This window comes from Pelobates fuscus, chromosome 8 (assembly GCF_036172605.1).
Source record: "Pelobates fuscus isolate aPelFus1 chromosome 8, aPelFus1.pri, whole genome shotgun sequence".
In the NCBI taxonomy this organism is placed as follows: Eukaryota; Metazoa; Chordata; class Amphibia; order Anura; family Pelobatidae; genus Pelobates; species Pelobates fuscus.
Genome location: NC_086324.1, coordinates 17,972,844 through 18,117,022, shown reverse-complemented (window position 1 = coordinate 18,117,022; position 144,179 = coordinate 17,972,844). Strand labels below are relative to the sequence as shown.

The 144,179-nt window shown below is 42.8% G+C and overlaps 1 protein-coding gene across 1 annotated transcript; it reads right to left on the bottom strand.

The window, feature by feature from the left end:
• Nucleotides 1–31,406: 31,406 nt before the first annotated feature.
• On the bottom strand, nt 31,407–135,538 carry LOC134571195 (unconventional myosin-X-like). The gene is made up of 41 exons (XM_063429344.1): nt 135,490–135,538; nt 103,332–103,427; nt 83,131–83,289; nt 82,280–82,467; nt 81,656–81,784; nt 81,268–81,392; nt 74,646–74,659; nt 74,018–74,102; nt 73,297–73,400; nt 73,070–73,199; nt 72,439–72,557; nt 72,005–72,151; nt 70,407–70,507; nt 69,647–69,713; nt 69,224–69,316; nt 67,906–67,974; nt 67,548–67,630; nt 66,752–66,860; nt 62,173–62,253; nt 61,228–61,352; nt 58,784–58,895; nt 54,389–54,495; nt 51,177–51,467; nt 48,204–48,243; nt 46,837–47,631; nt 45,611–45,734; nt 44,444–44,690; nt 42,265–42,360; nt 41,835–41,928; nt 41,650–41,705; nt 40,261–40,403; nt 39,792–39,986; nt 39,264–39,421; nt 38,238–38,361; nt 37,725–38,022; nt 37,208–37,415; nt 36,713–36,849; nt 36,030–36,156; nt 34,534–34,983; nt 33,716–33,907; nt 31,407–33,088 (listed from the first exon to the last, which is right to left on the bottom strand). The coding sequence occupies exons 1-41, from the start codon at nt 135,508–135,510 to the stop codon at nt 32,975–32,977; spliced, it is 6,153 nt and encodes a 2,050-aa protein (XP_063285414.1). The 5' UTR covers nt 135,511–135,538; the 3' UTR covers nt 31,407–32,974.
• Nucleotides 135,539–144,179: the final 8,641 nt, after the last annotated feature.

The window sequence follows — 144,179 nt, the reverse complement described above, 5'->3', positions numbered from 1 at the left end:
GTAATCCCTGCCCTCTGGGTTCGCCGCCCTCCAGCAATCCACTAGGCCACTCCTTGCTAGTGCCCTCCCCATAGCGCGTATGCAATGGCCTGGCATTGCGCACTCCCCCCTGGATGTATCTAGCCTAGTGTCCAGTGGTGTGTTTAGGTCTCCTGCTACAATCAGGAGGCCTTCTCGGAATTTGTTTGGCAATGTTAGTGTTTTATTTAGGAAGACATGTTGATTGTGGTTTGGGGAATACAATGCAATGGTCCCCTTAATGAATAAGTATCTACCCCCTGGGTCCTTCCGTTGGTCAGCGCATACGAACGGGACATTGTGTGAGAATAGGATTGCAACACCCGCTTTTTTGTTGTCTGGGTGGTTTGCGTAATACCCTAAGGGGTATCGCCCGTTTTTTAAGGTGGGGGCATCTGCGCCTTTTAGGTGCGTTTCCTGCAAGAACGCCACCGAGACGCGTCCCGTCCACAGGGTACGGAGTACTTGGGAGCGCTTCTTGGGGCCTCTTACATTATTGGACCACAGGGTGAGCGGTGCGGGCTCATAGTTGGAGCCCAACTGTGTGTGTGCTCGGTGTAGGATGCAGGTGTGGGGGTATTTCACGGGGTTGGAGTTTTAGGAGGATACGAGGTGTGGTCCAGTCAATGTTTGGGGTAAAGGTATCGGTCCGAGTATAAGGTAACGATGACTCGATTCGGAGTTAGTCGCCCACCGGTGTACAGTCCCCTCAGGGTGTGTCTCTGGAATGGCCTCCGAATATATGTACAGTGTGAGCCTGTCACTTGGGTAAGTTGGCTGGTCGGTCTGGAGTGTTCGGTCGTGATTATCGCGCCGCTCATACGGTTCCCAGCCCACTAATCACGTCCATCGGGGATATATCTCCCCAGGTATGGGGGTGGTTTGCGGTAGTGCTTCCCCATGTCGGTCTGTCGCCCTGGGCTCGTGGGTCACAGGGTTCTCTTTAGCGAAGACTGGTAAATTGTCGGTTCTCATGGTATTATCGAGGGTCCGGTCTCCCCTAGGGCCCCCCACCCCGGGCCAAGCCACCCCCGCCCGGAGCCCGCTGAAGTGTTTCCTCCCTCGTGTGCATGCGTGTGAGCATATTTGCGAACTAGGAAACTGGTAAACATTGCAAACATTATAAACATGACAGATAATACAAACCACACTGCAGTGTTAAACTTTCCTCCTCCCCCTCCTCTATCGGTCGAGCCTTTTCCCCCACCTGCTACCGCCTGGTGAAGTGTCGGCCTATACAGCCAATGTGCTTGCTAACCCCTCCGGATTAGGCAAGGACCAGTCCGTGTGCCACCTAGGGTGTGCATGTGATATCCCAGCCCCTGGCAGGGGGTTAGACCCGGGTAGTTAGCATCTGCTGAAGCCCCCCTGTGTCCTAACCTCCCAAAAGGTGGGTCATGCCTGTTGGGGTGGCCCAAGAGCTAGAGTTCGTCTCCGCATGGGGTATGTCCCTCTTTAAGCGTACTCGTACTCGATTGTCTCCTCTCCCACTCAAACCCCCTGCCCCACAGGTCTGGTACTCCAAAAGCCCAGTCTCAGGCAACTCTGGCATGGTTCTATGTGCTACGGGTCATGGGCTGGGGTCAAGTACATACCCATCTATGTAATGGCACCTCCGAAGGCGAGTGGTGTGTTCTGTACGGGGTGGTTGTCTCTCGGGGGAGTATCCAGGGTGTCTTGGTGTGGTCTGTCCAGTATTCTGCACTATATTATCCGGGTGGGCCCGCGGGTCCATAACGGGGGTGTCGGCCGCCGGCAGGCCCCCCAGGGGTAAAGGCCCAATCTACTGGAGCCTGTTATTCCTCATGACTATCTGGGCCGCCTCGTCAAAACCCCGGTCCCATGAGGCCTGTGCCTGGCCTCTCGTTTGGTGCATGTGGGCGCTGTGGCTTCCTCTCCAAGATCCAATTGGAAACCACTACAGCCGGGAGGCTCGCGGCTCGGAGAAAGCACGGAACATCTGCTGGCCAGCGTATAATGTGCCACGTGTTGCCCACTGTTACACTGTTACTGTTAATAAAACTGCTACAACTAACGTTATGCTGGATACTTTACAAAGAGATTGTTGCCACATTGGAAATATACCCAACTCCCAAATGGAACGCCGAATGGATTTATAAAAAGGTACGGCAAACGAACGACGGACCCCCCAGTTCTTGGAGTGTGCCGCCACTTAACCCCGGTCACCTCTAGAACTTCCGAACGGCCGACCACCCGGCTGGTGAAGCGTGCCGCCAATTGATCACCCAGGGAGTTGCGGTTTGCGGTTAACCGCAGGCTAATTGACGGCTCTCAAGTATCCCCGTTCGTGACAGATCTGCCGATGTTGAAACTACCGAACCGGACACGAACGGGGACCACCTACGAACAGGCGTGTGGCCTCAATCAGTAGGTGGAATGTTGCGGTTAACCACAGGTAAAGTGCCCCTTCATGGCAGTCCACATTCGTATACCGAACAGTGGTAACAACCAGACAGAGAGCGGGGATTCGTGTGCTACCCTAGCCGGGAAGAGTTCCATAAGATCACGCCGAGGTACCGCTGCCTATTGTCACCGCTAAAAACATGGCCGCCATCTCGTGTTCGGGACAAGGAACGCACGAAAGACTTTGTATCCAAGAGACTGGCTATGTTATTCGTGAGGTCTGAGCGCTATTCGCATGGATCATGCGCTCAGACCTGAGCTATGTAATGATGGGTAGGATGTGAAGGATTCCTGGTAAAATGTTGTATGTATATATTTTATACTGTTTTCACTTATGGATATTCCACGTGGGATTTTTGGCCCTTGGGGATAATCGAGACACACTAGCTGTTGGATTCATTATCTCCAAGAAGAGAGGGGACTTATTTCAAAGGATACAGTGTATTGTAATTGGTTGATTGTATGTTTTGTCCTGACATGCCACCCGGTCCAGAGGGGGCTGTCCCTGGACCGGGAACGTTTGCATAAATAACGCTGTCCTGTGTCAGTAAAGCCAGTTCTGATTTTGACCCTCAAATCGCAGCCTCGACTTGTTTTGTGGGGAAAGGGTATCCTAGCTGTGCTATAGCTGGAGGGGAGATTCTACACTTACAGGTCTCTACCGATTGCAACCTCGTTCGACTCTCTGATTCGGGAACCAGGACATCCAAACGATTCAACCTCCTGCTAGACCGGAGGCAATCGTAACACCCACCTTAGCCTGCAAGCTGAAGGGGAATCTCCACTTGTACTGTATCCGTCGGTCCCTGAGCAGGGTGGTTAGCGGGCGAAGCGCCCTTCTTGCTTCCAGGGTGAACACGGAAAGGTCCTGGAACAGGGAAATCTGAGCGTCCATGTAAGTGGGGTTCTGCTGATTCCTTGCTTCTCTCATGATTTCGTCTTTTAAAGCGTAGGAGAGCAGGCAGCAAATGATGTCCCTTGGAGGGCCCTCTGCAGACGCAGGACGCAGGGCCCTATGTGCTCTTTCTATTCCGAAATCCGCTGGTGCTCTGTCTCCTAATATGTGGGTGAATAGACCCGGCTGAAGCTCTGGCAGTGCCTCCCCAGTGGACTCTGGTAGGCCCCGTATGCGGATATTATTTCTCCGCCCACGGTTGTCTAGGTCCTCCAGGTGCCTCCTGAGCTCGAGTATAACTTCACCTTGTCTGGTGGTGGCAGTACCTGTAGCTTGGCGGTGCTGTAGGTGTTGGGCCCGGTCCGCTTCCAGGTCCTCCACTCTGCGTTCCAGAGCCGACAGGTCCCTTCGTACCTCCATGATTTCTTCCCTGATCGCTGTCCTGATGTCTGCCAGCATCTCAGACTTGTCTGCACGGGATAGCATGTTTGCTGAGATTGTGGCCAGGTCAGCTGCCATTTTGGTAAGGGATTCCCCCCTGCCCTGTCGTTGCTGCTTGCGTCTGGGGATGCCGGCGCCATTTTGGCCGCGGCCTGGGCCGACCGCATGTCTTGCGGCGTGCCGAAGTACCCGTCCATGGGACCCGGGATGCGAACCGTCTACCCCGTCTGAGAGGGGCCAGGGGTGTTGGGTCATTTAGATTTCGCCATCCTGGTCGTGTTGCGCAGGTGTATTGGTGCTTCAGTGAGCTGGGGCCTAGGAGCTGCAGGGAGATGCTGTGGCGAAACCAGCTTCGCCACTGTGAACTGGAGAGGCCTGGTTGCTAGCCTCCTGCCCAGTGATTATGGTCCCTGGGAGGTATTGCCCTTTAAGGGACTGAATTTGGGGCTTATGGACTGCTACCATAATGTACTGACCCTTTTGAACTATATTTGGGCATGTTTTAGTTTATATTGCTGCTGCTGGCCCTTTTAGAATCATCCGTGGACATATTGGGACGTTTGGGAATAATGTCCCTTTAAGACTTTGTAACATATCACAGTAATACTGTCTTAAATAGTATGTAGGTATTTATGTGTTCAGTTAAACTGGGGATATGTAGAAATGTGTGTTTTATGTGTTAAATGTATCAGTATGTAATTTTATGTCTTTTACTGTCTTTTTGCAACCATGTGGTTAATGGAGTCTGCCTCTAGTCCTGGATAATTGGATTACTTCTCCAATTATCTCCAGGGCAGAAGGGAGGAAACCGGGATGCATTGTGGGGATGTTTTTCTTCTGTTTGAGCCAGATTTTGCCATGCTGCAAGCCAGGGCCCAAAAGATACTTTTACTAACTTTTGAACCCCTGGTCTGATTCATGCAATTTTTGAGTATGTTGTTCCCCCGAATGGATTGATTTGAAATATGTATTTTTATGTGAATGTGATGTATGGTTTTAAAGTTATGGAAGTTGTGTAAAAGTATATTTTACACTGTGTGTATAATGGGATTATGTGTCACACTAAGGGGAGGGGATGTGTGGGAGGTAACATCTATGTGATTGGTTATTTTATGCCTCCCCCTGGGTGTGGCCTGTATGTGTGAGTTGGAAATAAAAGCCAGGCTGGATGAGCCAGTCCAGAGTTCCTGTTTTACCCTCAAAGTGATGTGTCGTCTCATTATTGGGGGGAAGGATTTATTGCATGCTGTTCCAGTTGACTGCTAGGAGTACAAGCCTATTCGTATGGTTCCTATTCAACGGTCTACAGCATTCATATGCTTGGGAGAATTTAAAAGGTTTCTCGGATTCAGTGTTCGTGTGTCTCCAGTCGGGAGAGTGGTGTTTGCAGTAGCTGCCTGTGCATCTGGAAAGGGGATTATCGCCTAAACGGATTTTTCCCCTTTTATGCTGAAACGGTCCGTTACAATTGGTGGCAAGCGACGGGATCGTTCCTACAACCAGAGGGACAGCTACAGACAACACCATTTCTGGATTACAAATTGAGGGCAACGCTAGTATCCGTACAGCGACCCTATCTACAAAGGAACTCAGAAAATGGAGGAGAAGCTTCAGGATACAGTGTACAGTTACGTACGCCTGGGGTCTGGAGTAGTCCCAGAGGAGAACATGATGAGGTACAGACAGAGGGCCAGAGCCGAATTGTGGGACGAAGCCCTAGAAGAAGTACAGTATTCACGAGGGGATCAGCGCCGCAGCAGAAGGCAGCGAATCCTGGCAAGAATGGCAGAGCGGATGTTCCTCCTGAGAAAACAGACCACAGAAAAGTGGGTGACTAGACTCGAGATTCTAGTATACGCAGAACTGACGCTCGACGACGCGTACCAGGCGCTACAGTGGTACGCGGCTCAGTGTGTCCCCAGGATGGCAGAGTATGAGTTCCCAGAAGGCGGAGATTACACTGGCCCCGGTCTATTTTGGGATAATAGTGGTGACGAGGACTTTGGGGAAGATACCGGCTCTCGTTTTTGGGACCTGTACGGCATCCGAGAGAACATGCTGGGTCTCTTTGGCGCTATGGACCTCGAGGCAGACCTACGATATTTGGTCACCGAGGAATGGAACCTGGAGGGGGATTACCTGCGACTCATCAATGAGGCCTGGGAAGAGACAACCGGTCCTCCTTCCCAACAGCAACCAGCAGTACCCGAGGTAGCAGATCTCCTAGACTGGTCCTGTGAGCAACCCCAGGGAGCTGATGGTGTCGTCCATCCTCCCCAGCGGCAGTGTGTACCCCAGGGAGATGAAGGTGTCGTCCTTCCTCCCCAGCGGCAGGCTGAGTTACAGGGGGCAGAGGTTGTTGTTCCTGCCCCCCCAGCAGCAAAGTGATGTGCCAGGAAGGCAGTGTGAAGTGAAGGGAGAGGAGAGCAGCGTCCTCCCTCCCCAGCGGCAGTGTGTGTCTCCAGGAGCTGATGGTGTTGTCCATCCTCCCCAGCGGCAGTGTGTACCCCAGGGAGATGAAGGTGTCGTCCTTCCTCCCCAGCGGCAGTGTGTACCTCAGGGAGCAGAAGGTGCAGTCCTTCCTCCCCAGCGGCAGTGTGTACCCCAGGGAGATGAAGGTGTCGTCCTTCCTCCCCAGCGGCAGGCTGAGTTACAGGGGGCAGAGGTTGTTGTTCCTGCCCCCCAGCAGCAAAGTGATATGCCAGGAAGGCAGTGTGAAGTGAAGGGAGAGGAGAGCAGTGTCCTCCCTCCCCAGCGGCAGTGTGTGTCTCAGGGAGCAGAAGGTGCAGTCCTTCCTCCCCAGCGGCAGTGTGTACCCCAGGGAGCTGATGGTGTCGTCCTTCCTCCCCAGCGGCAGTGTGTACCCCAGGGAGCAGAAGGTGCCATCCTTTCTCCCCAGCGGCAGTTTGCCATCCAGAGAGAGGAGCTTGTTACACCCTCTCTCCCACGGCAACCTAGCCCACCAAGGGGAGATGTTAAGCCCCACAACTGTGCAGATGGGACCGTAGTCTCTGCACTTACAGCACAAGGGATAGGGACGGTCGGTCCTGTTCCCCAGCCTCAGTGTGATGGATCCAAAGGGGAGACAGTCGGTCTCCCCCTCCGGCAGTCGAGCTGTGCACCTAAAGGGGAGACAGCCAGTCTCCAGCAACCAGGCGCCCACCAGACTACTCCCGTGGTAGTGCTGGCAACAGGACAGAGTACCGCTGGTCTCTGCCCCCTCAGCAACCCACCAAGGCAGCCTACCCGTCTCCCACCCAGCAGTGGTGAAACACCAGAACTTGGACAAAATTCTTCCTCACCCAGATGTAGTAACCGGTTAGTGGGGGTGGGCTGCTCTGTTATTTCTGTTTTGTGGGTGGGTTGCTGGACTAACCAGGGCACTTACCGGCAGAAAGTCAGGTACCCTGTTAGTCTAATTGGCAAAGGGGAGAAATGTGGCGAAACCAGCTTCGCCACTGTGAACTGGAGAGGCCTGGTTGCTAGCCTCCTGCCCAGTGATTATGGTCCCTGGGAGGTATTGCCCTTTAAGGGACTGAATTTGGGGCTTATGGACTGCTACCATAATGTACTGACCCTTTTGAACTATATTTGGGCATGTTTTAGTTTATATTGCTGCTGCTGGCCCTTTTAGAATCATCCGTGGACATATTGGGACGTTTGGGAATAATGTCCCTTTAAGACTTTGTAACATATCACAGTAATACTGTCTTAAATAGTATGTAGGTATTTATGTGTTCAGTTAAACTGGGGATATGTAGAAATGTGTGTTTTATGTGTTAAATGTATCAGTATGTAATTTTATGTCTTTTACTGTCTTTTTGCAACCATGTGGTTAATGGAGTCTGCCTCTAGTCCTGGATAATTGGATTACTTCTCCAATTATCTCCAGGGCAGAAGGGAGGAAACCGGGATGCATTGTGGGGATGTTTTTCTTCTGTTTGAGCCAGATTTTGCCATGCTGCAAGCCAGGGCCCAAAAGATACTTTTACTAACTTTTGAACCCCTGGTCTGATTCATGCAATTTTTGAGTATGTTGTTCCCCCGAATGGATTGATTGTGAATATGTATTTTTATGTGAATGTGATGTCACCTCCTCAGTCCCTGTCACCTTAGTCATCCCCTATCCACCCTCCTCAGCCCTGTCACTATTCCTCAGCCCTGTCCCCTTTGTCAGCCCCTGTCCCACCTCCTCAGCCCTGTCCCCTTAGTCAGCCCCTGTCCCCCCTCCTCAGCCCTGTCCCCTTTGCCAGCCCCTGTCCCCCCTCCTCAGCCCTGTCCCCTTAGTCAGCCCCTCTCCCCCCTCCTCAGCCCCTGTGTCACGTCTAAACATTTGTTATGAAGGAACACAACTGCAGATTTCGTATAGTTGAATATTTATTATAAAAAGTAAAAGGTATTGAATTTAATTCCAATTTACAGGTACTGTAGCTTTAAGTAGTAAACGATAACTGAAGTCCACAATTATATGCACTGTAGCTTTAAGTAGTAAACGATAACTGAAGTCCACAATTATATGCACTGTAGCTTTAAGTAGTAAACGATAACTGAAGTCCACAATTATATGCACTGTAGCTTTAAGTAGTAAACGATAACTGAAGTCCACAATTATATGCACTGTAGCTTTAAGTAGTAAACGGTGACTGAATCAGAAAGAGTCCTTTAGTAGTAGTAATTAATTAGGTGATAAGAAGTTACAATAGCTGTTCCATAGACTTTAACTGAAGTAAGACAGATGCAGCTAACTGAGACAAAGTATGAGTTGAAGTTAGCTGTAACGGGTTTGTTTTAACGAAGGACTTTGGAGACAGGAAATAACAGCTTTGAGATGCAACGCTTATCACAGAGGTTTTACTTAGCTTCCGGCACTTAGAACACTGGTTCCCGAAATCTCCTCAGAGGCGGTTTATCCTGAATGGTGAGAGTTCAGCTTTAGTCGTGGATGAGGAAAGGTGAAGGGAACTTGAAGTCTTCCAGTCCGGTCCGGTAACAGAGGGCTTTCACAACGATGTTGCAGCCGGTTCGTGAGTACGGAACGTAGTTCAATAATCCAGCGTCGATCAGCTGGTGCGGTCAGATTAAATAGGCAGATCGTGTCATGAAGAGGTGTGGCTAAGCTCCGTGGAACCAAGAAGTAAGAGGATATCATAATTAAGGCATGACAGTATCCCCTCCTTAATGAGCAACCTCTGGGTGCTATTGACTTGGCTTAGAAGGGTAACGTTTGTGAAATTTGGAAATTAATTTGTCGGCATGAACGTCAGAGGAGTTTTCCCATGTATCTTCATCAATTCCATATCCTTTCCATCTGATGAGGTATTGTAAGGAGCCACGATGGATCCTTGAATCCAGTATACTTTGAATTTCGTATTCTTCTTCACCCTGGACCAATATGGGATCAGGAGAAGTAGTGACATTTCTTTGGAAAGGGTCAGGATGATGAGGCTTCAACAAGGACACATGAAAAACAGGATGTAGCTTTAAAGTTGGTGGAAGTTTCAATTTAACAACATTACGGTGATAACCGATATGATTGGAAAAGGACCAAGGAAAAGAGAACTTAACTTCTTTGATGGACGATTTGTAGAGATGTTCTTTGAGGAAAGCCAGACAAGATCACCGATTTTATAAGAGGGTGAAGGTTGTCTTTTTGTATCAAAAAACTTCTTTTGATTGTAGGAGGCCAATTTTAGATTCTCATGTAATTTCTTGAATGAAGAGGACATATGATTGGATCTTTGGCATTCAGAACAACATGAGGTTTTAGCTGGTTCTTTAGTAGACTGAAGAATTGGAATACGTTGCAAGCATGTTTCTTTACAACAACGTGAGTTAAAGGTGAGAGAGAAAGGAGACCACGAAATTTGAGGGTTGTGGTTCCTTAACCAGTTGATCCCTAATATAATAGGAAAAAATGGTGATGAGACAACATCAAATATAAGACTTTCAGTATGAGTATGATTGATGGTTACTTTTAGAGGGATGGATTCATGAAGTATTGGTCCCGATGAAATGAGGGACCCGTCAATCACTTTAACAGGTACAGAAGTTCTTTTACGAACACAAGGAATTTTATTCTTGGTTACAAAGGCTGAGTCGATGAATACTCCATTTGCACCAGAATCGATGATAGCTTCAGTCATAATTCTTTTATTGTCCCACTGTAATACAAGAACGATAGGGGACATTTGAGTATTTGCTGTAGAGGGAAGTACACTTAGGATGGAAGAGGCATGAGACTGCCTACTGCCTTTTATCCGTTTCAATGAAGGACAATCAGAGACTAAATGAACTTGAGAGGCACAATACATGCAGAGGTTTAATGTACGTCTTCGATTTTTCTCTTCAGGAGTGAGGGGACTTCTTATTATCCCTATTTCCATAGGTTCGATTGGTTCGGATGGGTTGTCAGGAGGCTTTGGAGGATGAAATGATTTTTTCCCAGTTGAAGTTGAGAGAGCCTTTTCGGACTTTCTTTCTCTAAGCCTTCTGTCAATGCTGATCGATAAATGAATCAGAGCATTCAAAGTAGTAGGGAGTTCTATTCTGGATAGTTCATCTTTAACAGCTTCAGATAAGCCGATTCGAAACTGGTTGCGTAATGCGATGTCATTCCATTGCGTTTCTGCTGCCCATCTTTTAAATTCAGCAATATAATCTTCAACGGGTCTATGGTTTTGTAGCAAGGTTCTAATTGTTAATTCAGCAGTATTTTGTTTGTATGGATCTTCATAGAGAAGAGACATGGCTTCAAAAAATTCATCCAGTGAGTCTAAGATGGGGTCGTCGTTTTCCAGAAAGGAATGGGCCCATGACATAGGTTCACCTCTTAGAAAGGAAATAACCGAACAAACTTTAGTTCTTTCTGTAGGATAAGATCGAGGTTTCAAAGCAATTAATAGTTTGCAGGTGTTGAGGAACTCCCTGTATTTTGAACGATCTCCAGAGAACTTTTCTGGGTTACATACAGCAGGATCACTAGCCGAGTGCAGAATAGTATGAGGAGTATGAGTTTGTAGATCTCTGACATAAGTGAAAATTCTTTCGTTAGTAACTTGCAGGTCTTGCACACCTTGGGCTAGTGTATCAACTCTTTGATTCAGCGTAGTTATAGTAGAATCGAAATCTGCTGGATCCATTACAATGGCTGGATTATTCTGTCACGTCTAAACATTTGTTATGAAGGAACACAACTGCAGATTTCGTATAGTTGAATATTTATTATAAAAAGTAAAAGGTATTGACTTTAATTCCAATTTACAGGTACTGTAGCTTTAAGTAGTAAACGATAACTGAAGTCCACAATTATATGCACTGTAGCTTTAAGTAGTAAACGATAACTGAAGTCCACAATTATATGCACTGTAGCTTTAAGTAGTAAACGATAACTGAAGTCCACAATTATATGCACTGTAGCTTTAAGTAGTAAACGATAACTGAAGTCCACAATTATATGCACTGTAGCTTTAAGTAGTAAACGGTGACTGAATCAGAAAGAGTCCTTTAGTAGTAGTAATTAATTAGGTGATAAGAAGTTACAATAGCTGTTCCATAGACTTTAACTGAAGTAAGACAGATGCAGCTAACTGAGACAAAGTATGAGTTGAAGTTAGCTGTAACGGGTTTGTTTTAACGAAGGACTTTGGAGACAGGAAATAACAGCTTTGAGATGCAACGCTTATCACAGAGGTTTTACTTAGCTTCCGGCACTTAGAACACTGGTTCCCGAAATCTCCTCAGAGGCGGTTTATCCTGAATGGTGAGAGTTCAGCTTTAGTCGTGGATGAGGAAAGGTGAAGGGAACTTGAAGTCTTCCAGTCCGGTCCGGTAACAGAGGGCTTTCACAACGATGTTGCAGCCGGTTCGTGAGTACAGAACGTAGTTCAATAATCCAGCGTCGATCAGCTGGTGCGGTCAGATTAAATAGGCAGACCGTGTCATGAAGAGGTGTGGCTAAGCTCCGTGGAACCAGGAAGTAAGAGGATATCATAATTAAGGCATGACACCCTGTCCCCTTAGTCAGCCCCTGTCCCCCCCTCTCGGCCTATTCCTAGCAGTTTAATCCCTGTTATGTGCCTTTTTTTTGGTTTGTTTTTTGAAGCCACAGTACAGCACCAGAGGGCCGAAAAATTAGGCATGTACAAATGCCTGAAAAATTAGGTATTGTTGCAGCCGCTGATGTAGCAGCAGCCAGAAGTTCTATTGTAAATTGGGATAGCTCAGGCCACAGGTCAAGCCTGCACACCCAGTAGTGAAGGGGTTCATCGCTCCTCAGAGTGTCGATATCTGCAGTTAAGGCGAGGTAGTCTGCTACCTGTCGGTCGAGTCGTTCTCTGAGGGTGGATCCCGAAGGGCTGTGGCGATGTGTAGGACTTAAAAAGCTCTGCATGTCCTCCATCAACAACACGTCTGTAAAGCGTCCTGTCCTTGCCGGCGTGGTCGTGGGAGGAGGAGGATGACTTTCACCTCTTCCCCTGTTAGATTCCCATTGTGCTGTGACATCACCCTTATACGCTGTGTAAAGCATACTTTTTAATTTATTTTGCAAATGCTGCATCCTTTCCGACTTGTTGTAATTTGGTAACATTTCCGCCACTTTCTGCTTATACCGGGGGTCTAGTAGCGTGGACACCCAGTACAGGTCGTTCTCCTTCAGCCTTTTCATACGAGGGTCCCTCAACAGGCACGACAGCATGAAAGACCCCATTTGCACAAGGTTGGATGCCGAGCTACTCATTTCCCGTTCCTCCTCCTCAGTGATCTCAATTAAGGGATGTTCTTCCCCCCAGCCATGTACAACACCACGGGTACCAGATAGGTGACAACGAGCACCCTGGGATGCCTGTCTTCCTCCTCCTCCTCAAAGCCACATTCCTCCTCTGACTCCTCTTCCTCACAATCCTCTTCCAGCGTTGCCGCAGGTCCAGCAAGCAATGCTGATAAGGCTGTTTCTGGTGGTGATGGTGACCACAACTCTTCCTCTTCGCGCTCATCTACGGCCTGATCCAGCACTCTTCGCAGGGCACGCTCCAGGAAGAAAACAAATGGTATGATGTCGCGATGGTGCCTTCGGTGCGATTCCCAGCTCCCCAGAGGCTATCCTAGCATACCGGTCATACAAATATTTATTAACGGCTTTTTCTTGTTGGAGCAGGCGGTCGGACATTAGGAGTGTTGAATTCCAACGTGTCGGGCTGTCGCAAATCAAGCGCCTCACTGGCATGTTGTTTCACCGCTGGATATCTGCAAAGTGCGCCATGGTCATGTAGGAACGCCTGAAATGGCCACACACCTTCCTGGCCTGCTTCAGGACGTCCTGTAAGCCTGTGTACTTATGCACAAAGCGTTGTACGATCAGATTACACACATGTGCCATGCACGGCACATGTGTCAACTTGCCCAACTTCAATGCCGCCAACAAATTTGTTCCGTTGTCACAAACCACTTTGCCAATCTCCAGTTGCTGCGGAGTCAGCCACTTTTCCACCTGTGCGTTCAGGGCGGACAGGAGTGCTGGTCCGGTGTGACTCTCTGCTTTCAAGCAAGTCAAACCCAAGACGGCGTGACACTGCCGTATCCAGGATGTGGAATAGTACCTGGGGAGCTGGGGGGGTGCCGTTGATGCGGAGCAAGACGCAGCAGCAGAAGAGGACTCAGCCGAGGAGGTTATGGAAGAGGATGGAGTAGAAGGAGTATAGGAGGTGGCAGCAGGCCTGGCTGCAAGTCGTGGCGGTGTCACCAACTCCTCTGCAGAGCCACGCATTCCATGCTTGTCAGCCAATGCGCAGTGTAGGTGATATACCTGCCTTGACCATGCTTTGCAGACCAGGTATCAGTGGTCAGATGGACCCTTGCCCCAACACTGTGTGCCAGACATGCCATTACTTCCTTTTGCACAATCGAGTACAGGTTGGGGATTGCCTTTTGTGAAAAGAAATTTTGTCCGGGTACCTTCCACTGCGGTGTCCCAATAGCTACAAATTTTTTGAACGCCTCAGACTCCACCAGCTTGTATGGTAAAAGCTGGCGGGCTAATAGTTCAGACAAGCCAGCTGTCAGACGCCGGGCAAGGGGGTGACTTTCTGACATTGGCTCTATACGCTCAAACATGTCCTTGACAGACACCTGACTGTGGGCAGATGAGCGGGAACTGCTCAAGGCGAGAGACGGAGTGGCGGATGGTTGAGAGGGGCAGGGAGGACAGCAGTGGTTTACGTGGCTGAAGATGCTGGACCAGGATGAGGATGGCGGCTTTGATTTTTTTGTGCTGCTTGTACTCATGTGTTGATCCCATAGGCGTTTGTGATGTGCGATCATGTGCCTACGCAAAGCAGTTGTACCTAGGTGGGTGTTGGACTTCCCACCACTCAGTTTCTTTTGACACAGGTTGGAAATGGCATCGCTGTTGTCAGAGGCAGACACCCCAAAAAAAATTCCACACTGCTGAGCTCTGCAATGACGGCATTCTGGTGGTGGCAACAGCATGCGTTGATTGGCGTGCTGTTGGGCTGACCCCGGGTGCCGATGCATGCTGTCTGACTATGCCACTAGCTCCTTGCGACGACCTCCCCCTGCTTCCAACTCGTCTCCTCCTCTTCTCTGTCTCCCCATCTGAACTTTCGCCCTGTTCTTCTTCTTGCCGAGCGGGCACCCACGTGACATCCATGGACGCATCATCATCATCAACCGCTTCACTTGTATCTGACAACTCAGCAAAGGAAGCAGCAGCGGGTACAACATCATCATCATCACACCATACGTCCATGTGTGTAATGCTGCCTGATTGAGACATATCCCTGTTATCTACATCCTCTGGCAATAATGGTTGCGCATCACTCATTTCTTCAAACGGATGTGTAAATAACTCCTCTGACAGATAAAGTGAAGCGGCTGTGGGTGGTGGTGGCGGCAGGCGGGTGAGTGGTAACTTGAGAGGTGCCCGAAGCTAAGCTGGAGGCGGATGGTGCATCAAGGTTCCGAGCGGAAGCTGTAGAAGATTGGGTGTCCTGTGTTAGCCAGTCAACTATGTCCTCAGAACTTTTCAAGTTCAGGTTACGTGGCCTCTGAAAACTGGGCATTATTCTAGGGCAAAAGGGAATCACAGCACCACGACCACGACGGCCCCTGCAATATGCAATGTCAATCTGCCGTTGCAAAGGCCAGTAAGGTTTTGTCATGTATAAATAGGGGCATAAATTCTCGAGATGAAAATATAATTTTGCCTCTTTATAAATCGCTGGTAAGACCACACCTTGAATATGCTGTGCAATTTTGGGCACCTGTTCTAAAGAAGGATATCATGGCACTAGAAAAAGTGCAGAGACGAGCTGTCTTTTTCTATATACACGCAATGTGCGGTGTTAGTTTGTTGGTATTGTTCTGGTTGGGTTTTTCCTTTCTCATTGTCACCGCTGCAGCGGTGTTCATGGCCAGCGCATTTAAAATGGAAGGATGATGAATCAACTTGGGGAATCGCAGCCTGCCGAGGGCTGATGGCAGTAGGCAGGCTGAAATGAACTCATGGATACAGAAGTGGAAGCCGTCTGTTGGGGAAACCCCTCAACAGCTGACAGTTGGTGGAAAGCTGGTCTGTATAAGTAAGTAAAGCTGTGGCCGTTGCCCTTACCCATAATTACAGTGTGTTGTGTTTATTTGTGGAGGGCAACGGGATGTGGGTATTGGGCAGCAGTCATGAGCCCCATGCATAGTGCAGCATCCCTCCCAGTGTATTCAGTCACAGCCATATACAATACAGCATCTTTATATAATCTACATTCAGGGTTTGGAGACAGACCAGCTGCAGCAGATTCTAGATAAACCATTCCAAGTTAAGGAAATTGGAAGAGAGTGAAATTGGTAGTTTAGTAAATAAACCCATTTCCTCTAGGGATTGAAATAAGCTCTATAGAAATATATATACACACCTGGTGTTTAATTAGGGTAAATCAATGCTCAGACTGGGTGTAGGAGTGTCAGCACTGGGAGTAAATTCTTCAATATAATCTCAGGGTCTATTCACTGAAGTGGGAATTAGGAATTCAGGTTAAGGAGAGTTTCAGGTTCCAGAAGGGTTTATAGCCCACTGACCCACAGAAGGGAGATCTGTAAAAATATATAGTGTGATGGAAGAGCGCTGCCCTGTAGTATGTACAAAATAAACCTCACTTGCTTAAAAGAGCCAATACACGCCATTCCATTGAGATGCTGTGATCTGGGTTACAGTAATCTCCCTTTATTTAAAAAACATGCAGGTATTTATTCCACAGACATCAAGTTAAACCCCAATGGTGACATTTTATTGTCAAGCTGTTACCATCGCTCAGTTAGCAGTTTTCCCAAGTCTGTCTTTTTGCCTCATTTATAGTTAATAATAAAGTGAACACTCCAAGGAAATCCACAACTTGGAAATAACCACACTGTGTATAAATCACATTATTAGCAAATAAACCTAGAATAACTCACATAGTAAGGCACCTTCTCAGAGCCAGTACAGAAACTGTGTGTAACGTACCGTTTCAGCAGACAAGGGGTTAAAATCCATTTAGGCGATATGCCCCTTTCTGAGAGACAGGCACAGCTACTGCAGAACACCAAACTCCCGAACTGGATACAAAATAGCACTCCAAACTGGAACCTCACGAATAGCTGCTAGCAGACGAACAGGAAAAGCAGACATCAGCTTACACTCCTAGCAATCAATCTCCAACAGCATACAGTGAATCCCCCCAAGAACGAGACAAGGCTCCGTGTTGAGGGTCAAGCAGTGGTCTGAGGTGCTGGCACACCCAGCCTGGTTTTTATTACGGTTGTGCACATACAGGACACACCCAGGGGGAGGCATAAAATAACCAATCAAGTAACAGTACAACCCACACATCCCCTCCCCTCAGATAAACAGTTAACATAATTATTACATACAGTAAAAATACAGTTTCCACACATACTCTGTAACAATTCCTTGGGAAAACCAGGTGGAAACCGAGGAAGGGCCTCAATTTTGCCCTGACTAATTGCCAAAACAAGGCTTTGGATATATTGGGCCCCGCGGCAAAAATATTTGAGGCAGTCAAAGACGACCGGGACCTGGACAAGGATGTCATCCATGGATGGATCCAGAGCATCATTTGCCTAGTGGGGAATGGAAATTCGGTGTTGGCTACAGAAAGCCGCAAAGCTATTCTGCTCAAAATCAAACCAATGCTAGTCAATCTAGCGATTAATGAGCCGGGTGCCTAGGCTAGGCAATTTTGGGGTCCACGATGGCCGTTTTGGCCACGTCATCTGGGAGCGTGGAACGGGGGCATTCTGCCCTCAATTTGTTTCTGGTAGCCTTGTCTAGGGGCTTACACACTCTTGAGGCGATGTATTTCGCCCCATGTTCCGAGGGACACTATTCCGCTGAGCGAGGGTGTCTGAGTTCATCAGGGTCGAAAAGAGGTAGCCCCCGAGGATCTAAAATCCTGGGGTCGTCACCAGACCCCAACAGACTTACCTGGGCCCCTGACAACGTCACAGGGAAGGTCCTGAAGGAGGAGGCAGAATCCTCTCCCAATGCACCGTCGGAGTCTGATTCGGACTGACCCTCTAAAGCATCCTTATCGGACTCATCCATTTCCTCTTCAATGTCGCTGAGTTCCGACTCAGACGAGTCTATCTGGGCTCTTGCCCTGCTTCCACAATCTAGACGATTTTTGCCCGGCTAGTGGCTCTTTTGCGCAGTGGTGGTTGCGCGCCATCTGAGACAGAAGCCAAAATTTGGTCCTTGTCAGACTGCATAGTGGGTGGAATTATTGTATCCTGCAATATAGTAGAGTATACCTAGCTATAGGATTTAGTAACCCAGAATAGGGAAAAAAATATTCTGTAATCCCTTACAGTTATATAGAAGCACAGAGAGAGATAGAGAGCCGTCCGTTTGCCAAAACACTAAACCCCAACAAGGGGAAACTGGACTGGTCGAACGGCAAAATTCCGCAAACAGCCCGTTCGCATGAAAAGCAATATGACTGCTGAGAAAATTCACGAACGGCAAAAAGATGAATTATGCAAATGAATGCACAGTTCGTCTAAACCACGCGAACTGTAAATTATATGCGAACGCGCGCCATAGACAGAGTGAAACTGGTGAATGATAGCAAACTGCTGAATGGCAGACTTGACGAACGGCACTACTGCTCGAATCTAGGAGCAGGAGACCGTTACACATCAGTTGAAAAAGGGCGCGAAAGTCCCGCGAGGCAAGTCAAAAGCAAATAAAAATGAGAGAAGGATTGAGAATAATAAGTTCTCCTCCCGGTGCCCCACAAAGAAATATAGGGAACCGGGAGGGAGTCCAACCAAAGCAAAATACAGGATATAAGAGCAGTTTATATGGAGTAGCTACTACAGCAATTAAGAGTTAAAACGATGTGAGTGAAAGAAACAACAATATTAAATAAACATAATCAGTGTAATAATACTGAAATAATAAAATAATAATAATAATTGTAAAGTAATAATAGCAAAAATAATCATAGTAATAACAATCCCACAGTTAAGAACTATGGGATCAGTGTACTTAACATAAGGAGCAGCAAAGAAAGAGGAAATTGTCAAGAGAATACCACCTATTATGCTGGAGAGTGGAACCTGATTGGCTGATTGGTTGCCAGGGAAGATATGTGTTAATGGCTGTTTCCTGTGTTCATAACATTGTTAAAGTTTTTTCTTTGCTGCTGAGGGAAATAAAGAAAAAATGCAGCCTAATAGGAGCCTCTGTGTCTTAATAAAATCTTGATTTATTTACACAAGTCTAAAACTGGCCCGAATAGTCCTTTTGGATGAGTCATCCATCTGTCATATAAGAAGCGATAGTGCCTCTCTTTGAAGGCACAGACATGGACATACCCAGAGCCAGGTTTCCCCGGCTCTGGTAAAGGTGAGCAGATATCTGTATCTAGTTGTATATCCATATCAGTGTTTAATATACTACACAATAAGTTGCTGCTTTCTCCTTTTGTTTTCTTTCATTTGAGTTTTCCATATTGGACAGAAGAGGTTGTTTTGTTACCTAATACCCTCCTGCAGTTAAAGATTTGAGCCTGTCCAGCAAGGCTATTGTCCATGTGAGTTTATCCATCTTCCTTATATACACACCTATGTGATCAAACTGATTTACACTATATAATTTTTTATGGTTTTCCTGTTTGCCCCCATTCAATAGGATTATTGATTCTTTTTGAATAGAGATAAGTTAGAGTTCAATATATTTTTAGCGCTCCACTTTACGGGGTGGTGATAGGTCTGTGTTCACTCCTGATCCTTTTTTGGTATTGCACAAATGTCATCAATATCTCATCGAACCCCTAATCTGGTTAAGGCAGTGATCTCCTCCATCGATCCCCAGCCTGGGCTTCATAAATTAGAGGTATTCAGATTATCTTTATAACTACATGTTGTAAGTATACCCAGAGAGTTATTCGGTAGGAACACTCGGAAATCAGGAAAAGAGGGGATATGAGCATGAATGCAGTAGTTGTATGGAAGCATTTTAGACGGGGAGAGACTGCAACGCCTAGTTCCAAATTTTTGTGGGAACATATTATTGCAATTGTTTTTTTAAAGTAACTTTTAGTAATGGAAAGACAAACATCCCCTCTACCCCCACAATGCATTAATTTTGTTAAAAACACAGTTTCCTTTGTGTGTGTGTGCACTGTTCCTTTACCCCTTAAGGACACATGACATGTCACGATTCCCTTTTATTCCAGAGGTTTGGTCCTTAAGGGGTTAAAGGTATTTACTATATTTAGGGGAGTAAAGCGGGAACCAGGGGGGCTAGATGGTGTTTTTAACACTATAGGGTCAAGAATGCATGTTTGCGTTCCTGACCCTATAGTGCTCCTTTAATCTGTGTTTTGTATACATTTTGCTTTTATAGCTATCGACTGCTGATAAATATATGTTTTAAGTGTGTCCCAATTCCATTGTTTTTGCTAATAAATTATTTATCCCATAATCCTTTGGGATAACATAATTCCCTATAGGCCAGAATGATATTCTCCCCATGTCGGAGGGGTCTGCATAGGGCTGCGGGCAGGTCCACTAAGCAGGTCAATGAGGGTCATTATGTGAGACTTTATTTCATTGTTTCCAATTTAATTGTTGCTAACATTTATTTTCATTTATTTTATCTATTTACCTAATGCTGTAAAAATATAGGGTAACATTTTTACTAGACTATTGCTCTAAAATGTTTTCATTTTACCAATAATAAAGTTGATTTTACCCATCATCACTAAACGAATATTAAAAATAAACAAAATACAAAAATGATCCATACTATTTATTTTCCTGTTTTCTTTTTCAATGGTCCTGAGGCTTTTTAAGTGCCTTTTGCTTATCAGTAAGACAAGAATTCACACGATTTTTATAGTCACATTATGGCATGGTTGTTGGTTCCTATTAAATGTGTTGCAATTGGAAGAAAGCTGTTTGATGTTCGTTGGTAGTTTAAATAAAAATGTAATATTCCAAATCAGTAGGAACTTTGTAGATGCTTATCCTTGTTATATCACAAAACTCTGTAGCTTTGGGATATAAGATAAAAATCTAAATTATATATATGTATATTTATTATGGATAATCTTTATTCCAGATTGGCCATAAATAAAACAAGACTATTAGTTCTTTGCATGACTTCCTGTCGTATTTTCTATTAGAATGTCAGTAGCAGTACACTAATCTAGTGTGTACAAGGTATCTAGCTATACAAATACTCACAAAATCTTGCCTAGGTAGAAACTCGATGAAGATTGCACGTGGTTGGAATAGGGTTGTTGCACGGGAAATACTGCTAAATACATTTTTTCTCCAAAACCAAAGTGTTAGAGAAACACTGATGGGGTCTATGGAGTGTGAACTGTTTGACATATTTAAATGGCTACTTAAAGGGACACTATAGTCACCTGAACAACTTCAGCTTAATGAGGTTGTTCAGGTTAGAACTATAGCTCCCTGCAGCCTTTCTTCTGAGAAAATACAGTGTTTACATTGAAAGCTAGGAACACCTCCAGTTGCAGTCACTCAGAGTGAGCCAGAGGGACTTCGGAGTTGATGGAGGCATAATATGCCTCCATCCACTCAGATCTGCTGTCAGCAGAGCACAGGGCAGCACTGTGCAATGCATCCTGAGATTCAGTATCTCCTCCCTCTGCATGCAGACACTGAACTTTCCTCATAGAGATTCATTGATTCAATTCATCTCTATGAGGAGATGCCGATTGGCCAGGGCTGTGTCTGAATCATGCTGGCTCTGCCCCTGATCTGCCTCTTTGTCATTCTCAGCCAATCCTATGGGGAAGCATTATGATTGGATCAGGCTATCACATGTCAGCAGACTGCTGGTTTTTGTGAGTCTAACAGCATGCAGATTTACAGCTTCTGGTTTGAATATAGATGTTGCTATATTTATGGAGGCATGAGGGGCCCAGGGGGGCTAGATGGTGGTGTTAACACTATAGGGTCAGGAATACATGTTTGTGTTCCTGACCCTATAGTGATCCTTTAAAACACCTAGACCACTTCATCTCAATTAAGTTTTCTGGGTGCAGTGATCCATTCATTTTAACCCTGCAATGTAAAGTATTGCCGTTTAGTAGATACATCGATGCTTACATTGCAGGGTTTCAGTACACCTGTGACAGAGCTCCCGTACTCCAAGTCCTCTCCCTAGCCTCCTTCAGGGACTCTGGATCGCTTCCGCCCCAATTGCTAAAGCTTGGATGGGGGCTCTCCGGAATGTTTCCACCCGATCGGGCTGCAGCTCTCTCCTCCCAGGCAGGTATCATTCCTTCTGCTTATTCCTATGCAGCTCTCCTTCCAGGCAAGTATCCAGATCTTTGCTTGATGGTGACTAGCTCCTGCCTTTATAACACACTTGTGGCTCTCAGTTCTAGCTGTTTTTACTTGTCCCATGCTACAGGGACCACGCAGCCAGCCAACAGGTCTAAAGACTGTTACTGGGATCACTAAACAGATCCACCAGAACCCACAGTTCCAAAGGAAACTAGCACACACACCTTATTTTTTAACTCAGGACTGGCCCATATGCACACTATATTTAACTTATGGTGACAACTTCAATAAAATACAAATAATCAAATAGCTTTGCTATTCAGATAGTGCACATAGCTGTTTCAAGATCCTTGCAACCAATAGATGGTGCTGTATAGCTGCCACAGCCTTATCCTCCTCGTTGATTGCAACCATCAGAAGGACAAGAGAGCACACAAACATTTAATAATAAACAATACATTATAAACACCCTGCACCTATAATGGGAACAGGGTGGGGACAGGGTTACTAAGACATAAGAATAAGACATAGGAATAACTTGGGGACCTACATAAGGTGTTTAAGTTTAACAGTGGGTTTGGTATTATGTAGTAAATAACACATTGATATAGTGCCCTTCCTATTTGGGCCGTGCAAAAACAATATTTCCAATGGTGATAATTCTAACTCTTTGTAATTTTTATCGGTGTCTGAGATATTACATAGTTCTTTCAGTTTCTCAATAACCAACAAGCACTCTTCCTTGCAGTCATTCATCAATCTATGTTTAAATTGTAATTTTTCAGATGATAAAATAGTATTGCAGTGGAAAAAACTATCTATATTGTTCAAGTGGTATTTCTTCAACAGATCTGAGTCCAAAGAGGGCATATAGTGTTTCAGTAGTTCGATCGGCATAGCCCTATACAGTTTCACTGAGTGGCGATTGTTTTTTTGTTTTTTGTTTTTTGAATTCTTTATTTTTGTAGTGCATTTAGATAAAACATAGTCGCGTGAGGTACCCCAGCGGCAATCCTCAGGTTCATTGTCAGCTTTTGTTACATGAAAGGCTTCAAGGATACTTAAACAATGAGGGAAGGGGTTATGAACACATGCACATTTTTATGTGTTAAAACAGGCTAATTACAGGTATGATCTTGTATCTATAGCTTAGTGGAAGCAGTGAGTGAATAGTAAGTCGATTAATATGCAAAGGTAGATTAAAATTTCCAGCTTAAAGTGAGATAAGTAGATGCTGTATGGTGCTTATAATAAGCTGGGTGGTTGCTTGAAGTGGGGGAGATAGGATTCACCCCTTAGGCCCCTATAGCCACACATAGGTAGGTTTAGTAATAGTAAGGTCGGCTCATCATGACAGACTAACTTACGGTTACGCCATATACTAATTATGCAGGTTAGTCAGTGGGGCACTTTAGCAGAGTGTCCTTATGAGTCCCTGTGTAGCTGATGCCCCCTGTGGGCTGTGTGTGTTCTCGCTGCATCCCGGCTCTCTGTACGTGTCGTGGTTCCTTCAGCTTTGGTCACGAGATCCAGGAGTGGTTTATGGCATCTAGCATGGGAGGTTGGTTTGTGTGGAGAGTAGGGTGTCGCAGGCTGTGTTTCGATGGTGTGTGCCGCTTGGCTGTGTCTCCGTCTCTTCTGCCCGGCTCCAGTGTCCTGGTGAGTTCCATAGGATGATTGTCATGCTGGGGCACTAAGACACGTGGCTGCTACACCACCGGGAGCTGGGTCGGTTGGTGTCTGTGAGCTGGGCTGGTTACGAGTGGTGCAGGGAGATAGTTTCCAGTCTCTCCTCCGCAGCACTGGTGCACGTGTCCTCCGCCATCTTTGATGCAGGTCGAGGTGATAATGTAGTTTGATCCTGGGTGCTTGGTAGCAGTCGGGGCTCCAGGGTGAGGACCGGGATCACCCCCACCGGTCCAGAGGGGGGGGGGGGGACACAGAGCCAGTTCCTCGCTGGCCTGGGTCCCTGGTTGGGCACTGTTAGGCAGGATAGCGGAGCAGCGGCCGTCTGCTCCGCTCACCGCCAGAGTAGGCCTCCACCGGGATCACGGAGGTCTCTCCTCCAAGGGACTGAAGCTCAGGGAGCCAGCCTCTCCTCGGATCCAGTGCCCCCTGTGCACTGAGGGCCGCCGTTGCTGGTCGGTATAGCCGTCAAAAATCTCAGTTTCAGGGCTTAGATGTAGAAAAATTGCCGGAGCTGAACTTTCCTGCGGCCATCCAGCTCGGCGGTCCAGCCCCGCCCCCCCAGTGGCGATTGTTTTTAAACACTATATCCCAGGCTTTAAGGGTAGTTTTTGTCGATAGAAATAATTTAGCGACTCCAGGCCTTCTTTTAGGACTCAACCAGGGTAATTCTTTAAAGGGACACTATAGTCACCTGAACAACTTCAGCTTAATGAGGTTGTTCAGGTGAGTGCTACAGCTCCCTGCAGCCTTTTTCTTGTAAGCACTGTATTTTCTGAGAAAATGCAGTGTTGACATTGGAAGCTTGGAACACCTCTTGTTGCAGTCAATCAGACGGCCACCAGAGGGACTTCCGAGTTCAGAGGCCCTAAAAAGGCCTCACGTCTGACGTATTCACGCATGGGTGAATACTTCAGACGGGCTATCAGCACACAAAGCACTGTGAACGTGCTTTGTGTGCTGATAGCCTGTCAGCACTGCTGTGGGAGTGGTTCAGCTGACAGCTGAAGCCCGAACCCACAGGGACGCTTTCTGGTGGCGGGTGGGGGCCCTAAAACTAAAAATAAGGGGGGGGACCTACTGTCCCCCCGGCCCCCACTGCTGTGCGGCGGATGGGGGCCTTACATTTAAAAATAAGGGGGGGACCTACTGCCCCCCCCCCGGCCCCCACCCCTGTGCGGCGGGTGGGGGCCCTAAAATTATCAATAAGGGGGGGGGACCTACTGTCCCCCCCCGGCCCCCACCCCTGTGCGGCGGGTGGTGGCCCTAAAATTATCAATAAGGGGGGGACCTACTGTCCCCCCCATGGCCCCCACCCCTGAGCGGCGGGTGGGGGCCCTAAAATTATCAATAAGGGGGGGACCTAAAAAAAGGGGGCGCGGCATGGCTGGGAGCTCGGCGCTGGAACGGAGGTAAGTTTTTAATATAAAAACGCTTCGAAAATAATTTTTAATAAATGAAAGTTCATATAAAAGCAAGAAGGAAGGCTGGGGGACCTGTCTTTCTTGCTTTTATATGTTGACTATAGAGTCCCTTTAAGTTGGAATATGAGAATTTTAGCTTCCTCTATATCCATCCATCGTGGCCTATTTACTTGACTATTGAAGATAACAACCACTGCAGCATTCGTGGTAAAATAGTATTTCCGGATACTTGGCACTCCAATACCTCCATGGGATTTATGGTGCTGCAGGGATGTGAGCTTGATTCTGCTGGACTTGTTATTCCAGATGAACTTTAACATAACTGAATGCATTTTATAAAAAAGGTTAATGGGATGGATAGAGGTATAGTCCTAACGTAATATAAAATTTTAGGAAGAATGGACATTTTAATAGAAGCAATTCTCCCTAGCCCTGAGAGTTCCATCCCGCATCATCTCTCCATCTCTCTTTGTAAGTCCGGCCATGCTTTCTTTAGGTTTTGGACATCCATATTAGACAAGTTTTTACATAGGTTAATGCCTAGATACTCTAAATATTTACTTCTCCAATCAAATGGATAGATTGACTTTAGGGTGACTATATTGGATTTATTCATATGAAGTGGGAGGGCCTGGGTTTTGGATTCATTCAATTTATAGTAGGATACCTCCCCAAATTGGAGTAAGATTTCTTTAAGAAATGTCAGGGATTTTTTTGGATTTTTAAGCGCTAGCATAACATCATCGGCGAATAGACCAATTTTATGGGTGGATCCTTTAATACTAATGCCTTCAATTTCTGGGGTCCTTCTGATTAGTTTGGCCAAGGGTTCCGTTGCCAAAACAAAGAGAACCGGGGATAAAGGGCAACCTTAGTAAGGGAAAAGGTTCTTGATTGAAAACCCGAGGCCGAAACATGGGCTGTAGGGGCAACATAAATTGCCTTTATTGCATCAATAAAAGACAATGGTATATTATAACTACTCAGTGTACCCCACAAGTACCCCCAGTGTACCCTATCAAACGCATTCTCTGCATCCAATGATAGGAGCATAGAAGGAGTTTTTGTCAAATTGATGTGTTGGATTAAATTTATGAACCTCCTCGTTCCATCTGGAGCTTGCCTACCTTGAACAAAACCCACTTGATCGCTATTAATTAGCAAAGGCGAAAAAGGCTTTTTTTAACATGAAGCGTTGCAGAGTATGTTGGCACAATAAAAACAACTAATTGTGAGTGAATTTGTTGAATAAACTGTCCCTTAAAGTTGGAAATATAGCTGGCTTTTTATTTCCTAACTTGGCCGTATGTCCGAAATTATGGGCCTTATGGGCATACTCACTGTCAGGCCCTGGGGCCCAAACCTTGAGCTGTGTAAGGGGCCCCAAAAAATTGAGCTGCTTCCCATTCTCCCAGAACATTGAATTTTGTGACCACAGTTACAAACAGCCTCCAGAGATCCTGTTCTACAGCAGACCAGTGGAGCCAAACTGCAGCCAGAGTCCATCATCATCCTCATCTGGTTGTAAGTAGGCAATCTAGTATATTATTAGTGACACTAATCTCTAATTTACATCACATTAAAGGGACACTATATATACAGGAACCACTGCAGCTTAATGAAGTGGTTCTGGTGTCTATAGCCTGTCCCTGCAGGATTTTTAATGTAAACACACACTGTGTGCAGCACTGGCGTTAGTTCATATGGCAGATCATATGGGTGCGGCATTGTGATGTCACATGGTGGGGGAGGCAGCAAATGTTTATTTTGCCTAGGGCAGCAAAAAACCTTGCACCGGCCCTGTTAATAGGCTTGGGTTAATTGACTGGCAAACCCCCAAAACCATCATCAGCCAATTTTACAATAAAGATTGATGTGTCAAGTAATTGCTCCAACTTATCTTGTTATCTGACAAGACGTTGCAGAGACAAGCGGTGCGTAGGATGTTACTGTAAGCAAGAAATATTTTTGATAGCATGTTTTGTCAAATCAGATCATAATCTGGCTGAGGGTGACCTAGGTTTACATGCCAGGGTGCTTTTCTTTATGCCAATACAATTGTCTCTGTGCTATGCCATAGAAACGTGTATATTTTATGAGTTTTAAAACAAACATTCCCTCATTTGGCTAAACGAGCTGGCATTAAAGGGACACTATGATCACCAGAATGACTACAGCTTAATGTATTTGTTCTTTTTTAGTAACACTGTCTTTTTCTCTGCAGGGAGACACTGAACTTTCCTCATAGAGATGCATTGATCCAATGCATCTCTATGAGGAGATGCTGATTGGCCAAAGCAGTGTTTGGCTCCTCCCAGCCCTGCATCCTTGGCTTAGATCATCAGATTTGCCAATCTCAGCCAATCTAATCTCAGCCAATCCAATGCTACCTTATGGAAAATCAATTTGATTGGCTGACATCATCATTTCTGCTGATGTCAGCCATGGAGGCAGATCAACGGCATAGCCAGCCCCATCAGACTGGCATAAAGGTAAGGTTTTACTATATTTAGGGGGGCAAGGGGAGGTTAGAGTTAGGTAGTGTTTTTAACACTATAGGGTCAGGAATACACGTTTGTGTTCATGACCCTATAGTGTTCCTTTAACCCCGTTAAGGGCGCAGGATTACTAAAATTAATCACAGACTGCCGTGATCACGTCAATCATGGGGTTACTGTAGCTGAAGTCTGCTTCGGTGTCTGAGGCAGACAGGCAGCATGCTGTCTCACTGTCCCAGCCCATGTGATCGCTCAGACAGGCAGTCAGAGCGATCACACGTGCTGCAGTGAAATGCTGACTTGCCTCCCTGCATCTCCGTGTAAGCTGTGAAGTGCAGGGAGACAGATCCGTGCTGATCTGCTTTCTCCCTGTGAACAGAAAGTGTTGGATTATAACCTAACAACCCACCTCACACCTTTCCAGCATAAAGTAACACCTTCCCTGCACTTTGATCACCGTCTGCAGTGATCACAATATAGATCGCGGTATTTCACTGATATGATTTTTTTTTTCCTTTTTAACCTTTAGTGGTTACATTTATTGAGTTATTTACATATTTATAAAATATGTATTTATTTAGTTAGGGTGGGTAGAAGTTAGTGGGTAAATTGGGGTATTTACTGTTAGGGGATAACCGTAAAAAAAAGTTTTAAAAAAGGAAAAAATTTCTCCTGCCTAAAAAAATTGTTTAAAGAAGTACAAGAGTGAATACATTTCCAGAAGAAATATTAAGAGCTTCAATCTCTCCCATCTTAAAACCTGGGAAAGATTCTAATTTTGTTTTTAATTATCTCTTTGATAAACTTAGATGTTAATTTTTTTTCAAAAATCTTGGCAGAGAGATTAAAGGTAGTGATCCCAGACCTCATAGGTCAAGATCAAGAGGGATTTACAATCAACAATAGGTATGGAAGCGATAATATTAGGATTCTGATAAACATGATTTCTAACCTTAACAATAAACATATTTCATCCGCTTCTATCACTTTAGACGCTGAGAAAGCATTTGACCGGGTGAATTGGAATTTTTTATCACAAGTTCTGGAAATATTTGGGGTGACTGGTCCATTTAGAGACTTAGCTGATGGGTAGGTGTATAGGCTCATAACTAAGATTCCAGGATATGGAGCAACGTCAGATTGGTTCAAAACAAAAAAATGGAACCAGTCAGGGTTGTCCGTTATCCCCACTACTGTATATTCTTTCTATCTAACCGTTAGAGATTCAAACAAAATTTTAGGAATCCTCATGATGGAGAGGGAAAGTAAACTTTTACTATGCACAGATGACATAATACTCATTTTTGGGGATTTAAAAAGTTCCATTCCATCTACATTGAATATACCCCAAATTCCTTAATGATATGCAAACTAAATTAAATCTGAATAAAACGCAAGTTATTTCTACTAATATAACAGTTGAATTGATAGAAAACTTACACACAACTTATAATTTTACCTGGAACAAGGAAACAATTGACTACTTCGGTATTAAGTTATTCTTTTATGTGGGTAAGATAGTACTCCTAAACTATATTTACCTCCTGAATGAACTTAAAATCACTTTGGATATGTGGAGTAAAGCCTGGGTTTCATGGTTAGGGAAAAATAATGTGGTAAAAGCTTACATAATGCCTAAATTAGAATAGGTGATGGGAAATATTCCTATAAGAATTCCAGTCAAAATATTAGAAGAGTTCCCTAAGTTGATGTGGAACTATGTGAAGTCTAGAATCTGTAAGAAAAAAAACATGACAAGAAAATTAGACGAAGGTGGAATGTCTTTCCCAGATATTTTTCTTATTTATAATTCCATTATGTTTTCACACAAGTGGGCATGGAATACAGTCAATAATAATAAACACAATATTTAACAAACAGCCCTCTTTTTTTTTCTGTGTGTGGTTTCCCCAATGTATAATTCTAAGTAGAGAATGAGTTATGATTGATGCTTACGGTTAATACATTATAATATTTATTCCTTCTATATCAAAGTAGAAAATATTTGGTACATAAGTGAAACTATCTACTCAGTTAAAGGTTAACAGATAAAATATAAATATGGAACACTTGTTTTGTTATCGTACTGTATGTCGTGTGATTTTTATTGTATGTTTAAAAATAATAAAAAGAATATATAAAAAAAAAAAAAACTGAAATTCTACATATATTATTTACTCTATAAATCAAGACACAAATTAATTTTGAATTACTTTTCCTAAACTGGACATATTATGCACATGTTATTGCCAAAATTGTTAAAAAAAAAAAAAAGTATTTTTCCAATTTTTTTTTTTTTTTTTTTAAAATAATAAATGAGAGTTTATGCATAGATAGATCTCATCAAATGAAAGCCCTTTTTAACCCCTTAAGGACCAAACTTCTGGAATAAAAGGGAATCATGGCATGTTTCCTTAACCCCTTAAGGACACATGACATGTGTGACACGTCATGATTCCCTTTTATTCCTGAAGTTTGGTCCTTAAGGGGTTAAGGGGTTAAATATGTTTTGGTGCAATAAATGAGGGAGATGCAAATTGCGGTTGAACACACAGCAAATTATGCAAAAATTGCTTGTGTCCTTAAGTGTATGTCCAGCTTCTGAAGCGGTGTCCTCAAGGGGTTACGATCAGTCTAATCGAACTCAAATGCTCCATAGTTTAAAAAGAAAGCACTGGCCATATCTGTAAATTGTAGGGCAAGATTAGTTTATTGATTCATGAAACTTAAAACGGTCTTTAAAAAAAAATAAAAAAATTAGCTTGTCATATTAAAGTAATTTGTTTTCATGAATAAAACTACTTACAGTCACATGTAGGTGCAACAGCAGCATGAGTTGTATCTGCTACTACCAAGTGAAACAAATACACAGAATAAAACTGTATCAGCTACAGGTCTCGAGTACAAAAAGCTTGGTGTCATAGTGAAGCAGCGACAGCAATATGTAGACACACAACAACACAAAACAGTTTTAATTTGAATAATTTATTATCAATATAATGTAAATGCAGTAACAGTCAATACTGACAACAAGCATAAGAGTGAAATACATTCATTCCTGAGTCTCCGCCGCCTGCAGCAGTCCAGGAGAACAGCATAATGACAGTGCTTACAGAGGTAGGCAAGAACAAATGCAATGCAGGCTACACCAGCAGGGGGCGACTTGTGTCTGTCCAGTAGGTTGTGGAATATATATTTACCAATTTGCCACCATTATATATCGCACATCTATTTTCATTTGTGGTCAAACTGCTTCACTACGGATTTACCGATCCTACACATCTTGGCCGTAATGAGACCCATTTATTATACAAAATAAAGGTGATCCTTAGACTTTAGAAGTTCTATATATTTGAGGATGCTGGATGAGCCAGGACATTAAGAGTAATAGGTGGCCAACATCTAGATAGTGTTAAAATACCCCAGAGCCACGTTTATGACCATTGTACAGTCATAACCCAGATTACATAAAAAAAAAAAAAGCATCTGTAGGGTGAGTGATTCATTTTCTTAGAAGTTTAAAGATCCATGATCTCATGTGAAAAGATCCAATAGACAAACAACGCCACATGTATCAGGCCTCGCAGTGACGAATGGCTGCCCAGTTTGCAGATGCTGTATAATCTTTATAAGCTTTTCTAGAAACCGGGCTTATCCTGAATGTCTTTAGCAAAATTATCTCAGTGACTTGTTTAAAATACCCAACAATTACAATAATAAGAAAGAATATAAAAACCAAAAACAAAAAAAAAAAAAACATAATTTTCATGCTCTCCTGGGGCAGTACATTTCAATGAGTCCGGTTTTAAAACATTGTTGTGTAATGTAGAGATTATTTAAAACCAGAATGTTAACTGGATGCACAGGTTGCATGGCCCAATGTGTAACCGATACCCAAATAGCACAGGGGATTACGGACAATGACGGAATTGCACATTTTAGGCCCAAATAGTTAAACTGGGAATATGACCGAGAATTTGCAATCGCTCCTGACAAGTCGCCACAGTTCATGAATTAGTAAATAAACCCTATTGTGAGATAAAGTACTGAGAGGGAATTAACATTCTAGGTGATGCTTCAGACACAAAGCAGGTCTTATACTTACACTGGAATTATAAAATAAGTACAAAAGTAAAATAAACAATACTTCGGCAAAGTTGGAAAAAAAAAAAAGAAAAGAAAAAAAAAAGAAAGAAAAATCCACTTTTAAGAATATTTGAGCGCCATAATATTTCCTATGTGAAATAAAACATTTCATTTCAGAGATTGTATTACGTTGTCATTCATCTAGGCTAATGTTCTGGATTTTAATCGATTGGTGGCAAATGGATTCCACATTTTTACTGACCTAAGGTGATAGGAAACCGGCCTCCCTCCCCTCCCCTCAACAGTCCCAATTTTGTCAGGCAGTCCCAAGTTTACAGTCCTGTCCCGATTTTTTTCACTGATGTCCCACATCCATGGATACTCATAGAGAAACACAGCATGAGTACACCATTGGCCTTGCTCACACTATGCATTAGGAGCCTGGAGACACGATCTTTGTAACACTGTAGTGAGGTTGCTGGTGACAGGGTCCAATTTTAACACTTTCAGGTGGAACACTTTTTGCAAACAGAGTATGTAACAGACAGTCCTGATTGTCTGACGAACAAGAAGTGCTTTCGCTCAACCTTCAATTAATATATCTCAAGTAATAATGAATGCGATCAAGATCGGCTGAAAGTTGAGAAGAAAATACAATGTACAAGGAAAAAATATATATTAGCACACATTGCAAGAAAAGCAAGCAGAGACAATAAATTATATTACCAAGAGGCAGAAATGTCCCTAAAATGAGTGTAAAAAGCAAAATATAACAAAATACTGGTTAACAAAACAGAGATAAATAGATACGTACGAAAGGCAGAATAAAATTATAGTGCATGTGCTTTTTACATTAAATCACAAACAAAAAGCAACATCTTCTGGACTGATTTCTCAGGGGAAGACCAGGATTTTTAATCCGGTACAAAAGTCTGTTCGAAACATAGACTCTAGTGAAGTGATGCAATAAGCTAATCCGTTTAATACTGTTCATTCAATTTGTGGCAAAGGTGAGTTACTGAGCAAACCCTCAAATAACTCCAGAATCCAAACCAATACTCTTCATGCAGCCAGTGTCATATCACTAAAGTTTTTTGTTTTTTTAAAAAAGCCCTGAGACAGAATAGGACACGTTTTTCAAGCCTACGTTGCATAATGTAACAGTTTCAGTAGGAAGACAACAGAATAAAATCCAAAAGTGTGTAGAGGTGTCCTGGTTGTCCCTTAGTGGCACAGAGTACCTTGTATTAAGCAAACAAATGGCTTGAGATTGAAGACCACAGCATAGCTGAACCTCTACATCTACTCTAGGTTATTTACAGAGTAAGTAACAAATGTTTTTGTTTGTTTGATTTTTTTTTCCCCAATGTGAGTTATTGATGTTCAAATTAGGAAGAACCTCATCTGGGAAATAAAATGTAAATGAGGTGAAGCATTGTTGGGGGAGATCAGCTTCTTGGGCTGTGGTACTGACCACATGAAGACCGAAATGTTTCAATCTTGGAACCTTATGAATTTGTTCTTCTGCTACTGTATATGGGAGTCATGGAGGCCATAAGGCCATAAGAAGATGGGGAATCTTCTCACACTTTAAATATAATGCACAGCAATGCAGTTTACTCCTCAATTAGTAATCCTCGAGTTCTTTCCTGATTGATGGAGCTTGGTCACCTTGCCCATGAGCTAAACTGACTGTCCCGACTGGCCACAGACTTGACACTGCAACGTTTCTTCACAATCATGTTGATGTAAGCTCTCATAATTTTGGTGATCTCACCCACCTAAGGCACAGAGATGTGAAAGATGAATCTGGTTTAGTCAGAATGTTGATATAAATTATTCAGATTTTAAATTAAATCTTAGATGTTTAGATTTTTAAGGACTGCTAAAATAGCATTAGTATGTCACCATGCAAGATGTGAGCACCTGCAGATTTTAACACTGGATACTTGCACCATTTTCGAGGTGTGGGTTTCATGGCTTAGTATTTGCAAGCCAACATGTTGGTATTTACATTTAGAGATAATTTCGATTCGAGGCAATATCAATTAAAATAAATTAATGAATTTAAAAAATGGATGCCAAATCAAGCATCCCCCACACCCGCAAATATTCATAAATTTAGATTTAATCAGGGCTCAACAGCAAGAACAAAATAGATGGCCCCAATGGTTATCAATATTTACTAATCATAAAATGAATAGTACAAAAATAAAAATTTTAAAATTATATTTGTAAATACCAAACATGTCAACCTTTATTAGTAGGTGTAACACAATATCTCATTTCTCTTATTATCCGCACACAAACCACTAGACTAAGACACAGACCTACTAAACACAAACATGACTATGAGATGGTCACCTAACAATGTTCTATTAGAATACACAGTCTGGAAGGAGGCCTACCTGGGTTGTTTCAAAGAACATCTCACGGTCGTCCACCGTAATCTTGAAGTTGTTGGGCTGTGGTGCTCCAAAGAAAATGATGTGCTCATACTGGAAAGTCTCCAGGGGCTTTGGATCTCCTCTCTTGTAAACGGACACATTCTCGGCACTGACTCCAAGCCACAAGTCATTGGGGAACCCACCTTCCTTATACTGCATGGAACAGATTAAGGTCAGTTTAGGGTGAAATTAAGATTTAAAAAAAAAAAAACCAAGCATATATTGGGACAATACAATAAGAGTACAAAACTCAAAGAGATAAAGTCAGTTGTGGAATATAGTGGAAGAATATACTGGCTGTGATGGGGGGGGGATAAGTCAAATAAGATTTTTGCAGCAGCTATTTGCAAGGAAAATGCAAACTATTCTTTAAAATAAATGAATTAAAATAAATTACTACATAACAAAGTTTAACATAACAAGTGCAGTTGGGCCACCCCAACCTACTAATGTTGGATGCCTGTTCTTCGTTTGAGTGTTAGAAGCACTGTGATGATTATTAGGAACACCCCTAGGTGAGAAAAAAAAAAAAAAAAAAAAGACTAAAAAATATTTTTTTTCTACTTTTGTTGCTTGCTAATTAGTTAATATAGCAGAATGTGGGTGATCAGCATGAGTATTCACACATTCCTCTAAAGAAATCTTCGCTTTTAGAAGAATACTTTAGTCTTTATTTTGGCCACAACAATTGCTATGCTAACAATGCAACTTCTTATATTCAATGTAATGTAAAACCAGAATATAGGAACGTGGACTAGGCCGATTTCTTAGGTGCATACCTCGACATCGAAGAGGGTAGATCCATATCCAGGCCATTCACTTACAATTGCCATGTAATTCACCATGGCTTGATGTTGGGACATTCCTTGAAGTCTCTTCCACTTCTCATCTATGCTGGTACGCGCTGCCGACAGTTCCTCTTTCAACCACATCTCCAACATCTGTTCCTCTTCCATCTTCTGCTTCTTCATTGAACCTACTTTAAAGCCCCGTTTCAGAGTCCCTTCCAGGAAACTTGTTCTTCTCCTCTCCAATGTGTGTCCAGATGTGCTACTGCTCTTTGTGGCCTGCAGGATTTTGGTTTTAAGACGTTGAACGGGATACACAGTTTCCAGCGACCAGGTTACCTTCGAGCAGTCCCCATGGTGGTATTGAAGTCTAAGAGCGGCCAAGTGCTGTAAAGTCTCTTCTGGAGCTGGGAAATGTCCACTCGTCAAAGTTTCATGAGCCTGGAAACCAATAAATAAGGTTTTCCTTATATTTACATAGTTAAAATACTATAGAAACATTGAATGTGACAGCAGATTAGGACTATTCGGCCCTTCTAGTCTGCTTAATTTTCTAAATACTTTCATTAGTCCCTGGCCTTTTCTTATAGTTAGGATAGCCTTATGCCTATCCCACGCATTCTTAAACCCCTTCACTGTGTTAACCTCTACCACTTCAGCTGGAAGGCTATTCCATCCATCCACTACCCTCTCAGTAAAGTAATACTTCCCGATATTATTTTTAAACCTTTGCCCCTCTAATTTAAGGCTATGTCCTCTTGTTGTGGTAGTTTTTCTTCTTTTAAATATAGCCTCCTCCTTTACTGTGTTGATTCCCTTTATGTATTTAAATGTTTCTATCAGATCCCCCCCGGTCTCGTCTTTCATTTCTACCATTTCCTAAAATAAAGTTGTATAAACCTTTATTAGAGAGAGCTTTGCCTTATTCCACCGGCCTTGTGATATTATTCCTATGGGCACACACTTTGCCAGCACTCTATAATAGATACAAAGGGATTATGCTTAATTTTAGGTCATTGACTCGCTTGAGCAGGTTGTGTGCAGAGTTTTTGTAAGATCAACCGTGTTTCAAAAACTACTTAATGTGAATCTTTGCAGAAAAGCCTAAATATTCCTTTAGGATCATTTTTTTTTTTTTTTTTACTAATTTTGGTTTATTTTACTTTATTTCTTGTACAGTTTTACGGTTATCCTTTTGATAATGCGTTTAATTTATGCATATATTTAAATTCTCTGTTAGAACCTTAATTTCTGGCAGCATAAATACAAATTAATTTAATGTTACATATTGTTTTTATAAACGTTTTCTCTTTTCTTTGGGAGATCGAGCTTATCAGATAGGTTTACTTCAAATCATCTCTTAATGTCCTGAAGGTGCAAATTATTGAAAGGAACAAAAAATATGCTGGTCCACCTCTGATTGTGATTTTAGCTCGCTATTATATAACACATTTTCACCATGAGTCTGATAATTGTTTTTGACAAACCTGCTCAAACATGAAGGCAAATTCAACACCCTCTTTAGGAACACACTGCACATCCAAAAAGCAGTAAAGTTTGAAATATAGATTCCAATGGCCTTCCTCCGAATCTTCCTCTCCTGTACTGGCAAGCCTAAAACAGATGGCAAGATCGCATTACATCACATTTAAACTCATATTCTGGGTTGGCCGTTTTAGTGCAATATTTTTTTTTTACATTTTACTAAATACATTAGCCAAAGCTTGTTCTTCGATATTGGGAATCTATTCTAAAGCAGGAGTTCAAAACAAGGTCTAGATATTTTAGTGACTGACTAGAGAGAAGAGGTGGTGAAATTAAATCCATTTTTTTGGGTCGCATTACCCAAACAAATTTTTAAAATAAACAAATAATGTGGACTATGAAAAATTAAGATTTGTAGAATTTGAAATAATAAACAGAGATTTCAGTTTACATTTCACTGTATGAATAGTTAACTACAAGTTCCATACAATCTAAATATCCTGTATTTCTACAAATGTATATAGACACACACACACACACACACACACACACACACACCAATATTTAGTTGCATGTATTACAAACAATATATAGACATTGCCAAATTTATACACTTTTGTGATAATATAAGGAAAGTGGATTATGAAAGAGAATATATTTTGTTGAGTTCAGCGAATTGTCATACTTCTCAAACTTTGCAAGGACATCGGCCACAATAACACGGCTCTCAACCGCCCGGTCAGTTGTTTTATTGCGTTCAAAGAGTGCAAACATATTGCGACTGTTATCCATCGAGAGACCTCGGATTAACTTCTCCACAACCTGCAATGGCAGAGATCAATAAATATGTGATGGGCACTTCATGGTCCCCCCAAAAAAGTATATTTTATATATCTCTTTGTTAGATAATATACCTCCAATGACAAACCTGCATGTATTTAATTATGCATTTTTAATTGGGGTTATACCATATTGCATAAACTGCACATAAAACACTTCAGCAAGCTGAAATGCTTTAGGGGTCTTCAGTGTCTCTTTAAGAAAACTAGAACGAAACGGAAACAGCTTTTACGAATAGCTCTAGTGCCAATCAAAAGTAACCACCAATTATCACCACTGACAAAACAAGACATTGACTTTTTTTTACAGTACACTTTGACTTTGTGTGAGGTACACTCACCTCTCCAGCAGTTGTATGAGAATTAATACTGATCTGACATGACCCTCCTCCATGGCAATAAACAGTGGTGGTCATGTTACTGCGGGTGAGCAGTGCGGAAATCTCCTCTTGAGATGGGACCAGCTCTCTGCATTTTGTTTTCTTTAGAGCATCTGCCACAAATTGAGCAAACTGCTCAACCTCTGAGCCTGGGAAGGAGTCTCTTACCCTGAAAGAGCAAGAATTATAATAATAGGAACAAATGTAATCAAGTGATTGACCACCAACAGAAGGTTCCAGGCAAGTATCTCTTAGAATCTCCTCTTCTGTTTGTCTACATTGACACAGTATAATAGACATACCCGGACAAGAATGGTGTTCTACATTATTTAATGAGACACCAACAATGTCAATCTGTTTAAGGGCCACATATTAAATTTCATCTTAGCGAAGATCTTAAAATATTGACATCTACTAAATGCCTTTTAACAGAATTCTAAGAAAACCACATTCATTCAACTAAATCCTTAACACTCACCGTTTTAGATGGAACTTGAGATAGCGCAGAATATCTCGGCCAGGCAAGAACGTGCAACTCATACAGGACAAGAGCTGCCAATGGCGCAAGTTCCCTGCACTATTTGGCTGAGGTACGTGATTGGTCTGTTTTATAAGTTGACAATACACCTCATCTCGCAATGGCTTCAGGTCCTGGCAGGTCTGCAGTATGCCTTGAATTATTGGCACAGGGTCAGGAACGCTCTCAATTTCCTGAAGAGAGTTAAAGATCCGTACAGCCTCATCCTGTAGAGTGGTGTACCCTTTCTCTTTTTGTACTGTGAGGAAAGAGAAGATATTTGGGGAAGTCAGTCTAGAGCTGGCAACAGCATTTAGTTGTGAAATTTGGTTACAGATCTGGTTGGCAAAACCCCATGAGATAAAAGTAGGATTATCAGTCTACCAAGAAACTAAATTGGATGCAAAAAATTAAGCACTTTACTATGGTACATATATCTATCAGAGCTTAGTAAAACTAGTGGAAGCCACGTACGGTTGAGGTTGACATCCCCATATGGCAGTGGTAATAGTGGTGAATGCAGAGGATGCTGTGTGTATCTCAATATAGGGTTTCTTCGATATGTTTGCTCTACAGCTTCACCATTCATACTGTTCTCCTGTAAAAAGAAACAAAGTTAAAGCAAGTGAAGAAATGACAAATTGCTGGTAAAGATTTCTTTCAACCACAAAGTTGGCAAAGCCATTTGAGCCACTTAGATTGTCAAGGAAACCCCTTTGCCCATTTTCTCCAATAAAAAAAAAATATATATATATATATATATATATATATATAAATAAAAATAAAACCTCTCACTGACTAATTCAAGTTCCACACTGTGGGTGATACTTCATCACTTTCGGTACATAACCCCACCAACAAGACGTTTAGTACAAACTAATTTTATCACAAACAAAAATGTCTAACAGAGTTATTCCCTATAGTGGGAATTCAAGGAGAATTTAAAAAGGTCTGAGCTGGAAAATTCTCTAAGTCAGCTAGACTTCCCATACCACTACTTTGGCCTTAAATTTGAAATTCACTTTGAACTCACCTTGAACTCTTACTTTAGTAAATAACCCTATAAGTGTTCTGATAAATATTTTATAAGCATTTCAGTGGCTATGACGATTTACATACCTACCTTGCTGACCTCATCTTTTAGATGCTCATACCCCCCTTTTTATTATCTTACAATTTCTAATCAGTTGTTTGTTGTAGAGAAAAACAAAAACAGAAAAAAACAACTGGTTATCATAATAAAATGTAAAAAAAAAAAAATGTTTTGAAAGTTTATCCAAAAATATTTAATCATTTGGAAAGCTCATCCAACAATATGAAACTGAATACCATATCAGATGTAGAATATTCTTCACCATAGTCATTTTATACGCAAGGGAACTACAGAGATCCTCACTTATTCTCTGCTTGTGCCACTAGATGGCGAAAGAGCATAGAGAGATAAGTGCCTTAGCTCTAAGTTTCGCTTCCAATTCAGAGGCGATCAAGTCTTGTATGTACCTTGATGTCCCTGATGAGTTGTTGCGTGGGCGTCTCAATGGGTGCTTTGCTGTCAATCACTCCCTGGATGGCATTTGCCCATCTCATGGCTTCATTGAGCAACTTCGTGTACAGTCTGTATGAGTGTTTCCGACCATAGACTATAATATTCCAATATCCTGAAATAAAGGGAGATGAGAAGAGGTTTTTGAAACAAGCTCTTGAAAGAACAGACCTATTCACTGACTCCATTACAGAGAACATTTCAAGGAGACTATTCCCAACTTAAAACTGACCCAGAACCAAGATGTCAACCATGTACTTTATGCAGGACATTCATAGCAACAGAAGTGTCAATGACATGGGCCTCATCAGTGAGGTATAACAGATACCCTCCAGGCACAGTAAATAAGAGGTTAGTTTCTGACACACTGAGTGCACTGGTGTACTTCAAAGAAGTTGTAAGGTCAGATTGTTGGAGCAACATTTCAGCTCCCTCAACATCCTCTTATGTTAGATAAGGCAGGAGCCACAGTATTTGAGAATTACCAGTTTCTGTGTGGGTCTTCTCATCTGCCTGAACAACAGAACACAAGCTATTGAGAACGAGAGTGCCGAGTTTAGAAGCTGCACGCTCAGAGGATTTGTAATAATCCAACGCGTTTCGGGTCAACACAAACCAGCGTCTCTTTAGTTTCAAAGATGCCATTTTATTGCTGTTTTGAACCTCTTTATGGAGCCATCCTGGGGAAGGAAGACAAACAAGTAATTAAAGAAAATTCTTAATATGTGTGTAGAGAAAAAAAATAAAGAAAAACCAGTTTAAACTCCAGTTTAAGATAAATTTATTTTCAGCATCTGCTCAAACTCCAATAATGAAATTGAGAAAACTTGGATTGGTTTAATGACTGAAGACTAGTTCTGGTGCGGATTGAAAAAAATGACAGTGTGTATAAAAGAGCATCATTATTCATTCAGTACAATCTTTATTACTTTGTCAGCTGTGGCAGTGATGTACCTCTCACTAAGAACTCCTGCCCGTCCACCTTGGCCTCTCCTCGAGGTTTCTGCAGCAGAGATATCCAGTGATGCATTTCCTCCGCAATGTCCGTGTTACAGTGAATGACGCGGTTCGCCGTAATAATCACAAAGGAGTTTGGCCTGGACAATACAATACCCGTTACTAAAACCCAGGACAAATAACCGATCAAATAAAAATAAATTGACCTACTAGGTGTATGTTGAAGCCAATTTAAAAGAGATGTGTAGAATATATATATATTTAAATAAAATAGTGATACTTCATCTGCTGCAAGATGAACTGAAACAATTGAGCCCGTTTTCATAAATATATTTTAAAAATGTAATTTTATGGGAGATTTTACATTATGCCCTCTGTTCCTGAAGGTAAATATTTAGAAATATTGTCCAAATTTACAAATCTCCTCCAGAATTAAACACTGTTGATCAAGGAAGCCCACCAGAGATTTTGTATATCATGATTTTCTCTTGTGCATTAACCAGCAGCTTAATTCTGGCAATAAAAAGGAAACGGTCTTCCCATTACATTGAATTAAAAGCAGTCTTCACTGAACCCCACATAGTTCATATGTAAATGCATGCGCTGTTGGTAAAACCGCCTACATGCACATGAATGCACGATAAGAATCTTGGAGCATTCTGTTGGAGCTGGCTGGAGGTGTGTTCCTGCTGTTTAGAGCACATGACCTGGACGTTCTCTGAGGAGAAGTGGGAACATTTATTTTTTCTCCTATTTTTTCCCCTCCATATCTCATCTGTTTTCCCCCCTTCATTTTCCTCCCTCCTTCTCTCTTAATAAAGTGTGTTCCATAGATGGGAATACCCCATCATCTCTAGTTTGCCAAAAACACTCAATAACAAACTTTGTGGGTTGTGACTGGTAAGCAATTCACCCAGAGAATCCGATATGATGAAACACTGTTGTACAGTATCGCCATGTTATGAGACATACTGTTGTTCACTGTTCTATCCATGATATTTCTGAACCCAAAAAGCATTATACTGTACAATGGCTTTATCTTATACATTGTAAATTCCATACTAAAACTCTGGTATTATGTGTATATAAACAAAACCAAATAAAGATTGTCAAAAAAAAAAAAAGTCTTTATAGCGAGCCATGAGCCTTCATTCCTAGATAACCTTGAATTTGCATCCTTCAACATGTAAGATCATCCACAACTTAAACATGTGGGGCAAAAATAATTCCCAACAAAATAAGTAATAGATAAAAGCAAGCAAAGAATACATACACACACTATATAAAATTCAGACGGTCTAAAGAAAAACAAAACAAAAAACAAAACCAAACAAATAAAACAAACAAAAAAAAAACCTTAAGAAGGTTAATGAAAGTTCACTTTACCTGTCCGGACAGTCTGACGCACAGACCGAGTCAATGAGACCCACATCCAGTGTTCCCTTCAGGAGACAAAGGAAGCACAGATAAGCGACTCTTCAGAATACAAATCACATCTCCCCCTTCTTCCAATCTGTAATGATTCACCCTCTCCGTAATACAAGGTTACAGTGGGGTTACTGTTAACTTACCACAGCATTCTTGGGGTTAGCTTGCTCGTCTCTCATGTCCCTCAGCTGCTGGGCTGTTGCAGAATGAACGCGACTGAGAACGTTAAACCAGCCACTGGAAGATTTTAAGAGGACAAGAGATTAGGTTGTCTGTAGTAAACTTGGCTGTGTGCCCTGTAATATGCTGTGTGACACAATGTAGTCATGTGATGATATTTAGGTTTCTAGATACAGCAAAGTGTGCATTAACAGCAGACCACCACATCTGGCTGTGTCGGGCAAAGGGAAAATGCATTGTAAACACTACTGGTTCACTACGGGCTCATTATTAAAATATTTTACATGGTTTAAGTTTATAGACACCACAAAACACCACACGCCACTTTGGCCTACTATGAAATGTTATTGTGTGACATGTTGGATTGATGTATTGAAGGTAGTTGCTACCTACCTGGCATCCTCTGGTGTTTCGGCCACAATATGATATGTTCTTTCTTCTGTTACAATATCTAGAGCATTTTCCTTCTCGTGTATATCTATAATTGCTCTTAAACAAAAATAGAACAAATACACAACATATGACAAACGGTATAGGTGAAAGAAATTCATTTGGCAATCAGCAAACCAATAAAACGTACCAACTTGATAAAATACTGCTTAACATGTCACCAAGTAATAAACCTTCAATTCCCAAAACAAGAAGAAACTGCATATACATTTTATCGCACTGTTTGCTCACCCCAAGAATCTGAAAAGTTGTCCATTTGACCAGATACTATAAGAATCTGCCCATTCAACCCAAAACCAAGATAATTTGCTCATTCACCCAATGACAACGAGAACCTGACTGTGACAGAACCATCCGTCTGTCTAGTGCTTTGGTGGATTCGGCTATTTTGTGCCATCCGTCTAAATGACTGATTCGTTATGTTATGAAGCATGTTTTACCGTTCCAGCTTGTTTTCCCAGCCGTTCACCTCATTTCGCACGAACTCCATGTCTAACATATGGGTGGCCACCATTTCGGGACTTTTGCACGTGTTCGCAGCCATCTTGCGTGCGAACAGCGGTGTTTGCCTGTGAACGCGTGGAACTAAAAACGGATACCCAAACAGGCGAACACCGCTGAGACCTCCATACACCCAGAAATTCGTGTTGGAACTACCGAACGACGAGCCATTCGGTAGTTACCTGTTCTCGGCTATGGGGAATCCAGCGAACTCGGAGATAGTTGTGGATGATGAGGATTTCGTATGATTCTAACCGGCGAACGGAGACCGACTGCAGGGCCAAAACTTGTGGAACTCTTTTCTGCTAGAAGATCCGTGCAGTCGGTCAAAACTTCAATCATCCATAACTCCCGAACCCCTTAACCGAATGGGCTGGGATTTGGACAGAATGTTCCCCTAACCAAGACCTTTCAAGCGGTGCTGGATTTAAAGGTGTACCCCCTGGTTTTGGGGTACATCCAGAACTGGGGTAAAATATTGTACAGTATAATTGTGTTATGTGGTTATCTGAGGGGAGGAGAGGTGGGGGTGTTACCCTGTGTATAATTGGTTAGTTTCATCCTCCCCCTGGGAGTGCCCTGTGTGTGCCTTTTCCTAATAAAAAGCAGGCTGGATGTTCCAGTCCTCAGATCTTGTTTTGACCCTCAACATGGAGCTTCAGTCTCGTTATTGGGGGGATTCTTATTTACGCTTAAGGACTATTATTGGGAAACTTATGCAGTTTGGTGGATATCGTTATTCGAGGAATTACTGCTGCCCCTGGTTATGGTTCGTGGATTATACAGTATACGAACAAGGACTTGATACGGTGAGAGGGGAAGGTGGACTAAACGGTGATTTACTTATTAAGACAAAAGGTGTCTTAACACTGACCATCCACATTGAGACTCAAGTCCAATCGGAGCATCAAATCCTATCCTAAGAAATTTCAAAGTAAAAAGTTGTGTTGTCCAAATACTCAAGGTCACTTAAAAGCAGTTTTATTAGAGCAATCCAGAAATGCCAGCATTTCAAAGAGGGTTTTTGTGAAGCTTGTGGGTCGATACACTGCCATTTCAGTATAGTTCTAATAAAACATTTTTTTGTTTTTTTAAGTGACCTTGATTGCCATGACCCCACTCCTTTTTACTACATGTATAGAGATTGCCAGCCCCAGGTCTAGTTACAACAAGGTCCAGTATTTTTTAAGTGTGCGGATTCCTCATCTTCATGTGAATCCTAAGAAATTTCAAAGTCAAAATATCACAGTCACAATTGTATAGGTATAGGGAAATCTCGGTCTATTCATGAGTTTGCCCTAACATCTAAAACATGGGACATGACCAGGACAAATGTTTTTTATTTTATTTTTTAAACGTTTAAAAAAAAAAAAAAAAAAAAAAAAAGGCTTCATATCGAGAGAAAAACTACTGACGTGCACATTATTGTGAGGTCCTTGTTATCTCTGTTTTAGAGTTACTAAACTCTATACTATTTCTGTATCTGGACAAGAACTTTGGGAATTTTAGGTCTGAATAGCGGAACTGGGAAAACATCTAGACTCTGGCCAAAATAAGCAATTCCAATTTTAATTAGTTGACAACAGTGTATAAAATGTAAATGGCTACTTTTCACACTCACTTGGCCGTTCGAACATCAATGGTCCCTCTCAGTCGTTCCTCACTATCGTTTTCAAAATACATGAGCTTGGACTCACGCAGGACAAACCAGCGCCGTTTCCAGTTGCGCCGGGATAAAGTGGACATTCCTCCTCCTTTCTTATATAACCAACCAGATTTCAGAGCTTCCTGCTTCGTGCGGAACCACATGAAGGTCTCGTCCTTCAGTACGCACCATCGCCGCCTCCACAGATTCATTAGACCACCAGCTGGAGACAATCACAGCACGCATTAAAACAGCCATTCCCAGGGCACTTACCGTCAACACACAACACCGGCTGGCATGCATGATGCATGTTGGTAAACCTGATTTAGTAAAACTAAAATATCGTTCCACAAATATTGTTCTCTTTCTAGATATAAGGAATCATAATGCTTATAGGTTAGCACGTTTCTTACAAAAATTACTTTAGCTTTGGATAGACCATCCTGGGAACACAAGCTATGGGCCAGTTCTGAGCCAATAATACCAGTGTTTCACTATTGTCCTTTCCAAAGGGTACAATTTGCAACTATGCGAGTCCTGTTAGGAGAATCTCCCTCTGATACTATGTGGCAGCTCTCAGCAGATTCTACATATTCTGTTACTATACCTTCTGATTCCGTAAGAAGCAATCAAAAGATACAAACAAGGACGCCTGTGTGTATACTCATTAATTATGCAAAATGATCAGGGCCTCCCAACCCAGTCTTCAAGTACCCCCTACCAGCTCAGGATTTAGGGATTACACTGTTGTGTCTAAAGTGTTTGTTTTCTTTTAAAAACACCTTAGACACAACTGGGTAATCCCTAAATCCTGGATTTATAGGGGGTACTTGAGGACTGGATTGGGAACCACTGGTTTAGAGCAAGGGTAGGCAACCTTCAGCACTCTAGAAGAAATAGACTACATCTCCCATGATGCCCTTACAGCAACAATGCTTTGAAAGCATATGGGTAGATGCAGTCCACAACATCTGGCGTGCTGAAGGTCGAATACCCTTGATATGGACCCTCAGTGCCACATTTTTTATGATGTAGAGGTATGTGTGCAGGATGTTCCTGTAGATTAATTAATGACTGGGTCATTAAGCATAGCTAGTGGTTCATAATTTAAAGCACAGCAACACTCCCAATCAGAGAACCTACCTTTCATGTAGAGATAGCTGTGAAAATAAGGAGGGCCTCCACCGTTAAACAGTGTGACGCGTCCAGTCATTAATTCTTCATCCGTGTCAATATGACTATCAGCTTCGTCATCACTGTCCAAGAACTGCAATTAAAATAGTGCGTTCTTTAATGGTTTGCAAAAATAATCAACGTAGGTCAGTAAACAGGCATCAGCAAATGGGATATATGTGTTGAGCCCACCGGCATCGACAGTATGGAGGCCAACTTAGAACCACGGCTATCAGCTAAAAGGGTTATTAAAGAAGAACACCATGGAATAGGACACTGACAATCACCAATAATTTGTGTTGGCCTTTTCCTTGTTAGAGGCTCCATTTTCCTCTAACTTTATATTAAAGAATTACATACTAATTCATATTACACAATGAAAGGCCAGGGCAAAGAAGATAAATATTGTAGAAAAATTGTTTTATTCCTCCTCTTTCTGTACATTCTCTCAATGCTGACTGCCAGGTACAAAGGGCAGAGCTCTAACAGGGAGGTACACTGTTGCAGGATATAGAGATGTGGATTTCTATAATTACATAATATTAAAATAATATAAAAACATAATATTAAAATCCTGGGAAGCAACAGTTCCCCTTTAAGGGAAGATCTATTGCTATAAAATACATTTTACTGGGACTCATTTTAAAAATCAGATTGTTACAAGTATCTGTCTCTAGTAAAATTTGACTGGAACACGTATTCAATATCACTGTAAAAGAAAAGTGTTTGAAAGACTAAATGCCCATTCCACCATAATGTAGAAGGGTTTATTCACTAAAAATCAAATTGCAGGATTAAGGCTAAAATAATTCGATTTTAGAGTCCCCATCTGCCGCTTACTGGTGGGAGGTTTTATACCATAAGGTTTTTTCATGTTTGTTTGCTTCTTGGTTTTTGTTTTTTTAAACACATTTTAATGTGACCAGTAAGCCGCCACATGCTAAGCCCTCACACCGCCAAGGAATTTTAGTCCACCATGAGGACAAAGTTTGTTTTGGCTCATCAACCAAAAAAAAATATATATATATATATATATTGCCACATGAATCAGTTTGGACAGAAAAAAATAAATATTTTTATATGTGCATTAGTCTCCAAAATACTTTTCTTTTTTAAATGAAAACATTACTTTTATTTTATATGATAAAAACTCAAGATAAGAGTAATATTAGATTTTGTAATTGAGTAAGACTTACCGAATCCAGACTGCCACAATGAGATCCATAACTGTTAGGCTTGGAGATCCTGAGAACTTCCTCATCAGTCAGATGTCCATCACTTAAGTTCATATTGTCGGCAGAACCTGGTGGACCTTCATCAAATTCTTCATGATCATAGTCTGATTCCACATCTGGTGGGTAGCTATATATAGGCTCTTGTGCTTCCTCGCTGTTGCTCATTGTATCCGATACACATTGATAAATACTTTCAGACTTATCAGAGAGAGCACTGTAAGCATCTTGAGTAGATACATGCTCTACTGGGGAAATGGATACACTTATCTGGCTTTGGTCTTCAGTTTGATCTGATGGAATTTTCATGTAGGTCTCCTCCTCTGAACTCTCACTAGTCCTCATGTCAGTATCTTCCAGCAACATAGGAGGTGGAGGTGGTAAGAATTCATCATCTGCATGAAATCCTTCATCCACCTCCTCTTCAGCTAAAGGTGCTACTACATTGCTGTCAATATTGAGTGGTCCCTCAATGCCATTCTCCAAACTCTGTGTGCTTTCATCTAAATTACCAAAGTCCAGCAGTTCCAGGAATTCTTGAGCCACCCGTGATGCTTCTTTCTCCAGCTTATGGATTTGCTCTTCCCTTTGCCGAGTCACCTCGTTGCGAGTATCGGCACAAGATATGGAAATGCCGTCCAATTTTTGCTGATGATGCAACTTTTCAATCTCTTTTTCCAGTCGCAATATCTCCTCCATCTGACGTCGTTCTTCTTCTTGAAGAAGGTTTTCCAAGTTCCGTGCCTTTTCCTGCTCTTCCTACAGTGAAAAGGTTTCATTAGTAAAGATGAAGTCATAGTAATTAACACCCATCTGCACACATTGGAACTAGAGATCAAGTAAAATATATGAGAATATGTAAATACAATAACAATACAAGATCAATGAATTCTATATTGGATTTTACATTTAAGTCAAAAAGACATAGGAAAGTTACAAAATAAAGTACTCTACTTAATTGGCTATACTTTCCAACATTCTGGGTGCCATTGTTCCGAAAAGTGGACCAGTAAGCTTGTGGGATCATCTTAATCAAATACAAACACTTGCCAGTTCTTTTAATAGTACATTTGGCACCATTCTCAAAATAAATGAATTAGATTTAAAAGGTAACAATATGTACAGCAAGTGAAACTAAGATTTTGTTTCCTGGTTGTTGCTGAATCAAAAATGTTCTGATCCTTTGCCAAATATTGTAATGGGTGCTCAATAATAAAGGTGAACCAGAAGTCCTCTAGCCAAGGTATGGGAATGGCAATTTAACATCAAGATCTTGGTCATCCCTTACGTTACAAGCACTCTCTCTGACAGTATTTGGTTTTAATACTAACCTGTGCTGCTCGAAGTTCAGCCTCCAATCTTTCTCGTTCTCTAGAATAAAAGAGAAAAGACAATTTAAAAAAAAAAATAATAAAATCACAATGGACAGGCAAATCAAACAGTAGCACCTACAAAGTCACCCTCTATCTACTGCCTGCTGGCAGGGAACATATTCACAGTACATAAAGCACTAAATGTAGACAAAGAACAGCAAATACAATAATGTAACCATGGAAGAATTCAGTTTGCCAAAATTAAAGCAGGAAACATTTGGAGTTTGGATACAATTTTTCATGAAAAGCCATGCGGAAGAGGAAGAGCAACATGCAATATTTATGGGGGCGGGGCCTGACAGCCAAGATGGCCGGACGTGTCCGATGAGGGCTCCTGCACCAGAGAGCACACAAATAACCTAATCTGCCTGATTTCATGAAACCCACAACAAAAGGTACCCAGATATCAAACCGGGACCACACGTGGAGCAGAATGGTACCATTCCGGAGCCAAACCGCCACGGGAAGACCCGAACCGGCCACACGGCCTAACCCTGAGCGGGGCCCAGAGCATGGAGGAGGCGGCCGATCCCCCGACTCGAAGCCCGCTCACGAGCATGAGAGGAACAAAGCCCTGCTACCCCCCCCCTTTGGACCGGCGGGGGTTATCCCGGCCCACCGTACAGATGGCAACCCCTACAAAACGACGACACCAAGCGACGAACAAACGGGACCCACGAGGCCCACACAAAATGGCGACGGCAAAGCAGCATGGGACGAAGCGCACATTACACGAGCCCCCAGGGAATGTAGCAGAGTTCTGCGGCAGACTCCTTGCTCACCTCTGCACAAAGCTCCACACCCAGAGGCAGGCATTCAGGCAGGCGAGGAGTGAAGCAGCGGCTTGGATCCGCCCGGCGACCAGGCGAACTCTGAACTGGAACCCTCCTCGGGCTTCCAGGGGGGATCCCAGCGGGCAACGCCGACACTTACCGAAGCGGAAGTCGCCATCAAGCCCCTTAGACACGAACACTCGCTCCCGTGCACGCAAGGGTGAGAACCGTGAACGGAACCAGCCTGGCGGCCTCCTGAGAGCACCGAAACTTCCGAGCCAGCTGCAGACTTCCCCTCGTACACGGACACACACCGTCTGCACCGAGGTACAACACCGCCGGGCAAGTACAGCAAGCGCCCGCACATCACGGACCCGCGCATATGCTACAGGCAAGGGAGCCCACCAAGCAGACCGACTTCGGGCGCGGAACAGCCAGAGGATGAACGGTGACACCACGCTGAGACACCTCACAGACTATCTCCTGAAGCATATCCATGGCGTCGGATGAAAATACCGCGGAACTGGGCCTGACTGGAGTGCACCCCTGGTAAACCACGGTACAGCACACCACGGGACTTTGACAGCTATAGACTACAGAACTTATAACTGTGCAATGTATGCTTAACTTGACTTGATGTTTTTCGCCGCTTAGACCGTATTTAATTAATTACACTTTTATGTTTGCTTAAATATTGTATACGGCAGCCGCTGTGTAATAGGGCCTAGACAGTCTTGAGGTTCAGGCACCCCACTCTTCTTATGCTCCGCTATGTATAGCCAGTATTTAGTATAAAGCTACAAGTACAGTACATCACGCCCTGAATTTCTCGGACCACAACTTAGCCCACAACTTTCTGGCTGACAAGCACTCTCGTGGTCGCTGGTTAAATTGTTTTCAAAGATGATATAACTCTAGCATGTCACACTACCAAGCACCTTCGTCAAGCAAGTCACTATATGCCTATTTCATAGGGGTCAGTCTAATAGCACACATAGAGCATACCACATACATCTAAAACTAGCCAACGACAGTACATATGTTGCTTTCTTGCATAGATTGATTTCCTATTTCTGATCCATCTACCTGATTTAATAGCCTGTTTTACTAAATCGATTTAAAAGCCTGATCTCATCGCCTGTATTCAATTCCTGGCTTCAATGCCTGATTTATGAACCTGTTTTCTCAACCTGACTTATCTAAAATTGTGCATAGCCAGCTAATGTCATGACAAGTAATGCAAATGTATACCAGTATACCCTGAAGACACTATCGTGGCGCACTTAGGCTACTTGTCCACTCTGATTTTGATTTTGATTTCTTTCGTTTTTTTTTTTATTCAAGCTTGTACCACTCTGTTTATCTGAATGTTTCACAAAAAAAAAAAAAACCATGGCAATCTTTCTTTGAGGTGCATTGCACACCATCTTGATACTATTGTCTTATGTTACCCCACAATGCCTCCTCTTTCTCTTATGTACCCCATGACATATATGCCATAATAAAAGAAAGATTTACAAAAAAAAAAAAAAAAAAAAACATGCAATATTTATGAATATGCAACAAGCTCCACACATCTACAGAGCTGCCAGTATTTACAATTACAATGCATCTAGCAAGGGAAACAATCATCCCTTGTGCTTTTCACTTCCTGCCAATTCGTACAGCAGCTTCCGGACTGGAAGTCAACCTGTTGAAAGGCCATTTAAGCTCTGTTAAACCATGGCGAATTTCCAGGTTTTGAAATCAAACTCCTAGAATGCTTGAGCATTCATTGAGGACGATACAGTCCTGCCTTAGCATCAAATGTTTGGAGATGGAGAATATCTTGCTGGATGGAGAGAAGCTCCGAAATACTCACACAGGGGTTTTTGGTGTTTTACACATTTATGGAAAACGAAGATGCACAGAAATCAATTATTTATTAAGAGAAACTGATTTTAGTTTTCTTTTTTATCTTATTTTAAATGCCCTATCTATCCGAGTCATTGCAATTTTGAAGTGTGTTTCTAATTTGGGAAAATATATATTTTGGTGGTCAATCCAATTTGAAAAGGCAGCTTATGGTTTTGAAATAAAATAGATGGTAAAACAAAGCCAACTCATATGGAGTTTGTAGGGTCTCAAAATGTGGGCATGAGTAGGTGAATTTCTTTACTTCCTATCTTCTTCTTCTCTTCGCTTTCGTTCCTCCTCAATCCTCCTCTGTTCCTCCAGCTCCTGTCTTCTCCTTTCTTCCTCTTCCTTCCGTTTCCGTTCCTCTTCTTCCCGACGCTTTCGTTCTGCCTCCAGCATTTGCTGAAATAATCGCCGTGCAGTCGTGCCGCGCCAGTGTTTCTGAAACTGCACTGCTGATCTGCGGAGTCGCAAAAACGATGATTGCCAGAAGTGGGCTCGATAATTCTTCTGAATTAGGACTATGCAGTGGCGAACCTTCATATAATGCTTTCTGCAACGGAATGAAGGAAATTAATATTATTATTAAAATATATACAATAAATATAGTAATTAAACATGTAAGCGCAAAAACCTCAAAGCAAGTAATCCACCGATGTCCTTAATTGGGCAGATTCCTATCGGACCTCTTCGTTAGATCACAGTCATGGAACAAACAGTAGCTCATTAGGTGAATTCCAAATGTGAAGATCACTCTCTGGTTTTGCAACAGATGTCCCCAGTGAAGAGACATTCACATCAAGGACACACCAAGTACATGATCTCGTTGCTTATTCAGGAATATATTTCTGTAAACTGCATTTCACTCAATTTATAATATGCAAAATAAAGTATAAAGAGTATGCCTACTCACTGCCCCACACTAGCCTTAAATTCTCCCAATACTACTACCACCTGCACACACACTGCTATAAAAGGACACTATAGTCACTAAAACAACTTAAGTTTAATTTAAGTTTCGCTGCTCAATCCTCTGCCATTTAGGAGTTAAATCACTTTTGTTTCTGTTTATGCAGCCCGGGCCACACCTCCCCTGGCTGTGACTCATACAACCTGCATGAAAAAAAGTTGTAATTTTCAATCAGATGTAACATACTTTAAAAGACTTTATCTCCTGCTCTGTAACTTGAACTTTGATTACATATAGGGTGTTCCTGTAGGGTCTAGCAAGCCATTAGCAGAGTAGGAGATAAGAAACTCCAAAATAAACAGAATTTGCAATAAAGGAAATGTAAACATTAGAGGATTCTTTACAGGAAGTGTTTAGGGAGTCTGTGTAAGTCACTTGCAGGAAGGTGTGCCTAGGGATGCATACACAAAGTGATTTAACTCCTAAATGGAAGAGAATTACACAGTGAAACTGCAGGGGCATGATCTATACACCAAAACCGCTTCATTAAGCTAAAGTTGTTTTGGTGACTATAGTGTCCCTTTAAATTTTCCCTCTACCAACCCTGCGTGCCCCACACTAGCCTTGCATTCTTCTACGAAAACCACTGCCTGTTCCACACTAGCCTTACATTTTCCCTCTACTAACCTTACATTATCTCACTACTACTACCGCCTGCCCCACACTAGCCTTACATTCCTTCCTCTACAATCACAGCCTGCCTTACATTCTTCCTAGTCTATCACTGTTTGCCACTAACGTTACATTCTCCCACTCCTATAGTTTAGGTATCTACATGTTGTCCCGAACAGCCTGCCCCATAACGTTCCATGTTTTTGCCTTTACCAGCGTTGTAGCATGAATAAGCCCTACGGAATCTGTTGGCGCTATATAAGTGGCGATAATAATCCTTTTCAACCACTAGATACTTGCATTGCTTTCCCACATGAGCTCTGATAATTTACTCTGTAACCCCATTGCGCTGCACATGCTTCACCATTCAGGTAAAGTTCTGATACTCTAACCACCTATTCTGCAAAATACTCCATATGCTTTTCTTCAGAAGGACTGAATGATCCAACATCCTGTTTGTTGACCCCGGAGCCCCCTATTGCCTAAACGTGTATCCTGTGCTCTGAACCCAAATAGAAAGATCCACTAAAAATAGAAAAACCCAGCTGTACTGAAAACCAGCCACTCCGAATCACATCGATCTGCACAAAACTGCCGTATCTCCAGATCTTAACATAAAACAGACATCCTCAGAGTATTGAGTGCTACCAGAGCAGAAACTAAAAAAATGGCTTTGGTTTCAGACTACTTAAAAATTATATAGTCGCTCAACATTTACATAGTGTCACAGACAGTTCAGCTTGCTGTGAGGACCTCAATAAATCTGGTGGGATTTTTCATCTATTGGTGTGTTGGGGGTTAATATGTAACAGGTTACCATCAGCAGATGTACTGACGAGTCCGTAATGCTGACTAATTGAAAATGGGAAATAATAAATAAACACACACACACGCACATTGCTCTCAGGCAATCATGACCACCAGATGACCAGCCCTCTAGAATAAGATACTAGGCCCATGTGGCGAAAGGGATGGATTTGAGCTAACGGGTTAAAGTGTAGATTTGGAGACGCAAGGCACAGACATCTAGCAGCTTGCTTTGTGGTATGTGTTGATGTAGTGCTAATAGTCGCTGCATCTGCTGGAAAGTCACGTGCCCAAGCCACAACAGGTGCAGACAATCAGGAGTTAAATAATAAATTAACCAGCATGCTGTATTTCCACTGCCTCTGACATGGAAAGGGTTAAAATGTTTTCTTATATAGACAAGAGAGAAAGAAAAAAAAAAAAAAAAAAAGCCACACACACACACAATACTTTTTTCCTGTCTCTGTTCCCAAACATCCTCTTATATTCAGGAACTTCGTTCCTCACACTCCCGACTGGTGTAACAATATAATGCTGTCCCTGACACACGGCTACCTACAGGGGAGGGCACAAGCCACAGCCCGGCCCGTCCACATGTCAGCATTTTGGTCCATGTTTGCCAAGCTGTGCTAAATCTATGGATTTTACCCCAAATACAGATAAGGCAAATCCAGCATTGCAGAAGGTGTGCAGTGCAGCCCCCAGCATGCTTAACCCCTTAAAGACACATGACATGTGTGACATGTCATGATTCCCTTTTATTCCAGAACTTTGGTCCTTAAGGGGTTAAACAATGGTTGAAAATCATTTATAAAACAGTTACAGATTTAAAGCCTTACAACACATTTCAAGCAGCACAGAACGCAGTGATCTGATCAGGTTTATGGTTACATTGCAGCGCCCCCCCTTTATAAAGTGTTATATTTGCTACATTCACAGGCAGAACTCTTTTTCCTGTATCAGTTTGTCTAATTATAGATTATAGCATCCACTCGAGGTTAATGTACAGAGCTGCAGAAAAAGTTGGTGATCAATGAAATCAATCAATAAATAAAACGGTTTGCAAACCATTCTTTTTTGGTTACCTTGCAATATATCCCTGGATGTAAGCTCGAATCAGCAAAGTCGCTCTCTTTATCTCCTGATCACGGCTTTTCTCCAGTTTCTGCTCCAATGCTTCTTTGAGGAACACCTGTGGGTGTAGAAAGATGGTGTATAGGAGCCATGTGACAGGTAGATTAGGGGAGCTGCTAAGGTGGAATTCAGTGCATGGCCCTTTATTACCCACAGGACATGCTGGAAGGAGTTTGGATGAGAGCTTGTCATGCACCAGTCTCTTGGCAGCTGGGACTGATTACAGGGAGGGGACTGAGACGGGATCTATTGGGAGGAGTTTTATAAAGACTGGAGGACAGTAGACAAAGTCACAAGCAGACAGTGTGCACCGAAATAAACACAGGACACATACAGAAAGCGCACGATTCATGGCAGAGATGTCAGAAAAGGGGCACACACACAAAATGGTACATGCTACATGAAGGGCACACACAGACACAGAATGGCATATACTACATTAAGGGCACACACACACGCATGCACGCAGAATGGTAAATACTACATAAAGGGCACACATACCACGCAGAATGGTACATACTTCATGAATGGCACACACACACGCAGAATGGTGCATATTACACGAAGGGCACACACACACAGAATGGTATATATTACATGAAAGGCACACACATGCAGAATGGTATATAATACACGAAGGGCACATACACACGCAAGCAGAATGGTTAATACTACATAAAGGGCACACACACGCAGAATGGTACATATTACATTAAGGGTGCGCACACACACAGAATGGTACATACTACATGAAGGGCACACATGCAGAATGGTACATAATACACATGCAGAGCACATACACATAATGGTACATACTACATGAAGGGCACACATATGCAGAAAGTTACATATTACATGAAGGGCACACACACACACACACACATTACATACACACACCATAGTGTAATAGCCACCAGATAATACACACTTACTGGACGGGAGAGAAGCATATGGCTTTATATGGGATGATAGCAAAACAAAAGCCGTGTAAAAATGAATTTGTAGAAAGATATAACACAGCATTGTAAAGGGGACAGACAAAACATGGAACAAAATAAAATAAGGTTACAGTGTGAGAGAGCACTTGACAAAGAAATGCTGATTTACAGACAGACAGTGTATGGGGAAGGGGGGTTAGGAGTTAATTGCACAAGAAAAACATACAGGAAGGAAAGAAATATTAAATCCACCGCTGGGACTCCACATAACAAGCTTCATACCGGAGGCAGTTAATACAGAGAGATAAAGGAGTAAAGGGACGGTAAAAACAAGACCGATGAGCAAACAGTCCAAGGACACAAACCATCATACACCCTTACTGGCTGGGAAGCGGCCCATGCTCCTGTACACCAACAGCCACTGCAGCTGTTTTATTTGGTATAGAAACATAACAAAGAATCCCCCGTCCTCCAGCTTCCTTCCAGAAGCTGTTCCTTCCGTTCACAAACAATCGACGGCAGTGAGAGCACATGAAGCTGAAAGTAGGCAAAGTGACCACCAAAGAACAGGTTCCAGTAACGCAGTGGGACAAGCCACCTCGAAACATGCGTTAACACTGCACAGGCAGCGACTGCCATATTGGGGGCCTACATCTAGGCTGGCATTAGAACACACCGTGGGTAGATTAGAACAGAGCTGACAGCAGTTAACAAATAAAGGAATGTGGGTGAGTGATACCTGGACACAGACAGGTGTTTTACCACCAGGAAAATAAGCAGCCGTAATAGAACAACCCTAGCTACAGTAAACCCAGAAAAACGGGTTGGCAAGTTTGTCACCAGAGCACCATATTCATGGAGATCAACACATTCAATGGTTTCCCTGAATGCAAGCACCAGGTGGGGGGGGGGGGGGGGGGGGGGAACAAGTTGTCCTCGATGCAAGCATCCTGTTCGCTCTATAACTAAATACACTTGGAGGTGTGTGCAGGGGGACCAGATGTTATCGCTACAGACAAAATATGCAGAGACAGCCTACTCCCCCCACTAGACACTCGGGAGATCTCAGCAAGATATTTGAAACTTCTCATCCCAATTTACTCCACAGTACAAGCAGAATAGCAGTTGTAGAGGAGGGGGATAATCATTTAATTGCTAGTGAGTATATATATAAAGCCAACTAGATAGGTGTGTGAGTGGCTAGTTGTGTGTGTACGCACAAGCACTGTTCTCATTATGTGTGTGAGTGGCTAGTTAGATCGGTGTGTGAGTGGCTGGTTAGATCGGTGTGTGAGTGGCTGGTTAGATCGGTGTGTGAGTGGCTGGTTAGATCGGTGTGTGAGTGGCTGGTTAGATCGGTGTGTGAGTGGCTGGTTAGATCGGTGTGTGAGTGGCTGGTTAGATCGGTGTGTGAGTGGCTGGTTAGATCGGTGTGTGAGTGGCTAGTTAGATCGGTGTGTGAGTGGCTAGTTAGATCGGTGTGTGAGTGGCTAGTTAGATCGGTGTGTGAGTGGCTAGTTAGATCGGTGTGTGAGTGGCTAGTTAGATAGGTGTGTGAGTGGCTAGTTAGATAGGTGTGTGAGTGGCTAGTTAGATAGGTGTGTGAGTGGCTAGTTAGATAGGTGTGTGAGTGGCTAGTTAGATAGGTGTGTGAGTGGCTAGTTAGATAGGTGTGTGAGTGGCTAGTTAGATAGGTGTGTGAGTGGCTAGTTAGATAGGTGTGTGAGTGGCTAGTTAGATAGGTGTGTGAGTGGCTAGTTAAGAATGTATGGCTATACAAGGTATGTGTGAGAAAGCATGGCTAGTTTGGAATGTTTGATAGTTTGTTTAAATTAGCTATGTGTGACCAATTATGTATTGTGTGTGTATTAATTAATATGGCAAAGAATTGTGTGCACCCCTTCTTAATGAAACCGTTACAGGGGCTGAAGAGGCATGCCTCCATCAAGTCCAGCCTCTCTCACATCGGTTTGTGCCGTTGATCCAAAACCAGGAATAAAACCCAGTTTGAAGAACTTCCAATTCTGCAACAAACTCGAAAATAAAATCCTTCCCGACCCAGAACGCAGTCAGATCTCTCATTGGATCAATAAGATTTTGTCCCATAAATTAAATGTTATATCCCTGAATTTCATGCTTTTTATTATTGGGTTTTTTTCTTCCGGGCCTCCATGACTTGGTGAAATGTGTCAAGCCCATTGATTGAGTCATCATGAGGCTGTTCTACACGTGCTTGCTTAAATTGTTTTTGTAGAGAAGGAAAAGTAAACGACTAACAGAAAGGTGTTAGTGCAGACAGAGTATAATGCAATTTAAGATCAATATTAAGCGTGATAACACATCTCAGTACTCACAGAGAGCCATTTGTCAGCCAGTAACAGATCTCACATAGATCCGATACAGAAAGCTGCCTCTGACCTTGAGGAGAACAAAGAGGCTCTCTCTCTGACTAGCCTTGGGCACTCCGCTTGTGACACCATCCAGCAGGCCCAGCACACAATGCGTCTGTGTATTCAGCCACGCTTGGCAGATCGCCACTAACTCCTTTCTCTATTATTCCCTGGCATGTGTCAGCCAAGTAAGGGCACGATCCTCACCTCCCGTCACACTCCACATCCATCTGATGTCACCCTGCCTGGCACTTACGTTCCATCTCTCACCTTATCGCCCACTTATCGAAACAGCAGAGGCTACCGCATTGAAGGGTAGCCATGATCCTGAGGTCTTTTCCACCCAACAGGACTTTCTTATCAGAGATACTTAATTCATGCCATTTCTCCATTATACTAAAAATGTTTAAAAGGATCCTAGATGTTGCCAAAACAAAAATGTTTAACCCTTTGTGGGCTAGACAGAATGCAATCCAATAACTGGTTTCAGATAGGTCTGAGCCATCAATTTTTATTTGCTACTTAGTTGCAATATTGCATATGTAGGATTTTGGCATATGTATTATTATGGAGCTCAAAATAAAACTGTATTACTCTCCAGGTGCAGAAACAATCTAAATCAATAGATGGATATTCCAATCAGAATATTTTTTATTTTTTTAAATTAGAGAAGAAAAACACAAATTTCACACGTTTCCATAGAAACTGAAACAAAGGACACCATATGCTCGATGGAACTAGAATAGGCACAAAATGTGTACATTCAAGAGACCTGGAATTAAGAGTGGAGAGGTTGAGAATGTACATCAATGGGTACCAAGAGCATGAAATCTAGAGGCAGAAGGTACATATTGTGCAGTACTGGGCATAGAGAGAGCAGGAATCTCGAATAAAGGAGGCGCACCGTGTGCAATAGGCACAGAAACATTGATGGATCGAATGCTGTATTTTTAACATCTTGTTTCAGATAAAAGCTACTAGAGCAGACATAAATCTGAGACACAGTAATAGGATTTACCTTCGTTTTACCAAGCTGCCACTCCTTCGCGGCATCAAAAGACTGAAGGAAAGCAGCACATCTTCCGCGCATGTCACCTTCAGCCCCAATATTCTTCAGTAACATCCTGTACCTGCAGGAAAAGCAACACATTTCAAATAAATAAGAAATATAATAAATCAATTTTAAAAATTAGACCAGAGTTCAGATCAGAACTTCAACTTTGTTTTTTTAAAGGGAGGTGGTACAAAATTTGAAGGGGGTGGGGGTATGAGAAAATGGGGGTAAGGAGGGGTTGCGGGTATAGTAAAAGCAGGGCCAAAAGTATGAACAGGTACTGGGGAAGAATACGCATTTGCTCTGGAATTATAGCTCCTCGGGGGAGAAAGAACGAGTTGCTATTAAAAAAAATAAAAAAAATAAAAAAATTGCAGCACCAAAAGTTTTAGAGCAGAACAAGAGTTAAAAAAATAAATAAAATAAAATAGTGATGCATGTTTAAGGAACCAGGAGTCCCATGTAGAATGGTAAGGTTACTGTAATACGTTTGTTAGGAAATCCTTCCCCCTTTATGCATTTCCAAAAATAAAATCAGCTCCATTTCACTAAACTGTGAGTTATGGTAAATTGTACATCAAACTGCTAAATTAATGCTAAAATAAACAAACTGTGACTATAGTATAGTTGTAGAAACATTCCCAAACCAGGTATGTTGGCCCAAATCCAGTTTTTAATTCACCGTTTGGTGAATAAAGCAGATTTATTTTTGGAAATTTGTAATGGGGGAAAATTAACTGGAAATTGAAGAATGCAGCCAGATCGCACGTAACAGCTGTTCGGAAAAAGAAAGAAGATGAATAGTTTTTTTTTTTTATCATGGACACTTTTAACCCTTTTAACGATCACTTGGTTTGCAAGACAAATAACTGCTAAAATAGATATATTGTGCCAAATATTTAACATTTATTTTTAAATACAGTTAAATGATAACACAACACAATTCCCTAGGTTTACCTAGTTATTGACAATGTTACAAATATTCAAAACAGAAGAAGTACAGATGAAGTGGTAAAAAGGCAACAGCAAACGTGAGGCCAAAATAGCAGAGTTATGAAAAAAAACGTATCTTTAATTCAGTTATTTTAGTGTAACATATGCATTGCCCTTGAAAAAGACTTCAACATGCTAAAACCCTCAACCCTCTGATAATATCCCCATAACAGCACAGATTTAAGGCTTTTTTTTTTACATTTTGATGCTTAATTGTTGAATCCATCGTTTCATATTTCAGCATTCATTTTCCTTATCAATTTTATTAAACATAAAAAAGGGGACAAGAGCCCACTTTCCCCAGACTACAGACACAAATGGGCATGATTTATGTATGTGTGCAGTGTAGAATACAGCTCTCTCTCTCTGCTGAACTATTCTGCATAAGTGTTAAAAAATGCCACAGTGAGTTTATTGGTGATCAGTGTGACTTCACATCAGCCAGTGAATATTGTGATTCAGACAGGGACCTGGGAAACTAGGGGGAATTAAAATAAAGTAATATATGAACACATTCAGGGCCGGCCTTAGGGGTGTGCGAGCTGTGTGGCCGCACAGGGCACCATGGACCAGGGGGCGCCATGTGGCCGACACAGCTCGCACATGGCCGGTGTCAGGGGAGCTCAAGCAGGTACCCGGGTGGAGGATTAATTATTCTCCACCCGATTCTAAAAATAAATAAAAAGCAAGGCAGTGGGGGCGGGGCTTATCTCGAGGCAGGAGTGGGGCTTATTGTGAGGCAGGGCTAATACCTACCCGAAGCCCCTGCACAGGAAGAGGGAAGAAGGAAGTAGTCCCTGCTTCCCCAACAACCAATAGCTTCCTCTCACCCTTCAAGCCATAAAGGAAAGAGGTAAGTCTGTATGTCTGTATGTCTGTGTGTGACTGTCTGCCCGTGTGTGACTGCCTCCCTGCCTGTGTGTGTGTGTGTGAGACTGTCTGCCTGTGTGTGACTCCAATTGTTTGTGTCGCTGTAGCTGTGTCTGTATGTGTGACTATCTGCCTTTAACTAAGTATGTGTGTGCCTATCCGCATGCGTGAGTGTCTACATGCCTGTAACAGAGTGTGTATGACTGTGTGCCTTTAACTGTGTGTTTGGCTCTGTGACTGTCTGCCTGTAACTGAGCATGTGTGACTGTCTTTCTGTAACTGTGTGTGTGTGTGTGTGTGTGTGTGTCTGTCTGCCTGCCTGTCTGCCGGTAACTGTTTGTTTGACTGTATACAGGCAACTTGGTGGGGGGGGCACCGTGAAGAATTTTCGCACAGGGCGCCTAATGGCCTAAGGCCGGCCCTGAACATTCATTCATTCTACTGATGAAGTAGCTGCAGGTGACACAGGATCTCTGTATTTGCTGATTCACGAAGGTCCCAGTGCACAATCACACATGATATTTTTACATACAGAGACTCTTTACCTGGTTATGAAATCCTGGTATTGTCTACGTACAGGAAAGCCAGCTCTCCTGATCTTAACCGTCTCCAGCATCCCAGAGTATCGCAGCTGGTTCAATACCACGTCAGGGTTAAATGTGTTTGGGAGCTGAGAAAGAAAAGGATGTTATATCGAGAAAGAGGAGATAATCCATTAACATTAATACAAGTTAACACAAAAATTTTTTTTTAAAAAAGAATGTAATTTACTTCTGTTACTTATCCTACAAATAAATAAGCTGAATCTAGACACAGCCTCATTACCCGGGCAGTTTAGGGGGTGTGAGCAACACAACCAGATACCATCTCCCCACACCTCCAACAACCCACACTACCTGAGCAGCACACTCACTGCAGCTCCCCACGCCTCCTATAAACCACAGCACAATCACTGCAGCTCCCACACCTCCTATAACACACACTACCTGAGCTGCATGCTCAATGCAGCTCCCCACACCTCCAATAACTCACACTACCTAAGGAGCACATCAGGATACCATCTCTTCACGCGTCCTATAACACTCACAACCTAAGCAGCACACTCACTGCAGCTCTCCACACCTTCTATAACCCACACCACCTGAGGAGCACGCTCACTACATCTCCCCACACCACCCGAGGAGCACAACAGGACCATCTCTCCACACCTCCTATAACACACACTACCTAAGCAGCACGCTCACTGCAGCTCCCCACACCTCCTATAACCCACCAGCTAAGCAGCATGCTTACTGAAACTCTCCCCACCTCCTGTAACCCACACTACCAGAGTAGCACGCCTAATGCAGATCCCCCCACCTCCTATAGCCCACACTAACAATGTCTTATATTCCATCTTTTCATGACAATTCCTACAAGATCCCCTGAAAGAATAGCATAAAACAAATTTTCCAGAACTGGCGAGGTCAGTATTACCAGTTCCTACTCACCTTATCAGTGTTGGGCTTTATACAGCGGATGAAGAACGGGTTGGACGTGTTGAGCATGGCCATAAGTGAGTGAAGTGATTCCTAGGGATACACACATGAAATCAGCATTTGAGTCATATTATCTAAACAGTTGGCCAGTTGGCCACAAATAAGGACATCAAGATTTGTTTGAGGAAAATGTACAGAACTAGAGAAATTGTAAAAATATATATTTATATTAAATGTTATAGTAATCTTCTCTTTAGATCTGTCATTGTATCTCCACACCCCACAATGCCTGGTGAAAGCGGTCTCTACATATCTGTGCTCGTTAGGTGGGTACAATGTATCACAAAACTATTCCAGTGATAACTCTTGGCTATTGGGAAAGGTAGGGGGTACTGAAAACAGTATTTATTTCCTTATTGTAAAGCTGTAAGGTATATACCAAACTATCACGAATAAAACTTAATAATAGATTATGTTTCGAGGTTTGGTTTCTTTTTTTTATTTTTGCTTGGGTATTGACGTTAAAACTGTTAGAGGGTTCAAATGAATGGCAGGGGAAGAATGAAGTGATCCAGCACGATAACAGCAAACCTTTGTATATAATCTATTGGTTCCACGCTCATTATTATAATATCTGAGGATACGCTAGCACTAGTCTTAATTGGCACGTATCCAACTGTTCTACAATGGGCTCAATCGTGAGATTAAACATCTATACAGCTTGTTCTGTGCGACCACTGCTACAGATTACATGTAGTGATGTCGCTAACATAAAATTTTCAGTTCGCGAACGGCGAACACGAACATCCGCAAATGTTCGCTAAAGGGCGAACCTGGCGAACCGCCATAGACTTCAATAGGCAGGCGAATTTTAAAAGTGATGGAAAAGTTGTTTTGATTAACACCTGGACTGTGGCATGCCGGAGGGGGATCCATGGCAAAACTCCCATGGAAAATTACACAGTTGATGCAGAGTCTGGTTTTAATCCATAAAGGGCATAAATCACCTAACATTCCTAAATTGTTTGGAATAACGTGCTTTAAAACATCAGGTATGATGTTGTATCGATCAGGTAGTGTAAGGGTTACGCCCGCTTCACAGTGACAGACCAAACTCCCAGTTTAACGCACCGCAAACAACCACAAACAGTCCATTTGCACAACCGCAAACTCCCCGTTTGCACAAGGTTGGATACCAAGCTAGCCATGTCCCGTTCCTTGGCCTCACTGATGTCATTGAAAGTCTCTTCCTCCACCCAGCCACGTACAACACCAAGGGTCCCCGAAAGGTGACAACAAGCCCCCTGTATTTTGTTTTTTTTTAAATGTACACTACTGTTACACCAGATATGAGTTGCACTGGTGTGACACTGTGCCCTGGCAGGCCCTGAAACGCACATGTGTGAAGGAAACTGACTGCTATTATATTACAGTCAAAAAAGTGTGTTTGTTTTTTTTAAATGCAAGCTATTGTGCCCCCAAAACGTTCGTGTGGGGGTGCTGGAATGACGTGGGCCAATGGGAGCCTGAATCAACTTTTGGCTCCCACTGCCCCTTTAAGAGCGAGCTCGTGACTCGAGCCGTGCTCCTAGTGCCAGACGGGCCACGTGACCGATCACTGCGGTCAGTGCACGCGGCTAAGTCAGAAGAGGAGATCAAGCCGCATGCGGCTCGTGTGTAGGCAGGAGTGATCCAGCAACGCGCGGCTGAAGTTTAGGAGCCAGGTCGGTCCCAGATTAAGGCAAATACAGCCACAACCACTTATCCCAATCACACACCTTTCCTAACGTCCTTTCCCATTTAAAGCATATTACCGCGCATTTAATAAAACAGACCCCCTACTTCATCCAGGTTACCAATCGATGGTTCGATATTCTGAGCCCTCTCTGATTTACTGTACACGACTATTCGATATTCCCACAAATTTTATATAGCATTTTATGTTTGTTTGAGACCACCTTAAAAATATTGGATATCGCTAAAAATCATGATCACTATATACCGTATATACTCGAGTATAAGCAGAGTTTTTCAGCACATTTTTTGTGCTGAAAAACCCCAACTCGGCTTATACTCGAGTCAATAGTCTGTATTATGGCAATTTGCATTGCCATAATACAGACAGGGGCTGTGGGGGCTGCAGAGATCTTACTTACCTCTCCTGCAGCTCCTGTCAGCTCTCTCCTCCTCTGCGCCGTCCGTTCAGCACCTCGGTCAGCTCCCAGTGTAAATCTCGCGAGAGCCGAGACTTACAGTGTGAGCTGACAGAAGAGCTGACCGGACGGCGCGGAGGAGGAGAGAGCTGACAGGAGCTGCAGGAGAGGTAAGTAAGATCTCTGCAGCCCCCACAGCCCCTGTCTGTATTATGGCAATGCAAATTGCCATAATACAGACTATTGACTCGAGTATAAGCCGAGTTGGGGTTTTTCAGCACAAAAAATGTGCTGAAAAACTCTGCTTATACTCGAGTATATACGGTATATAGTGATCATGATTTTTATATATAGTGATCTCTGACAGCCCCCCTCTCCCCCCCCACTGACCTACCAATGCCACTGGACCACCAGGGAAGGAGCTCCCCTCCCTGGCACGCTAGCAAGCAGGGAGGGGGGACAAAAAAATGTATCATAGTGATAAAAATAAATGAATTAATAATATAACAAAAAAAATGAAAATAATAATACAATAATAAAAATAGTAATAAAAAAAATTATATAACAAAAAAAATATTAAAATAATAATAATAAAAAATATATTAAAATGCCCACCCCCCACCAAGGCTCTGCATCACTCTCTGCACTCATACGCACACTCTGCACTCTCATACGCACACTCTGCACTCTCATACGCACACTCTGCACTCTCATACGCACACTCTGCACTCTCATACGCACACTCTGCACTCTCATACGCACACTCTGCACTCTCATACGCACACTCTGCACTCTCATACGCACACTCTGCACTCTCATACGCACACTCTGCACTCTCATACGCACACTCTGCACTCTCATACGCACACTCTGCACTCTCATACGCACACTCTGCACTCTCATACGCACACTCTGCACTCTCATACGCACTCTGCACTCTCATACGCACACACTGCATTCTCATACACACACACACTGCATTCTCATACACACACACACTGCATTCATTATATACACACACTGTAAATAAAAATTCAATTAATATAATTTTTTTAGGATCTAATTTTATTTTGAAATTTACCAGTAGCTGCTGCATTTCCCACCCTAGTCTTATACTCGAGTCAATAAGTTTTCCCAGTTTTTGGGGGTAAAATTAGGGGCCTCGGCTTATATTCGGGTCGGCTTATACTAGAGTATATACGGTTCTTTCTCTACAAACCTCTAAAACGAACCAAACTACTCATCCATCCACTATACCACTTTATCCCACCTAGAACTAGTGCCCACATAAAATACTTGACTCTTACTTACCCACACTCAGTCATGCCACACACATTTCACCACTACTCTCACTGAATCCCTCTGACTACGGCTAAATTCATCTTCTACATCAGAACACTACTCCTAAGATTGGGTTGTATCCATGTCTCGGGTCTTTCATTTAGAATAGGGGCAGCTTCGGTCTCCTTCAACACTGACACTCCAGTGCATATTTTTAAAAGATTGGGCAGATGGAAATCCTCAGTCTACAACCGATATATTCCTCATCCCGAGAAAGAAATGAGGAAAGCTTTTAAAAGTTTGGCTATGTAAATTTGATGCAATAAGTGTGTTTTTCTTTAATACCTTTTCACCCTCTTTGCATGAACCCGATTTACATATATTACTAATATGTTTCTGAACATATATATTATATTATTCAGTCACTCACTCACTCACTCTCTGGGCCGGCCTAAGACATCATGCTGCCTAGGTCCAACGATAAATGACTATGGGAGGGCTAATGTATAATAAACACAGGTTACTGGCTATGGGAGGGCTAATGTATAATAAACACAGGTTACTGGCTATGGGAGGGATAATGTATAATAAGCACAGGTTACTGGCTATGGGGGGATAATGTATAATAAACACAGGTTACTGGCTATGGGAGGGATAATGTATAATAAACACAGGTTACTGGCTATGGGGGATAATGTATAATAAACACAGGTTACTGCTATGGGGGGATAATGTATAATAAACACAGGTTACTGGCTATGGAGGAGAATGTATAATGAACACAAAAAAAAATAAACAAAAAATAAATAAATAAATGTAAAAAAAAAATGAATGCAGCTTCAGAATTAATCTAAATTTTATGCTGTCTAGGAGGTGGGAGAGTCTGGGAGGGAGGGTCTGCTGCTGATTGGCTGGAATGTGTCTGCTGACTGTGAGGTACAGGGTCAAAGTTTACTCAATGATGATGAATAGGGGGCGGACCGAACATCTCATATGTTCGCCGTCCGTGGTGAAAGCGAACAAGCTATGTTCGCCAGGAACTATTCGCCAGCGAACCGTTCGGGACATCACTAATTACATGGTATCGAGAGGTTTGACAGTTTGCAGAGTGATGCTGCTCACATTAAGGTACATACGGTCTTATTTTGACAACCTACCCTAAACTGAGAGCTGACGGTTGGCTTCTTTCTCTGGGTTCCCATTTTGAGAGTCTCCTCGCTACTTCTACTGCAGACTTTTTCGAATAGATCATAGATGAAATCCAACCTAGAACACAGAAAAACAGGAGGAGATTAACAAAATCCTTGATACAGTATCCGATCTTATGGAACCATCGTCACGCACGGCACGTGTGTAAATTGACTGGAACCAGTTCAATTTGGTTTGACTGAAAGGTGACCTCCCCCCCACCACCCCTTATCTAGTGTTCTCCTACAGCTCGGGGCTTTTATATACGATTATTCAATTCACTGATATGTGAATACAAATCTGCTCTTTGAATAATGTAGGCAGAATACTCCAAAAGCATTTAAGAATAATCTGAATTATAGACATGGTCAACCTGTCAAGCTGATAAATTATACTTCTAGCGAACCAACAGCCTTTGAAAAACCAAACTTATATGCAATTAAATTTGCTCTTGAGCAGGGTTTGAAGTGGCCCACAAACACTAAACCCTGGACTTCAGCCATATCCAATTCTCTGGACTTAAGTGTTTTGGTGGGAGGCTTGGAGAAAGGAGTGAGATGAGAGTGTGAGTGTGGGTTGGATTTCACCATCACTCTAGTCATGTCCAGCATTAATGCAGTCAGTGAATTCATGCTTTATATATCCAATGGATTTTACCAGGAAGGACGCGCTTACATTTCTCTGGTTTTCAGTTATGTCCCAAGGTAAGAGATTACCCTTTCCCACCCAGGGTATTTCTTACCAATCATTTCATGTTTGACTCACCTGCTGTCTCTTAACAGGTTTAATATGTCATCTCTGAACGTGTCCCTATTCTTCTCCAGAAACCCCTGCACGTCATACATGACCTGAATTGAGAACAGAGGCTCACAGTGAGCACGTTAGTGTGTAGTTACACAAACTTCCATTTAAACACCAGTATTCTACAACACTAAACAGGAGACATTTTACAAATTAACATTACCTGCCGGGATAGTGATTGACATAACATGTCTCTAATATGTATGTACTAACTGCACACCAATCCATTCCTCTGTTAATATTACAGATATTTGGATAATGGATTCTATTTGAATGCTAGGAGGGAAGTTGGAGGTGGACAATCTGCCTTGCAGTAACTCACCTCCCCGGCATAGTGCTTAATTCCAAACTGGTTCTCAGTCACACGCGGTTTCACGAAATGCGGATTATTCTGGGAAATACATGGGGGAAAAGGGGGGACACAAACAAATTAGAACAAAAACCAGACACACAAAAAGCAAGGGTGGGCTACAATAACTAATCACAAGGGGGCTGCACACCTGAATAGGAAGGTAACCCTCAAAACCTTCAAGGATAAATCGAACAAACAGAACAAAGGATACAGGTAGCGCCAAAATACAATCAATATTGGGGTAATTAATAAAAATAAAGTACCAATACTGCACTACTGGTCTCCTATTTTCTCTTTTGCATATGCCATTGATGTGTGATACCACTCCGGAGACATCTTATTCAACATTTGAAGATTTTTATAACCTCAAAAGGACATTTTTATCTTTTACTTGGTACCTTTTTTATTATTTACCACAATATTGTATGTATTTTGGTGCTACCTGTATCCTTTGTTCTGTTTACACAAAAGATCTGTGCATTTAATTCTGGAATTATACCATAGGAGATATATATGTTAGACTGGCATTCTGTTTACAGAATTAAGGTTTGAGCAGGCATGGTTTATCCAAATTCGAGGAGTGCGTCAGTCTGTGACATGGGCAACAATTTCTCAATCACCACTTAAGCATTGATCAGCTCCAGGGAACCCAATGATGGACATTGATCAGAATTGAAAAACGAGAAGCAGAAATTCTGAAGGAGAGATGCCCAACCTTCAACGACGTAACATTTTGGGAAATTACATTCAGAGACTCAGGGTGCCAAGGCTAAGGCATCATTGTTCTAGGGATAGGCAACCTTTGGCACTCCAGATGTGTACTACAGCGCCCATAATGCTCTTACAGCCACAATGCTGGCAAAGCATCATGGGGGATGTTGTCCAAAACATCTGGAGTGCTGAAGGTTGGCTATTTGTGTCCTGGAGGAAGTGTAGGCAACCTTCCACACTCCAGATTTTGTAGGTTACATCTCCCTTGATGCTTTCCCAACATTATGGCTGTAAGCATTATTGGTGTAGTCCAGAACATCTGGAGTCCCGAAGGTGGACTACTCCTGGTCTAGATTTGGTTAGGCCCTCATCAATAACGGGTAAAAGCATATGTGGCAGACAATGATGACAAATAATTTTTTTGTAATTTTGAAACCATTTCAAATATCTTAAAAAAAAAATACTGAAAAAACTATCCATAAGCTATAACTGTGGGTTCATGATTTCTGTAGATGAAACACAACCATTAAAGGGTGCACATAAAAAAAAATTGTAAAACATTAATGGTGATCCTTACAGCATGCTGAACGTTGAGTTTTTCAAGCAGTGTGAAGTCTGTGCCTTTTGGGAAACGACTTTCTTCATTGATTAGAGCAAGCAGCCCAAGTTTCTACATAGAAAGAAAGAGAGAGGAGTTAACGAGAACCTAATATAGAGATTAATCCCCTTTCCCTCAACGAACCATGACCCACATCCTCCTACAACCAACGCATTCTCCTCTCAAAGAACCATCACCCACATCCTCATAAACACCACTGGATTCCAGCAAACCTCATACATCAGCAAATTACTTAGCGGATCGATCACTCTGCCTGTGTTTCGGCATTATTCCAATACACAGTATGTTCAATAAATCAATACTGAACTCACACTAACCAGCAAACTTCAATTTGTTCTAATGACCCATTCAGCACTTTCCCGCAATTAGTGAAGACCTCACCTTCTCGACGAGATCCAAGCATTCAGCATTGTCCATCCAGCCAATAGCTTCCCAGTTGATGCCCTCCCTGAATTCCAAAGACACAAAATTAAACCGGGTATCGGAAGTTATATAGGCAACATTCAGACAATGAAAGTGGTCAATGGCAAAACAGGAGAAATGCTTCATTTTCACTCTGTATCTGCTGCTAATAAATAGAACATAAATCATGAGAAATAACCATTTCCAAATCTTTTCAGATAGAACACAGGTGATCTTCCATTACATTACAATTAATTTTCTTTCGACAGCAGGGGGCGCCATTCTGCTTTTTCTGTACTTATCACTTGCCGCAGTGTTTTATAGCAGGATCCTATGCCGAACGTGAGGTTTGAAGCCTCCCCCTTCTCCTGAGTTACATAATGTGATGTTGTGTGAGAACGTTGGGCAGTAATGTTTAATTTTAACAGGTTACATAATCCTCTTTAAGAGCACAAAGCCTGGGGGCTATACGTGGCAGACTTTTTTTTGTTGCCCGCCTTCCCGAGTCCCTCTAAAGCTGAATGTACAACAATACTTATTTAGTAGATCCCAGTCTCATTCGCGCGGTTACCTCAAGATAATTTGTTCCTTCCCGTTAATAAGATATACAGATTTCATATAGATTACATTTGGGCTATCCGCCTCTCAATATGGTTTCTGTGGCAATTTTGCGCTTGAAATGAATGTGTTCCCATAAATATTTTTAGTAATTGAAATACACCTTCCTCCCAACTCCTACCTGTTATATTCCAGCTGCTCCAAAGAGAAAATATGCTTGTTGAAATATTCCTGCAGTTTCTCATTGGCATAGTTAATGTTAAATTGCTCAAATCGATTCACCTGGGAAAAACAAATACATTGAGAAAATTCCCATTACCAGTGATACAGTGCTAGCACTTCCCACAATGCATTACAATATTACAATGGGGTATAAGCAGCAAATTACAAAAAAGATGGAGGGAACTGCCTAAAACTACATTCCCTACAATCCCAGCAACTGGCTGCCAATTGCGCAATTTCATAGGTTGTTCCAGATTTGCCTATTTAGTTTACGGTAACTAAAAAATCTCTATTTATTTGTATACAGAGTTAACAGATAATTACAACCAGGAAGAAGAGTCAATGATTGGAACATATTCAGGCAGACAGAAAGTTAGCAATATGAGCAGGTAATGGGGATGGGAAGTGCATTTTAAGATTTTAGAAAATTGTATTAGCAGTTTTGTTTGCCTACCTAACGTAATTCTTTAAAATGTCCCTTACTCCTAGTTTGTGTCTTTTTGTAATAAACTCTGTCCTCACTTCGGTTTCGAAATGAAACAAATGTTAAAAAAATCTATTTTAGGGTAAGCAGGTTTTGGCATCAAGAGATCTGTAGTCTACAAATGGGGCAAATGCATCACTGCTTTAGGACGGCAAAGGGTCTCATTTAAGGAGACTGTCATGACGAACGCATTCTACGCTACCCCAGAGAGTAGAGAGAATAATAGCGTTCCACCTTTTGCCCTAGAAAGAAAATATCTATAAGGAAAATTAAATAAAAAATAACCACATTTTAACAAGCCTCACCCCAACCCTTCTTGGCTGTCTCTCTCACTGGACGGGGATGGATGTCAGGGGCGGCAGGATGTGGGGAGAACATGGTTGGCACAGACGGGGGTGGGGTGCAATCATTGGCTCTTGTTCTACTGCCTGGATAATGACGCTCCAGCCAAAAGTTACACCTCTGGCAGTTGAGAGGTTAAACACTATGTGCAGCGGCTGCACATTCAGATTCCAGGTACCATGACCATTTGAGAAAGTACATGGTGCTCGGTGCAACCCATTAGTAAATAGATTTAAAACTAAAACATCTACCTGACTGAGTTCTCATTTTTCTGCTTATTGAAATAAAGAAAACGCAAAAAGGCATGTCTAAGATTTCACTGGGAAATAAAAGTAGATACGTTCCCTGCAGGTTTCAGGACTGTGCAGCATTTCTTTAGGAACTCAGAGACGTTCCCCGATTTTAGCATCCAAGCTCAGGCTGAAACCATCTTACTGGGCTAATCACTAAGCAATGAACTATCACAGATTCAAAGTAAATATAACATTTTTCCAGTTTGGCTATTTTGAAATAACTTTGAATCCCCAACAGTTCACACCTACACTAATCTTGTTATAAAAAAAGTTCAATCAGTACAGAAAAGGTAAAAATATTTGAAGACAGAGTATCAACAAATAGTTAATCTGAAATCAAGTCGGTAGCCTTTTGGGAATCACTTCGGGCTGACGTCTAAAAACGCGGATGTACAGTTTCACTATATTTCTCTGATTACTTTGAGGCACACAAAATACCTGGAAATTCTCAAAACCAAATATATCCAGAATCCCCACAGATTTGAAGTTGTCCTTCCCGCGGATCCGAGCATTGATCTTTGCCAATAGCCAAGAGAAACACTGGGCGTATAAAGCCATGGACAGGGAATCTCTGGAGTCCGTCGCCTGTGGAGGGAGAGAATAATGAGAGATCATGTGATCACAGACGGTTATACACTGAGAGAAAGTGGGGCCCTAAGTGCAGTATATGAGAGTGGGGCCACATTTAGCAAACATGAGTGAGACTGGATGAGCCTCATCGAAGACACTGCCCATAGACACTGGAGTCCCAAATTGGTCTAGAAATATTAGGGGATTTCAGATCATTCTTGATACATTTTATCTGCCAAACTATATTTAAAGAGTCTAGAATCGCTCACTTCAAATAACAAACAAGAGGTTGTAACCCTCACCTGCTCCACCGTCAGAGGGGAACTTATCTCTTCTCCTCGTAGGATCATTGATCTTTGGGTTAGAACTTCAGACAGCTGGAAGGAGTCCAGTCCCAATAAGTCAGCAGCATCACTAAGAACTAACGAAAAAAAGAGAGAAGAGCAACTAAATAGACAATGGGAAGGACGATATACCACTAATTTTACTGCCTGATTCAAAACTTCTAAGATTGACGTGAGTCATGTGTCTTCTGGCTAGTTTAACCCTTACTGTGGCACAGGGAAAGCATTGAGATCTTTGCAACCAGATTTTCTGGTTATCACTGTGCAGCATAAGAAGGAAGTTTGGCTACGGATAAACTTGCAAGCCATTTAAACATTGCAAGCAATCAGAGAGAGACTGCCGTATGCGTGACATGTCTGGTCTAAGAATGGTCCAGTGTAGTACCCCAAGGCCGGCAGTAGGTGGCTCACTTGTTGCACAACTAGAAAACGATGGAAAATACAGAATAGCTGGGCTAATTTATATATTAAAATGCTGCTCTTGACCCAATGCTGTGGTAAAGCATTGTTTTGGCATCAAAAGAGTTAAAGTGTTAATGTTCACAAGCCCTGTTCCACCGCATGAACCAATTGTACCTATTGGATTTACCTGCTTTAGTTGTGATCTGCGCTCCACCTGCTGTCATGAATTCTAAGTTTCCTAGCTGTAGGATTCCTGAGAGAAGTTTCCATACTTCCCCGATCTCCTCATCACCGAAATCCATCACCTGCAGCGCTGTCTGTGGGCACAGGGCAGGAAGGCTCGTCAGAACAATTCTATCCAGCCCACAGGGCACAAGACCAGGTGCACAAACCTCAACCACACAAAGGACTTACCATAACTTTCTGATACATGTCCTTGTCATTCAGTCCTTCGGCGGTCGCACAGCCCGACGTGCTGAGATATTGGTAGGACAACGCATCAGAGAGACAGAGAGCTTCTGTAAAATAATACCCCACGGAGTGCACTTATTAAAACGTACAGTTCATCTTCTACCAGCTGCCTTGAGCACTTCATATTCTTTTCATCATTCACATTATAAAGCAGAGTCTGTGAATGCGGATTATAAAGAACTCACTGGAGAAAATAAAACAAGGCAAGGCTTAAAACCCTGTCCTTTATCCAGGAATACCAGGGAGCGGACCTAGACTCGAGGTGTACGAAACATGTAGATTACTATGAGAGTTGTAGTTTGACAATGGATTTGGTGTCATAGAACATAGAATGTGACGGCAGATAAGAACCATTCGGCCCATCTAGTCTGCCCAATTTTCTAAATACTTTCATTAGTCCCTGACCTTATCTTATAGTTAGGATAGCCTTATGCCTATCCCACGCATGCTTAAACTCCTTTACTGTGTTAACCTCTACCACTTCAGCTGGAAGGCTATTCCATGCATCCACTACCCTCTCAGTAAAGTAATACTGAGAGGGTTACTTTTGATCAATCAGAAATTTTAATTTTCTCAAATGAAGATGTGGCCAATACTACTGCATTAACAAATTTAGGAAACCAGATTATTTTGACAGAGCAGATTAATTAACAAGATATATTACCTCTGTCTTCCTTGCTGGTGCCTGCAAGCAGGGCATAGAAGATGTGATAGTTCCTCTCGCCAGGACTCTGACGTGTGACTCGGGTCTAGGAGACAGAAGAAGACATTGGCTACAAAATAATGATAATAGGGGTTAATGGCAGACATGGGGACGCAGAATTAACATTAGTGCGGAGAAATAGGCCTGGAGGGAAAGGGGAGCTCAGGGTTATCACAAGATCCTACAGCCCAGGGGGAAGAAATCAAAAAGGCTACAAAAAAAGAGATATTAGAGAAAAAGAAATGGCTGGTGGGAGATATGGGTACATAACAGGCTATGGGGGGGGAATAAACAAATACATTTTTTTAAAAATTACAAAAAAAATTATTTAAATAGTTGTCCGGTAGAGCTAGGGTAGCTAACAAGAATGAGGGATATGAGGGGATGGCTGTTCCTGCATCAAGACCTCTACCGGCTTGTGCCCTAACTGATACAAATCTGTCTGTTACACTGTGTGAATTCTGCCAGCAGTGTAAGAGTTAACCAGTTCATATTACTGAATAGCTGATGGCGCTGTCACAGTTAATGGCATGATACATAGAGCTGATGACAGTACGGACTCCGAACAGATAACTGGACGCAGACTCACCTTCTCCAACAAATCTGAGAATTACTACATTAAAGGAAATAATACGGTTTATCATCAGGTTATAGGTCTCCCTCCCAGTCTATAAACCCGCTGCCCTCAGTGGTATAGAGGAGTGTTTTGCAAACGCTGTTCTCACCCATGAATCAATAATAACCGATTATTGTTCTAGTAAGAGTAATATTAACCTTCCTTCCAACAAGGACCACATCCCATAGCACATAGATCCTACCAATCTCTAAAGACATTAATTTAAGCAGGTACTGGGTTACCCATATGACTTCTTTTTGTGTATTTGTGTACCTGTATGCCCCCTCCCCCGGGTGTATGATGTATAAGTGTACTCATGTGCCCTGTCCCCCTCGTGTATCAGTGTACCCATGTGCCCTGTCCCCCTCGTGTATCAGTGTACCCATGTGCCCTGTCCCACTCGTGTATCAGGGTACCCATGTGCCCTGTCCCCCTGGTGCATCAGGGTACCCATGTGCCCTGTCCCCCTGGTGCATCAGGGTACCCATGTGCCCTCTCCCCCGTGTGCATCAGGGTACCCATGTGCCCTCTCCCCCGTGTGCATCAGGGTACCCATGTGCCCTCTCCCCCGTGTGCATCAGGGTACCCATGTGCCCTCTCCTCCGTGTGCATCAGGGTACCCATGTGCCCTCTCCTCCGTGTGCATCAGGGTACCCATGTGCCCTCTCCTCCGTGTGCATCAGGGTACCCATGTGCCCTCTCCTCCGTGTGCATCAGGGTACCCATGTGCCCTCTCCTCCGTGTGTATCAGGGTACCCATGTGCCCTCTCCTCCGTGTGTATCAGGGTACCCATGTGCCCTCTCCCCCGGTGTATCAGGGTGCCCATGTGCCCTCTCCCCCGGTGTATCAGGGTGCCCATGTGCCCTCCTCCCCGGTGTATCAGGGTACCCATGTGCCCTCCCCGGTGTATCAGGGTACCCATGTGCCCTCTCCCATGATGTATCAGGGTACCCATGTGCCCTCTCCCATGATGTATCAGGGTACCCATGTGCCCTCTCCCATGATGTATCACGGTACCCATGTGCCCTCTCCCATGATGTATCACAGTACCCATGTGCATCAGGGTACCCATATGCCCTCTCCCAATGTTGGATCAAACCCCATGGCTGGGTTTTCTAGTCCCTTTGTACCAATATGTCTAATTATACATCCCTCTATGTAGAACTATAATTAGGATTAATTTCTAAGTATCTCAAGAACAATTGTTAAAAATAAAAACAATACATCAATTAAATTTCCCTGATTACACAATTAGCAATGTTCCTGTAATAGAGTGTGATGTATTACTCATGTCTGCCAGCTCATGGTCTGTGCCAGAGATGTGTTTGTGTCTGAAATGTCAGACATAACAAATCAAACTGAGATCGGGTGGTGGAGGGAGGAAGTGAATCAGATCCTTTTCTTTATTATTTGTTAATATTAAAATCCTTACACCACTATTACTGCTTTGATAAATAAAAATCAACATTAGAGCTGCACTTTGGTGAGGTCAAATATAGGAAAAAAGTGGGAGAAAAAACACGATAATAAACTACTGAATCACAACATAAACTGAAAATACAGTTGTAGAGACAGAGAATAGCTATTCAGCAAAGGTGGAAGAGACTAAAAAAATGTCAAAGTGCAGTAGAATGCATTTTAAAATAGAAAATGGGACAAGACAACTGACCAAATGTTTCTCTCATGAACATTTAGGTTTCCATATTAGTAGAACTATTACATTAGAAATAAAAATACGTTTTTGTTAATTCACAAAAAATATTATGACAAACTACAATCCTGATTTGCTTGTTAAGTTAAGCAAATTAAGTAATCTCCAAATATTTCTAAATGTGTAAATTCAACTACTTTTCCACAATATGTGGTTTCCTTAAGTTAGAATCTATGACGTCAATCCCTGGTGTCAGGAGAATATTTATCCTTTTTAAACCCATCCCTCAGTAGAAAGAATTGGAGAATAAGCCAATTCATAGCGGTCAAGCAAGGATTTTATTATTTTTTTTTTGCTTCCATAATTAGAAGATTAAAGTTAAAGAGCTAATAACATAGCCTTTTGTTTAAAGAGGATATTCGTAAATATTTATACAGGGTAATGTTTGATTAAATCACTCCCCCCCCCCCCCCCCCCACCCCACCCCCCCAAGTCTGGTCATAATAAATCCTTCAATAAAGGGGTCGGTGATCTCAGAACAAACGTTTTCGGGGTTTTTTTTGCAACAAAATAGCAAAGTGTGGAGTTCTAGCAATGTACACCGTCTGAGCAATTAACCGACTCAGGTGTAAATTTGGGCACAGAGTTTGGTGTTGGTGAGTTCAAAAAAGCCAAAAGTGGAGTTCAAAAAAGCCACCTCACTTTTAGAGGTAGGCGGTATTCTTTCTATTGGTGGACTTACTAATGGAGGGAGAGGTGAGGACAGTGGCGTACACACAACCCATGGGGCCCCGGTGCGAAAACTGATCTGTGTGCCCCCCGCCCCCCCCCCCCCCCCGCTTACTTTGCGCGGGCTGGGGCCGCAACACATGGCGGGCGGGCACCTGGTCGCAGGGCTGCGACCTGTGAGACTGCGGTATGTACGCCAGTGCATGCATAAACACATACACTTAAAGGACCACTACAGACACCCAGATCAAATCAGCTCAATGAAGTGGTCTGGGTGCCAGGTCTCTCTAGTTTTAACCCTGCAGCTGAAAACAGCAGTTTCAGAGAAACTGCTATGTTTCACTGAGGGTTAATCCATCTCTAGTGGCTGTCTCATTGTCAGCCGCTAGAGGATTTTCTGCGATTCTCACTGTGAAAATCACAGTGAGAAGACGCTGAACGTCCATAGGAAAGCATTGAGTAATGCTTTCCTATATGGGCGGTTTGAATGCGCGCGTGGCTCTTGCCACGCATGTGCATTCGGAGCCGAGAGGCGGATCGGGACGGAGAGATCCCCAGCGCCAAGGGAGCCCGGCGCTGGAGAAAGGTAAGTGCTTTAGACACACACACACTCTCTCATGAACAGACGCACACATTTACTGACAGACACACACTCAGTGACAGACGCACACAAACGTACTCAGTAACAGACACACACTAACACTAACACACTCTAAAACTAACACTCACTAACACAATCACTCACACTAACACAATCACTCTCACTAACACACACTCACTAACACACACTCACTAACACACACTCACTAACACACACTCACTAACACACACTCACTAACACACACTCACTAACACACACTCACTAACACACACTCACTAACACACACACACTAACACACACTCACTAACACTAACACACTCACTCACACTAACACACTCACTCACACTAACACACTCACTCACACTAACACACTCACTCACACTAACACACACACTCACACTAACACACACACTCACACTCACACACACACTCACACTAACACACTCACACTAACACACTCACACTAACACACTCACACTAACACACTCACACTAACACACTCACACTAACACACTCACACTAACACACTCACACTAACACACTCACACTAACACACTCACACTAACACACTCACACTAACACACTCACACACTCACACACACAATCACTAACACACTCACACTAACACACTCACACACTCACACACACAATCACTAACACACTCACACTAACACACTCTCTCACTAACACACACTAACACAAACTAACACTAACACACTCACATTAACACACTCACTAACACACACACTCACTCACTAACACTCACACACTCACTAACACACTCACTAACACACTCACATTAACACACTCACTAACACTAACACACTCACTCACACTAACACACTCACTAACACTAACACACTCACTAACACTAACACACTCACTCACACTAACACACTCACTCACACTCTCACTAACACACTCACTAACACTAACACACTCACATTAACACACTCACACTAACACACTCACATTAACACACTCACATTAACACACTCACATTAACACACTCACATTAACACACTCACATTAACACACTCACATTAACACACTCACATTAACACACTCACATTAACACACTCTCACTAACTACCACTCTCACTAACACACACACACACACTCACTAACACACACACGTTTTTTCTGTTTTTTTTTTTTTTTTAATTTAATCCCCCCAGCCTCCTTACCTGTGTGAGAGCTGGGGGGATTCCCTGGGGTCCAGTGGTGTTGCTGGTCACCCGGCTGGCGGGCGCGCGAGGGAGCACTCTCCCCTGGGTGCTCCCTCTTCAGCTCCCTCGCGCGCCGCATACTGATGCCGGAGCCGGAAGATGACGTCATCTTCCGGCTCCGGTTTCAGTGCGGCGCGCGAGGGAGCTGAAGAGGGAGCACCCAGCCGGGTGACAGCAGGGCCAGCCTCGGGGGGCCCGGAGGTGGCCGGCTCCTGGGCCCCCCAGCAGAAGAGGCTGGCCCTGTGGGTACATACCGTGTCGCAGGGGCGGCCGGGCCCGGTCGCAGCCGCGACCCCTGCGACCCTGGTATGTACGCCACTGGGCAGTGGCGTACATACCAGGGTCGCGGCTGCGACCGGGCCCGGCCCACCAGGGGGCCCGGCCGCCCCTGCGACCCGGTATGTACCCACAGGGCCAGCCTCTTCTGCTGGGGGGCCCAGGAGCCGGCCACCTCCGGGCCCCCCGAGGCTGGCGGGCGCGCGAGGGAGCACTGTCCCCTAGGTCCCTCTCACACAGGTAAGGAGGCTGGGGGGATTAAATTTAAAAAAAAAAAAACAGAAAAAACGTGTGTGTGTTAGTGAGTGTGTGTGTGTGTTAGTGAGAGTGGTAGTTAGTGAGAGTGTGTTAATGTGAGTGTGTTAGTGTTAGTGAGTGTGTTAGTGTTAGTGAGTGTGTTAGTGTTCGTGAGTTTGTTAGTGTTAGTGAGTGTGTTAGTGTTAGTGAGTGTGTTAGTGTTAGTGAGTGTGTTAGTGTTAGTGAGTGTGTTAGTGTTAGTGAGTGTGTTAGTGTTAGTGAGTGTGTGAGTGTGTTAGTGTTAGTGTTAGTGAGTGTGTGAGTGTGTTAGTGTTAGTGTTAGTTTGTGTGTGAGTGTGTTAGTGTTAGTTTGTGTGTGAGTGTGTTAGTGTTAGTGTGAGTGTGTTAGTGAGTGTGTTAGTGAGTGTGTTAGTGAGTGTGTTAGTGAGTGTGTTAGTGAGTGTGTTAGTGAGTGTGTTAGTGAGTGTGTTAGTGAGTGTGTTAGTGAGTGTGTTAGTGAGTGTGTTAGTGAGTGTGTTAGTGAGTGTGTTAGTGAGTGTGTTAGTGAGTGTGTTAGTGAGTGTTAGTGTGTGTTAGTGAGTGTTAGTGTGTGTTAGTGTGTGTTAGTGAGTGTTAGTGTGTGTTAGTGAGTGTTAGTGAGTGTTAGTGAGTGTTAGTGAGTGTTAGTGAGTGTTAGTGAGTGTTAGTGAGTGTGTGTTAGTGAGTGTGTGTTAGTGAGTGTGTGTTAGTGAGTGTGTGTTAGTGAGTGTGTGTTAGTGAGTGTGTGTTAGTGAGTGTGTGTTAGTGAGTGTGTGTTAGTGAGTGTGTGTTAGTGAGTGTGTGTTAGTGAGTGTGTGTTAGTGAGTGTGTGTTAGTGAGTGTGTGTTAGTGAGTGTGTGTTAGTGAGTGTGTGTTAGTGTGAGTGATTGTGTTAGTTTTAGAGTGTGTTAGTGTTAGTGTGTGTTAGTGTTAGTGTGTGTGTCTGTTACTGAGTACGTTTGTGTGCGTCTGTCACTGAGTGTGTGTCTGTCAGTAAATGTGTGCGTCTGTTCATGAGAGTGTGTGTGTGTGTGTCTAAAGCACTTACCTTTCTCCAGCGCCGGGCTCCCTTGGCGCTGGGGATCTCTCCGTCCCGATCCGCCTCTCAGCTCCGAATGCACATGCGTGGCAAGAGCCACGCGCGCATTCAAACCGCCCATATAGGAAAGCATTACTCAATGCTTTCCTATGGACGTTCAGCGTCTTCTCAAATTGATTTTCACAGTGAGAATCGCAGAAAATCCTCTAGCGGCTGACAATGAGACAGCCACTAGAGATGGATTAACCCTCAGTGAAACATAGCAGTTTCTCTGAAACTGCTGTTTTCAGCTGCAGGGTTAAAACTAGAGAGACCTGGCACCCAGACCACTTCATTGAGCTGATTTGATCTGGGTGTCTGTAGTGGTCCTTTAAGTGTATGTGTTTATGCATGCACTGGCGTACATACCGCGGTCTCACAGGTCGCAGCCCTGCGACCAGGTGCCCGCCCGCCATGTGTTGCGGCCCCAGCCCGCGCAAAGTAAGCGGGGGGGGGGGGGGGGCGGGGGGCCCACAGATCAGTTTTCGCACCGGGGCCCCATGGGTTGTGTGTACGCCACTGCCACTGGGTGAGGACTTTAGATTAAATAATTGGACAACACTGCTCCATTTTGGCTTGACCTATATAGTCACATATTGGGCAAAGTTCTTCATCCTGAACTACAAGTCCCAGATTCCTCTGCCAGATGGAGGGCTCAATTTATAATGAAACGGTTAAAGCTGAAGGGAAAGTGTAATTTTATGGAATTTGCTCCCTTTACATCATTGGACATCATTTAAGCCATGAAGGATACAATCCACCACTCTGCCACCTTGAATGTGACCCTGCTGGGAAAAGTGAAGTTGGATGAATTTTCCGAAGCGGCTGGAATTATTATTATATACCGTCTTGGCGTTTCCAAACGCTTCCAAGATTGGGCTGTGAACGGAGAGAAAACCATCAACAAAATACTGAAAGACGGAGGAAGTGGTCATATTTGAACATGAAGCCAGGTCTTTTGATATTGTAGATAATGGATGGTTAGATTTTGGCACATCAGGTTTTTATGGACCTCATTTCCTGTGAATCATTCATCTGTCAAGTCATTCATCTGAGAATCATGGGAAATGTTGTCCATAGCAGCCATCACCAACATCTATAATCTACATTTAATAATCTAGGTGTGACAGGACAGCCCTTACCTGCTCTCCAGGATGGCCTCCTCCACATGCGTCTGGGTCCCAGCTCCTTCTGCAGAACATTGACTCATCGACGAAAGGAATTTAAGCAGTAGTTTTGTGCTCTCCGTTTTTCCTGCTCCACTCTCACCACTAAAACAAGATACAAAAAATTTAATAAATAAAATAAAAGTAGTGAGACCTACACATGATCTAGCATGTCACACACCCCTAAATTCTCAAAAATTCCCAATTTAGCGAATATCCACTGAGCAATGGGATGAGAAGGGAGTTTGCACATTCACATCACACTGTAAAATGAAGGTAGGTGTTAAGAAAGGTTATAAGTAAGTCTCCAGGGACACGTATCACGCTCCTGTGCTGTGTATGTGAAGAGCTCCATCACATCAGCAACAAGTATTCAGCTGGCCGTAAGTGTTAGCGTGGCTTGCGCCAAATACTTCCCATTTTTAATGCTTTATAACTGCAATATTTTACCACCATATAGATCTATAGCTAATATCAAATAATCCTTCTGAGCTGCACCCCCATAATCATCGGCTGGTACAATCCGGGACCTCTGACTAAGAAAGATAGAAGTTGAAGGGTCACAGTTGCCCATCATTGCCCACGTATTCCCCACCGTACCTGATAAGAACACACTGACTGTCGTGCCTTTTCCATAGACAGCTGTAACACTCGTTGGCGATGGCGTATATATGGGGTGGCAGCTCCCCCAAATGGTGCCGACTGTATAGCTCTACAGCATCCTCATCGTATAGACCGGCAATGGGCTTATAGGGGTTAAGAGATGCCAATATGGAACCAATGTTAGTCTGCAAGAAGTAAAACCGTTATAATTAACATGTTGTGCTCCTTGATCCCTGTGTGTTGCTGGACTCCATAGTTTTCCCAGAATTATTAGAGCTGAAATTTAATCTAGTTTAGGGATGGAGCTACATCCAGGTCCCATGATTTATAAGGTAGCTCTCCTAATAAATGTACAGCTCATTGAAATACCAAGTTCCACATCTGTTCTGGGACTGAAAATCCCAGCATGCTGAGTAGCACAGTACTAGATCACTTTGAAAATTGCTGGCTGTGAGTTGCTAGAGTTAAAAAATACATTGCAGGCAGCACTAAGGAACAGTGGTCACTTTCATGATATATTTGCCCTTCTCCCAGGCCCCAAATACTCAGAATAACACAGGACCCAAAAGGACAAGGAGTCTACATTTAAATATTGGATATTCACAATTGCCCTGGAATGGCTGTGTACATTACCCCAGACTTAAAGTAAGGTTCATTTTTTTTTACCATATAAGCAGCTGGATAGGGCTATTTACTATGCCCAGGTCTCCGAGATAAAAGGAGAGACCCCGCAGGTGTTACAAATTTATGAGAATGTTAGGTAGCTGTGGTTATTTTAAGCCATTATACAGATGCATAGAATTCTTATTTTGGATCCCTCCCCAGAGCCACGCACGCGCATTACTCACATAGATTTGGTCTTTCAGGTACCGCATGTGCAGGTTCAGCATTATGGAGGCTTCGTGCAGGTCCGAGAGCAGAGCCATGTCTTCCACCCCATCCCGGCTGCTTTCGTGCATGGGGAGAACATTCTCCCGGGACAAGGACGACCTGGAGTGAGAGAATTCCTGAAGACAAAAAGATTTGGTCAGTGTTCATCCAATGGGTATTTCCTAAAGTAGTACCAACAAAGTCTATAGTAAAAGATTAAAATGTAAAACCCAACAATTGTTACATGGAAATATGCAAATACCTGCAGCTCAATGCAGCATTAAAGCATGGTTAATGGAGAGCTCAGTTTGCATGATGCACTAGTGACCCCTTCTGGTCAATGAGCACACTACAGGTCTTTACACCATTGATTACAGTATCCGCATCAATATCATAAGCAGCCAGCAACACACCAAGCTCAGTAGCCTGTTTGGGACGAGCAGGGATAACAAAACTACAGTGCATAATGCTGGCAAAATGATTATGATTGTGTATCCCATAATTGACTCTTCCATGTACCCATTAGCTTTTTATGTGTAAGGGCCACAGGGGTATAAAATGAGTTCCCATTAGAATATGGCAGATAATATTCTGTCCAGTGGTAAAATAGCAACTGAAGGAATAGGCTAAAACTCATTTTTATTTTTCCCTCTGGATAAGCGGTTTGCTGCATCGAACATTATTCATCATTTGGCGATGGTCAATATGGAACTCCTCAATCACGCACTAAAAAAAAAAAACCTCTAAATTATTGCCACAGTACGTGCGCGTGTGTCTGCGTGAAAGCATGTATGCACACAGCTAGTTAATAGGTATATGCAGTGGGCAGTGTGATGTGCGCAATAGGAGAAGTCATGTGTGAATTCAGTATATTTTTAGTTTAAATTTTAATTGTGAATTAGTAGAGTACATCAAACATTGATACATTATCAGTCTAATATAACGCAGCATGCAAGATAACGGCTTCCATAATTAGCACAACATTTTCTATTTTAAAAGTATAACAAAACTGAAGTATGCACGCTTTCATCGGTTATACGTGAAAGTCACAGTAGATTTAATATTCAGCTTTATCCCATCAAAGTTAAAATAGTACCAGTGGGTGGCACAGGGTGGTACCACACTAAGATTATTAATTTGTTATGCTATAGGGGGTTGACCCGCTCAGTGGTGTGGGGGGAGGCGGTCCGGCCCAGGTGCCATTCATTAGGGGGGGTACCATTCAGTGGTCAACTGAGTGGCCCGGGTGTGCGATCTACAGATAAGAGACATACAGAGAGAAAAAAAAAAACACCCAGAGGGGCGGGGGATAAAATAAACACATAGGTGGGAATGGAAAATGAGACACACAAATCGGCTGGTGGAAGAAAAAGGCCAGCACATACAGTCTGCCAGCCATCATTGCCATCCACAGCAGCCAGTAAGTCTGCCAGCTAGCCAGAGCAGCCAGCCTCGGACCCGCCCCGGGTGCCAAATGCTCTAGGTATGGCCTGGACCAGTTTTCACTCTGGGAAGGGACCAATATGTGATTTCAAAAGAGCTTTAATTTTGGATTAGATTGTTCTGTATAAACAGTTAGCGTCAGGATGTCAGGTGAGAAAGAAATAAAATATATCTTTTTTTGGCTGAGTACCTTTTATTTAGTGATGTTTCAATCCAATCTATTTTAAAATCATAGGTAGGAAACTTTGGTGTAGAGCAGTAACAACGGGGGAGGGGAGGAAGTAGTATATTTTAAAGCAGTTTATACAATAAATGTAACAAACAAAATTATACAAATTAACAAAATGTATTTTTTATTATTATGGAAATACAGAAACAGTAATGTCTCTTGCAGTGTGTTAATTCTGCTACAATGAGCTCACGATTTGCCAAGATCGATAATGCTGGGTGTGTTTCACTGGCCATTAGAGGCGGCTGCTTCCCATGTACCAAGACACACATTCAATGTAACTCAACACCACTAGCTGTCCTATAATTAAAGGAGTGTCCCAAGCACTATAACAACTGCAGCTTGCCGACACTCTCCGTCAATGAGCTAGACCTGCACTGCATATTTGTGGGTCTCCAGCGCTTGTAGTGGAGGCGGAAAGTGGTGTCTGGTGTCCTCCAGGTAACAAGTCTAACCAATATTTATAAATTAAAAATAACAATTCTAAAAATTTGCTTAGAGTGGAATAAAAGATTTCAGATTGATCATTTCCACTCAGCAATGTCCACGACGGTTCCCCTTTCTTATTTCACAATGTCTTTTTTGCCTCCACAGTTTCATGAAATATTCTGTATACATTACACCGTAACAGTATCGTCTTTTCATTGAATGATTCTGCAAGTTTTATTCAGTGAAAAACTGAAATTAAAAAAAATAACAATTTAAAAAAAAAAAAAGAGACAATGAGCAATCCGTGCTATTTTATCTTCCCTTTTACTGCTACGGTTGTATTACAATTCATATGCAGATCTGAGGTTAATATGGTAAGTATGGATGTACTGGATACATCAAGGCAACGTGTGTATTATGGGATCATATCACTTCTGTTATCATGTGAGCACATACAAGCCGAAAACAAACATAAACAGTAACCTTAAAGTGGCTCTGACACACACACACACACCTGAATAATTAGTATTTTATAAAGATAGAATTTTTATGAAATACTCAGATTGACGCTGGTAAAATTTCATTGTAATTCTAACACAGTCAAGAGATATACGGATAGACACTGGACTGATCAATCCCCTCAATCGTCACCAGTGATGGCTGCAGGGAGTTGGCTTCATCATGCTGCAATCCATGTGGCTCTTCACACTGAAGAAGAGAAAATGGTGGAGTCCGCGAGAGACCGGTTCAGGTAAACAGAACTCACCATTAACTGCCCCTCCAGGCACGGGACCCACAAGTGGCAATGTCTATTTAAAATGAACAGGACATCTACAAATCACGTGGGTGACAAGTTACACTTGGGAAGGAAGATGGACTGATTTGCTTGCAGATTTGTAGATTAAAAGATATATTGATAATTCTGCTGATCTTATGATACGATGTATGTGATCACTTTGTTATGTCGCAATCAAACAGGGACTTACCCCAATAATTTTTTTTTTTATTTTTTTTTTAAATGCGCGCCTAAAAATCTCTCCATTCACATGTAATGTGGTGTCCTTAATACATGCTGCACATACAGTTTACAAATCACACGTGGCATCTCACATTAGTTGGCACTCATCAATGCATGGTCATTAGATGATGCCACGTCACCCGGATGTCCTGGAGGCACAGGAAGGCTTTAAGGCCATGCCTACAGCATTGCTGGGAAGCCCAAGAAGGTCAAATCAGAGCACAGTTATAGAGGTTTTGGCAATTTGGCTAGTGTAATGTATAGATACAATTTTATTCTCTTCGGAGTGAAATCAAGTCAGGAGCACTTTAAAGGGACACTATAGTCACCTGAACAACTTTAGCTTAATGAAGCAGTTTTGGTGTATAGATCATGCCCCTGCAGCCTCACCGCTCAATCCTCTGCCATTTAGGAGTTAAATCCCTTTGTTTATGAACCCTAGTCACACCTCCCTGCATGTGACTTGCACAGCCTTCCATAAACACTTCCTGTAAAGAGAGCCCTATTTAGACTTTCTTTATTGCAAGTTCTGTTTAATTAAGATTTTCTTATCCCCTGCTATGTTAATAGCTTGCTAGACCCTGCAAGAGCCTCCTGTATGTGATTAAAGTTCAATTTAGAGATTGAGATATAATTATTTAAGGTAAATTACATGTGTTTGAAAGTGAAACCAGTTTTTTTTCATGCAGGCTCTGTCAATCATTGCCAGGGGAGGTGTGGTTAGGGCTGCATAAACAGAAACAAAGTGATTTAACTCTTAAATGACAGTGAATTTTGCAGTGAAATTGCAGGGGAATGATATATACACTAAAACTGCTTTATTTAGCCAAAGTAATTTAGGTGACTATAGTGTTCCTTTAATTCTGGTTACTCCAGAACCATGTATATCTGTATGTGGCAATTCACAGCTTCCAGAGGCCTTATGTGACATTACACAGATATGTACAGTGTCAGCAGTGGATAACCTCAGCAGAAGTCTGTTCTTATACAAATTACTAAATATATCACAGACTGCAATTCCACAAAGACTGGGATTTATATAACTGAATCCACGCCAGCTGGGGAGATGGGATCTGCTTTCTGTACATCTCCCAGTCACCCTGCCAGGAAAGTCCCAAATACAATGCTCGTTTTAAAGTAGAATTTTACATGCACGCATAACTCCGTGTCACGAACAGAAGCAGACCACAAATATGCATCCCCCAATGACAATAGATGGGGAGAGCTAGGATATTCCAATAAACACTTTGTAAACAGACTACGTCTCCATTTGGATACTGTAAATAATTATAAAGGAAGATTCATGGGGCGCAGACTTGTGTCTCAGACGCCTACAGAACGTTTCCATGGAGGATAGAATGGATTTATATACAGCAGAATTCAATGTATAATAGTTTACCATACATGTCATTCCCAGTAATGCTCTATGATATAGCGACCAGCCATCCTGTTTACCATCCTCCGTTCTACAGATGCTAAAAGCTGCTCTTAATAACCTTTCTGTATTATTTGCACAGTCATGTTGTACTTTAAAAACTGCCTATACATTGCGTTCATTATGCAGACCTCCATACATTGCCCAATTTGGGGCTGAGGTTGTGCCACCATATATTACTCGCAACTGGACGCACTCATATCGCAAAAACTAAGCACATAAACAGCTGTGCGTGTCAGCCCCCTCACCCAAACCTCGAAATGTAGGGAGCTATGACAATCTCATAGTTTAATACTATTGCATGAAATTATAATTAACATGCAGATCGTTATGGCAAAGGTGGCGTTCAGCATCAGACCAAACCGCCATGGCCTCTTTAGAAATGCTCAGAATAAATCGTTTAGGTCTGAATCGCTGGTTCTGATTGGCTGCTCACATTACGCAATTACCCGCTAACTGTTCAGGATCCAGAGGGGAAAGTTAAACTAATTAGGAAGATCAGCACGTCATGAAGCAATCTTGGGTATGAGGTCTCAGGATTCCCTCCAGCCCCAAATGTGAGAATACACAATTTTGAATTTGTACCCTGGTGTCATTTAGGACCCAGAAAGAGCAGCACAATACATCAGTGGATTCGCTCAGGCTGTGAAGTGTAATCTCAACGTACAGAGTTAAGGGCAGAATGCTACAAAACGTTCTGGACAGCGTTTCTGTGCTACTTACCAGTCCTTAAAGGGACACTATAGACCTAAAGACAACTTGACCTTAATGAAGCAGTTTTGGCTTATAGATCATGCCCCTGCAGTTTCACTGCTCAATTCTCTGCCATTTAGGAGTAAAATCACTTTTGTTTGTGTTTATGTAGCCCTAGCCACACCTCCGCTATATCTGACTTACACAATCTTCTTAAACACTTCCTGTAAAGAGTCCTCTAATGTTTATACTGCTTTTTTTTTTTGCACAGTCTGTTTAGACTTTATCTCCTGCTATGTTAATAGCCTTCTAGACCCCATAGGAGACCCCTGTGTGTGATTGAAGTTCAAATTACAGAGCAAGAGATAAAAACTTCTAAAATCAAGTTAACATCTGATTGGAAACTAAACCATGGTGTTTTAATGCAGGCTGTGTCAGTCACAACCAGGGGAGGTGTGGCAAGGACAGCATAATCAAAGGAGAAACAAAAGTGATTTAACTATTAAATGGCAGGGAATTGAACAGTGAGGCTGCAGGAGCATGGTCTATACACAACTGCTTCATTAAGATAAAGCTGTTTTGATGCCTATAGTGTGCCTTAAAAAAAAAATAAAAAAAAAAATCTTATAGTTAGGATGGCCTTATGCCTATCCCACGCATGCTTAAACTCCTTCACTGTGTTAACCTCTACCACTTTAGCTGGAAGCCTATTCCATGCATCCACTACCCTCTCAGTAAAGTAATACTTCCTGATATTTTTAAACCTTTGCCCCTCTAATTTAAGGCTATGTCCTCTTGTTGTGGTAATTTTTCTAGTTAATTTTAAATGTTATTAGCAACACAACTCTTTATATTAAAGTCAACGCATCACATTTCAGTTTGAAATTATTTTACTATCCGTCAAATAAATAGATCAAATGGACAAAACCTTACAAAAATTGTTCAAAGCAAGCCTACAAAAGAGTTCATTTATTATATCAACTATTACAGTGTAAAAAGTGTGAGAAAAAAAAAAAAATATTGCAAGTTTTTTTTATGCTACTGATCCTCAAACTCGTTTTCCTGGCACTATAGCTTCCTCCTCTGTCAAGGCCCCCTCCCGCGGTGGTGAAGGAGTTACTAACCCCTTTAGTCACTTACCTGGGTCCAGTGACGATGGTCCCTCATCGCTGGCTCAGCTCCGCCCACGCATGGCAGCGCACCCATTAGGATCTCCCAATAGGACACCATTATTCAATGCGTTCCTGTGGGAAAAATCTGATGCTGGAGGTCCTCATGCAGAGCGACGTCCAGCGTCACATAACGGACCAAAAGTCGGTTTCAATTCCGGAAGTCTCTCTAGTGGCTGGCTGGTAGAGGAGGCGTTAACCATCAGAGGTAATTTTTGCAGTTTATAAAAACTAACAATAATTACTGCTGCAGGTTAAGGGTGATGGGAGTTTGCACCCACACCACTTTAATGAGATGAAGTGGTCTGGGTGCCTACAGTGTCCCTTTATGCTATAGAAAGTATCTTTATGCAAATTAACCATTTGCTTTCTGTAACTGCCTTGGGTAGAAGTTTCCTTTAAGGATAAATATCTTTTAATTTAAATCAGAACAGGATTTATTTATTTTTTTCCCCTATTATCTACAAGATGATGTTTAAAAATGAGAACACAGCAATTCTGCTTCAAACAATAGAAAACTCCAGGAAAACAATTTAATTAAGGAAGTTCAACAGCTAAGGGCTTACTTTACAAAATTGCAGCTGCACACATCAAAGGATGGCAATGGAGACACTAGGCATTTGGGAAGCAATGCCCAATTATTTAATGGGGTCTGCTGTATAGGCAAGAGATACTCCCTGAATTGCATACCTGCCAAGTGCCCCTGTTTAGGAAGAACAGTCCTTCTTAAAATAATAGGTCCTTCTTAAAATAATATATATATATATATACACATATATTATTTTAAGAAGGACTGTCTAGGACTATCTATATCTATCTCCAGGTATCGGGTACATCTATGGGGGCAGCAATGGCCCCCATGTATGCCAATGCAAACATGTTCAAATATGAACAAAAGAATATCCTGCTTCCATATGGCCACTTAATACAAGGTTACTACCGCTACATCGATGACTTGTTGATTATATGGAAAGGTACCACAGCTGAAGCCCATACTATGGTACAAGATCTTAAACTCTCAAGCCCCATCAAAATGACGGCCAACATCAGTAGTGAGAAAGTGCAATACTTGGATGTGGAACTATCGGTGGGCATGGATAAAATAGAATATAGTCTGTATACAAAGGCAACAGATCGAAACACCTTGCTACACGCACAGAGTGCTCATCCTACGGCACTAAAATCCTCCCTACCAAAAGCTCAATATCTCAGAGTGATTAGGAATAACTCTGAACAGGATGTGAAAGAAGCAGTTGAATGAGATGACGGGAAGGTTTGTAGAACGTGGGTACCAGCTGTCAGGATCGGGACAGGGATCCAACACGCAGAGTACGAACAGGAGAGATGTACGTATACCGGACCTTAGAATGGCCGGACTAACGTACGGAGAAAGCAGAGAATAGTCAGAGACAAGCCGGGGTCGAGGGAACGAGAGGACAGGTAAGCGAGAGACAAGCCGAGGTTAAAGGACACGAGAGGTAAACAGGAACGATAGTACAAGCCGAGTCAAAACCAGATAGCACGATAAACATGAGAGCAATGAGGAACCAGACAAGCTAGAACCACGACAGGGCAATGAACCATTACCCACATCCCGCTTTTATACCCTGGTTCTCTAAATCATGGCTCCGCCCTTGCCGAGCCCTGATTCGTTGTTCCGAACCAGATTGACAGGTCGGGATGTGATTGCCGTCATGACGTCGGCTCCTGAGCGTCGTGTCATAAAAGGGAGTGGGGTTCTCGCGGCCGGCGTGGGAATGACTATCAGAGCTCTGAGGATTAGATGAATCAGCCCCGCTGAGAGAACGGACGTCGGGAAGTCTAACCTCCTCCGAGGTAGAGACTTCAGGTACCCTGACACCAGCGCTCTATTCTGGAAAAAAGCACTCATAGAGGCCAAGTTGCCTCAAGCACAGAAGGAGTCATCGGTAACCCAAAGGATGTTTTTTCCTTCTACTTACCATCAATCATCCCCACAAATTCTTCAACTATCAGAAAAAAACTGGAGGATATTAGCAGCAGACGACACCCTCACAAAAGTCTTTCAGGAACCACCCCTGATCTGTTACAAAAGGAACAGAACCCTTAAAGATTTATTGGTCCATACAGACCCCATTTGGAACTATACGGAGAAGAGTACAACAGTGAACCGGGGTAGTATACGCTGTTTAGGCTGCGTTACATGTGGCCATATGACCCCATCAAGAACTTTTCCGCATCCTCACACCAATAAGAAGTATTCTATTAAGAGCACTATCACCTGTAAAACTACACATGTTGTGTACAAACTCACATGCCCATGTGGTCTTGTATACATCGGGAAGACCGAAACGGCGCTATGTGAGAGAATCAGAGGTCTTCGTTCCAGCATTAGACTGGCATATAGGGATGGGACATCTGATAAGCCTGTAGCTAAGCACTTTCTGGAGCAGAAGCATACGTTGGCCTCACTTAAGTTCATTGCTATAGACCACGTCCCCATATCAAGAAGAGCAGGGGATCGGGGCAAGATCCTACTGAATAGGGAGACGTTTTGGATATTTGAACTTGATACAGTATCTCCAAAGGGTCTGAATGAAACCATTTCTTTTCATTCTTTTTTGTAATCAAGTTTTTTTTTGCTCTATTTTCTTTTTGCCTCTTTTTCCTATTTTTGATGCACTATAGTCTGCCTATAGTTACTTTCTGATGTTTATATCAGTAAGGCTCTGCCCTGCAAGATTTTAATCAGTCCCGGTTTTATTATACTTTGCTTTAGCCATTATTACATTACGTTTAAAATGTCAATATAGGACACCTTTTTGATTAAAGTATATGTAAATATAGACCACAGATTTATTGTATAGGAGCCAATATCCGCTTACCTGTTTATGGTCTATAATAGCAACAATGTTTGTTTCTGGCAGCCGAGTGACTTTTTAATATTTTTAATATGTGTATGTAGTGAATGTTTGTTATAAGTGATTTATACACAGTAACAGTTGATTATCTCTCAATTTCTTAGAATTTCCAGTATGATCACTGGTCTTTTTCTTTACTTAATAGTGATTAATTGATTAATTTTTCAGTTTGGCACTCAGTATCTTTACTCATAAGGTTTTTGCACCAGCACTTTTTTTTTGGCACTAGTCACATTATTTAATCATTGGGACTCATTATATACAGCAATCATGCACTTTTCCAATCATGCATCTTGCCACTTTAAATAAGTACCACCAGCTCTTTTAGCAATAATGTAATGGTACTTCAATGTCACTGTTTACACTAGTATTTCACTTACATTATGACTATATTTCACTTAGTTCGTTCATTGGATCACACTGTCCTTAGTGTTGATCCGAATAGGTTATATACTTATTGCCCGCTTCCCTGATATTGTGGTTGCCTTCATGGTGAACAAATAGCTATTTGCGTTACCATGGAGACGGTTTGGACGTCAACACGTAATGACGTCATTTTGGGGGCGGAGCTTATTCGCGCATGCGCACTGGGAACGGCAGGACGCCGATCACACACACAGCACTTTACTTGGGGGCAAGTCATTTATCTTGATATTTCTGTGTATATAAGCAATAATTGTCTGTATTTCGTCTATCTTTGATCCTGATGAAAGTCCTCTGTGCAGGACTAAAACGTTGATCGTTTTTTAAAGATGTTACAATAAATTTGGATTTTTAACAAGTGAGTGCTCCTGCCTTTTTGGATGGATATATAATACTAGCCATGGCATGCAAGCACCCGGATTTTTGGGGATACTTTAAGCGTGAGTGCAGGATTACCTTGGATTTTATATATTTATAGTTATTTGTTGAAATTAAACTAACAGGAGTTTAATTAGTTTACTGGAATTTATAGTTAAAGGGACACGATAGTCAACAGAACAACTACAGCTTAATGTAGTTGTTATGGTGTATATAGCCTGTCCCTGCAGACTTTTTAATACAAACATTGCCTTTACAGATACATTTTTACATTGCTGCCTAGGAGCACCTCTAGTGGCAGTCACGCACATGGCCACTTAAAGGTGTAAACACTGAATGCTCCCCATAGAGATTAATTGAGTCAATGCATCTGAGGAAATGCTCATTGGCGTGGTGCTGCATTTAGCTTTGCATGTGCAATAGCCTCCCAATGCTTTCCTATAGGTCCAGCATCAGTTAGACGACCAAAAGTCGCTTAACCACCAGGAAGTGCCTTAAGTGGCTGTCTAACAGCCACTAGAGGCAGTCTTAGTACAGCTATGCAACGATCGCAGTTTCTCAAAAACAGCAATGATTTACATTGCAGGACTAGTGGATAGGGACATTGTATCCAGACCACTTCAATGAGATAAAGTGGTCTGGGTGCCTATAGTGCCCCTTTAAACACTTTTCTGAAAATTAACCTGGATAGATATTTAGGTTCCTTACTACACAGTCTGTTTAATATAGAATTTATTATCTTCTGCCATGTTAATAGCCTTCTAAACTCTGCAGGAGCCTCACATGTGTTATTCAAGTTCAATTAACAGAGCAAGAATAAAAGAAAAAAGTAAAAATCTAAAGTAAGTTAACATCTGATTGAAAACTAAACCATTTTGTTTTCATGCAGGCTGCGTCAGTCACAACCAGGGGAGGTTAGAATAGACCAACGACACTGCAGGGCAGGTGTATATACAAAAAAATGGCTTAATGGGTGTGGAGTGGTCCATAAGCCCTGTGCATTTTTGATAGCCTCTCAAATTAAGGAGGAACCATTATGTGATAAAATTGCAATCTGTATAGGATTTCGATGTAAATTTAAAATTGTAATTACTCATAACGTTTTCATGCAATCTGCACATCTTCAATTGCTGCTGCAAGTCAGTACCATAAATCTTGGTTTATTACAAACCGTACATGAATGGTCTCAAAAAGCATGGAAACAACAATTAGTCACTTCCAGCGAATAAATCTCCCAGGCTCTTTAACTCCAGTTTGTGAACCATTCCACAATCCCAGCGACTTCCTGAAGGAAACTCATTATTTCAGTCTATTTACTCTGAAAGCGTGTCATATCGCTGATGTCATTTCTATTTTCGTCTGCAAACACCGTTTTTAATGACTTTGCAGAAGACATCAAGGGACCAGTCTAGGAGGTTTAGAGATCTGTGTTAAAGGGACACCAAGCACCATAAAACTGCTGCAGTTTATACTGTACGGGGATTACGGGGCAACACGCCTTTAAATGCAGCTCATACAATTGTTTTCCCCAAACCATGTGCTCACAAAGGTGAGAGCTCACAGACTATCAGCAGTATAGGATGCAAAAGAGCCAATCTGTCGGTGTAGAGAAGGCCCATATATTAACAGACTGCTCAAAAACAGAGGGACCACCTTCAAAGACTATATAGCCTTTACCCCAACAATAAAATGCAGTATAGAGACTCGCTTTAGTGTTTTGTTTTAGTTTTTCAAAAGAACGAAAGATAAAATAGCTTTACAGAAATAATACTCCCAGTAATGTGTCTTTAAACTACAATAAATGTGTTTAGAAACCAGTCTGTGTAAATAAGACCATTTGGTTACCAAGTCAGGTCACGCTGATAAGTTCCGCTCACACCACATTCCATCCTCGACCCTAAATAAAAAGGTCTCTTTCAGGCTGTTTGAAAAGTTGGGAGGTAGAATGGTCTACTGTGTGATCCCCAGCTCTGAGTCAAAGTACTCCATTATCAGTCCTCATATAAATAAATATAGGAGATACTTGTAGCACCACACCTCGCAGGTATAGAACTGGGACAAGGTAGAGGACATGCCAGAAAGTGGGGTTTTCCTGATGGGGCACGGTGCACTTATATGGGTGTGATGCCCTGACTGTGTTTGAGTGAGGTCATGTATTAAAAAACAAAAACAAAAAAAAACAAAAACATTTGTGCAGTAAAACACAGAATGGTGCAACATGGACTGGAAATAGGGACTATACTATGCGGACTCAGGATCGTTGGGAGGTGTGCAGCCCTTTTTGGGGTACTTTGACACAGTGATGCTCATAGCATATGAGCACACCATATCCCATTATTTTCCACCTTAAATATTTTAAAATATTACAAAGATTTTCTTCTTTAAGGGTCAATTGTGTATTTTTTTTTTTTTTTAAATAAACCTATAGTTAATTTTTTGCAATGCATGTTTGGCGTTCTGCTCCCCCTTATGGTTCGTCTATGTATTTAAATCATAAACAGACTGGACTCCAGATACCAACCAGAGGTTTGGTCACTACATCAAATTCAAAAGGAGGTGATTGTACAATAACCACAATCAGGCGGATCAGGAACAGGACAAGTCTGCAGCAGGAGGTAAATTAAGACTCCTTATGGATTTATTTAGGACAGAGTAACGTACAGCATCGCCGTGATTACTGGGAAGCTATGAATTCAGAATAATGACATGCAAACAAGCTGGCTCATCAAGATTAACCACATGAGGTGAGATCACGGCTTTACATAAACACGCTGGAAAAGGCCATATGGTCCTTGAAATAGCATGATGTGCCAATTAAATGGCTCTGAAAAAGATTAAGCATTGGTGGAGTTTGATTGACCACATTGCTACTGTAAAAACAGTAAATCAGTGGATATAAAGCATGGACAATTAATAATTTTAAAAATATATATATATTTTTTCACATTGACCATTCTAGACTTTGCAATAAACGCTCACAAATCCAGAAAGTGACTGATACTTTTTTTAAAGATCTCCTGAGCTTTCCAGGCAGCTAGAGTTTAATGGGAGAGTTCCGTTTTTTGCAAAAAAAGAAGACAAGGGAACTACAACTCATAGGAGGTCAGGACATCACAAATAGCAGCATGTCTAAAGCAATAATATTACTGCTACCGGATTCACTGCAACTCAGCGGTCCATGAACCTACACCTAAATTTGCGCATGGGGTACTTGTTTACACAGTGAATACCAGTATTGCCGCAGCCCCCAAATTAAAACTCTAAAGCATAACGGTCCAATTTTTAAACCTAACAAGGTGTTTCCCTTGCCCAAAATCTTATTATAAAACAACAAGTAGTACATTCTCTGACTGCGCAATGTCCTTCCAAATATTAGGATGTGGAGAAAAGTAAACCAAAATCATTTTTTATTCATTTTTTTGCCATTATAAATCTATTGGGTTATTGTTACCATTAACGGTCACGTAAAATTTATAATACCATTAAAACAGCAATTCACAACAGAAATAGGCGTACATTCCTGCAGCATTGGAAAGGATAAAGAAGTAAAATCCCAGCATCTAATATCCCGTACTAAACTGGAAAAGGCTATATCTGTGCTTTGAGCTCTGTCTGCTTGCATCTCGCATCTCGTCTTGCAGACATTCGAATCAACGGAGCTTCCCTGTGGACACAAACAACTTTGTGTCGGCTCATAAAGGATTTAAACCATATATTGCCTTAACTGTACTGCTGGCGGACATATAGATCGCTGGTTAAAAGCATTTTTAACTTGGCTTGTAGCCGATGTGCAAGGACGAGGTTTCATTTCACATAGTGCACAAATTAAAGGACGGTATCATTCACAAAACATATGACAAGGACACTTTAAGGCAGATCTGGCATTTTAATTCTATATTCTGCTAGCAAAATCTCCAGCATATATACACCTTACTAAAGATTACACTCGCGTCTCCAAGATGGCGGCACCAATGCGTTGGTTTACATGCTTGCACATTGAACATATTTAGCATCATAAAAGCAACAGATAAGGCATGTGACCTGATTAGCAGATTACACGCAGGGCCGCCATCAGGGCATGACAACCGCAACGGTTGTCATGGGCCCGGCGGTCCTGGGGGGCCCGGACTGCTCAGGTCGTCCGGGCCCCACATTCAGTGGGAACATACCGGGTCGCAGGGGGCCCTGCGACCCCGGTATGTTCCCACTGGGCCAGCCTCTTCTCCTGGGGGGCCCAGCAGCCGGTCACCTCAGGGCCCCCCAGAGGCTGGCCCTGCTGACACCCGGCGGGCGCGCGAGGGAGCACTCTCCTCTGAGTGCTTCCTCTTCAGCTCCCTCGCGCACCGTACTGATGCCGGAGCTGGAAGATGACGTCATCTTCCGGCTCCGGCATCAGTACGCGGCGCGCGAGGGAGCTGAAGAGGAAGCACTCAGAGGAGAGTGCTCCCTCGCGCGCCCGCCGGGTGTCAGGAAATTTGAGTGAGTGGGGGTGGGGTGGGGGGGAGAGGGAAGGGAGGAAATTTGAGGGAGGGGGGAGGGAGGAAATATGAATGAGTGGGGGGGAGAGGGAGGGAAGGGAGGAAATTTGAGGGAGTGGGGGTTGGGGGGGGATTTGAATGAGTGGGGGGGAGAGGGAGGGAAGGGAGGAAATTTGAGGGAGTGGGGGTTGGGGGGGGATTTGAATGTGTGGGGGGGAGAGGGAGGGAAGGGAGGAAATTTGAGGGAGTGGGAGGGGGGAGAGGAAGGGAGGAAATTTGATGGGGGGGAGAGGAAGGAAATTTGGGGGGGAGAGGAAGGAAATTTGAGGGAGGGGGAGAGGAAGGAAATTTGAGGGGGGGGGAGGAAGGAAATTTGAGGGAGGGGGGAGAGGAAGGAAATTTGAGGGAGGGGGAGAGGAAGGAAATTTGAGGGAGGGGGGAGAGGAAGGAAATTTGAGGGAGGGGGAGAGGAAGGAAATTTGAGGGAGGGGGAGAGGAAGGAAATTTGAGGGGAGGGGGAGAGGAAGGAAATTTGAGGGGAGGGGGAGAGGAAGGAAATTTGAGGGGAGGGGGAGAGGAAGGAAATTTGAGGGAGGGGGAGAGGAAGGAAATTTGAGGGAGGGGGAGAGGAAGGAAATTTGAGGGAGGGGGAGAGGAAGGAAATTTGAGGGAGGGGGAGAGGAAGGAAATTTGAGGGAGGGGGGAGAGAAAGGAAATTTGAGGGGGGAGAGGAAGGAAATTGGAGGGGGAGAGGAAGGAAATTGGAGGGGGAGAGGAAGGAAATTGGAGGGGGGAGAGGAAGGAAATTGGAGGGGGGAGAGGAAGGAAATTGGAGGGGGGAGAGGAAGGAAATTGGAGGGGGGAGAGGAAGGAAATTGGAGGGGGGAGAGGAAGGAAATTGGAGGGGGGAGAGGAAGGAAATTGGAGGGGGGAGAGGAAGGAAATTGAAGGGGGGAGAGGAAGGAAATTGGAGGGGGGAGAGGAAGGAAATTGGAGGGGGGAGAGGAAGGAAATTGGAGGGGGGAGAGGAAGGAAATTGGAGGGGGGAGAGGAAGGAAATTGGAGGGGGGAGAGGAAGGAAATTGGAGGGGGGAGAGGAAGGAAATTGGAGGGGGAGAGGAAGGAAATTGGAGGGGGGAGAGGAAGGAAATTGGAGGGGGGAGAGGAAGGAAATTGGAGGGGGGAGAGGAAGGAAATTGGAGGGGGGAGAGGAAGGAAATTGGAGGGGGAGAGGAAGGAAATTGGAGGGGGGAGAGGAAGGAAATTGGAGGGGGGAGAAGGCAATGAGAGGGAGGGGGAAAAGAAGGAAATTGGAGGGGGGGGAGAAGAAGGAAATTGACGGGGGTAGGGGGAGAGATTGACATCCATCACACACACACACACACACACACAATTTACCCCTTGCACACAGAAAAACACACAATGCATTACACACAGACACACATACACAAGCAATGCATCCCTTACACACAGCAACACACAATGCACCCCTTCCACACACTCAGTGCATCCCTTACAGACACACACACTGCATCCCATACATACACAAACTCACCTTGCAGCCCTTACACATACAAACAGATTCACACAATGCATTCCTTACACACATCAGGACATCCCCCACCCCCCCCCCCCCCCACACACACACACACACCCCTGTGAACAAACCCATTCGTGGAACATGAAGGTGGACCCTGGGACCCAGACCTTGAGCTGTGTAAAGGGTCCTCAAAAAATGGAGCTGCTTCCCGTTCTCCCAGAACATTGATTTTTGTGACCACAGTTACAAACCGCCTCCAGAGAGCCTGTTCTACACCAGACCAGTGGAGCCAGACGGCAGCTGAAGCCCATCATCATCCTCATCTGGTTGTAAGTAGGCAATCTAGTAGATTATTCGTGGCACTAATCTTTAATTTGCCTCACATTAAAGGGACACTATAGTCCCCAGAACCACTGCATCTTAATGTAGTGGTTCTGGAGTCTATAGCCTGTCCCTGCAGGCCTTTTATTGTAAACACGGCAGCACTGCAGCACAGTGTTAGTTAACATGGCAGATCATATGGGTGGGGCACTGATGTCACATGGGGGGGCGGAAAACTTTACTTTTGCCTAGGGCGGCAAAAATCCTTGCACCGGCCCTGCAGACACTGCATCCCTGTGGGCGGACTCGGGGGGGGGGGGGGGGGAAACTCGGGTGCAGGCGCCAGGGGGCCCAGACCTTGAGCTGTGTCAGGGGCCCCAAAATTTCTGATGGCAGCCCTGTTTACACGTCTACATGATGTTATATGTCCTTCTCCAATTCAATCCTTATAACACAGCTCCGAGTTTATTTACCAAATTCTAAATTATAGCGAATTAAAATCTACATTGAGCCTAAAGTAGCCAAACGGACTATGGCGGAGTCGGTTTTACTTTGAAATAGGCTACATGTTGATGGACAGCAAATATATCAGCCTCATTCACATCGCTCGATTTCCAAACATGGGCCTCAAATTTTATATTTCGCATGAGCTTTTCCAATAATTTATTATATTTTAATGTATTGAGTTTATGTAAGATGTATATATTTTGATATTTTAATACTTTGAAGAAAGAAAAAAAAACTTTTTAAAGTGGCACGGTCACCCCTACCAACCTATAATTTATTTGTTTAAATGAGCACTTTGTTTTATGTAGTTTTGCTACACAACAATGCGGAGTCATGCCCTAGTGATGGCTGGGGGAGATAAAAAGGCTTTATGGCAGATCCCGTGGTTTAGCAGGATCCTCCATAGAGGTGAATGTTGTACTCCCCGGCATGCGCGAGAGTATAGCAGTGACATCATCGCCTGGCAGATGACATGCCAGGAGCTAAAAAGGACCTTGTGGAATAAGATGGCGGCGGCCAGGCAAGTAAAACTACCTGCACCCTGCAGCCACCGGAATGCAAAATATTCAAAGACCCCAGAAGGTGACATAGCTGCTTTAAAAGTTTATCTGAAATATGAAATCAAGGCCAGGTGTTGAGTCAGTTGCGTAAAAGCACATGTCGCAGAGGCTTCAGTTTTGTTTTGTCAAGCTGTGATCTTATCCAACATGCAATATCCTGAAGATCGGTCCGATATAGCAGATATACAGACATCCGAACGCAACAAGTGGCTCCCTCCCTTCTTCCCCCCACGTTTACATTTACTGGCTGACGGAGAGAAATTCATCTTAAAACACATGGAGAACAGATTTCATCAGCTAACACAGGAAGCTTTATTGGCAGTTATCTGGGTAAAAAGCCAACATGCTACTGGCTGCCCACCCAAAAATTACACTTTTGACATCTCAAAGAATGAAAAGGTGCAACATTTGGGGTTTATCACATCTTGGCCTTTGCAACAGTCACCTCTGCAGTTTTAGGTGTACTGATGGATTGATTAGGTCACACTGGGTAGATGCAATTATCAGTACTACAAACATGAAATGTTAAAACAAATCTCACACATTCTACATTTATTCCCCCCCCCCCCCCCCAAAAAAAAAAATTCGTAACACACTTTAATTGGGACTTTATAATATCAACTTTCCTTTTCTTGAATTACGTGATTACAGGATACAAGGATATGGGATTTGTTAACAATACGTTGGTTAATTAAAAGGATTACAATGCAATGGCTTCTTCTCTACGCTCTAGCTACATTTACAAGAGTTTGTTTTAATCTCTTCGGTGTTATAAATTTGTTTTTAAACTGTGATCCAATCAACACTTCGAAGTGGGAGAATTATGAAAGCCCAATTTATATGAACTTCAGATCTCATTATCCTCACCCAACAATATGCAAACCTTGTCCCCTGAAAACATGACTGTGCTCAGCCTCTGCACTTTCCTTTAGTTACAGATTGACAAATTCAGGTGGCCCGGACCAAAACAGACAATACCCAATAGTCAAAATCAGGTTCCCTTTGTTTCCATTTAATTATAAAAACAGGGGTTGTGACAGCAGATGCAATCTACCAGGTACATGTACTCAGCCCATTTCCAATATTAACTTATTCTTATTTTCTTACCTGCTCAACATTGCAAGATTTCTCTTTCATTGTACCATCTCTGCTGGATGGCTATTCCACCTATAAACAACGGTTTCTGATAATAACAAATATTTCACTAAGTTGTGATAAAGGTTTTCTAGTTACCCCTCTCCGCTTCCTTATTTTCTATCTAGAGCAATGGACTTGAGGTTATGGTTCAATTAAATGTCCCTAATACCTTACAGTCCCACTCCCACCCCGAAAGAGTTCCCTATGTCACATCTTTAACTAGCTTAGAAATCCTACCCCTGTGTACACAAAAAAAATAAAAAATTACTTTGCTCTCATCGTACAACCCTGCAGAATATGTTAGAGACATTCATTAAATACTTCTCCTACTGATTACCACTCCCAACAAGTCCCAATGTCTAATTATACAGCAATCCTACCTAACAGATGTCTTTATCTTTATGTGCACCCCTATTTCTTCAATTTCCCTTAAAATGAAAAGGAAGTTAATATCTGCATCATCTCAGCTAGAAGCTACTCTAGCACCCCCTTGTCTGATAACGTGTGAGTCCTCTGCATTATCTCAGGACCCCACATGGGGAGAACTGACACAGTGATGCTGTATCCTGCGACTGGGCCCAATATCTGGGAGTTTTCATGAATAATGATCCCTTAGCACGGAATGGGTCAGAATGGGGAATGCAAAGAATCTCTTAAAATAACATTATCAACATCTGTATACAGCTGGTTTCTATATACTACAGCAGTGAATACTGGCCGCCCAATATCTAAAGGTCCATGCAGTGTCACTCAGAGGGCAGCACACATATGGTGGTAGTGTCTAATGGCACAGAGATACAACACTGAATAACCAGTTGTCTCATACCTACCAAGTGTCCCTACTTATGAGGGACAGTCTCTATTTTGGGCTCAAATCGTTCTCTCTTCTAATGCTGGTCTTTCCTTGGAACACCCAATGTTTGGTGTGTCTGAGTGTACAACAAAGCTCTACATTAAGACGTCTTTAAAACTACAATAAATGTGTTTATACGTTAATGCCACTCTATGTCCTTTTGATATGTGGGAGTAAAATAGTGAGAATACAGTATCTTTTTTTGTCAAGATAACTATTAAATTATATTACACAGTCTTAAAAATTTTATATTATCAGAGCACAGAAATGCCTGGAGCTAGCAACTATTGAAAAGCTACTGAGCCCCACCCTGGTTAAATTGTAAAACAGAATAAATAGTTCAGCAATAAGTGAGCATCAGGTCTTTAAATATACCGTAATAAGGCACAGACTCAAACACAGAAATCCCTTTAACTGGCCTTGTGTCACATGACCGTAGAAAAAAAACAATGTCACATGACAGCATTATTATTGATGGGCAGAATCGGACTATTGAGAATTATTCTTTGATGTTCTTGTTTTTGTATTTAACGTTGCACAGTCAGTCTTCTTGCTTTCAGGATTATTCTCTAAAATTTGAATTTTCGGGAATTCAATGTGAATTTTACATTTTCTGCTGTTTTCGTCAAACTAATCTCTCCTTGAGTTGAGGTGAATCAGACTCACCTGTCCATAGTCACTGGTAAACACAAAGTCGACATCGCTGGAGGTGACCGTCGCTGGCAGTAGACCATCTTTTCTCACCAGCCATACTCGGCAGCCCTGTTACAGAAAACCAGAAAGAAATTGAAATTAATAAGGGAGATCCCACCCCATGACAAGACAAGACAAGACATTTATAAAGCTCCAACGTCCCCCCCCCCCCCCAAGATACACACATCTGGCTAACTTCCCGGCCTCGGAAAATGCCTACAAAGACCTGTCAATTAGAGGACCAGGACAAAACATTAGATGGAGACAATGTTGCGAGAGCTGCAGGCAGACCTAGATTGCTGCTCCCTGGCATATGACAACCAAATAGATAATGAGCGTTTCACCCTTCAGGAGAAAATGGCAGAGGACAGGCACGGGGTGACTGGGTAGGGATGGCTGTCAAAAGGAAGCGTGATTGGAAGGTCTGTCAACTCCATAACCATTCACCTTGGAAAATGGGGAACTTGTCCCCTCTACTCCTGCACACCTCCGGAGCAGACACAGCAGGGAGGAGGTCTAGCCTCGAGAAACACATTGCAGGGAATGGCAGCGAGAAAAACAAACAGATAAATATGAAAAACACTTAATTACGCTGAAACAGCACTCAGAATGCTAGTTACATGGGCTAAAAAGAGACATGTGTCCATCAAGTTCAGCCTTCTTCACATTTGTTTTTTGCTGTTGACTAGTGACTGTGGAACCCCCTCACACTAAAAAACAGGACAGAACCAATAGCACATTCCACGATTTAACAACCACAGTGAGGAGGATGGATATTCTATAAAGCAAGTCCATCAGCAGAATGAGAAACGGACCAACTTTCCTCGAGATGTGTAGATTTGCACAAGTAATAATGGAGTCATCAGATAAATTTTGTGATGAACGGATTTATTGTCAGGACTTACAGTGAGCCAAGCGGTCTACTTCTTGTTTCACTAAGCTTTCCTACATCCTGTCTCCATGTCCCCACACAACTATGTGCAACACACACATATTCTACAATGTATAAGGTAGAAAAGTCTAAAGTACGATGTCATCATTAGAACATTGGCACTTCGGTCCATAAATACCTGGACAGTGACAAGATTTGTGGTGTTTTAATTTAAGACTCCCACAAAGTGGATGAATTATGCATCCAAAGGGGGCTTTACTTTTACCACATTTATGATTTATGAATAAAGAGAACCTCAAATTAAAGCGGTCTCTCTGTCCTTTGTCCTCATGTCATATTTATCATGTTTCAGTTAAAAGCCTATGTGCTAGAGCAGTGCTGAGCCAAAACTGGAGTCAGTGTCTAAATATATATATGGACCACCATGTAAGGTAATGGGGCATTGGTATGGGTTACCAACCTTGTATTTTTTTTTGTATTACAATAAAGAGACTCTTAGTCAATGCATAGAATGGTTACTATATATGATAAACTGCTGATACCGGAGAAACTGACGGAAGCCAAGCACAGAGAGATGGACACAGGTTTCTTCAGGAAGGAAGAGATTCTTTATTGGATCACCGATCGGGACTCAGAGGGACTAGCGTCACCAAAATACAGCAAATTCTGAGCCCCGGACAATAGTGCAGGCTCCTTATATAGGCATATAACTCCTCCCATATTAAGCTCCACCCGCACATTCTCTTAACCAATCAACACAAATAAGAATTAACTTCCTGTTTGACCGCATGGCTTGTCCAGCACAATGGAGGAGGGGAATACTATATCCTGTATTCTTGCACATGCTCCGTACACTACTGATCGTATCTTGCCTCGTGCAACCAACTGATCGATACGTCAGCATATGCACGTACACATGCCACGTGGTAATCTCGGCCTACTAAATTTATTTTTACCGAGATTCCACCACACTGCCAGTCAGCCTATATTAAACTTTAGAAGTAGTTTCATTCATGGATTTCAATGAATGAAGCATTTCACAGACCATGCGCGCTCTACAGCCTTTCACATTAAGTAAAGAGGAGTCTCTCTGGGGTCTCAAATACATTACATTTTTTTTAAACTTATTTTGGAGTGTGTCCTTATGCAAACCGTTACATTTATGAATATATTATTTAGGGTCCTGTATATTTATGAATAATTCTAGCAAGCAATATTACCGATATATTAACATTAGCTTATAAAAGTTATAAACAAATAAGAGAAACTTCTGATTTTTCACAAACCCGTCTAGCGTGTGTTCACCACATTCAAAGGTCAGACTCTCCTCCAAAACTTTAAATTAAAAAATGAGAAACTCTTAATAAATCTTAGCCAACCCAATGGATTACAACCACAACACGTTCGCTCAAATCATACCCAGCGGATCGCATGCTGTTCAACTGTCAAAAGTTCTAATAGTTTGTCTCATTTGTTGTTATGGTCTATTCAGAAATGAGGTAAAGAGCTACGGAATAAGTTGGCACTATATAAAATGACAATACAAATAACTACAGCTCCCATCACCCTCAGCTAACACTCTTTTTTAAATAGATAACTGCATCATTCTAAAACACAAATTCATAATCAGCCTAGCATGTCACTATATCTTCAAATACCAGTGAATGGGCTAAGAGTGATGGGGCTGCAGTTCAGTAGCAAGTGAAAAATGTTCTACATACAGTCCGGGGTGCATTTTATAGGATGTCCTTACCCATGTACAGAGTCACCCTCCCCCACTAAACCAGGGACAGATGGCACAAGAAGGTACACTCCTTACTGTACCTATAAATAGGGTACCAGGCGCTGAGGATGAAGGACAATGAGGTTACAGAAGAAGAGGTGGGGGCATGGTATACGCAGGCAGAATGTGCCCAAGGCATACAAGCCCAGAATTCAGCAGGAGGGGAGAGATCCACAGCAGGAGGGAATAGACAAGCTGCAGGCAGGTATACAGATTGGCCTAAAGGGATGATGGCAGGAGACACAGCTAAGGGTCAGGGAGATTAACAGGAAGTTGGATTTTACCAGTTAGTGTTTACTGGCTCTGTGTGCCTGGTACAGACCCCTCAGGACAGTAATGAATTGCAAGCTCTGCAGGGAAGCAGTGACTTCCATTTATTAGATTTCACTAATGATTTGAGAAAAGACGGTACGCTCATATGAGCCTACAGTCATATATTGCACAGCGCTATTGAATATGTTGGCCCTCTAAAAAATATTAGAACATCTATCCACCTTATTTTTTTAACTGTGCAATCAACAGAACAAGGCTCTTACACAGCAACTTGACAACAATTCCCATCACTCTCAGCCAGCGAGAAAGCCATGGGTTGAAACCCTGAACTACAGTTAATTGTTTTCTCACAAACCTTAGTAAAAGCTTGGACATGCGCAGCTAGCTAGGACTTCCATGATTATCAGCCCTTATCTAGCTTGTCGAATTACTGCCCTAATAATGCTTAGCTGCAAATACATGCCAGAGGGGTAAAACAAACAAACTCCAATACCTTCGGCTAACCCAACCCTCTGACTTGGCAGGAGCAGTCACCCTGCTGCAATGTGATGGCTGACCTTTAATGTGGGGAATGTTTCTGACATTCGTTTGCAGTGATGTTTGGAAGAAGTGTTCAATTATTAAACAGCTACTTGCTGGGCCGGCCACATACGGCTTTACAGAACAGATTCTGAATTGACAATTTAGTAATTCGTTATACTGGTTGGGGGTTGTAATGAAGAGCAACTTTGAATTAGTTTTATTTAGTGTTTTTTCCCCTTTAATAAAATAAATTAAAAGATAAAGAATGCAGAAAATCACGTTCAAGGATTATGTACAAGGATTGATTTACTACACTCGAGTATGGTCTAATGTACTCCCAATTTGGGGTGCAGCACAAAATTTCACAATGGGATGTATGATGGCTTCTTAAATTTACTCTTTCCTGGCTAATCATGGCAGCATTTAACATATGGGTTTAGCTCCTCCCTCTAACCCTCAGGACAGGAAACACAATCAATCAAACAATTAAGCCTACCTTCCCCTACTATATTAGGTACCCCAGTATCCTCCACACCTCAGTCTTTTCCTGTCCTCCTAGCCCTAGGACAGTTTGTGTATATTTTTTTTTTCTCTCAGTTTATCTGAAATATTTTTTTTTTTTGCTCACCTGACCATGTTTGATATGGTCTTGTCCCTGTGGAGGTCAGCCTCCCTCCTCAGGAAGCCCAGGCACATGTAGCCCAATCTCCATGGAGTTGGGAACCCCTGGGAGCCTGGGTGGTTAGTTCCACAGGCTGTGGGAATCCTCTGGCGTCCTGTGTGTGCTTCAGACCTCGATCAGACGATCAGCATAACGGTAAGACGCTCGCGCATGCGCAATGCGTCCGCCCGGACTCAGAGTGAAATTTGCCCATGTCCAAAATGGCGGTTCCGCGATCTCGCGACCAAGTGCGCATGTGCGATCCTTTAAAGGTGCAGAGCGGGAAATTTGAAATGGCGGTTTTCAGACTTAAAAACGCTCGTTTTCAGTTCCCTTTACAGATACAGTGCTCTAGTAGACTGTTCTTAAAACTCTGCAGGTAAGTGAATTACTTTTCTTTTAAAATCTTCATAATGTTGGGCTGGGAATACATTACCTTTTTTTTTAATGTTCTTAGCCCTACAGTCAGTATGGATCCATCATCCACTTCTGCAAAATCAACGAGATCTGCTATAGGTCATAGGTGAGCAATGTTTTTTATGTTTTTCTTCAAGTTACAAAAAGAGTGCATAGAGGGTACAGTCTTATGACTTCTGTTTCTTACAGCCCTCGTGACCGGTCCTGTCCCAGATCCCCATCGAGGAGAAGGGAAAAACCGGCAGCCTGCCCGGGATGTGGAGCAAGGCCTATGGATAACTGCAGGCTCTGCAGAAGATGCTTAGCCATGGTCGCAGGTGAATCTGATCGCCAGAAGTCACCGCAAGCCTCTACCTCCTCAGCAAAGGATATTGCGTATTGGATCAAGCAAGCAGTGGTAGAGGGAATTGCTGAATCTCACAAGAATAAGAGATCAAGAGGTGAGACCTTCGGCATGGATTCAGATCAGTCTGAAGACGAATACAGACAACCTTCAGCGTACCAGGATTTAGAGCCAATCTCTTCCAGCGAAGAGGAGTATATGGAACAACCATGCTCCTTGGACTCCAAAGCTATGGAGCATTTGATTATGGCTGTTAGACGTACATTAGATTTGCCGGAAGAGGCCAAAGAATGTTCGGCTTCTGACAGACATTTTGGAGATTTGCATAAGAAAAAACCTTCCTTCCCAGTTCACAGCTCGATTAAAGACCTGATGAGGAACGAGTGGCAAATTCCTAGTAAAAGGATTACTAGTCAGGGAAGGCTTTCAAAGTTATACCCGATCAAAGAGGAGGATTCCAGATTGTGGACTACGGTACCTAAAGTGGATGCTCCTATCATTAAGGTTGCTAAAAGATCTACGCTTCCGATTGATAGCAATGCTTCCCTTAAGGAGCCCATGGATAAAAGGATAGATGCTGATTTATCTAAAGCCTTCATGACAGCAGGCTTGGGTTGCCACCCGGCCGTATCCATCTCTGCTTTGTCTAGAGCCATGCGTTCCTGGTTGCTTGACTTGGAGGATGACATCGATAAAGGTGTTAGTAGACGTCAGATGGCAGAATCCTTAAGGGATATCAAACTCGCCAGTGACTGGCTTTTGGAATCCTCCACTGACCTTATTAGAATTCTTTCGAAGGTTATGGCCCATGCAGTCACCGCTAGACGGGCGCTTTGGCTAAGGTCCTGGGGGGCAGACCTTTCTTCTAAGAATAATCTATGCTCACTTCCCTTTATGGGAGAAGTGCTTTTTGGGAAACCGCTGGATGAAGCTATTAAGAAAGCAGCGGAGGTTAAGCAGGTCATGCTGCCTCAAGATAGACGTCCTAAGAGACCTCATCTGGACCGCAGACCTTTTAGGGATCAAGGCTACTTTAGAGAAAGTAAGACCTACAGACCAGGCAGAGAATTCTCTAGGCATTCCAATTGGAAGAGCGGACAGAATGTAAAATCCTCTAGGGGCAAGACGCAGACTTCTTCCTTTCGCCCCAACAAGCAGTTCTGAAGGTGGCTTACTCCAGGTTCCTCGAGTGGGAGCACGTCTTTCATTCTTTCAGAGGGCCTGGGAAATCATTCCAGATGCTTGGGTCAGATCCATTATCAGCAGAGGTTATCATCTGGAATTCGAAGATTATCCGCCTCCACCAAGGTTTGTTCGCACAAGGCTTCCTGCCAACATCCAAAAAAGAGAGATTCTGAGTCTCTATGTCTACAATCTTCTTATGGAAAAGGCCATCGTACCTGTACCCATAGGAGAAAGATTCCAGGGTTATTATTCTCCCCTGTTTTTGGTCAAGAAACCGGAAGGAAAATGGAGACCTATTCTAGACCTCCACCAGCTCAACCTTTACCTCAGAGTCAGAAGATTTCGCATGGAATCCATTCGCTCCATCATCCCTGTTGTTCATCACCAAGATTGGATGATATCAGTAGATCTCAGGGATGCCTATTTTCATGTCCCTATCACGATCGCCCATCAAAAGTTTCTCAGGTTTTGTGTCCGGAACGAACATTTTCAATTTCAGGCCCTTCCTTTTGGTATAAGCACGGCCCCAAGGACCTTCTCGAAGGTTCTGGTCACCATCATTGCCTTGCTCAGAAAAGAAGGTGTAGCGGTGTTTCACTACCTGGACGACATCCTGGTAGTGGCCCCGGACCTGGGAATAATATTTCAACACAGACAACTAGTCCTCGACACTCTATCTCATTTCGGTTGGCTCATCAACTACGAGAAGAGTCACTTGCATCCTTCAAGAGAACTAATATTCCTGGGAGCGAATTTCAATACAGACACGGCGATCGTATCTCTCGCACACGACAGAAAGATCGTACTTCAAGATCGGATAAGAGACTTCAGACTGAAGACTTCGGCCTCGGCAAGAGAGTTTATGAGACTCCTGGGGACTCTCTCCTCCACGATAGAGCTTGTCAGGTGGGCACAGTGGAACCTTCGCCCTCTTCAACAATTTTTTCTGAGAAATTTCAGGACCAGCTCGAGGGACTGGGAGTCGCTGATTCACATTCCTTCGGCTCTGAAACAGAAGCTCCTTTGGTGGATGTCGTGGGAACACATCTCCCGAGGATTCCCCTTACGAGAAATAGACTGGGTGGTCATTACGACGGATGCCAGTCTGACAGGTTGGGGGGCACATTTAGGCAATCGATTTTTTCAAGAAAAATGGCCACCGAAAACTCAATGCTTGCCTTCCAACATCAGAGAACTAAGAGCTACTTTCCTGGCTCTTCTTCATTTTCAACAGCTCATCAGGCATCGCTGGGTCAAGTTGAGAGTGGACAACAAAGCAGCTGCTGCCTACATAAACCATCAAGGCGGAACAAGGAGTGTAGCCCTGATGAGAGAGATCGTTCCCATTATGACCTGGGCTCAGAATCATGTGGAAGGCCTGTGTGCCACCTATCTTCCAGGGAAGGAGAATGTATTAGCGGATTTCCTCAGCAGACACCTGATAGAAGCTTCAGAATGGCAACTTTCCAAGAGGATCTTCACCCAGTTGGTCCAGAAGTGGGGTCTTCCCCAAGTAGACCTCATGGCAACCTATCGGAATGCGCAGGTTCCATGCTTTGTGTCAAGAAGATACCATCCAATGGCAGTTGCTCAGGATGCTCTATCCATCAGTTGGGTGTTCAATCTAGCTTATGTCTTCCCTCCGATTCCGCTCATACACGCTGTTCTGAGAAAGATCTCCAAAGAACATTGCAAGGTGATAGCTGTTCTTCCCTTCTGGCCTCGTCGTCCTTGGTTTCCCCTGTTGCAGAGACTATCGATGGACCTGCCTTGGGAACTTCCAATATCAGAAGACCTGCTGATTCAGGGTCCAGTGTTTCATCCGGAGCCTCACAAATTCAGGCTCCATGCATGGCTATTGAGAGGAAGTCTCTAGTTGAACATGGCCTTTCGGACCAGGTTATCTCAACACTATTACGTTCCAGGAATTCTTCTACTTCTTCTACTTACCATAAGGTATGGGAAGCCTTTGCACGATGGTGTAATTCCACGGTTCAAGATTTAAGTTCCCCTTCCGTGTCTCAGGTTCTGGGTTTCCTTCAAGCAGGCCTGGAGAGAGGCCTTCAACTTAACACGCTTAAAGTGCACTGCTCGGCTCTTTCAGCTCTTCTGGTGTTCGTTGGGCTTTAAATCCTATGGTGATTCGTTTCTTCAAAGCTGTCATTAGGATTAGACCTCCTATCAAGGGATTCTCGGCTCCTTGGAATCTGCCTCTGGTTCTGCAGGCCTTGACGGAACATCCCTTCGAACCTATCGATGAGGCCCCTATGCAGGTTCTTTCTCTAAAGACCCTGTTGTTACTGGCCTTGGTATCTGCTAGGAGAATGTCAGATATCAGAGCACTGTCTTCTGAACAACCGTTCACTACCTTCTTTGATGATAGAGTTGTGCTACGCCCTAGACCTGAGTTCCTTCCTAAGGTTGTTACTTCCTTCCACCTGAATCAAGAGATTGTCCTGCCGGGGTATTTTCAGGATCCATCATCTCCTGAAGAAGTAAGATGCCATACACTAGACCTGAGGAGGTGTCTTTCCACGTATATTGGACGTTCAGCTAATTGGAGAAAGTCTCCCCAATTGTTTGTGATTCCTTGGGGTTCTCGTAAAGGTGAAGCAGCCTCTGTCGCTACCCTTCGTTCCTGGACCGTTCCGGCTATTTCTAGAGCTTACAGGTCGAAACAGGTTCCGGTTCCCAAGGACATCAAAGCTCATTCCACAAGGTCCATTGCTACTTCATGGGCTGCAGAGTCAGGGGTTTCTGCAGAGAGCATTTGTAAAGCTGCCAATTGGTCGTCTTTGAAGACCTTTGTACGTCACTACAGAGTGGATGTCTCTTCTCATTCTGATTCGGAGTTTGGCCTTTCGGTCTTGAACTCTTATAAGCCTTAAGTGGATATTAAACAATTTTTGTAGCATGACTTACCCTCCCTGAGTGGTTATTGCTTTGGGAATCCCATATGTTAAATGCTGCCATGATTAGCCAGGAATAGAGAAAATTTATTTATACTTACCGTAATTTTCTTTTCCTGGCTATTATTCATGGCAGCATTTGGTCTCCCGCCCTCTCTTGGTTTATTTGTCTTGTTACTGGACTGAGGTGTGGAGGATACTGGGGTACCTAATATAGTAGGGGAAGGTAGGCTTAATTGTTTGATTGATTGTGTTTCCTGTCCTGAGGGTTAGAGGGAGGAGCTAAACCCATATGTTAAATGCTGCCATGAATAATAGCCAGGAAAAGAAAATTACGGTAAGTATAAATAAATTTTCTCTAATCAACACAACGTCTTGTAACACATTACATTCAAGGGACACTGTAGTCATCAAAACAACTTTAGCTTAATGAATTACTTTTGGTGTATAGATCATGGCTCGAGTCTCACTGCTCAGTTCTCTGCCATTTAGGAGTTCAAGGACTTTCGCAGCCCTAGACACACCTTCTCTGGCTGTGACTGACACAACCTGCATGATAACATTGTTTCATTTTTAATCAGATATAACTTACTTTAAAAGTTTTTATCGCCTGCTCTGTAATCTGAACGGTCACAGGTTTGAGAGTCTATTGTGGTTATTCCTTCAATCCTCCACTGGTCCTAATTCCAGATGTGCTGAATATAGTGAAAATATTCCTTTATAATGGACGCAACAAGTTGTATTGGGTAAAAGCACTCTCTAATCTTTATTAGGCCACTGTCACGATACCTTACCTGTCATCCTCGGATCCACGCAGTACAGCATCCTCCTTCACTGAGCGGCACGGCACCTCTGACGCCGGCCGCTCACTCAGAGCGGAATTTCTAAGTTCGGCGCATGCGCGCCACTGCCGTCGGCTGGAAGCCGACAAGATCATGACGCAACCACGCACCCGGACCTTTTGGGGGCGTGGTTTTAAAGCAAAACACACCACACTATAAAAGGGCTGTCTTGACGGCAGTAAGACGCCCTAGTGTGGTTCTTGCTGGTTCCCATAGTGCTCTTTATGTAATATTGGTATTCTCTCCTGGTATTTGACTTTTGGCTACTCTCTTTGACTATTCTACTCTCTGGTTCCCTGTACTTTGGCTTGTTAATCGTTATTCCGTCTTCTGTTATCCCTTGACCTCTGGCTATCCCATTTGACTACTCTAACGTGAGCCCGGCCATTCTAAGGTCCGGTATACGTTCTATAGTTAGGTTGCACTCTGCGTGAAGGGGTCACTGTCGTGACATTACACTAGGGCCATGGACCCTGCAGGTGTTAACCCTCTTGGGCTTGGTGCGGACAATAGGTTTGAGGAGCTGGACCATCGTATGGACCAGATCGCCCTCGCCGTACAGACATTAATCAACCGCACTGCTTATCTCCAGCCGGAGGAGCAGACTCCTAGTCTGAGACCCCAAGAACATCCCATGGAAGTGCTACCTACAGGCACTTCCAATCAGGCTACAGCACCTCTCAGGTATGGGGGTGATCCTAACGGATGCAGGGGGTTCCTAAATCAGATAAGCATATATTTTGAACTCCATCCTAGAGCTTACCCTACCGATAGAGCTAAGATTGGGTATATTATCACCCTGTTAGTAGATAAGGCTTTAACCTGGGCTAATCCCTTGTGGGAGAATGACAACCCCATAGTCTTTAATTACACTAACTTTGTTGCAGCTTTCAGGAGAACTTTTGATACCCCAGGCAGAAAGACTAACGCTGCCAAATCCTTATTGCGTCTAAGACAAAATACCCGTTCTCTAGTAGATTATGCCTTGGAATTCCGTACTTTAGCTGCAGAAGTCAGATGGAACGAACAAGCATTCGTAGATGTGTTCCTGAATGGAGTGTCTGATAGAATCCTAGATGAAGTGGCCACAAGAGATTTACCAGATACTCTAGAGGAGCTAATAACATATTTAGCTCATATTGATGAACGTCTTAGGTATAGGCAGAATACCAGAGAGAGACCTAGGAGAGTACCGGAACGTCTTGCTCTAACCTATCCCTCGTCCGAAACCCCTCCAGAACCCATGCAATTAGGGGCTACAAGATTGTCTGAGACAGAGAGACAATACCGTAGGAGGGAAGGTTTATGTTTGTATTGTGGCAGGAAGGGACATACACGAGTGAATTGTCCTAACCGGCCGGAAAACTCTCGCACCTAAGTTCACAAGGGGGACAGGCCTTGGGTGTTATGTGTATGTCCTCCTTCAATGATAAAAAAGATCTCCGGCTTCTTCTACCTATTACTTTAGAATGGGAGGGAAAGAAAATATCCACCCTTGCTTTAATTGATTCTGGGGCTGCTGAGAATTTTGTAGATCTCTCATTCGGGCAGAAAAATACCCTTCCATTCCAAAAAAGATCGGCACCCTTGGCCGTTGAGGCCATAGATGGTAGACCATTATCGATACCTCTTATTACCCAGGAGACCATTCCTCTAGTATTATCTACAGGTCTTCTTCATAGGGAGGTTATCATTCTGCAACAGATAACATCTCCTATTTTTCCTGTAATACTTGGGTTTCCTTGGTTAGTCCAGCATAATCCGTCGATTGACTGGGAAAAGAAGGAGATCATTAAGTGGGGAGATTCTTGTCACAGTAAATGCATTACTCCGATTAAACCAGTAGGCTTAATCAATATACCTACTATGGAACCATTGACCACCCAAATACCCAACCAATATATTGATCTTAAAGATGTCTTTGAACCTAAAGAGGCAGAAAAATTACCTCCCCATCGTCCCTATGATTGTCCTATTGAATTGTTGCCTGGTACTATGCCTCCACGAGGTACGGTTTATCCCCTGTCGATGGCCGAGAATAAAGTATTAGAGGAGTACATTGCCGAGAATTTAAAGAAAGGGTTTATCACTAAATCTTCATCGCCCGCGGGTGCTGGGTTTTTCTTTGTATCTAAGAAAGAAGGGGATTTAAGACCCTGTATTGATTACAGAGGTTTGAATAAGATTACTATCCGTAATGCTTATCCTATTCCCTTAGTGACTGAACTATTTGACAGGTTAAAAGGAGCTACTGTCTTTTCTAAACTAGATTTGCGGGGAGCATATAATTTAATCAGAATAAAAGAAGGGCATGAATGGAAGACTGCTTTTAATACTCGTTATGGTCATTATGAGTATCGAGTTATGCCCTTCGGCTTATGCAACGCCCCAGCAGTCTTTCAGTACTTCATTAATGATGTGTTGCGAGACTTTTTACAAATGTTTGTAATCGTATATTTGGATGATATCCTGATTTACTCTAAAAACATGAACGAACACTATGAACATGTCAGATTGGTTCTTTCAAGGTTATTAGAGAATGGTCTCTATTGTAAATTGGAGAAATGTTTGTTCCACAAGGAAGAAGTGCATTTCCTGGGATATATCATTTCTAGTACGGGTTTCCAAATGGAGCCGAAAAAGTTAGAAGCCATTCAGCAATGGCCCTTACCAGTTGGACTTAAAGCAATCCAACGCTTCTTGGGGTTTGCCAATTACTATAGAAAATTCATAAAAGGATTCTCTTCAATAACAGCCCCTATTACTGCTAAGACTAAGAAGGGAAGAAATCACAGGGAATGGTGTACTGAAGCTAAAAGAGCTTTTGATTTATTGAAAGAAGCCTTTTCCTCAGCACCAGTATTAAGACACCCTGATCCTTCTCGTCCTTTCATACTGGAAGTAGATGCATCCGAGTCAGGGATAGGAGCAATACTATCTCAAAGACCTTCGGATGATCAACCATTGCATCCTTGTGGGTTTTTTTCTAAAAAATTAACGGAAACTGAGAAGAGATACGATATAGGGGAGAGAGAGTTGTTGGCAATTATTTCTGCCCTTAAAGAATGGCGATACTTGCGTGAAGGGTCACCTATCCCTGTTACCATTTTTACAGATCATAAAAACCTCTCTTACTTCAGTGAAGCCAAGAAAATGTCTGACAGACAAGTACGTTGGTCTTTATACCTCAATCGTTTCAATTATGTTGTTACATACAGGCCAGGGTAAAAAAATACTAAGGCTGATGCTCTATCCCGCCAATATGAACCTGTTACTTCCTCCAATGAAGTTATGTCCTCTTTAATCCCTCATAATCGTATTGTAGCAACTGTCTATGCAAAAGTCTCATCGGGATTAATAGAGGAGATCTCTACATTCCAAGATCGTACTACCTTGACTGTTCCACAAGGAAAACTATATGTGCCATTGACCTATCGGAATAGAGTACTATCCCTCATGCATGACTCCAAAATGGCAGGACATCAAGGGATACATAAAACCACATCATTGCTGGCGGAACGGTTCTGGTGGCCTTCCTACAAGAAGGATGTGCGTGAGTTTGTCCTTGCTTGTAATATTTGTTCCACTACAAAATCGCCTAAGGGTCGTCCTATAGGACTCCTCATGCCCTTACCTATTCCAGAGACTCCATGGTCAAGTATTGCTATGGATTTCGTAGTAGACCTACCCCCTTCTAAGAACTACACTGTCGTATTAACGATAATTGACAGATTCTCCAAGATGTCTCATTTGGTTCCTCTTTATAAATTACCTACATCATCTGAACTGGCGTATATATTTATAAGAGAAGTGATCCGTTTACATGGGGTACCCCATGATATTGTCTCTGATAGAGGGCCTCAATTTATTTCTCGTTTCTGGAAATCATTTTGTGGACAGTTAGGTATCAACCTTAACCTTTCCTCTTCTTATCATCCCCAATCTAATGGGGTTACAGAAAGGATGAACCAATGCCTGGAACAATACATCCGTTGTTTCACTTCGGTTCATCAAGATGACTGGGCGGACTTGTTACCATGGGCAGAATTTGCTCACAATCATCATGTCCATGAATCCACTTTACACAGCCCGTTTTTTATAAATTATGGGTTTAATCCTACAACTTTACCGAGTTCCATTCATTCTACCGGAGTGCCAAGTGTAGATGACACCGTTAGGAACATGAGGGAGACTTGGTTAGGGGTTAAACAAATATTGACTCAAAGGGCTAGTGTGTACAAAGCCAATGCAGATAGGCATCGGAAACCTGCTCCCACGTTCACGATCGGGGATAAAGTGTGGTTAAGTACCCGTAACATTAGACTTAAGGTCCCATCTATGAAATTCGCTCCCAGATTCATTGGTCCATTTCAGGTTCTCAAGCGTATCAACCCTGTTTGTTACAGTCTTCGTTTGCCCTCTAATATGAAAATACCGAATTCGTTCCATGTCTCACTTCTCAAACCATTAATTTGTAATCGGTTTACTCGTAATACCCCTCCTCCTCTTCCTGAAGTTGTGGAGGGACAAAACGAATATGAGGTGAGGTCTATTTTGGATTCTCGTTTTTCTAGGGGTAAACTTCAATACCTTTTAGACTGGAAGGGTTATGGTCCTGAGGATCGTTCGTGGGTGGACGCTTCTGATGTGCACGCCCCCCGCCTGATTCGTTTATTTGAAAGGAGGCGTTCTAACCGCCCTGGGGGCGGTCCTTGTGGGGGGGGTACTGTCACGATACCTTACCTGTCATCCTCGGATCCACGCAGTACAGCATCCTCCTTCACTGAGCGGCACGGCACCTCTGACGCCGGCCGCTCACTCAGAGCGGAATTTCTAAGTTCGGCGCATGCGCGCCACTGCCGTCGGCTGGAAGCCGACAAGATCATGACGCAACCACGCACCCGGACCTTTTGGGGGCGTGGTTTTAAAGCAAAACACACCACACTATAAAAGGGCTGTCTTGACGGCAGTAAGACGCCCTAGTGTGGTTCTTGCTGGTTCCCATAGTGCTCTTTATGTAATATTGGTATTCTCTCCTGGTATTTGACTTTTGGCTACTCTCTTTGACTATTCTACTCTCTGGTTCCCTGTACTTTGGCTTGTTAATCGTTATTCCGTCTTCTGTTATCCCTTGACCTCTGGCTATCCCATTTGACTACTCTAACGTGAGCCCGGCCATTCTAAGGTCCGGGATACGTTCTATAGTTAGGTTGCACTCTGCGTGAAGGGGTCACTGTCGTGACAGCCACACTCAGATTTTTATGCAGTGCCCCTAGCATGGGTTTTTAATGCAAAAATCACAGGGGTTTCCATCCCACAAGCCATTGCGTTTGAGAGATCATTAAGCTCCCATTAAGCTAATCCAATGATCTCTCAAATAGGAAAACTTACATATCACAAAGATTCATGACAACAGTATTGGAACCCCACAAAAATTATATTCCCGAATAGCACCGATCTGAGCGCCCAACATATCCAAAAAGCGCTCAGATCGGTTCGGTAAAACGAAAGTTATGTTCGTGCATATATGAACTGGCTGCCTGGTAGAAGTGGTATTGGGAATTTCAAAAAAGGGGTTAATTTGATTGCATGGGAAGTCAGAGCCTACAACCCAAATTCCTCTTTGAAGCTAGAACCCCAGCAGAGCTACTCTGTAAGGTGTGAGAAGTCACACATAAGAGGCCTGTAAGTCTAGTTTCAGTATAAACTAACTAATCTGCGCTGCCATCGCCGGCCCTAATGCTACAGCCGCCTGAGAGCTCTATAGAGAGCTTCAGGTGGCTGCAGCACTGCCTCTCTCCTCACCTCCCCTGTAGCATGGCCGAGCTTCTCTCCGGTCCGCGGTACAGGAACATCAGTTTTCTGTACCCGGCCGGACTGATAGGAAGTGCACACTCAGAAAAAAAAACTCCTGTACCGCGGACCGAAGAGGAGCTTGGCCACGCTACAGGGAAGGGGAAGTGAGGAGAACATGGGGGGGGGGGGGGGGCGGGAGTGGAGAGAGTATATCCAAAAGAGACATCAACACCTATTCACATAACCCAATAGCTTTCATTCAGCTCAACATTTTACACATCATTTTAAAGTCTGTGACCAGGCCCATAGTCTGTGGGTAGGAGGCTTGCTATTATGCCTCTCCAGCAAACTGTGGCATGGGAGCTTCCGTGACATGAACTTTAAATCACAAATAGGAGGCTCCTGCACGGTCTAGAAGGCTATTAACAGAGCAAGAGATAAGAAATTCTAAATTAAACAGAATTTGCAATAAAGGAAATGTAAACCGTAGATCTCTCTTTACAGGAAGTGTTTAGGAAAGCTGTGCAAGTCACATGCAGGGAGGTGTAACAAGCTGCATAAACAAAGTAATTTAACTCCTAAATGGCATAGAATTGAGCAGTGAGACTGCAGGCACATGATCTATAAACAAAAACGGCTTCATTAAACTTAAGTTGTTTAGGGGATTATAGGGTCCATTTAAATTTTGTACATTTACACAAATACTTTTCATTTGTTTTTATTGTCGCAACTACAATCAATACAAGATTTTTATTTTATTTTTTTTTACACGTCGGTGACAACTTCAATAAATAAAGATGTAAAAGTTCTTGCCATAACCAATATCACTTAGTGACCCTTACTCAAATCTAAAATGAACCTAGGACTTAAACATAATATACAATGGCAATTTCCAGATCCCTGAACATCAGTCTAGTCAGAAAAATAGTAGTCAGCTGACTGTTTTCAGCCTATCACTGCGCCCATTGCATGTATGAATTGGTACGACTATAAGGAAGTGTGTGATCTCTGCTTAAGCGACACCTCCTGTAGGGGTTGGCCTGTGGGTGGCCATGGATCTTAATTCAGTGTTAAACTGCTCAAAAATGGTTTAACACTGAATAGACTGTGCCAGGGGAATGCAGGCACAATAATAAATTCAGTGAGAAAATAAAACTATCCGTTTAAGGAGAATACAGTACATTTCAACATTCTGCTAGGCAAACAACTAGCAAATGTATTGTTCAAATGCACACTATACATTGGCAAAGCAATAAAGAATGAGAAAAAAAACTTGGCGCTCTCAAATGTATCTCCCGTCATCCCACAAATAATAGCATTCACATTCTCAGAATACTCAAATGGCTAGGATTCGTGGTCTGAATTATAATTTACAGCAAGCGGAATGTGAAAATCTTTTTTTAAATCTTTCGAAAATAACATTTATTACTGGTTAGAAAGCCACTTTGTGTGTTATTTTCCAAATACATACATACATACATGTGAATACATATTCGGAGCATCGCATGGCTACTACTCTTGCCGTATGGGGGCAGCCATTTTTAAGTCCTCTTTGGTAAGAGGCACCACTTGACCGATTAAAAATTGAAAAAAAATAAAGTGCTCAGAGAGCATTTTTGTGAAATCCAGCCCTTGAGCTCGTTCATAAATCTTGCAGTGTCTTTGGTCAGAGAAGTAATGATTGTGGCCCAAGTGGTCAGTAATCTTTTATGTACACGATATCACAGTTTTATTGTATACAGATATGTTCACATACTAAGCTTTGGTTCTATAAAGAGCCTACAAATGGCCTGCATTCCTAGGGCTGTGTATATAACAGGATTATATGAAGAAGACAAGGATAGATTCCTTTTTATGTGTAGGTCTTCTGTCTGTCAGCTCAATAAATCTTTTTTTTTTTACAGATGGCTCAGGCATTTCTCAGGTTTTCCTCTTAATAGAAGAACACGTCAGAAAATGACCTGCTTGTGGTTAAAAAAAAAAACACAAGAAAGAATCCTTGTTTTCGGTTAATCCCTTTGATGTAACATAGTTTATGTTCCATGTCTTTCCCCTCCACCCAGGATGCTTTCTCCATAGATTGCAATGCTTCAGCCTTCCTACCATTGGACATATGACGCACACAATGAATCATTTCATTTGCACTGAAAGGAATCACCACCAGAATGGTCTCTAAAATAATGTCATTCATCACAGAAGGCTACTCTCATCCTTGGAATAAAAATTCTGCTTCAGGAACAAAATTCCTCTGACTACAATTCTACAGGAAATGCATTTCTCCTCACAATGTCAGAGAAAGATTTAAACTCCACTTATTTGATATTGTGCAGCTTTAGAGAGAGAGGATGGAATGTAGGACTGGGAGTAAAATTAGAATGAGCAGGTTTGGGTTAACCGAAAATACCAAGTACCCACACAGTGTCAGGCCATTCCAACAAAAATATATTAAGAAAAAAAGACAAGAAAAAAAAAAAAAAAAAAAAGGTACTTTTTAAAAGTTCCGTTACGGAGTACAAATGTTATCAAGTTATTTGTGGTGGGGCATTGAAGAAAAACGTCCCACCGCACATGCCTACCACTGTGTGACATGAAATCCCGTGTTATTATTTCTATAGCGCCATCAGATTCTGTAGTGCTGTACAATAGTTAAACAGTTCCCTTTAAAAGTAGTATTTAGATAAGTCATCGTAAATATTTTGTGACTAATTATAACTACCGGTATATTCAGTTCCAGTTCTTGAATTAGTTTAGCAAAACAAACATTACCTACTTCTGCATTTTTTTATTTATTTTTTTAAAATGGAAAGTAAGAGTTCTTTTACTTTTTGCTGCATAAGGTTTCAGTCACGCTATATCCAGTTAAAGAGTATTCTGTAAGGAAGTGTACGTACTTCGTTGTTTTACAATCTCCATAAGACTGTATTGATTACTATGACAAATCTGATTGAGAATCGATCAAGTTAGGTCTTACGTTATATAAAACAAAAAAAGAAGGATAGAAAATTAGATTTGGGTAACTGCAGAGCAAAGCATGAGAGGGCACTTGCTCCAGTCTGGAAATGTACCATCTAGTCTGCTATATATTCCCAGGAGTACAAAAGGTCTGCTCCTTGGGTGGCACCCTATACAGTGCGGTGAGGCAGGCCATATGCAGCTCTATGTAGACCAGAGGTGTGATTTATCAGACATCATTAATTCGAGGAAGACTACAATGGGTCTGCACCAAATAAACTATATAGGTCAGCTTCGTTGGATTACTACCACCAAGCAGTAAGAATAAGCAAGGGGTGGGCTACAAATTATCTATTGTTGTGTAAAAACTGCCCAAACATCCATTTTGTGCAAAATAGGAAAATTTATAAAACTTTTAATAAAAGTTTTTTGCTGCAGCAGCGCATTCAAATTTAAATTAGTCAGACTTTCATGACATTGCTCAGCAGAGAGTATTACATTATAATAAGTGTAGTTATATGGGGGTGATGGCCGGTACTTCTCATTGGTGTAATAGCACATTAGCAGCTTGTTCTGAGTCCAATGGTTAATATGCTCTACTTTGCACAAACTTTACCGCAGGAATCTGATCTCACCCAATCACAGCTTCCTATAAGACAATTAGTGAACACGCGCATGCATACAATTTCACACGCACGGATTGTCACTAATTTCTCCCAGGAATCAACTACACAAAGCGACTGAAATGGTTTATAGATATGTTCCGCTAGACCGCAGAGGATATCAAAATACAAGTTTTCAGCATTAAACGCTGGTTCTTAAACTCAGACATAGATCTAAATTACATAAATGGCATTAGCATGGTAACCAATTTTTAAGTTGTAAAATTAGATTAGTAATCCGTTCCTCCAATATAACAGAATATGTAACAACATTTCTGAAAACCATCTTCTTCAGACTGTTCCCAGAGTGAAGAGTTCCCATTACACATAGAAGTGTGGGATCCTGCAGTGATATATGCGATGTTCTGGTTTTATTCATTATGGAGGTCACTGAATTAGTATACGGATCCTTTTATTGGGTATAGAACCGAAGTACTGATCTTAAACGATTTTCCAGAGCCATGCATTGTATGCAATCCTGCTACAGTTTTATGTAACAACACACTTAAATGTAAAAGCTATGTGAGGCTACATTACAAGGTTGGATACAAAGGGTTTTATAATCCCTGCTCAGTGCAATACAGGAATTTTCAGGTTATCATCACAGCCTCATCCAGATATAAAATGCTTCCTTTGCAGTGGGATCACATACATTGTCTGTGTCCTGACCCCACTCATGTCTTACTAAGCAATCCCACCATCCCCCACTTCCTTCCAGTGACTCAGCTTGCTGTGCCAGTGTCCGCATTCCATCGGAGCTCCAAGGAAAGAAAGGGGTTAATTCCCAGCTCCAGCCACCCACTGGGCGCCTGATTACCCTAGGAGTAAAACAATGAGCCCAACTTCAGCAATACAGGATGCGTGTTCAGGGTGTTCACTAGAACCTAGAGGATGCTACAAGGAAAGAGGCGAATAGAATGTGCAACTGTGTGCAAAACAGACATAAATACAGACAATAGAGGGTGTTGAAAAGCTGTGTTCTAGGAAAAAACTCTGCATAATAAATCTATTAGATTGTGAGCTCCTTTGGGCAGGGCCCTCCTCGCTAACTGTACTTGCATGTCAAACTAAGGATTGAATGGTTTTCTTGTTTAGCTATTGTACAGCGCTGCAGAATAGGTTGGCATTATATAAAATTTGCCAAGGCTACGAAAAAGCAGGGGCTTTCTAACAGACATCACGCAGACATAGGGAGGAGGGGAACAAACTGCCAGCAGATGACTTTGCAGGTGGTAGCTGGTATAGAACACGGTGTACATAATGAGGAAGTGGGCAATTCTGGTCGATATTCAGAAAAAAAGGTTTTAGTGCAAAATTAGCAGGGTGTGGGTCTTGGTGGGTTCAAAGTCACAGCTGGGTGGATATAGCGATGGTGATAAATCTGCTGAACACAGAGCATCAATCTCATGGGGACTGAAAAAAACAACAACTTTTAGACGGTATAGACATGACATTTTGATACATGCTGGGCAGCCCTTACTGTACAAAAATAACTCATTCAGGTTCTATCATTATTATTATTTTATTATTTATATAGCGCCATCAGATTCGGCAGTGCTGTACAATGATGGCAATGTTTACTGGTGGAGACCATGAAGACCACGTGCTGTGGGTTGAATGTATTAAAAATAGTATGTGGCATACATAAAAAAAGTTTTCGATGGTCACGAGAACATATAGGATAATATGGTAGTGTAATCACCGAACTGCAAATTGTAGAGACAAGGGCAATGCAAAAACAATCTCCGTCTAGACGTTTCAATTTGGCTAAAATTTGCAATTCTCTAGCCGGTATTCTAAATTTCCCCGTTTTGTATAGAACCCCATACTGTGGAAGCAAAGCATGCTGGGTAGGTAGCAAGTGTGGAATGGTCACCTGTGGAAAATCTCTACAGTTAAGTCAAAGGCAGAACATCAGGGCAGAGCCAGAACCACTACTCAGGACTCATAACAGATGCTGTCTCTATAGCCAAACACCCAATGAATAAAATATGAGGCTGATCGCAGGATTCTGCTAATGGAATAGAGAGCCTGGGGGAGGGGGACCAGAGATTGGAGAAAATAAAAAGGGGTGGGGGGACATATCCTGGGAGACGTAGAGCTGAAAAGGGTATGTACTCTCCTGGGGGAATGCAATGTAATCTCATTAACCATTTCTCCTCCAGGGATGAAGGAAGCATGTGGAGCTGTATGGATGGAACATCCTCATTGATAAAAGTGGTTAAATCTGTTGTATGGAGAGGGAGCAGGCAGATGCAATGACAGAGGAAATAGAAAAAGCTTATGGAGATACAATATCACAGCCTTTCTTATTCAGAGTTATTGTAACGTAACCTTTTCATTGCTTAAATAAAAAATAAAATAAAAAACACAACAACAACATATTGAACTGCGAATACATTGCATTCCAATTGGTAGCCGTCCCCTTCGTACGCCAAGTAAGAAGCTTCACTAAAACTAGAAAATAGACAAGCATAGGAACATTTTAAGGCAAAGCAACCAGGATGGAAACCTTTCCAATTGTACAAGATTGGCCGACAAAAAAAAAAAAAAACTCACTTTGAATTCTGAAAAAATTATACTTTACTGAATACTCCCATCTATACTATAATATACGTCAGATTGCAAGCTCCTCTGAGCAGGGCTTTCTTCACGTCTCGGATCTGTATACAGGGCCGGCCTTAAGCATTTAGACGCCCTGTGCGAAAAATCTTCACAGCGCCCCCCTCCCCCCCCGTCATCCATGTATGCTGTAATGTTTGTGTTGTCTGTGTATGTGATAGTAGGTGTGATGACTGTGTGTGATATGTATGCTATGTGTGATATTTGTAATGGGTGTATTAACAGTGTGTGATATGCGTGTATTGGTTGCATGTGACACACACACACACACACACACAGAGTCAGACGGCCATCCACACACACACACACACAGGCAGACAGTCAAACACACACACACACAGACACACAAAGGCAGACAGTCTCACACACACACACACACACAGTCAGACGGCCATACACACACACAGGAAGACATCCACACACACACACACAGGCAGACAGTCAAACACACACAGACACACAAAGGCAGACAGTCTCACAGACACACACAGGCAGACAGTCAGTCATACACACAGACACAGACAGTAATACACACAGACACACACAGAGGCAGACAGTAATACACACATACACACACACAGTCATACACACAGACACACACAGAGGCAGACAGTCATACACACACACAGACAGTAATACACACACAGACAGGCAGACAGTCATACACACACACAGGCAGACAGTCGTACACACACACACACACACACACAGAGGCAGACAGTCATACACACAGACAGTAATACACACACACACACAGAGGCAGACAGTCATACACACAGACACACAGAGGCAGACAGTCATACACACACACACACACACAGACAGTCATACACACACACAGGCAGACAGTCGTACACACACACACACACACACACACAGAGGCAGACAGTCATACACACAGACAGTAATACACACACACACACAGAGGCAGACAGTCATACACACAGACAGTAATACACACACACACACAGAGGCAGACAGTCATACACACAGACACACAGAGGCAGACAGTCATACACACACACACACACACAGACAGTCATACACACACACAGGCAGACAGTCGTACACACACACACACACACACACAGAGGCAGACAGTCATACACACAGACAGTAATACACACACACACACAGAGGCAGACAGTCATACACACAGACACACAGAGGCAGACAGTCATACACACACACACACACACACAGACAGTAATACACACACAGGCAGACAGTCATATACACACACACACTGGCAGACAGTCATATACACACACACACACAGGCAGACAGTCATATACACACACACAGGCAGACAGTCATATACACACACAGGCAGACAGTCATATACACACACACAGGCAGACAGTCATATACACACACAGGCAGACAGTCATATACACACACAGGCAGACAGTCATATACACACACACACACACACACACAGGCAGACAGTCATATACACACACACACACACACACACACAGGCAGACAGTCATATACACACACACACACACACACAGGCAGACAGTCATACACACACACACACACACACACACACACACAGGCAGACAGTCATACACACACACACACACACACACACACACACACAGGCAGACAGTCATACACACACACACACACACACACACACACACACAGGCAGACAGTCATATACACACACACACACACACACACACAGGCAGACAGTCATATACACACACACACACACACACAGGCAGACAGTCATATACACACACACACACAGGCAGACAGTCATATACACACACACACACACACACAGGCAGACAGTCATATACACACACACACACACAGGCAGACAGTCATATACACACACACACACACAGGCAGACAGTCATATACACACACACACACACAGGCAGACAGTCATATACACACACACACAGGCAGACAGTCATATACACACACACAGGCAGACAGTCATATACACACACACACACACAGGCAGACAGTCATATACACACACACACACACACACAGGCAGACAGTCATATACACACACACACACACAGGCAGACAGTCATATACACACACACACACACACAGGCAGACAGTCATACACACACACACACAGACAGTAATACACACAGACAGAGAGTCACACTCACCTGACAATCACAGTTACCTGTGGAGTTCATTGTGGAGGCAGTGCAGCTCCTGGTGACTGTTTGGTGGGGAAGCAGGGACTCCTTCCTGCTTCCCCTGCATCAGTTTTCCGGCGCTTTTAGCTCCGCCCCCGCCGGAAATGTAAAAAAAAATAAAATTTTTTTTTTTTTTTTTTTAAATCCCGGCCGGCTGTGCGGCCGCACGGCGCCCCCTGCTACATGGCGCCCTGTGCGGCCGCACAGCTCGCACACCCCTAAGGCCGGCCCTGTCTGTATATATTTTGAAGGTCAGCTACTTGTTGTCAGTGATTCCATTCTATGATTGTAAAGCGCTGTGGAATGTGATGGTGCTAAATAATAATAATAATAATAATAATACCATTTCTGTGTTACATTAGAAGATGCTACAATGAAACAATCAACTCCACAGGCCAATCACAGCATGTGGATGTCCTGTCCCTTGCTCCTGCGATGCGGATTGGTCACCCTAGCCATACCTTTCTCCCACTCCCCCCTCATTTAATATCATCACTTTGGAACATGATACTTCCTTCCTCACCGGCCATTTTCAAAAAAATGACCACTTTCTAGTCAAGTGAAAAAACCCAAAAGTGTAGATTTCACAAGAAAGAAATACAAAAATGCTAAGACATTGGTCTACAACCAGTTCCATCTGATCAACCATTTTCATGCTTTAGATTTTTAAAATATTTTTGGCAGTGAGACGTTAATGATGATAGACCAAGATCCCCCTTTTCAGGGTATTCATTAAGTATAAATTCTCAGATTTGAGTTTAAAATAGCTGAAATTTAAATAAAGTTTTTTTCCCCTTAGTCCAGCTATTTTGGTCTAGAGAGTTTTAAATTCCAACAATTTACATTTTCGTTAAAAAAAACAACCCAAAAACAAAAAAAGCCGGTTGGTGATTTGTTGAATAAAGTATGAGACAGTGCTCTCTGTGGATTAAGTGCAACCGTGGAAGATTTAAGAAAGTCATATTGTTTTGCTTTGTCAGCAGTAGAGAGGCTGAATCATCAACCAAAACCTGCATACAATATGCATGCGAGCTACGGCAGCAGCTGGGGGTCCAGTCTGGCCCTATATTCCTGGAACTTGTTAAGTGCTGTTTCCATATTTGGAACCGGAATCCCAGTTACAATGCAGCATCACACACAATAAATACCAAGGATGCCAAAGATCTGACGGTCTACCTGTGTACTCCAGGGTTTGGCTACACTAACAGCTGAGAAAACACTACAAAGTAGCAGGATTATTCTCAACATCAAATGATCTGTTTTCCAAACACACTCCAAAAGTATCAATTCTAACATCAAAACATTCCAAGTAAAGTTAACCCTTTAAATAGCCATGGGAGGTTCTCATTTCCTTTTCCCTTGGCATTTTATAAGAATTCGTCTGGAAAAACATCTGATGTGCATTTAGATGGGAGGACGATTCTCTTTTGTTCTTCAATACAATTTGCGAAGCACCTCCAGCGTTTTGGCTGCCTGGATGCCATAGGATGTTGTATTGTGGGACTCAATTTTAAATTGCATGAACCTGGAGTAGTTATGGCTGAGTCACTGCTCCAAAAACCACAGACAGCAGCTGATCATCTCTGGAATGTGGCCGAATATATGAACAGAATGGAGTTTGATAGAATTGTCAGTAAATTAAGTAAAAATATGAATAGTCTGCCCTATGCAGCTACAACGTGTGTCCTTGTTTGCAGTGCTCTGTAATTCTGGTTTACATTTTAACTGAAGAAGAACAACAAAAAAAAAAAAGAATAATTGCACTACCTTAACCCCTTAAGGACCAAACGTCTGGAATAAAAGGGAATCATGACATGTCACGTGTCCTTAAGGGGTTAAAGCAGCTTTGTCACTTTCAACTATTTCACAAAAATTGAATCTTGAAATTCTAATACCAAGTATTTTAGAATGTCTATGAAATTCCATGGAATTGGACGATTCCATAAGACAAAAGTATTATTACTTTATCCTGTGGACAATCTGAAGGTTCACAAAAGGTGGAGCTCTGCGCCGTGGTCACCTAATGTCCAATCCCAGCAGCGGCCACAAATGATGGCTCTTGGATTCAGGTACCATCTTGCTCATCCAGAGACATGATCTATGGGAGAACAGCTCTGACACAGCTCCTAGCAGATAAAGGGAGAGGGGCTCCAGGATAAAGATAGGACAGCTTTAGGTAAGTACATCTACCTTTGAGTGAGTGTTTCCCACGGCAGTCGGACCTTAACTGGAGATGTCATCTTCGGGGGTCTTTGTAAAATAAATGCCCAAGATTGACAGGTCCACTTTAAATCACTTTGTGAAATACAACTGCACATGGAAAATGACAATTTTCAACAAATTACATATTAAAGTGTAATTACAAATACTAATGTTTTACATTTGGATTTAAAAAAATATGATAGAACTTACAGTGAAGAAAATTATAAATGCAACACTGATCAAGGCACACCTGTGCAATAACCATGCTGTCTAATCAGCATCTTGATATGCCACACCTGTGAGGTGGATAGATTATCTCGGCAAAGGAGAAGTGCTCACTAACACAGATTTGTTAACAAGATTTGGGAGAAATAGGCCTTTTGTGTACATAGAAAAAAAATCTTAGATCTTTGAATTCAGCTCATGAAAAATGGGGACAAAAACAAAAGTGTTGCATTTATAATTTTGTTCAGTGTACATATAAAGTTGGTTAAATTGGGGAGATTCTCTGAACTAGGAATCAACCAATATAAATTTTGCCAGAACTGATGCAGATTATAGGTGGCCTTTCAAAACAGACTGCCAATAATCGGTGCCAATATTAGATACATTTAATGTTTTGAAAAAGCAACACAATTTCTACACAAATCTGGCATTAACGGAACATGCTGACAGCAATCACACTCCTATTACTCTCAAACACACAGCCCAGTACAGTAGGTTATTTACAGTCTCACCTCCCTGCCTTCAGCGGAGCTCCACATGGGACACACAGGAGTACGGCAGGAGGTTACTGGAAGAGGTGAGTTTGTTATCATTAAATGACAAGAAAGTTACACAGATTATCAGAAATATGCCGAATATCAGCTCTAATAAAATCAACAGAACTAATAAAATCGGTCTAGCCCTACTCTGAACATGGTGGTTTAGTTGCGGGGTACACAAGGAAATGGAATAATTCTTCAACTTGGCTATCTTGGAATTAAAATGTGGAATTGTTTTGTCAATTCCCTCACTAAGGAGCTACAAAGGTATCACAGGGTGACAGCAGCCATGCACACTTACTGTAAAACTAGATTTTAAAGAAAGTGTCCTAGAACCATCTCTTGTTGATTTTCTTTTTTTTTTGTCTTGTGATTTCACATCATGCCCCCCTCCACCATAATTCCCAGAGGCTGGTTATCACAGCCTTCAACACAGTGCTAAACATAGTCTCAATTCATCAACTCACATTTATGTGAATACAATTCAAGACACCAATAAGAAATACTAGCAACAAGATAAAGATGGAGATGCAGGGCTAACATGCTAAAAAGCAGATCATTCAGCATGGAAATCAATGGAGTGTCTCTAGATCATTGGTGTTAAACTTTTTGGCCACATTGAGCAAAGAGGAATGCTCTTGGGCAACACATAAAATATATAATGTTACTTCTAAAGCCCTTTTCTTAATTAGGATATTTAATTTGTTTAGTAGATAACTCCCTTATTTGTTTTCCTTATGTGGGATTGCTATATTTAAGGATACCAAATACCAGAGCTATCTGTTAAAATACATACACACACACACACACACACACACATATAATCAAAACAGACAAACACAATCACAGACCCAAAAACATATATAAAAGATATACACACACACACACACAAAAAAAAAAAAAAAAAAAAAAAAACGACCCACAATCACATTGTGACTTTTGTGTTTATGCTAGTAACTTTCATACACATTTACTAGTTAAAAAGGTCCACCGAGCCTCCCTCCTTTGCTCTGGGAGTGCTGGGTCCTCTCCCAGTGTTTGCTGCTGGGATGGGATCACTGTGCTCTTCCTGCAGAGGTCCCTCTCGCTCCCAGTAGTGCTCCTGGGATGACATCATATCCCAGCTGCCAGGCTCACTGCAGGGCACAAGAGGAAACCGTGCAGAAAGAACACAGTAAGTAGCATGTAAGCTCATTGAGCAGGGCCCACTAGCCCTCTTTTCCTGTGTCCATTTGTCTGGTTACAATTACGTGTCTGTTAGTCCACCCATTGAACAGCGCTACGGAATTTGCTGGCGCTATATAAATAATAATTATTATGGGCTCCCTGCCTCTCTCGCCACCCGGCAGCCCGGACAGCAACTGGGCCCCTTTACAAGCGGTTCAGGGTTGCATGCGGCCTGGACACCCCTGCCCTTTATAGTGCTTTAAGCTCAAAGTACCCAGTTTCTAGAAGTCCTAAATTTGTAGTGTGCATCAGTGATTAAGTATCATTAAAAAAAAAAAAATAATAATAATAAACAAAATGAATACAAATTTTAAAAATTACTAAAAATCACACAGGCCACTTTCTCTCAACATGGTGGTTGGGTGCAGTGGCCCTGTCCCCCCTGTAAAACATTGCAGGCTTGTTTCTAGTATCAATTTGCGGTATTACTGATATTCAGTAGAGATGCTTCTGCTGCACTGACTGAGTAAAACTGGACACCTGATGCGGTCGCCTCCATAGGAAAGCAATGAATGCCATCATCAGATCTTTGTGTTCCCCAATGAGGAGCGTTGGAAAGGACCATCACCATAGGAGCCTCAGCTCTGGAAGAAGGCAAGTTAACACTTTAACTTTCTTAATTATTAAAGAACACAAGGGGAGGGAGGTGGACATTAAAGCCTTAGGATTAAAAACCTGTACTCCTAACATTTAGTTCTCCTTTAACCTTCACCAAGGGTGTTTAGACCCAGCGTTGTCCATAGGTGGTAAAGGCCAAAATTAATATGTCCCAATATTGGGAGGTATGCAATCAGGGCAAGTGTGAGGGCCTTGAGGGGGCATCGCCAATGATGCAGACCTCACAACATTGGCCGTCCCAGAATCACTAATGGGGAGTAAACGGGGTATGTCCATCCACATTACTAGCAGGTCAGCCTGGTATGAATACACACCATACTGCCAGCCAATCGTTTAAGCCAGCCCAATAGGATCTAACACTGCATGAAGCACTGTTTTGGTGCTCCCTGCAAGGTCCTAGTGCCCCAAACATAGCGTGAGCACGTCTAATAATATCAATGTTGAGGACAGTTTCCTGGTGTCACCAAAAGCAGCACACTGGGGAACAAATGTGGGATAGGACCCAAAAGTCAGGACTGTCCTTCCAAAATTGGGTAGGTTGGGAGTCAGGATAACGTCACTTGTGTGTGAGCCTGGCATCAAGCAGTCTGTCTGGCCATCCCAAACATACCGGACCAGTAAAGATGCACTTGCGCTGTGCTCGACAGTGGGACAAGATCCTGTTGGGAGGCCAGATAATGTGTACAGGGATTGTCACGCTCAGACCCAAAAAGGAGTTCAGTCTGGGGGACCAAAGTCACTCTATGTAAATTATATACTGTAAACGTCCATCTTTCAGTTTCTTGACAAAGACTTTAAGTTGCGATATTCCCAGAGAATGTGACCTAGATTACAGCATACCTGAAAAACGTGGCATAGATAGAGCATAAAAATAGAAAAAAATATATAATTGAAACATTTACACCATTTGCACGGACATCCAGCCAAGTTCTTTATTCGCCGTTCACAATGTCTTTTAACAAACATACAATGAGATTAAATAAGCTTCTCATGCCTCTGATGTGATATAAATTGACCACAGCAATTGATGATACATAACAGACGATGAAATATAAAGAGATTCCGTGAAGAATACGGTTTAATCAATTTCCCGCACAGTTAGACATGTCTGCAACATAGGGAAACAAAAAAATCACTTCCAGGAGAGCACAATTCTATTGTTTCCTAGTCTAAAAGGAATAAAAATCGGATGCAAGGAAAAAAAAAAAAAAAAAAAAGTGGAGTGGAGGGTGGAGGGGAAGCGACAAACAGGATGAACAAAGCATTATTCTTTATAGTCAATGGGGTGCAAGCAAAAAATAAATATATATATATTAAAGACAGGAGGTTCACATGGCTGGAGATTCAATGAGATTCATTGGTACCCACTAATAAAGATCAGGTTAGAATATGCTGGATTGAAAAAAAGAATAACAGATCAATTGTGGTCTTATCACTGCACCATCAAAACAGGCCCCTCGCAATTCTCATTGCATGTGCTGCCAGTAATGGGATGCCTGTAGCCCAGTTGTGACAAGAAGCCCATTAAAGACAGATCTAGAACCCAGTTTGTGGACTTGCACAGTATGACCATATAGTGTGACCAAATCTCCATATTATTCATACAACTTCCGGATTTTAAGCAGCCTTAGAAAGCAAAAACATAACATTTGTATGGTTGCAGATTTATTTTGTTGTACTTTTAGATATTTATCCTACGACAAAAGTAGTGTAAAGATCTGGTCACATGCAAGTCTCCATCTAGACAAGGCCGCTGCTGGAGGACAATTCTAGGTGATGCATTGTTACAGCCATGATAGTCTACTTTATGCCTTATATAGGGGGCTCAATAGAAAAAAGTATGACAATGTTCATTAAATGAAAACTTATTCCTATACGAACAGACACTGGAAGTAAATAGCTTTGCATGTTTAATTAGTTTTACGTTAATGTGGTTAGATGATATTTCAGTTGCAGAATCTTCTAAGAGGCAAGAAAATATAAATAAATAAATAAATAAATAAACTGGCATATACCAAATTATCAGCCAATTATAAAATAAGAGACTGTGGATACAAGGTCGCTTTAATTATTGTCATGAGGTTAGCGGTTAACAATTATGTGTTCTTGTCCCAGCGTGTCACGCTTGTCATCACGGTCACAGTATAGTTCCATCACCTAGTGCTGGTCAGGACAGCAACACAAATCCTGCGGCTGTTCCAACCTGCTGCAGGGCAGATACATTGAACTGACCACACTATCCCAATCAGATCACATGGATACTCTTTATCCTTGGGTGGAGTAGAGCTCATTGACTCTGCAAGGATTCTATGAACCAAACATCAGTCCATGTCTTAATGTTTTCCCATTGTTTAACAAATGCATATTGCAACATTACTTTGAGAATGGTCCTGTGACAGCTTAAAGACGAGACCATGTGGCTTCTCCAAATAAAAATAGGGAAGAAACATGCTCAAAAACATTGTCTTAATGACCTCCAGAGTACGACTTGGCCAATTGCTCTAACAATGGCACTAGAAGGGGACATATGGGAGAAGCTTAATTTGGTCCCATTATGTGGGTCAGCATTGGGTCTGGCGAACTAGTCAGCTGTTTGAGAAGAACTTGATCTACCCTCATCAAGTCATAGAGTGAGGATGGAGGCATTGACTGGACTGTAACTACATCTTTAGGGAAATCCCTTTCCCAACCCTCATGCAAAGCTGAAAACTCAACTTTTATCCTCTGCAGTGATCTTTGGGTGACCTCTGCAGTATGTGGGGTGGTGGGTGTTCATGGGTGGGGTACAAAGCTCCACCTAAGGTTACCAAATCCACCATGTTTTTTTCTGGACTCATCACTTCTTCATGCTGATGGGCAGTGTATGAATAATACCTTCCTGTGATATATGGCATGCTTATTCTCCAGGAAGGAAATTGATTAAGGAGTGAAAGTTCCTTTCGAATTAAGTCTGGTTAATGAATTTGCTCACTTTCTGCAGCATATGAATCCTACATACCACAGAAGCCCTTTTCAAGTGCTGCCTATCAATATGTATCAGTGATAGGAGTCTAGTTGTACCTGGCTGTCATATTAGAATTACAATTATAAAATATTTTATATACTTGGAGCAGAAAGAGTAATTCGTTAGATTAACATCTTAGTACATAATTAATTACACCAATACACAAAACTGGTCAATAATAGTGGTAGACTTCAGGACACAAAGGGTCATATAACATGAGATCAGTTAATGAATGAATACATTAATTTATTGAGAAGAAATCCCAGGTATTTTAGCCTCTTACCTCTTTAAAATATTCATCCATGTCTCTGCCCCTTCCACACCTCTCACACAGAGCTCAATGATGGACCAAATGAAATGGGAACCTGTAATCAGTGTCTCCAATACCATGGGGGTAAAAAATGATGTTTGTATAGAATGCACTAGCCAAAAAAAATGGTCCAACTGGAAATCCTTAGGGTCACCTCCGATGTTTGGGTTCAGGATCGGGTCAATGCCCCAAAGGTCAAATAAATCCAAGAAATCCAGAGATATTGAAGTGGTTTTTGAAATCCTGTGTGTGACAGGTCTGATCCCCCTTTATGGCAGAGAACTAACCAGCCTCATTGCTGGTGATAAAAGGCATAGGACAGCATGGAGGAATGCTGACAGGCACAGCTTGCTGCTCTATCCCTTCCTTTGTTCTCAGTTATAGAGGTGATGGGGAGCCTGCAGTATGAGAGAGCCCTGCACCCCAGCTCTCTGTGTATCCTCAGCATAGCCTTACTATAAGGTCCTGTTACACACACTCAGTCATCCTGCAATGACCAGGATTTTAACTGAACTCAGCTGCTCCCAGACAGCTCCTCCCAGGGAGAGGCAGAGCCTGCAGTGTGTGAACCCTCCTCTACAGACAGCTGTCAGTGTGCGCTATGCTGGCCGGGGATTTATTGATACATTGTTACAATCAGCAATACCTGCAGGAACCAGTTGTCAGTGTGCGCTGTGCTGGCCGGGGATTTATTGATACATTGTTACAATCAGCAATACCTGCAGGAACCAGCCCCTATACAGACAGCTGTCGGTGTGCGCTATGCTGGCCGGGGATTTATTGATACATTGTTACAATCAGCAATACCTGCAGAAATCAGCCCTATACAGACAGCTGTCAGTGTGCGCTTTGCTGGCAGGGTATTTATTGATACATTGTTACAATCAGCAATATCTGCAGGAACCAGCCCCTATACAGACAGCCGTCGGTGTGCGCTGTGCTGGCCGGGGATTTATTGATACATTGTTACAATCAGCAATACCTGCAGGAACCAGCCCCTATACAGACAGCTGTCGGTGTGCGCTGAGCTGGCCGGGGATTTATTGATACATTGTTACAATCAGCAATACCTGCAGGAATCAGCCCCTATACAGACAGCTGTCAGTGTGCGCTGTGCTGGCCGGGGATTTATTGATACATTGTTACAATCAGCAATACCTGCAGGAATCAGCCCCTATACAGACAATTGTCAGTGTGCGCTGTGCTGGTCGGGGATTTATTGATACATTGTTACAATCAGCAATACCTGCAGGAACCAGCCCCTATACAGACAGCTGTCAGTGTGCGCTGTGCTGGCCGGGGATTTATTGATACATTGTTACTGTCTGTAGTAGCCCCTATACAGATTCTCAGTCGGTGAGCAGTCTGGGATTTATTGATACATTGTTACTGTTTGTAGTAATATCAGCCCCTATACAGCTACTCAGTCAGTAAGCAGTCTGGGATTTATTGATACATTGTTACAGTATGTAGTACTATCAGCCCCTATACAGCTTCTCAGTCAATGAGCAGTCTGGGATTTATTGCTACATTGTTACAGTCTGTAATACTATCAGCCCGTATAGAGCTACTCAGTCAGTGAGCAGTTTGCAATTTATTGATACATTGTTACAGTCTGTAGTAATATCAGCCCCTATAGAGCTTCTCAGTCAGTGAGCAGTCTGGGATTTATTGCTACATTGTTACAGTCTGTAGTAATATCATCTCCTATACAGCTTCTCAGTCAGTGAGCAGTCTGGGATTTATTGTTACATTGTTACAGTCTGTAGTAATATCAGCCCCTATACAGCTTCTCAGTCAGTGAGCAGTCTGGGATTTATTGATACATTGTTACAGTCTGTAGTAATATCAGCCCCTATACAGCTTCTCAGTCAGTGAGCAGTCTGGGATTTATTGATACATTGTTACAGTCTGTAGTAATATCAGCCCCTATACAGCTTCTCAGTCAGTGAGCAGTCTGGGATTTATTGATACATTGTTACAGTCTGTAGTACTATCAGCCCCTATACAGCTACAGCAGTCAGTGAGCAGTCTGGGATTTATTGCTACATTGTTACAGTCTGTAATACTATCAGCCCGTATAGAGCTACTCAGTCAGTGAGCAGTCTGGGATTTATTGCTACATTGTTACAGTCTGTAGTACTATCAGCCTCTATACAGCTTCTCAGTCAGTGAGCAGTCTGGGATTTATTGCTACATTGTTACAGTCTGTAATACTATCAGCCCGTATAGAGCTACTCAGTCAGTGAGCAGTCTGGGATTTATTGCTACATTGTTACAGTCTGTAGTACTATCAGCCCGTATAGAGCTACTCAGTCAGTGAGCAGTCTGGGATTTATTGCTACATTGTTACAGTCTGTAGTACTATCAGCCTCTATACAGCTTCTCAGTCAGTGAGCAGTCTGCCAGTCTCTGATCCATTTGTTTCAGATAAACAGATTTATTATTATTAATATTAATAAATGCCTAAATGATTCCGCAGTGCTGTGTATGAATCCATGTGTTTGCACATGAGCCTGTGTGTATGTATATCAATGTTTGTGTATGTGTCCATGTGTATATGGATGTGTGTGTGAATATGAAAATCTATGTACATGTATGTGTCTGTGTATAAGAATGTGAGTGAGACTGTATTTGTGTTTTGCACAGTTTGGAGGGATGCACAGTAGAACTCAAAAGAAAATGCTATAGTTCAGGTGTGGGGTGATGCAATACATTTCTGCTCTGGGTGACAAGTAACCTAGGTACACCTCTGGTGAGGAGTGTCCTCAGGCCTTTACAGAACATAGCTACATTATATGGACAAAAGCATTGGGCCCCCTGACCAGCAACAGGAACTTTTATGACATTACTTTCTAAATGCATAGACATTAATATGTAGCTGTTCCCCCTTGAAAAAAAAGCTAAAACAGCTTCCACTCTTCTTTCCACAAGATTTTGGAGTATTTCTGTGGTCATTTTTGCCCATTCATCCAGTAGAGCATTGTGAATTAGGCACTGATGTTGGGCGAGAAGGCCTGTCCATTGGCCAACAATCTCCGTTCCAGCTCATCCCAAAGCTGTTCAATGGGGTTGAGGTCAGGGCTCTGTGAGTGCCAGTCAGGTTTCCAAATGTTTGTAAAAGCAGACTGCATGGCTAGGTGCTTGCATTTATTCACCTGTGGCAATGGATCTGATTGAAACACCTGAATTCATTAATTAAGAGGTGTGCCCCAATACTATTGTCCATATAGTGTATATTCACAGCAAATCACTTCGATATAACCAACATTCCAAACCAGTATGACCAGCCAGCAGATGGGAGACACAGAGCAGAGAATTGTGTAACTATCCACCCTGTTGTCATTTAAAGAGGGAAATTCTATTTCTTTGTGAAACATGGCATTTTGCAATCCTCGGTGCATCCGAGTCTGCACATCAAGCATTTCTTCATTTCAATGAATTTTATTTCTTGTTGAGACTCCTTACTGTGCAATTCTGCGATCTAGCACCAGGTGTACTAATTAGTGCTTTGCTGGCTGAAGGTGAGGGCTGAGTTGGATTCTTGTCATTCACAGTGTCTAGAGATTCACAAATTATACTAATACTCATTAAAGAGACACGCCAAGCACCATAACAACCATAAATTACTGCAATTATAAGAAGACTTCCATCGTACCACATCACAGAGCTTTCAGTAAGAGAGCTGAGCTTGTCACCAGGCGCATGTGTGAAAGTATATGAATGGACATGCATTGTTGAAAGTACATGAATAAAAGTATATGAATGAAGATATTTGTCAGGGTAAAATAATCTGTGCTATGGCTATTATTCACTTGCCCAGCAAATCATGAATTAAGTTATAGCTGAGTGCTGAACTATAACAGCATAGCTCACCATGATGGCATTTGAAGACAGATATTATATTTTTTTGTGGTATTTTGACATCCTTGGTCCATCGGAGTCTGCCCATTAACCATTTCTGAACTATATATCCCATTCATTGGATGTGTGCTGCACTTCCTCTGAATACAGTGTGGAATCATGATTGGCCAATGAATGTCAGCCAGGTCCCAAATCCTGCAGGAGCTCTTAATTAGCAACAAACATTCAACGGGTTTCTTGTTTTTTCAGATGACAGTTTTTATTGAAGTGCTGACATGGCAAAGTACATACAGTGTAGGTTAAGGTTTTAGGAGGGTGTTTCTAAGGAACGTGCATTGTTGCCAGTGGTAACAGTGGGCATAATATAGGAACTGGTTATCTACATTTCCAGTCATTTTAGAAGTCTAACCGTACACACTTTAGATGAGCCCATAACTACACGAGATATAGGCAGAACAGTAATGCCAATCTGGGATGGACCGAAGTGTATGGAGGTTTCGTTTAAAGTACACATATGTATGTGGTACATTATATTAGGGTAAGGATACATAGATAGCAAGATAGATGATGGATAGATAGCAACATTTTACTGAGCAGGGTCCTCATCAACCTGTTGTTACAGTAACATTTTGTAATTGTCTCATTCATCGTTAAATTTCCCCCTTTATAATATTGTATAGATAGACAGATAGATAGATAGACAGATAGACAGATAGACAGATAGATAAATAGATAGATAGATAGATAAAGCAGTGTTATAGCAGAGTAGGTTTGAACATCTTTAGAAGACTGAGATAAAGAGTCTTTGTTACCTGCACACATATAGAATTACCTGATGATGAGTGCAAATTATCTCATAACTGCTCCAAAGACAATGTAAAGGGGGATGGTTGCTCAGACAGGCTGGAGACTGAGGTTAGGTTAAGCACTCCCCCTCTCAGATTTACTCCTAACCAACATGATTCATGCAATGTGCTCTGCTGTCTCTCACATCCATCCCCTGATCCCTGCTATATCTCCCATCCATCCCCTGATCCATGCTATATCTCCCATTCATCCCCTGATCCCTGCTATATCTCCCATCCATCCCCTGATCCCTGCTATATCTCCCATCCATCCCCTGATCCCTGCTATATCTCACATCCATCCCCTGATCCCTGCTATATCTCCCATCCATCCCCTGATCCCTGCTAAATCTTCCATCCATCCCCTGATCCCTGCTGTATCTCCCATCCATTCCCTGATCCCTGCTATATCTCCCATCCATCCCCTGATCCCTGCTATATCTCCCATCCATCCCCTGATCCCTGCTATATCTCCCATCCATCCCCTGATCCCTGCTATATCTCCCATCCATCCCCTGATCCCTGCTATATCTCCCATCCATCCCCTGATCCCTGCTATATCTCCCATCCATCCCCTGATCCCTGCTATATCTCCCATCCATCCCCTGATCCCTGCTATATCTCCCATCCATCCCCTGATCCCTGCTATATCTCCCATCCATCCCCTGATCCCTGCTATATCTCCCATACATCCCCTGATCCCTGCTATATCTCACATCCATCCCCTGATCCCTGCTATATCTCACATCCATCCCCTGATCCCTGCTATATCTCCCATCCATCCCCTGATCCCTGCTATATCTCCCATCCATCCCCTGATCCATGCTATATCTCACATCCATCCCCTGATCCCTGCTATATCTCCCATCCATCCCCTGATCCCATTCCCTGCTATATCTCCCATACATCCCCTGATCCATGCTATATCTCCCATCCATCCCCTGATCCCTGCTATATCTCCCATCCATTCCCTGATCCCTGCTATATCTCACATCCACCCCCTGATCCCTGCTATATCTCCCATCCATCCCCTGATCCCTGCTATATCTCCCATCCATTCCCTGATCCCTGCTATATCTCACATCCATCCCCTGATCCCTGCTATATCTCCCATCCATCCCCTGATCCATGCTATATCTCCCATCCATCCCCTGATCCATGCTATATCTCCCATCCATCCCCTGATCCCTGCTATATCTCACATCCATCCCCTGATCCCTGCTATATCTCCCATCCATCCCCTGATCCCTGCTATATCTCCCATCCATCCCCTGATCCCTGCTATATCTCCCATACACCCCCTGATCCCTGCTATATCTCACATCCATCCCCTGATCCCTGCTATATCTCCCATCCATCCCCTGATCCCTGCTATATCTCCCATCCATCCCCTGATCCCTGCTATATCTCCCATACATCCCCTGATCCATGCTATATCTCCCATCCATCCCCTGATCCCTGCTATATCTCCCATCCATTCCCTGATCCCTGCTATTTCTCACATCCACCCCCTGATCCCTGCTATATCTCCCATCCATCCCCTGATCCCTGCTATATCTCCCATCCATCCCCTGATCCCTGCTATATCTCCCATCCATCCCCTGATCCCTGCTATATCTCCCATCCATTCCCTGATCCCTGCTATATCTCACATCCACCCCCTGATCCCTGCTATATCTCCCATCCATCCCCTGATCCCTGCTATATCTCCCATCCATCCCCTGATCCCTGCTATAACGCACATCCATCCCCTGATCCCTGCTATATCTCCCATCCATCCCCTGATCCATGCTATATCTCCCATCCATCCCCTGATCCATGCTATATCTCCCATCCATCCCCTGATCCCTGCTATATCTCACATCCATCCCCTGATCCCTGCTATATCTCCCATCCATCCCCTGATCCCTGCTATATCTCCCATCCATCCCCTGATCCCTGCTATATCTCCCATACACCCCCTGATCCCTGCTATATCTCACATCCATCCCCTGATCCCTGCTATATCTCCCATCCATCCCCTGATCCCTGCTATATCTCCCATCCATCCCCTGATCCCTGCTATATCTCCCATACATCCCCTGATCCATGCTATATCTCCCATCCATCCCCTGATCCCTGCTATATCTCCCATCCATTCCCTGATCCCTGCTATTTCTCACATCCACCCCCTGATCCCTGCTATATCTCCCATCCATCCCCTGATCCCTGCTATATCTCCCATCCATCCCCTGATCCCTGCTATATCTCCCATCCATCCCCTGATCCCTGCTATATCTCCCATCCATTCCCTGATCCCTGCTATATCTCACATCCACCCCCTGATCCCTGCTATATCTCCCATCCATCCCCTGATCCCTGCTATATCTCCCATCCATCCCCTGATCCCTGCTATATCTCCCATCCATCCCCTGATCCATGCTATATCTCACATCCATCCCCTGATCCATGCTATATCTCCCATCCATCCCCTGATCCATGCTATATCTCCCATCCATCCCATGATCCCTGCTATATCTCCCATCCATCCCCTGATCCCTGCTATATCTCCCATCCATCCCTGATCCCTGCTATATCTCCCATCCATCCCCTGATCCATGATATATCTCCCATCCATCCCCTGATCCTTGCTATATCTCCCATCCATCCCCTGATCCATGCTATATCTCCCATCCATCCCCTGATCCCTGCTATATCTCCCATCCATTCCCTGATCCCTGCTATATCTCACATCCACCCCCTGATCCCTGCTATATCTCCCATCCATCCCTTGATCCCTGCTATATCTCCCATCCATCCCCTGATCCCTGCTATATCTCCCATCCATCCCCTGATCCCTGCTATGTCTCCCATCCATCCCCTGATCCCTGCTATATCTCCCATCCATCCCCTGATCCCTGCTATATCTCCCATCCATCCCCTGATCCCTGCTATATCTCCCATCCATCCCCTGATCCCTGCTATATCTCCCATCCATCCCCTGATCCCTGCTATATCTCCCATCCATCCCCTGATCCCTGCTATAACGCACATCCATCCCTGCTATAGCTCTTATCCATTCTCTGATCCCTGCCCTACTACTCAGACTGCCATAAAGGCCCAGGGAAGAGAGGGGTTGGCAGACAGTCCATGGGGAGAGGCAGCTGTGTCTGCTTCTTTAAAGATAAATTGAATCTCCCCCTTTTATGGACAACATGCAGGCCGACAGGCAGATCACTGGGATAGTAGCTGCAGGATTAATGCAGATTGTATAATGTTATCAGTGTTGGGATGGCAGGTGTATGTTAATGATGGCAAATCATCATGGTAGTTGCACTTCTACAACAGGTGGAGTCTTGGCAGCCCGTCCTGTGATATAATAGAAACTTTTAAAATGTCAACAAATTATCACAAATAATTTGCTTAATTTCCCTATTTTTACCCACATTTTTGCCTCTAACACTCTTGCTGGTAGATTATTCAAGACATCTAACATTCTAAAGGGACATTCCAAGCACCATTGCTGCAACAGATCCAATAAGTAGTTATGGTGCAAGGTCTCTTTGGGCGCATTCCCGGTGGATTTTGTCAAATGGTTACCAAAGTTTAACAAATACAGGCTCCCGGCACCTCTCCTAATACAAATCCATACAAATCTGTATGGAAATATAAAAATAAGTAAAATTCCCAAGTTATGTATATTATCTCAACATCCACAAAACCAGGGGGACTGCATTCAAAGGTTCCTTGTACCATAACCACTACAATGCTCAGTGCTTACACATTATAGTATCTATTTAATACAATACATTTTGCAACTTCTAAATTCAGTTAGTGTCCTCGTGTTCTACGCCTCCTCTTTCCTTACTGTTCCTTTATTGCAATTTCAGGTGGAACTGACATATTTCAATGTCTTTTTTACTCATCCCAGTTAACGCAGCAGAGGCACTTCCTGGATTGAGAAATGCAATGGAG

Coding starts and splice junctions, on each gene's coding strand:
- LOC134571195 (XM_063429344.1), bottom strand. CDS start 135,510: ATGGATGAATATTTTAAAGAG. Junction 62,254..66,751: donor CCGTCAGCTCTCAGTTTAGG/GTAGGTTGTCAA, acceptor GTGTATCCCTAG/GAATCACTTCACTCACTTAT. Junction 33,089..33,715: donor TGTTCTTTGAAACAACCCAG/GTAGGCCTCCTT, acceptor TCTGTGCCTTAG/GTGGGTGAGATCACCAAAAT.